This window comes from Balaenoptera borealis (genome assembly GCF_965194805.1).
Source record: "Balaenoptera borealis genome assembly, chromosome: 16".
NCBI classification, from domain to species: Eukaryota; Metazoa; Chordata; class Mammalia; order Artiodactyla; family Balaenopteridae; genus Balaenoptera; species Balaenoptera borealis.
Genome location: NC_138872.1, coordinates 34,834,931 through 34,979,109, shown reverse-complemented (window position 1 = coordinate 34,979,109; position 144,179 = coordinate 34,834,931). Strand labels below are relative to the sequence as shown.

Genomic DNA, 144,179 nt, shown 5'->3' with positions numbered 1-144,179 from the left:
CATTACTGATGGGAATGTCACATGGTGTGGCTGTGGAAAATAACTTGGCAGTTCCTCAACAAGTTAAACCATGTAGCCAGGCAATTTTACTCCTAGGTGTATACTAAGGGAACTGAAAATATATGTTAACATAAAAACCTATACACCAATCTTTACAACAGCATCATTCACAATAGCAAAAGATGGAAACAGCCCAAAAGCCCATCAGCTGATGAATGGGTAATATAATATACTCATACAATGGAATATCTTTCAGACAAAAAGAGGAATAGAGCACTGTTGCAAGCTACATCATGGATGAAGCTTGAAAACATTAGAGTAAGCTAGATCCAGAAAAACTATCAATTGTATAATTCCACTTATATATAGTGTTCAGAACTGGCAAATCCATAGAGACAGATAGTAGATTAGTGGCTGTCAGGAGCTCCAGGGAGAGGAATGGAGAGCTGGGGAACAAATGTGACAGAAGGCAAGGCTTCTTTAAAGATGATGAAAATGTTTTGGATTAGGTAGTTACAATGATTTTACAGCCTTGCTGTTATACTAAAAACCACTGGACCCCGGCAAGATGGCGGAAGAGTAAGATGCGGAGATCACCTTCCTTCCCACAGATACAGTAGAAATACATCTACACGTGGAACTGCTCCTACAGAACACCCACTGAACGCTGGCAGAAGACGTCAGACCTCCCAAAAGGCAAGAAAATCCCCACGTACTTGGGTAGGGCAAAAGAAAAAATAAATAATAGAGACAAAAGAATAGGGACAGGACCTGCACCAGTGGGAGGGAGCCGTGAAGGAGGAAAGGTTTCCAGACACTAGGAAGTCCCTTCACGGGCGGAGACTGCAGGTGGCAGAGGGGGGAAGCTTCGGAGCCACGGAGGAGAGCACAGCCACAGGGGTGCAGAGGGCAAAGCGGAGAGATTCCCGCACGGAGGATCGGTGTCACGTAGCACTCACCAGCCCGAGAGGCTTGTCTACTCAGCCGCTGGGGCAGACGGGGGCTGGGAGCTGAGGCTCGGGCTTCAGTGCTAGCCAAGAGGGAGTCCGGGAAAAAGTCTGCAGCTGCCGAAGAGGCAAGAGACTTTTTCTTGCCTTTGTTTCGCGGCGCGCAAGGAGAGAGGATTCAGAGCACCACCTAAACGAACTCCAGAGACGGGCGCGAGCAGCGGCTATCAGCGCGGACCCCAGAGGCGGGTGCGAGCCGCGGATATCAGTGCGGACCCCAGAGATGGGCACGAGCCGCGGTTATCAGCGCGGACCCCAGAGATGGGCAAGAGACGCTAAGGCTGCTGCTGCCGCCACCAAGAAGCCTGTGTGCTAGCACAGGTCACTCTCCACACCACCCCTCCCGGGAGCCGATGCATCCCGCCACTGCCAGGCTCCTGTGATCCAGGGACAACTCCCCTGGGAGAACGCACGGCACGCCTCAGGCTGCTGCAACGTCACGCCGGCCTCTGCCGCCAAAACCTCGCCTGGCACTCCGTACCCCTCTCTCCCACCGGCCTGAGTGAGCCAGAGCCCCCGAAGCAGCTGCTCCTTTAACCCCGTTCTGTCTGGGTGTGGAACAGAAGCCCTCAGGTGACCAACATGCAGAGGCGGGTCCAAATCCAAAGCTGAACCCTGAGAGCTGTATGAACAAAGAAGAGAAAGGGAAATCTCTCCCAGCAGCCTCAGAAGCAGCGGATTAAAGCTCCACGAACAACTTGATGTGCCTGCATCTGTTGAATATCTGAATAGACAACGAATCATCCCAAATTCAGGAGGTGGACTTTGGGAGCAGGATATATTATTTTTTCCCCTTTTCCTTTTTTTGTGAGTGTATATGTGTATGCTTCTGGGTGACCTTTTGTCTGCATAGCTTTGCTTTCACCATTAGTCTTAGGGTTAGGTCCGTCCGTTTTTCTGGGTTTTTTTTTTCTTCTTTTTTTACGTAAAAAAATTTTTTTTCCTAATAAATGTTTTCTTAACAATTTTTTCCTTATTTTCTAGTTTTAGAAATTAAAAAAAAATTTAATAAGTTTTTTCATATTTTTTATTTTAAAAAATTAAAATTTTTTTTCTTAATAAATTTTTTCTCATTTTTTATTATAAAAAATTAATAAATCTATTTGTAAAAATTAAAAAAAATTTTTCTTAATAAATTTATTCTTAATAATTTTTTTCTTATTTTTTATTATAATAGCTTTATTTTATTTTATTTTATCTTCTTTCTTTCTTTCTTTCTATTTTTTTCTCCCTTTTATTCTGAGCCGTGTGGATGAAAGGCTCTTGGTGCTCCAGCCAGGCTTCAGGGCTGTGCCTCTGAACTGGGAGAGCCAACTTCAGGACACTGGTCCACAAGAGACCTCTGAAGTGGGAGAGCCAACTTCAGGACACTGGTCCACAAGAGACCTCCCAGCTCCACATAATACCAAACGGCGAAAATCTCTCAGAGATCTCCATCTCAACATCAAGACCCAGCTTCATTCAACGACAAGCAAGCTACAGTGCTGGACACCCTAGGCCAAACAACTAGCAAGAAAGGAACACAGCCCCATCCATTAGCAGAGAGGCTGCCTAAAATCATAATAAGGCCACAGACACACCAAAACACACCACCAGACGTGGACGTGCCCACCAGAAAGACAAGATCCAACCTCATCCACCAGAACACAGGCACTAGTCCCCTCCACCAGGAAGCCTACACAACCCACTGAACCAACCTTAGCCACTGGGGACAGATACCAAAAACAACGGAAACTACGAACCTGCAGCCTGTGAAAAGGAGACCCCAAACACAGTAAGATAAGCAAAATGAGAAGACAAAAAAGCACACAGCAGGTGAAGGAGCAGGGTCAAAACACACCAGACCTAACAAATGAAGAGGAAATAGGCAGTCTACCTGAAAAAGAATTCAGAATAATGATAGTAAAGATGATCCAAAATCTTGGAAATAGAATAGACAAAATGCAAGAAACATTTAACAACGACCTAGAAGAAATGAAGAGGAACCAAGCAGCGAGGAAAAACACAATAAATGAAATTAAAAATACTCTAGATGGGATCAATAGCAGAATAACTGAGGCAGAAGAACAGATAAGTGACCGGGAAGATAAAATAGTGGAAATAACTACTGCAGAGCAAGATAAAGAAAAAAGAATGAAAAGCACAGAGGACAGTCTCAGAGACCTCTGCGACAACATTAAACGCACCAACATTCGAATTATAGGGGTCCCAGAAGAAGAAGAGAAAAAGAAAGGGACTGAGAAAATATTTGAAGAGATTATAGTTGAAAACTTCCTTAATATGGGAAAGGAAATAGTTAATCAAGTCCTGGAAGCACAGAGAGTCCCATACAGGATAAATCCAAGGAGAAACACGCCAAGACACATATTAATCAAACTATCAAAAATTAAATATAAAGAAAACATATTAAAAGCAGCAAGGGAAAAACAGCAAATATCACATAAGGTAATCCCCATAATGTTAACATCTGATCTTTCAGCAGAAACTCTGTAAGCCAGAAGGGAGTGGCAGGATATACTTAAAGTGATGAAGGAGAGAAACCTACAACCAAGATTAATCCACCCAGCAAGGATCTCATTCAGATTTGATGGAGAAATTAAAACCTTTACAGACAAGCAAAAGCTGAGAGAGTTCAGCACCACCAAACCAGCTTTACAACAAATGCGAAAGGAACTTCTATAGGCTAGAAAAACAAGAGAAGGAACACACCTACAATAACAAACCCAAAATATTTAAGAAAATGGGAATAGGAACATACATATCAATATTACCTTGAATGTAAATGGATTAAATGCTCCCACCAAAAGACACAGACTGGCTGAATGGATACAAAAATAAGACCCATATATATGCTGTCTACAAGAGACCCACTTCAGACCTAGAGACACATACAGACTGAAAGTGAGGGGATGGAAAAAGATATTCCATGCAAATGGAAATCAAAAGAAAGCTGGAGTAGCAATTCTCATATCAGACAAAATAGACTTTAAAATAAAGACTATTACAAGAGACAAAGAAGGACACTATATAATGATCAAGGGATCGATCCAAGAGGAAGGTATAACAATTGTAAATATTTATGCACCCAACATAGGAGCACCTCAATACATAAGGCAAATACTAACAGCCATAAAAGGGGAAATCGACAGCAACACAATCATAGTAGGGGACTTTAACATCCCACTTTCACCAATGGACAGATCATCCAAAATGAAAATAAATAAGGAAACACAAGCTTTAAATGATACATTAAACAAGATGGACTTAATTGATATTTATAGGGCATTCCACCCAAAAACAACAGAATACACATTTTTCTCAAGTGCTCATGGAACATTCTCCAGGATAGATCTTATCTTGGGTCACAAATCAAGACTTGGTAAATTTAAGAAAATTGAAATCGTATCAAGTATCTTTTCTGACCACAAAGCTATGAGACTAGATATCAATTACAGGAAAAGATCTGTAAAAAATACAAACACATGGAGGCTACATAATACACTACTTAATAACGAAGTGATCACTGAAGACATCAAAGGGGAAATCAAAATATACCTAAAAACAAATGACAATGGAAATACGACGACCCAAAACCTATGGGATGCAGCAAAAGCAGTTCTAAGAGGGAAGTTTATAGCAATACAAGCCTACTTCAAGAAACAGGAAACATGTCGAATAAACAACCTAACCTTGCACCTAAAGAAATTAGAGAAAGAAGAGCAAAAAAACCCCAAAGCTAGCAGAAGGAAAGAAATCATAAAGATCAGATCAGAAATAAATGAAAAAGAAATGAAGGAAACAATAGCAAAAATCAATGAAACTAAAAGCTGGTTCTTCGAGAAGATAAACAAAATTGATAAACCATTAGCCAGACTCATCAAGAGAAAAAGGGAGAAGACTCAAATCAATAGAATTAGAAATGAAAAAGGAGAAGTAACCACTGACACTGCAGAAATACAAACGATCATGAGAGATTACTACAAGCAACTCTATGCCAATAAAATGGACAACCTGGAAGAAATAGACAGATTCTTAGAAATGCACAAACTGCCGAGACTGAACCAGGAAGAAATAGAAAATATGAACAGACCAATCACAAGTAATGAAATTGAAACTGTGATTAAAAATCTTCCAACAAACAAAAGCCCAGGACTAGATGGCTTCACAAGCGAATTCTATCAAACATTTAGAGAAGAGCTAACACCTATCCTTCTCCAACTGTTCCAAAATATTGCAGAGGGAGGAACACTCCCCAACTCATTCTACGAGGCCACCACCACCCTGATACCAAAACCAGAAAAAGATGTCACAAAGAAAGAAAACTACAGGCCAATATCACTGATGAACATAGATGCAAAAATCCTCAACATAATACTAGCAAACAGAATCCAACAGCACATTAAAAGGATTATACAACATGATCAAGTGGGGTTTATTCCAGGAACGCAAGCATTCTTCAATATACGCAAATCAATCAACGTGATACATCATAATAACAAATTGAAGGAGAAAAACCATATGATCATCTCAATAGATGCAGAGAAAGCTTTCGACAAAATTCAACACCCATTTATGATAAAAGCCCTGCAGAAAGTAGGCATAGAGGAAACTTTCCTCAACATAATAAAGACCATATATGACAAACCCACAGCCAACATTGTCCTCAATGGTGAAAAACTGAAACCATTTCCACTAAGATCAGGAACAAGACAAGGTTGCCCACTCTCACCACTATTATTCAACATAGTTTTGGAAGTGTTAGCCACAGCAATCAGAGAAGAAAAAGAAATAAAAGGAATCCAAATCGGAAAAGAAGAAGTAAAGCTGTCACTGTTTGCAGATGACATGATACTATACATAGAGAATCCTAAAGATGCTACCAGAAAACTCCTAGAGCTAATCAATAAATTTGGTAAAGTAGCAGGATACAAAATTAATGCACAGAAATCTCTTGCATTCCTATATACTAATAATGAAAAATCTGAAAGTGAAATTAAGAAAACACTCCCATTTACCATTGCAACAAAAAGAATAAAATATCTAGGAATAAACCTACCTAAGGAGACAAAAGACCTGTATGCAGAAAATTATAAGACACTGATGAAAGAAATTAAAGATGATACAAATAGATGGAGAGATATACCATGTTCTTGGATTGGAAGAATCAACCTTGTGAAAATGACTCTACTACCCAAAGCAATCTACAGATTCAATGCAATCCCTATCAAACTACCACTGGCATTTTTCACAGAACTAGAACAAAAAATTTCACAATTTGTATGGAAACACAAAAGACCCTGAATAGCCAAAGCAATCTTGAGAACAAAAAATGGAGCTGGAGGAATCAGGCTCCCTGACTTCAGACTATATTACAAAGCTTCAGTAATCAAGACAGTTTGGTACTGGCACAAAAACAGAAACATAGATCAATGGAACAGGATAGAAAGCCCAGAGATAAAGCCACGCACATATGGTCACCTTATCTTCAGTAAAGGAGGCAAGCATATACAGTGGAGAAAAGACAGCCTCTTCAATTAGTGGTGTTGGGAAAATTGGACAGGTACATGTAAAAGTATGAAATTAGAACACTCCCTGACACCATACACAAAAATAAACTCAAAATGGATTAAAGACCTAAGTGTTAGGCCAGAGACTATCAAACTCTTAGAGGAAAACATAGGCAGAACACTCTATGACATAAATCACAGCAAGATCCTTTTTGACCCAGCCCCTAGAGAAATGGAAATAAAAACACAAATAAACAAATGGGACCTAATGAAACTTAAAAGCTTTTGCACAGCAAAGGAAACCATAAACAAGACCAAAAGACAACCCTCAGAATGGGAGAAAATATTTGCAAATGAAGCAACTGACAAAGGATTAATCTCCAAGATTTACAAGCAGCTCATGCAGCTCAATAACAAAAAAACAAACAACCCAATCCAATAATGGGCAGAAGACCTAAATAGACATTTCTCCAAAGAATATATATAGATTGCCAACAGACACATGAAAGAATGCTCAACATCATTAATCATTAGAGAAATGCAAATCAAAACTACAATGAGGTATCATCTCACACCGGTCAGAATGGCCATCATCAAAAAATCTAGAAACAATAAATGCTGGAGAGGGTGTGGAGGAAAAGGAACACTCTTGCACTGTTGGTGGGAATGTAAATTGATACAATCACTATGGAGAACAGTATGGAGGTTCCTTAAAAACTAAAAATAGAACTACCATATGACCCAGCAATCCCACTACTGGGCATATACCCTGAGAAAACCATAATTCAAAAAGAGTCATGTACCAAAATATTCATTGCAGCTCTATTTACAATAGCCAGGACATGGAAGCAACCTAAGTGTCCATCATCGGATGAATGGATAAAGAAGATGTGGCACATATATACAATGGAAGATTACTCATCCATAAAAAGAAATGAAATGAAGGTATTTGTAATGAGGTGGATGGAGTTAGTCTGTCATACAGAGTGAAGTAAGTCAGAAAGAGAAAAACAAATACAGTATGCTAACACATATATATGGAATCTAAGGAAAAAAAAAAAAAAAAGGTCATGAAGAACCTAGTGGCAAGACGGGAATAAAGACACAGACCTACTAGAGAATGGACTTGAGGATATGGGGAGGGGGAGGTGTGAGATGTGACAGGGTGAGAGAGTGTCATGGACATATATACACTACCAAATGTAAAATAGATAGCTAGTGGGAAGCAGCCGCATAGCACAGGGAGATCAGCTCGGTGCTTTGTGACCCCCTAGAGGGGTGGGATAGGGAGGGTGCGAGGGAGGGAGATGCAAGAGGGAAGAGATATGGGAACATATGTATGTGTATAACTGATTCACTTTGTTATAAAGCAGAAACTAACACACCATTGTAAAGCAATTATACTCCAGTAAAGATGTTTTTTTAAAAAAAAAAAGACAACTGAAATAAATAAATAAATAAATAAATAAATAAATACCACTGAATTTAACATTTTAAAATAGTGAATTTTATATGTGAATTATATCTCAATTAAAAAAATTAAGGCCATAACTAAAATAATAGAAATAGAATGTATAACTTTCAAACCAATCGAAGGTAGAATATAATATGATCCACTTGAAATCAGTAAAGATGAAAAAGAAAGAAAAAAGAAAATTTCTAAGAAGAAAGAACAACAACAACAAAAACCACGCAGAACTGATCTAAATGTATCAGCAATGCCATCAGCTATAGTTATTGGAAAATTATGTCCTGGGCCAAAACCTTGTAGCCTGATTTTGTACAAACTAAGAAAGAAGAATGGACTTTGCATTTTTAGAGTTACCAAAAAGAATGATGAAAGAGTTGAGGGAGCAGCAGCTGCTGAAACCATGACCCTCACAGCCTAAAATATTCACTGAGAGGCCCACTACAGAAAAAGTTTAGTTGATAACCTAAACTTTCAAAGATGACATTTTAAAGATAAACACAAAATCTAATAAAAGTATAAAACCAAAATTGCCCTTGTCAAATATCACCTGCCAATTTCAGAAGAGCTGCTGGGAACTACCTATCTCAATGTGTTATTCCCTGTCTGTTTCTGGATTAAAGGTTGCCACAAGTGGCACTGGCTTGACGTTTGGAAGGCAGAAGGAAGGTCAATATCTTCTTCAGCTTCAGCCTTCTCATGAACAGCCTTAGAGAGTAGGTAGTGGCTCTGCCAGAGACTCTCAACAGTCATAGTCTTTCCCGGCAAACTTTTGGGGACTGCCTACCTTGGTGCTTTAGCTAAGGTCCTCAGGGATTTTTTTCTCCAAAATTCCTGCTGCTTCTCAAATTTCATTTCTCTATACCATCCTATGTATATGTAAATTTCTTGATATTTGGGCTTAGAACTTGCACACCATCATTTTTTGCCACATTCTATTTGTCAAGTGAGTGAAAAAGGTGGGGTGTTAGTTAATGAAGAGTGTCTGACAGGAGAAATGGCTCATCATTAAAGAGATGCAGCCCAATGATGACAACTTCACAGAAGAAACCAAAATAGATAACCCTGCTTCCCTCTCTCTTTATCTCTTGATACTGCTCCCATTGGCTAAACTAAACAGGAAAATATGTCCATCAAATCAGCCTCAATAAAGAGGGCAGAAAAAGATGGAGAATAGACTCAGAAGGGAAATAGAAGCCATCCTGCACAGTTACCAACCTAAATCGTTAATTCATGTATGAAAAGAAACACAGTCTTACTGGTAATTGGAGAAATACAGATTAAAGCAATAATCCACCAACTCATAGTCTTAAAAAATAGTAGTAATAAATTTGAGAATCTCAAGCATCAGCAAAGATACTGTAAAACAGTAATGCATGTTAATAGCTGGCTGGAGTGCTATTTGCTATCCCCACTTTATAAGGTAAATCAGCAACATCTAAGTTGATGGTCCACCCACCCTATGGTCCAGCAATTCTATTCTTGGGCATCAGCCATGGAGAGATGTTAAAACACATGTGCAGAGGAACATATATAGTATTGTTCAACGTTTGCAATACCAAAACAAACAAAAACAAAAAACACTCACATTTAACAGTCCCTTAGAAGGAGATTAGAGGAATAAACTCATTTAAAATAAAATAATCAATAACATTTAAAAGATATAGACTAAAGTCTCAAATATCAATAATGATAAATCTTTCAAAAACATCATGTTATGTAAAGAAAGCAAGGTGCCAAATAACAAGTAATTAGCAATAAGTAAGATAAAATGTATACAATATATATAAATTTAGATAGCACATCCGCTTGGGAAAGACTCTCTAAAAGCAGAGCCTGAGACAAGGATTGTGGTATATGTGACCTACTGCAGGATGGCTCACAGAAGGGCGGGGAGGAAAACAAGGTAGAACAGAGGAAAGAGTAAAGCAAGGTTGCAGGCTTGGCTGGAATCTCATCTCAGCCTGATCCCAACAGGAGTTCTGGAAAATAAATTGAACCACAGCACTGGTCTCATCTTGAAGCAACAGGGTGATTGCTTCTCTTCCTCAACTCCCTACCCTGGACACACACACTTACCAGTCAATCACTGGCCATGGGCTGACCTGTGGGAGGCATTCTCCCAATGGAACATCTTCCATGTAGCCCAGGACAATCCTTCAGAGAACAAGACAGCTGAGAGCCATTAGTAGCCCACCCTCACTGCAGCTGGAGTATGAGGGCACCAGCAGTGAAAGGGGTGTGGCAGGGGTATGACAGTGTCCACTGCACACATGAAACAATGGTGTATGGTTTATGGCCTTACTGGGTAGTATAATTACAAAAATTTGCATAGAAATAAAAAACAACACTCATTTCAAAATAGCAATTTCCTCTAATAAGGGAGGGAAGAAGGAAAGGAAAATGACTCAAATGCTGGCCTTATGCTATGTTTGCATTATTTTACTTCTTTATAAGAAATAGCCTGAAGTAATAAAATAGTTAACATTTAAATCTCGGTGTAAGTACATGGCTATTTGCAAACTTTAAAACTTAAAATAATATATACAGCCAAAAATGAGTAGTAAAATATGTAGATTTAAAAATAATAATAGTGGTTCTTGTAATAGTTTGATTTAACTTACACCAACGGTAAAAAATATATCTTTTCTAAATTATAGGTAAAACTAGAAATTAGTTTGTTTAATTTTTATCCTGTCAATTTCATTCATCAAAAAATCATACTTTTAATTGTAAAAGGTATTTATAAGATTATTTAGTTCATATAGTATCTCTCTTTATGTTTTAATCTGATATTTTATGTGAAGATATGAGAGAGAAAACATTATAATTTCTGGGATAATACTTACCAAAATTTGAAATGTAATATATCTGGGTTGTGGGATTTGGAATAGTTTATTAACTTCTTCTTTATAAGTTTATTTATTGCTTTCATTTTTATAATGGCCATTGCCTCATTTTTACAGAAACAACGAAGTCACTCTTAAAAATAAAGAAAAATATGTATCTTCCTTAGTAATAAGACCATTACAAAGTCAACAACTCGTTGATGTTATTTTACACCTGATATATTTGCCAAAATTAAAATAAAAGAAATATGCAAAATTGGCAACATGTTTTTAAACTTGGTACAATGATGTATTGCTAATGGCAATATAAACCATTATAATTCTATTTAGAAAAAATAGAATCTGGCAAAATTTCTTGAGTAGCAAACAGATGTTTATATCCTTGTATCCATAAACTCATTTCTTAGAATTTATTCCATGGGAACATTACAATAAGGAAATATATTCTTCATGAATGATGGCTATTTCAACAAAGAATTTGAAACAATCTACCTTAGCTAAGAAAATCATGGCATGCTAACTTAATGGGGTTTTATGTTGTGATTATGTAACAGGGAAGAGCCAAATCTGACTGCATGTTGGATCTGTCTCTTTTACTTTAACCTTTGCTTCCCATTGCTTTTGTTCACTAAAAGGATACTGTCTATACATAATGGCCTGCCTTGGGGAACACTGTCCCTCTGCCTGAATGTTAAATCAAAGTGCCTTTGTTCAGGGAAACATCCTGACGCTGTCCACCTGTGGATGGCTACAAGAAAGAAGAAATTAACACATCCCCTCCCTGAGGCTGGCCATTCCAGGGGATATTTGCAAATCTTATGGCCTTTTTACTCTACTTCCTCATCTCCTCCCCCTCTCTGTGCTATAAAAGAAACTGGCATTCAAACCCCGATAAGATGGTTTTTTGGAGACAGTAGTCTGCCATCTTCTCCGTCAGCCAGCTTTCCGAATAAAGTATTCCTTGCCTCAGCACCTCATCTCCCGATTCATTGGCCTGTCGTGCAGTGAGCAGAGCGAGCTTGGACTTGGTAACAATTACAGCATGAAAATGTGAATAAGGAAATAAGTTGATAGTTCCTGGGCACCTAATTAGGGAGCTCAGGTGATTTTGTGAACTATCTTCTCTCTCAAAATTCATGGGTTCACTGTCATTAAAATACCCTTACAAGGGGAAGGAAGTTTTTGTTCATAGTCACATGGCATGCTAATAATTGGCAGGAGTATTAAGATTCCCTCCAAGTTCTAACTCCAAATCCTAAGCTCTTTCCACTGAAAAATTTTTCTTAACTGTAAAATTCATTTTACAAGTTAATGTGTAAGCAGAACTCTTTTAGCTCTGAATCAAAGAGATAACAAAGGCTGAGCTTATTTAGATGGATGTGCTGGAGTGTGGGCTCCAGTCAGCCCCATCCCACCCATTTGGCTTTAACCAAATCCTAGAGAGCCACAAATACTCTTTTAAAAATCACTCCACTACACCATATTTCTTCTGGAAAGTGTAAAAATGGTTTGATTTAATGTTATGTTTTAAAAGATAGTAATATAAAATATTGCCATTCGCAACTCTCAGTTGAGTAGAAGGATACATAGAAACATGGATGAAAACACTCCTGTGCAAAGACCAGACCTGCTGCTATTTCTTTCAGGTGGCAGCACATACAGCTCGGCAATGGGCCCTGGGAGGACATCTTTGGTTGTTTTTTCCACTGCTTTGGAGGTGGTCCTCAGAGCTTTATTAAACCTGGATAGATATTTGTGCCCCTTCAGACATAGTCATTCATAAAATATTATAAAGAGTATGCATTGTTTGTGAATGTAGATGTAATTGGGGATGGGAGAGGAATGAGAAAACTCATATGTACATGTTTAAGATCAAAATATATTTCCCACCAAACTGTTTGGGACAGACAGTGTGAGTTATCTCCTTCCTTCTTGCCACTTAGGAAATTCGAGACCCTGTCATCTATCTCCCCCAATTCTGTACCAGTAAAAGCTGAAGATAGCTGAAATTTACTTTACCAGCCTACTATAAAGCTACAGCATGAACATGTGGACCACTCTTTGTCCACAAGATATCAGAGGGAAATCTAGTGACTCAGGGAAAGATTGCTTTTTCTGAGATGTGTGAAGAGCAGTTCTATTTCCCTTCCTGCCTGTGACATTATCCTGTAAGGATGTGAGGCTTAACATTACTACAGCCATCTTGCAAATCAAGAAAAGAGCCAAAAGTTCCCGGAAAGCTGACAAATACCTTCCCACATAGATTTTGATCTGTGATAAAAAGGACCTTCTACTGTTTAAGCTCCTTTGTGTTTGGGCGTTCTGTTATGTGTAGCAGAAAATATCCTAATATAAACTGCAGAAATCTATCAGACACCTGAAGTTCCCAACTAGAATGTACAATTCTACATTATTAAGCGTGTCGTCTTTTTTTGCCAATATAGATCAAATGGAGTTACTCCCAATGTGGGCTTTCTTGATTATGAAGAATTTCTGGTAATTTCCTTCTTTTTACAGTGGTTATATCATAATCCATGAAGTTTATCTGAAGTGATTGTTTCCGATTATTGTGGCTTCCTCCTGATTTTCATAAGTGAAGTTGCTGACTTCAAATTGCTAGAAAAAATGCTGGCAGTTTTTCAAGGAGCATGGCTATTAGGTCCCCAGAAGATGAAGAATGAATTCTTTCCTTTCCTTTCCCTTGGCTTTCCCTTCTGTCCTTTCTACTCTAGGGCCAATATTTTGAAATAGCCCTCAAATACCACTGATGTAAATCTCTGCATACTCTACTGCAAGGATAAAATAAAATATGTGGAAAGTGCTTTAGAGGCAGAAGGACATTCTGCAAGGTTATGGGGCTGACATTATTTGTTACATCTTAACAATATTGCCCCATATTAACAACAGCAAAGTAAGAATAGGCAAGTGATAGTAGGGTCTGCCTAAATTATTTTCAAAACTAGATTTGCTCTAAAATTGGGATAATGTCTCTGATACGTCATCAGCTTTGGCTGACATGGCCATGATAAACAGAAACTTTTTGTTGTTTTTATTTAATAAACATTCTTGTAACAGTGGTTTAATCTTAGTTGTATTCCAACCACTGATCAACATAAGCTGACCCTTGAATAGCATGGGTTTGAACTGCATAGGACCACTTATACTCAGATTGTTTTTCAATAAGTATAGTACATGTCTTTTTCACTTTAAAGATCTTTAAATTAACTAAGTATGGGGAAGAGTTTGTGTTCTATTAGAGATCACAATATGTGGCATTAAAAGAAGTGGGGTTTGAGTCCTGATTCTATCCAGACTGTCACAGCTTCCTGCTCTTTGGAGATTCATTGATCAATTCCTTTGTTTTCGAGGCAAAGATAGCAGTATTCGTATTTTCAACTATGTGGGTGGGTTGGTGCCCCTAACTCCTGTATTGTTTAAGGGTCAACTGTATAACAACTCTTTTAGTTCCTTTTACAGCTTCTGAGGGAGATACTTTCATTATTCTCATTTTGCTCATGAGGAAACTGAGATAGGAGATGTTGATTGTTTAAGTAACTTGCCAAAGCCACACAGCTGGTAAGTGGCAGAATTGGAATAAGAATCATTTTACTTGACATTGTAGGGAAGGAAAAAGTTTCTTCAAGCCTCTTAGGGTTCCTGGCTGGGTTTGAAATGTAAACTGACAAAGACAGATTAATAGGAAAAAAGCGTACAAACATATTTAGTACAAGTTTTAAATGGCATGGGACCTTCTGTGAGGAAATGAAGACCTGAAGAAACAGGCTGGTGTATTTTAATGCTAGATTTGATGGACGGGGGAAGTTGTGTAGAAATAGGATAGTCAAGGAATATGAGGTAAGTGTAATAACCTGGGGGAGACTTAGCAAGTCCTGTTTGTTAGGATTCTTCTTGGTGTCCCTTTGTCTTTGGAGATAAGGATGCTCTTTGCCTCCAGGTATGGGGAGGGAACCTCTTACATGAGGGTTTTATGACCTGTCTCAGGGAAGAAAGGCAGAGAGGAGGTCAGAGGGACCTACCTTCCTGTGTCTTCTGTTTTCTCAAACTCTTTCAGCTTAAAATATTCAATGTGCCAAGGTGTAATATTTTGTGGGTAGTGTGTCCTAACTCCGTCAACATATAGAAATAAATGTATGAAGTCATTCACTAATCATGAGAAAGTGTGAACAGGTTCACCACATACTTCATTTTGCTTTATGGGCAAGTTTAAAAAATAAGGAAAGGAAGAAAATAGAAGGAGAAAAATAACCTAGTTAGGACTTTCTTTTTCTTTTCCATTCTTTTATCTTTTCTTTTCTTTATTTTTCTTCATGTGTGTGGTAGTGGTGGGAAATGGGGGAGGAAAGTGAGCCTCTCTGTCTGAAAATAACTATGCTTCATCAACCTGTATGTACTGTGAGAGGGATATTTTACAGAGAAAAATCATACGGTGAAAAGCTCAAAAATCTCTCCAAGTATTAACTGAATGATTCCAGTGATGACAATTATATACCAAAAATAGACATGGAAGCCATGTCTCCAACTGGTGTTATCTTCCAGAACTTCCTTCGGATCTGAACACATTTATGGTGGGACATATTCAGCTTTCTTTACGTTTTTTGCCTTATATGGTCAATTGCAAAACTGACCACAAATTCCTTCTCTTCCTATTTCCAGGACTTTTGCAGTGAGACTTTGCAGCCTCTCCCATCAAAAAGTGGAGAGTTTATTTCTCTATTTTTTGAATCTGGATTTAGGCATGTGACAGACTTTGGCCAGTGGGACATCAGGAAACCTAAGGCAAGCAGAGCCTTGACAAGTGCTTGAGCACTGGGGCTTTTCCTCTCTTGCTATTCTTAGGAATTATGACAGCCACCCTGTAATGAACCTCAGCTAACCTGCTGGAGGATGAATGGCACATGGTCCAGTTACTTCCATTGACCCTGAAGCCAGGAATCACCATCAGACATGTGAATGAGGCCATCAACCATCCACTGATGAGAGCAGAGATAAGCAGTCCTGGTTAAGCCCAGCCCAAAATGCCAACTTACATTATCATGATAAAAGAAGAGCTTGTTGGTATGAGCCACTACTTTTGGGATCATTTATTACACAGCAAAACTACTCTTTCTTTAAAGGGAATCATATTTGATTCACCTTTACAGAGAACAGAAGATTTATGTACTATATATGACTAAGGAAGAGAAGTCTCATCTACTTCTGGAGAAGATGTATTATTAGTGGCCCTGGGAGAAAGTCAAGGTTCTGAAAAAAATGCTGAAAATTGAGGAAATTTGATTCAAATCCTTCTCCAAGTCTCCATAATATGCTCACGAAACTCAGGGGAAGAACAATCCAGTGAACGGTTGCTTGAAGTTTACAGCAGGGACAAGACCCATTGTAGCCAAATGTGTTTTATTTTTTCTCCATCCAGCCTTTCTTTAGGCTTTCCCATGCTTAACGGCCCTTGAAGGCAGAGCATATAATGACTCTATGCTTTACCAGCTCAAGGGCATTTCAGTGCTATGGATTAGTCTTAATTCTCTTAGAATATGTCTAACTTCATTGCAAAAGCAACATATTGGGCTAATGAGACTTAGGCCCTTTGACTGTGTTTCCTATCCTTCCCACCCTAGAGCTCTTGCCACTACACAGCACCTTTCATTTCCAAAGGATGCCTGAGCACTTCATAAACTTAGCCAGTGGACTTATAAACTTTATGGCCAAGGAATCAGTCCACCTCTGAAAAGTAACCTGCTTCTGGTGTGAAAAGTAGCAACTGTTTACATATGGTTAACCCGAAGGCATAAAGAGGCCAAGCATTAGGTTTAAAACCCTAAGATGCCTTGGAGCAGGTCCTGGTAGGATTTCCTTTCCTTTATTAAGTTCTCTTCTGCAGTGGATTTAGTTGACTGAGCCTAAAGGAAGTATATCCAATGAGTGAACTGAACCTATGACCCTAAGCACCTGGTTAGAATTGGCCCTTGTGTAATGACCTGGGACAGCACCACCTCCTCCACTTGTAGGGCAGGTCAACAAGAAGAAAATCACATTTTAAAGCTGTTAAATTCAAATAATTTTTCAAGGAAACCTATTTAAACATTATCACTTGCCCATTTTTCTGTACCTTTTACATTGAATTTCATACTTTTTATCTTGTGTCTTAATTGTTGAACTCATTGTTTGCCCCATTTAAGGCAGGATCTTTGAATGAGCCATGCTGACAACCTCCTTAAACCACATCACAATGAATATGTAGAAAAGGAAACACTTCTGTCCACCTCTCAGTTCAGCACTACCAGCCACCTCCTCCTAATGGAAAATTTGTTAATCATGAAGCTAAGTTCAGGACGTTTACTGGACCACAGTTATGAGTGGCAGTGTGACTGTGGGTTAAATCGGGCCTCTGTTTCTCCCTTCATTTACTCCATGCAGAGAACCAATAGCTCTTGAAGCTCAGGAATCTTGCTTTCTTCACTTGTACTCTTCACAATATGCTGGCCATTGCTTCATATAGCTTAACACCATTGTGAATAGCTAGTACTTCTTATGAATTGGGATGAGAGGTGGGAGGCAGTAGACTCAGTTTCCTCAGACCTCTTTGCTGATTAAATGTATTCTTATTTTCCATTGGCTATTGACCAATGTGTATACTTATCTTGGTGACCTCCAGATCAAAAGGAAAAGAGATGATTGGCAGAGATGGGACATCTCTGGTACTGCTAGTGCAAATACAATCAGATACCTTTTCTTAGCAGAATGTTTTGAAAAAAAATTAGCTGTTGATGTAATTAACTTACTGATGAAATATTTATTCTTCCAAAATTATTTGTTTGTATTAAACACTATTCTCTTGCAACCCAAAGCATAATTTACTAGCTATAACTATAATCTTTTGTGATTCTTGATTCAAAATAGTCAAAGCAAATTCTACATCATTTGTAATTCCAGCAAGGTTAGAATCAATTCAGTCAAGACATTTCATGTGGGAGATTTCCATGCCGATATACTTATTACTTCTCACAGAAGCTACCTCATGTGTCAGTTAAAACTCTCATGCCATGGATCTGGGTTTTCTTCTCTTCATTGGTCTCTTCTTTGTGGTAATGAAGTTAGTCTGAGTTATTCTTCTGCTTTTCCTTAGTGGAATATGATTTGTTGGGTCTCATCAATAACTTCACAATTAATTGGGCTGCTCAACTTTAAAAGTCTTCCTAGGAAGTGCTCAAAGACTGATGGGATCATGCTGAAAAGACAGACAAGCCAGCTGGAAGGAGCTCCTACTGGCCAAATCTGGGACAATTTTAACATTGGAACATGTAGGATAGTAAAGATTATGAGCCAATATATAAAATAAGAATCCAGGAGAATATCAGGATATTTATAAATAAATAAATCAATAAATAATTGAAAGTTTGATAGCTAGTGGTATATTTACGAGTTCAAAATACCTCTTCTCAAAATATTTCTTAGTTTAAAAATGTGAAATTTACAGTGGAGGATGCTGGAGACACCACTTTAACCAAGTGATCACCAGTAAGGGGACACATCAAACGCATGAGTCATATGTGTGAAACAATGAGATGAACACAGCATTTGTTTTGTGATTTTTTTTTCTGCCAGTGAAGTATAACTTAAATTTAATAATAGAAGAAAAATAATGAGCCCAAACTCAAATTGAGGAGCATTCTACAAAATAAATGACCTGTAATCTTCAGAATTTCCAAGGGTAAAAAGTCAAGAAATGACCAAGGAATGTGCACAGATTGAAAAAGACTGAAGAGACATGACAACTGCAGTGCAACATGGTTCTTATTTTTCTTTAATTCATCTGCTAAAGTGTCCTATTTTTTCCAGCTTATTGAGGAATAAGTGACAAATAAAATTGTTTATAAACTGTATAATATAATGATTTGATATACATATACATTGTGAAATCATATAGTTCTGAAATAAGTCCTTTTACTATAAAGGTCATTACTGACGCAGTTGGTGAAACTTGGATGGGATTTTGTTAGGCATATTGTTATTATGTAAGAGAATGCCCTTGTTCATATAAATACTCTAAAACATTCAGGGGTATTGAGGCATCGGGTTAGTACCTTATTCTCAAATGGCTCGGGGGAAAATTTTTTGTACTGTACATGGAAAAATAAACAAATAAATAGGTTTTTCTAGAGTTGTGGTCTCAGACCATGTGGTTTGTCTAGTTAAGTAGAGGGCAGAGAAAGTCAGTCAGAAATGTTGATGAAACGAAATGAAGAGTCAAGGGACACCTTACATTTCAAAGTCAGGAGTTTCCATAGATGCTAAAGCAAAGCAAGCTTTCAATTATTAGCTTAAAGTAAGTGATCATTCCTGCCAAAGTTTCCGAAAGTGTGATGATGAAGCAGACACTCTGGGCCCTACCATCCTCATGGTCTCCAGCAGCCCTTCAATGAACACATTTCCGTCTATTTCCTGAATATTATTTGGTGATCAAACCTACTCTGTCTGGCTACACAGGTTTAATTAAGTCTCTCAGGAGCAGCCTACAGCCACTGACTAATGGAATTTAGTCTATTAATACTCCAGCTCCATTGCTCCATAGGTGGGAGGACTCTTGATTTGCATGTTCCATAGCGGCTCCCACAGTTCCCCATTGGGACTGAGCTCAAGCTGCCCACAGTGGTAACTTTGCTTGATAATACACCCTTTATAGGTGGCTTTCTCTTCCATAAATCATTCCAAATTCACTTCCTGCAATCACCTCCCAAATAAACTACATGCCTCACATCCTAGTCTCAATGTCTTTTTTCAGAGAACTCAAACTAAAGCCTATGTTTAGCTTAATTATTTTTAGTAGGGCCCAGCCTAACTCTAGGATATGGATCCGTATAAAGTTAATATATTGTTTTACCAATTTCTCATCTCACTTTAAATCAGAAGGTTTTGCCAATCTGTGTTGAATCTAAAAAATAAGTTTGATGATGATACATTATTAGCTGTTTTAAATATGGTTGAAACCACACAGATAACAGGATTGGACCTTCTTTCTATTCCAGAACATGCATTATTATATATCCAACTATTACAATGGATGAATAACACCATTTGCTATGAGTAAAGGAAAGAGGTGAAGAAAACAGTGCACAAAGCAAAAATTCAAAGTAAAAAAAAAAATCAAGCTAATGCAATAGCTTAAATGTGTAAAAACCTTTCTCCATAGATTTACTCTGAAGTTACGTTTTCTGTAAGAAAATACATACACACACACACACACACACACACACACACACACACACACATACTTTTACTCCAGTGCTTCAAGGAAATAAGTGACTGTCTTCGGGTCTTCATGCATTTTCAATTTGTCTGGCTCTGTCACTGGGATATGAACAACTGAGAAACAGTGGGGACAAAATACAGAGCTGAGGCAATGGGTAAGTAGAAACTGTTCTATTATGTGCAGTCAGGCTTGAGTGTGAATAGGGCTGCACCTGGAGGAAGAGAAAAAAGGAAGCATTCATCCATCTCTCCTCACGTGGGAAGCCAGATAGGGCAAGGGGGCTATCCTGTCAAGAGAATGATTCAGGAGTCTTTTCTCACTGAAGATTAATCATACCAAAGGGCAGGGGTAAAGAATACCTTGCTCTATTTGCTTCCAATGTCTCCCCTCTGCCTTGGTCCCAAATGATTCTATTTTCCTATGTTGAGATATTAGTGGAGCAGAGCTGCTGAAAGGTCTGGGACATCTGGGAGATGAATCACTCCATGCAGAAATGGAACAATTAGCTACGTTTAGTCCAACATAAAGGCCTTGAGAGGTGTCTAATTGAGTGGCCCACAACAGAGCCAGGAAACAATGTGGATTTGAAAAGAATCCCACAATTAATTTCTGCATTGACCTAATGGGATGTAATTTGTTAATGTGTCCAGAGCCCAGAGTGGGTCTTTTCCATGATGCTTGTGGATTTAAAGGGCATGGCATTCCCTTGTGTTTGTGTGTGCTTGGATGAGTGCATGAACAGTAAAGGATGTAGTTAAATGCAAGCCTTTTTTGCAGCCCATTATTAAATCTATGACCATTTAAACATAAAATGAGACATTCTGGCATGGTTTAGGCCACACATTTCTCCATAACATCAGGTTTAGAATTAGAGACATTGGCAGTCAAATGATTTTGAAACTTTCAGATATTTTACAAAAATCACATTGCCTTTAGACAATTTTAGAAATAGAGAGAAGGTAAAAGTGTTTAAAAACAACATATTTTTATTCAAAAAGTGGAAACAGATTATGTCATACAAACTCCTTTGCCCAAGAAATAAAGCTCACTTTTTTATAGATGCTAAAAATATATTAACTATACAAGCTTATGTGTGATCGTGCTTTAAACTCCTTTCCCCCTGGTTCCCAGAGAATTAGTAGCATGTTTGTTAATTTTGGTATTTTAAAGAAGAAATTATAGTTATTAACCTAAGTGAAGTAATTGGAGGAATCTAATGCGTCTTGACCCTTTAGAATAATAATAATTTATCACTATAATTAAACTTGCATTTCCATAATAATGAATTAAACGATATGAGTTAAGTTTAGATTTTATCTCTAGTTTTTTCACTGATTTTTTGGATTCCCAAGCAAGCAGACTGTGTGAAGACAAACACTTAACCACTTTTATCAGATTTCTTTGTGTGAAAAAGTAAGGGAGTAGAAGGAGTTGATTCACAGGAGCCCTTCCTGCCCTGACTTCAAAGATGCCATAACTTCTGTAATAGTCACAAAGATAACAATTAAATTATCAATGTGAAAAGATCGAATTCACTAAACTAATCAAAATCTCCCCTTCTTTCTAATGCCTGCCAGTGAAGCAGCTCTTCTTTAGAATTGTATTCTTGTGGCTCCCCATCTCCAGGCTCCAGGGCATGACATGCAGCAAAGGGGAGAGTGACACAGGACTTTATCGTGTTGGAGATCATATCACTTCAGTGGGGGCTGATTCTGTAGTGGAACAGCCTGACTGAAGAAGTTGTAGGCTTCAATGAGAAGGTTGGTTCCTCTGTCAGGAAACAAAGAATTACAAAAAGATGGGAATAAGCAAGAGAGAAAATGATGTAGGAATGGGTGTGTGGCCCATGTGTCTCTTTTGGCTCACCACTGTACCTTAATGGATGCAGCAAAATGTATGGGACATGATAGGCACTCAGGAAATGTAAGATATATGAATGTGGGCTTATGTGTCAACACAGCCCCTTGACCTAAAGCAGACCTGAGGTTGAAATGGTACAGAGAGAGGTAATAAAGATGCCACATGGCAGGGGAGAGTTGTGTATGAGTTGCCACTGCAAACTCAGAATTTGCATTTATATGCACAGTCTTTCAACTTCTACCTCAGTTTCCAACAATCTCAGACAAATAACTGGTCGATTCAGGCAACAACACAAGTCAAATTGACTGGTTTATTGCATTAGCTGGTCAGCTCAGACTTGGTCACTGGTCACTAAGCTGGTTTTGTGTGTCCACAGACTGGAAATCTCAAAAGATTTACTGGACTAGGTACCCAAAAGTGATGAAAGTAGAGTATTAGGCAACTAGTTTTGCACTATATTTTTGATCAACTATATACCTTGTGGTGCTGATGGGTGGAAAACTTCAAATTACTAGCAAATAAAATAACTGCTTCTATAGATAGAATAGCTAACAGTCCTATGAATGTTCATTAACGTTTTTTAGTGAGAGAAGGTATGAAAACTCTATTCTTTGAACATCTTAGTTGCTCAGTTATCAATATCACAGTCCTAAACAAAAATCTCTAAAAGAGCTCTCTAGAGCCAAAACTTGTGCAAAGAAATGCGTATGAAAAAAAATTATTTCACTTATAATAAAATGGAGGGCAATGTTGTCCTTGATGGAAAACTGTTGGGATTCATAGACCAACTGTTGTCATGTGGAAATGCTTTTGTTAAGAGATAGAAATGCATTCAAACAGGCATATCCTTAATACTTTCATGATCTTTATGTGATAGCATAAAGCAGCCTCCAGCATTTACTTCTGAAACTATGAATGCATCCTTAGTCCCTTGACCCTAGTTAGCAGATTTCCTCCCTGTCTCTTCTCTGAACTTTGAAACCTAATGGTCATATGTGAAGGGTAAGAGAAAGAGGGTATCAAGTTGACTCTGAGTTACTAGTGCCAATCTTTTCTTCAACACCCATGAGATTCAAGGTCATCTTTTACTTCCTCTCTATTCTACATTACACATTCCATTGGTGACACCCCAATGTCTTCTGAATAAAGTTCAGATTTCCTGATTTGTTGTAGGAAATGCCCTTCCTACAGTGCTCTTGCCAGGCCCCTAGACTCTTCTCCTTCAGAGCATGCAAACCTGAGTAACAAGTACTAGTCCCTGCATCTCTTTTGCTGAAAGTTTTTTTCTGGACACCAGAGCCATATTTGCTGGTGCACATGGGAAGGCAGAAATGCTGAGGAATTACTTCTTATGGAAGCAACACTCAAGGAATTACTGAAGGATGATATTTTATAATACACTCCAGTCCCTTCACCCTTCAGGAGCAAAAAGTACCTGAGGAACATGTTCAGTGCTGTTTCTGAGTTCCCCAGTGAGACTGAGCTCTAGCTGCCCAGAGTAATTTGGAAATTCACCCTAGAGTGACTTCCTCTTCTTCCCAGTCTAACTTCCCCACTCCATCATTACCGTTTCTAGATCACTTTTTTTTTTTTTTAGATCACTTTTAAAATAAACCACTTGCACTTGAATTCTTAACTGTGAGTCTACTTCTAAGAGAAGCCACGACATATGGCATTAACATCATTTGTAATCAGGTCCTACCTAGTCTTCTCTTCTTAGTCATTTTCAAGTGCCACAAAAGTCCCACTAACTCTCTTACCAAGAATGTATTCTCAAAGAGAATTTTGTGATTTTCAGAATATTTAATTACACATATGTCTGTTTCCCCCAAAAGTCTGTGATATCATGGAGCCCAGGAACTGTATTCTATTCATATCACGGTCCTTAAAATTCGGTACAATGCTTGGTACATATCAGATGTTGTGATGGTTAATTTTACGTGTCAATGTGACAGAGCCATGGGGTGCCCAGACATTTGGCCAAACATTACTCTGGGTGTCTCTGTGAAGAAGTTTCTGGATGAATCATTTGAACATACTGATGAACATTTGAATCAGTAGATTAATGAAGTAGATTGCCCTCCTTAATGTGGGTGGACCTCTTCCAATTAGTTAAAGGTTTGAAAAGAAAAAAAAGGCTGACTTTCCTACAAGTAAGAAGGAGCTCTTAGTATCTGACTACCTTCAAGCTGAGATATTGTGTTGTTGTTGTTGTTGTTTTCCTGCCTTTGGGCTTGAACTGGGTCTTTTGACTGCTGATTTTGGGACTTATCAGCCTACATAATTACATGAGCCAATTCCTTATAATAACCTCTATTGGTTCTATTTCTCTGTAGATCCCTAAGAACCCTAATACAGATTCTGGTACCAAGGATGGTTCTAGAAGAACTGAATTTTAAGGATAAGTTTAATGAATTGGTTTTGAGGTCTCTGGAATTGCTCTCTAGTCTTATTAAATTTAAAAATGCTGATTACTCTCTTCCCAGTAGTAAAGAGAACACTGATATCCATGGCATGATCTGGTAATAGAGATATGTGAAATACCACCATTGGATACTCCTAATCAACCACTCACAAGAAGTGAGGTTGTGGGTGATAATGTGGGTGACACTTCTGAAGATTTTTGGCAAACTAACAAGTATGTTAAAATTGGATGGTTGCTCCTAAAGTCTCTGGACAAGACTGGGAAAGAAAATGATGAGCTCAGAGATTTGAATTCCCAGCTCAAGCACCACATAAATGACTTAATGGCTACTATGTCTGCCCTGAAAGAGACCCTTATCTCCCATAACCTCAGGGATGAAATTTCTGATTTCAGCCTGTGACTGACTGAATTACAATGTGAGCTAAACAATGTGGATTCTCCTCAGTAGCCAACTCCAGCACCCCTCTTTGCTTCCAGACATAACTAGACTCAAGTGACATCAAACCCCTAAAGGTGAGGTACAAAGTGTGACTCATGAGGAGGTGAGCTATAATTCAAAAGAACTACTTGAGTTTTTCAAATTATACAGACAGAAATCCAGGGAACATATGTGGGAATGGATATTAAGGGAGTGGGATAATGGTGGAAGGAACAGAATGTTGGATCAGGCCAAATTTATTGATTTAGACTCACTATGCAGAGAGTCTGCATTTAATGTTGCAGTTTGGTGAGTTACTAAGGGCTCCAACAGTTTACTTGTTTGGTTGGTTGAAACATGAACCAAAAGGTGGCCCATAGTGAGTGAGTTAGAAATGCCAGACTAAACTTGGTTTAATATAGAAGAAAGGATTCAAAGACTACGGAGGTTGGAATATTAAAGTGGATTTGTCATTTAAAACATACTCATACCCCCTGAGAGTGTCCAGAGACACACCTTTTGAGACTGTGAGAAATAAATTTGTGAAGGGAGCCCTGATATTCTTGAAGAGCTCTGTCATCACTCTCTGTAGCCAAGAACTTACAGTGGGAACTGTGGTGACTCATTGGGGAAATGTAAATACAACAAGAGTAATTGGATCTAAGAGTAGTAAGGGCCATGTGACAGCACTGGATCACCAATGGAAAGGTGGGCATGGTTACTGTAATGGAGATGGGAGTCAAAGTACCAATCAAAATAGTCTGATTCATGAAGACGTGTGGCACTCTCGAGTTGATCATGGTGTTCCTTGAAAGTGAAAGAGATAAGAAACCTAATAAATTCTTACTTGTCTACCTAAGCAGAAAATTTCTAGGTCAAGTGAACAGAAATCTACTTCAATGATATTAACACAGACCCTCAATCAATTCCCAGACTTGAGCCAATTTAGAGACCCAGAATCCCTTGAATAAAAGGAATTGAGGAAAAAGAAATAATCAGACATATCAAGGACTATTGGACACTGGCTCTGAACTGACACTAGTTCCAGTAGTCCCAAGACATCCCTCTGGTCAGAGTAGGTGCTTATTGAGGTCAGGTAATCAATGGAATTTTAGGTCAGGTTTATATCACGGTAGACCCAGTGGGTTCCTGAATGTATCCTGAAGTTATTTTACTAGTTCCGGAATGCATAATTGGGAAAGACATGTACAGCTGTTAGCAGAATCCTGATATTGGTTCCCTGACATGTAGAGTGAGGGCTATTGTGAGAAGAAAGGCCAAGTGGAAGCCACTAGAACTGTCTCTACCTAGGAAAATAGTATATCAAATGTAATACTGCATTCTTGGAGGGATCACAGAGATCAGTGCCACCATGAAGGACATGAAAGATGAAGGTGTGGTGATTCCCATCAGATCCTCATTCAACCTATTTGGTTTGTGAAGACAGATGGATCATTGATAATGACAGTGGATTATTTTAAGATTAACAGTTTAGTGACTCCAATTGTACTAGGTGTGATTTCATTGTTTGAGCAAATTAACACATCCACTGACATCTGGTATGCACTTATTGATCTGGTAAATGATTTCTTCTCCATCCTTGTCAATAAGGGTAATTAGAAGCAGTTTTCTGACAAGGCCAGAATACACCTTCACTGTCTTACCTCAGCAGTGTGTCAACGCTCCAGGCCTATTTAGTTCATAGGGATCTTGATTGCCTTTTTCTTGCACAAGATATCACATCGGTCCATTACATTATTGACACTATGAGGATTGGACCTAGTGATCAAGAAGTAGCAACTACTCTAAACTTATTGGTAAGATATTTGTGTCAGATGATACAAAATAAATCTGACTAAAACTCAAGGTTCTTCTACCTCAGCCTTATTTTCTAGGGGTCCAGAAGTATGGGGCATGTCAAGACTTTCCTCCTAAGATGAAGCACATGTTGTTGCATCCGGCCTCTCCTCCAACCAAGAAAGAGACACAATGCCTAGTGGCAGAAATTTGAGCAGTGCACCTGGTTGTTCACTTTGCTTGGAAGGATAAATGGTCAGATTGAGACTGTATATTGATTCATGGTCTATGGCCAGTGGTTTGGCTGTATGGTCAGGGACTGGGAAAGAACATAATTGGAAAATAGGTGACAACGTAATTTGGGGAAGAGGTATGTGGATAGACCTTTCTGAATGGTAAAAAGCATGAGGATGTTTGTGTCGCATATGAATGTTCACCAAGTGGTGACCTCAACAGAGGAGGATTTTAATAATCAAGTAGATAAGATGACCCATTTTGTGGATACCAGTCAGCCTCTTTCCTCAGCCACACTTTTCATCACCCAATGGATTCATGAAAAAAGTGGTCATGGTGACAGGAAGGAGATCATGTATGAGCTCAGTAATGAGGACTTCCACTCACCAAAGTTGACCTGATTATGGCCACTGCTGAGGGCCCAATCTGTCAGTAGCAGAGACCAACACTAATTCCCTCACATGGCACCATTCCCTGGGTTGATTAACAAGTTAGCTAGTGGCAGGTTGATTACATTGGACTACTTCCATTATGGACGGGCCAGCATTTTGTCCTTACTGCACTAGACACACTGGATACATGGGTATCCATGCTTTTGCTGCATGCAATGGTTTTGCCTAAACTACAATTCATGGACTTACAGACTGCCTTATCCATAGTTCTGGTATGCCACACAACATGGCTTCTGATCAAGAAACTCATTGCACAGCAAATGAAGTACAGCCATGGGCCCATGTTCATGGAATTTACTGATCTTACCTCATTCCCCACCATCCTGAAGCAACTAGCTGGATAGATCAGTGTAATCGCCTCTTGAAGACTCAGTTACAGTGCAGCTTGGTGGCAGTACCTTGCAGGTCTGAGGCAAGCTTCTCTAGAAGGCTACATATGCTCTGAATCAAATCATTGTTCAGTATATGAATATATGGTAATATTTCTCCAATAGCCAGGATTCATGTGTCCATGAATTAATGGATGGAAATGGGAGTGGCACCACTCACTGTTACTCCTAGTGGCCCACTAGCAAAAATTTTTGCTGCCTGTTCCCATTACTTTATGCTCTCCTGGTCTAGAGGTCTTAATTTCAAAGGGAGAAATTCTTCGACTAGGAGACACAACAATTATTCCCCTGAATCATTGCCATCATCCACATTGGGCTTCTCATGCCTCTGAATCAACAGGCAAAAAAGGGAGTTCCTGTGTTGTGGTGATTGATCCAGATTACAATGGGATATTAGACTACCACTCTACAATGGAGGTAAGGAACAGTATGTACAAGAGATCCTTAAGTGTGACTATTAGTACTACCATGGAGAAGTACAAAATCCCAATCCAGGTAGGAGTACTATTGACCCAGACCCTTCAGGAATGGGACAAATAGACTCTTTTTGTCATCCCACCAGGTAAAGTATCACGACCTGCTGAGGTGCTTGCTGAAGGCAAAGGAAATAGAGAACTGGCAGTAGAAGAAGTTAGTTATAAATAATAGCTACAATCTCATGATCAATTATAGAAATGAGAACTATAATTATCATATTTTTTTGTTTGTTTTAAATATGTTTGTGTGTATGAATATAAGAAAACAACATCTTTGTTTTCTGCACTCTATTATTCCTTTATCAGTATCATAAGATGTATTGACTTAATATCATAGTATTTAAGTATTGTCAATTTTACATCATAATATTTAAGTTAACAGGATATCAAGGAGAAGAGTAAGCATCACTCAAAGACTTTATCTCTTCTACTGGGGAAGGGGTTAGCACTTTTTTGGTTGTATGTAGAATAGTTGAAATTAGCTGAAATTAGGACCATTTTGTTATCTTTATTTGGAGGTTACAGATGGTTTAAAGAGATGTGTAGGGGTGTCAAATTGACAAGGGGTAGAATTGTAATGATTAATTTTATGTGTCAACTTGACTGAGCCATGGGATGCCGAGACATTTGGTCAAACACCATTCTGGTGTATCTGTGAGGGTGTTTCTGGATGAGATAACATTTGAATCTGTCAACTTAGTAAATCAGATTACCCTCCCTAATGTGGATGGGCCTCTTCTAATCAGTTGAAGATCTGAAAAGAATAAAAATGCTCACCTTCCCTTGAGTAAGAGGGAACTCCTCCTGCCTGACTGCCTTCAAGCTGAGTCATTATTTTTTTTGTTGTTGTTTTTTTCTCTGCCATCAGACTTGAACTGAAACCTTGGCTCTTTCTGGGCCTCAAGCTACCTGGAATTTGGACTGGAACTATACTGTCAGCTCCCCTGGTTTTCAGCCTTTCAGACTTCGTCTAGAACTATACCATCAGCTCCCTTAGGTCTCCAGTTTGCTGCCTGCAGACCTTGGGACTTATCAGATTCCATAATTATGTGCACTAGTGCATTTTAATAAATCCTTCTTATTTAATACATATAAATTATACATATATGAAATCCTATTGGTTCTGTCTCTCTGGAGAACACTGACTAAAACAGACTAATTAGCTCTAAAATTGAATTAGATGGAGTTAAGTATTTTAGTAGCAGCTTTTGTAGAAGAGACTACAGTTTTAAAGAGTATTTGAGACTTTTTCTTCTGGAATTTTAAATAAGCTGATTTGAGTGGTAATTTGGTACCCCCACATATATAGGAGTTTGATAAGATTTCAAGGCTGCACTTGGTTTGTCTGGGAAGCCTGGGTACTAATCATGTTTCAAGAACAGAGATGAGGATATGGGTTGAGAAACATCATCCAACAAATAGATGAGTGCCAAATATGCATTAGTTTCTGAAGAGTCTACACTGAGGAAAACTCACTTCATGGGGCATACCACCTAGTAAGAAAGAAAGACATTCTAGACATAAGTGAACAAGTAAATTCCTAATCACAAATTCTGATACTATTTTAAGGGATGTAGTAAATTCTCCAAGAGTATGTATAATAGAAAAGCTTAACCTCTTCTAAAGGCTCAGAGGGAATTTCTTGAGGAATTGACACGTATAGTAAAATCTGAATGATGAGGAAGAGATATCCAAATGAAGAGGTGAAAAAAGATTATTCCAGAGCAAGAGGAAGTTTGTGGAAAAACCCTGAGGCAAAGCTAGAGGACAAAATGGTCATTTAGCCAACTTAAGGATGGATAACTGGAGCCTACAGAATGACTCCTGCAAAATAAATTTTTCAGATTTCCTTGCCAAATGGCTTTTGGCTATTATATCCTATTTGATACAAGAGCAGGTGATCAGAGGGCAGGAGAAAAGAGGAAACAAGTGTATTTCTACCATTTCCTCTATCTACTTGATTGCATCTCTCTCAGTAGCTGTGTACCCTGTATGGCTCCAGCTCTCACCTGACAGCCCCTCAGCCCATGGTCCCAAAAGGTAGGATGGTCTTGTCTTCCACCAGGTGGCCCTGACTCCCGGGTTCCTGCAACATAGTCTCTATGTGGAATGCTAGCCTTAAGTGTGGCCACTTCTTCTTGCTTTTGCTAATCTTCTGGAGAACTCAGTTCCCCTTTTGGCTTCTTAAACCTTCTACCCCCAGGGTAATCAAATGCCTGTATTAAAATATCTCTGTTAAAAATACCTAGAGTATTTTCTGTTGCCTGATAGACACAGCAAGTAAAGGGTAGAGTCAGGGTTTTATACCACACTGGTTCCACACATTGTGCTTTTAGTTATTATTTTATACCATCAAATGTCTAGTTGCCAAATATATAATTGCCTGGATAGAAACTAAAGTTGGCCAACAAAGTCAATATCTAATCATATAAAACTTCTATAAATGGGTTTGGGATTATAATGTATACACATAGCTGTACAACAAATACTTGAATTTGTTTTACATATACCTCAGTTTTATCTGATTGTTGAAACTTCAGGACTTGGTAAACTCATCACATTCTTTCAATGTGATAATATTTTTTAACAATGTTTATTAACATGCCAGAGATTATTCTAGGTATTTAGAATGCAGTGGAGAAAGAAAACTTCAAAGAACATACTTTTTAATAGCAAAAGACATACAATAGTCACAAAGAACATACTTTTTAATAGCAAAAGACACACAATAGTCACACAAATGCATATATGAGAAAACTAGATGTAAATCATTTATATGAAGAAGACAGGTTAGATTATAGGACAGAGAGTGGCTATAATACATTTAAATAACGTTTAAGAATACTATCATTATTATAAGAAAGACAGTGCCTTTCTCACTAGACAATGAATGACATTTAATTTTCAGGACAACAGCTGTTTCAGGAAGCCTATTTATTAGTTGCATCTTCAATTTACATATTTATCTCATGTATAAACATATATATGTATCTATATATACATATAATAATACATGTACACACATACATACATAGACACATATAAAATTTGCACAAGTTGTTGAATATTACTTATATAGTCTATACAATTGTTCAACTGTTTATTTACATATGTAGTTGTAATTATTTCTGCAAGTATTATAAATTCCAAGAGAAAACATACTTTTAAATATCTTTACTGGCAATACCTGGAAATACTACCAGAGGGTGATGTTTCTCCTAAAAGTAAGACCTTTTCCATTTTTTAAAAAAGGTATTAATTAATTGATTCTTTCAAAATTTAATGGTGCCCTTGTCTGCTAATTCTAACATCTGAATCAGTTCAGGGTTGGTTGGTTGATTTCCTCATAATATGTTGTATCTTCCTTGTTCTTTGCATGCCTGGTAGTAGTTGATAGGATATCAGACACTGTGAATTTTACCTTCTTGAGTGCTAAATAATTTTATATTTCTCTAAATACTCTTGAGTTTTGTTTAAGGATACAGTTAAATTACTTGAAAGCAGTTTAATTCTTCTGTGTCTTGTTTTTAAGATTTGTTAGGGGGTACTGAAACAGTGCTCAGTCTAGAGCTAATTATTCCCCATGACTGAGGTGAGTTCCTTCTCTGTACTCTACATGATGCCCATGAATCTTGAGGTTTTCTAGTCTGGCTGACGGGAGCAGGCATTTTTTATAATCCATTGAGAGTCCAGTTATACAGACCAGTGTCTAATCCTTTCAGGTGATTCTGTCCTCAGCCTCAAGTAGTTTCCTCACACACATGGAATGATCCAGGGGACTTCCAGGGGACCTTCTGCAGATCTCCACGTTCTCCCTCTGTGCAGCTCTCTTGTCTCTGATACTCTGTTCTGTCAATCTTAGATGTATTGTTCTCTGTAGACTCTCAGCGCTGTCTTCTCACAGTAAAGAGTCTGCTGGGATCTTCCTGAGCACCCCTCCTGCGCTGTGGTCTGGAAACCATCCCAAGGCAGTCATCTGGGGTCATGGAAAGGCTCATCTCTCAGGCATCATTGTCCTTCGTTGCCTCATGTCCAGGGTCTTGCACACTGTTTTTTCCTATATTTTTTCTGTTTTTCTCATGTTCCAGATGGGAGGGTAAACATCATATTTACCCTGTTATTTCATCTTGGCCAGAAGTGGAAGTCACTTCCTTTCTTTTAAACCAAAGATTCCTGATAACTTCTTTTGTTGTATCGTTCTTGATGTTCATTCATTCAAAATGTATGGAACAATTGCAATGAACCACAATAATGCTAAGAATATCAATTTGATTCTCTAACTCAACAAATTAAGCCCAGAAATGTTTAGACACAGAGGTAAGGAGGTAGATTTTTTTCCTATAGTTCAGTTCTCTTTTTTTTTGAGTATTCTAAATGATTATAAGAAATCTGAATATTTTATGTTAGACAAAAGTAATGATGACATTAAAGTTAAGGCTGCTCTAGAACAAAGACCATGTCATTTATTTCTTTAGTTTAGAATGGTGAAGTGGAACTATTGAACGTCATAGAGCAAAGCTTCTCAAAGTGTAACATACATGAATCATTTTCTTTTTTTTTTTTTTTTTTGTAAAATGCAAATTCTGGTTTAAGAGGTCTAGGGTGAGGTCAGACATGCTGCATTTGTAATAAACTCACAGAGCGTGCAAATACTTCTAGGAACTATATTTGATTTTGTGAATAAGAGTCACCTGTGGACTCTGTATAAAATTTTAGTAAAAAATAAGGATGGGATCCAGATTATAAAGACATTAAATCTAATGCTATTGATCTCTTTATAGCTGGGGGTTGTAAAGCCATGGAGCAGTGAGCTGTAAACAAGTGAGGCCTATATACTCTCTATCCATATATTTCAAGAGCCTGACACAGTGTGTTGGCTTATAGAAAGTTTTCAATAAATTTTTGTTGAAATGAACTAAATAGAACATTAAGGTAGTAAAGTTTCCTTGGAGAAATTTAATCCCATGATTCTTAATTTTGGGGGTCATATCTACCCTTGTAAAAATCTGCATAAAGCATGTGCTGTTAAGCACCAAATTTTTATCCATATGAATGCCTATGTGCACCTCTTAAAGTCCTTTCACAAGCCATCTAGGATTTTTAAACCTCTTAATTTTTATACACACTGACACTGTTAATGAACAGAACTCTTAAATTTTTGACCAAAATCCCAGGGCTGATCATTGGCAGAACTTTTATTATCTCCTGAGTCTGTTAACTTTCAATAACTTTTTTCCCCCTCCTCTATTACACTATACTTTTTTTCTAAAAGGAATACATTTTCCATTACCAACAAAGAAGATGGACTTCACTGTGTAAAACTAAATGAGTTGACCACTGGGAGTTGTAATTTTGTGTTGGGTTTACTGGCCTGGGAAACATCTACAGTGTAAGCATGTGCTTTTCCCTAGGGGAATTGCTTCAGCACAACCAGGACCACCTGCTCTAAATGCTTCCTTGACCAGCTCTCAATACCAAAGGGGATGGAAATGTTAATGTGAAGTTGTCTTCAAGCAAAAGAAGGTGGGGAGTTTATACTTTTATCCAGATGACTTTAGCACATAGATTTTTTGCCGTCATCAAAAGAACTGAAGCCATTCTCTCTCTCTCCTTCCCAGTGGGAGCTACGCAGTTATAGCAACAGCCTGTGTGCCAAAAATGGACACTAGACATTGTGTCCCATCAGCTTATGGATGATTGGTATGTGACAATATTTTGAAAACACCTTTAGGTGTAGAATCTGACATAAATGGACTTGCCGAGATTCAGTAGTGTTTGGGGAGCAACGCTGAAAATAAGACAAATTTAGAAACAAACAACCTTGGAAGTGCCAACAAGAGGCAACCCCAGGAGGAATCTTAGAGAGGCTGCTTTCTTGTGTGTGGCAGGAGGAGGTAATGTTTCAGGATTTTTCCTAACAACAAAATACAGGAAGAATATCCCTGGGAGTTTTTTGTGAACTTGTAAAAGCTAGACCACTGTGCTGACAATTTGGAACAAAAACCCCACAATGCCCTGGAGTAAAAGTGCATGTGAGAATATCTAGAAACAGAAAGCTTCCATGTTTCATGTTCCAACATTGCTTCCATGTTGATCTCCTTAATGACTTTTAAAAGGTGAGGTCTGTTTCAGTACCACCAAGGCATGCAGGCCACTCAACAATTTGTCACTCATTTATTAAGATGTCGATTTGATTCTTACTCATTTATTTAAGAGCTTCCCAGTTTAATCTATTGATTTGTTTAAGCTTTTCTTGCTAGTCTTGAACTGGGTAGTCGGAATAACTCTTAACATTTAACTAGAGTCATTAAAAGTAAATAGACATTTGAGGATAGTGTAATTGGTTGTGAAGGCATTTCCAAGGTGAAAAGGCCAAAGGTGGCAAAGCAAGTCCGTGTGGGCATGTTGTCTTTGAGACCTGACTTACTCAGCAGTTCTCCAAAACGACTAAAGACTTCCTATGGCTTCAGGCACTAATTTGTCCAAAGACTGTTGTAAGACTTTGGCTAAAGAAAACCAGAAAGCCTATGAAAACATGGCTTACTAATAACACATAGCAGCTGTTCACTCCCTGTTAAAAAGTAGAGAATGACGTGTTTTGGAACAGATTAAGTACTCTGATGAGTATGTTTTTAGGACTGTATCGAGTCTTAACAACATAAGTCCTGTTCATTTTAATTGGGGTTGCGTAGTTTAAACTTGTCTCAGAACCCAGCTTTTTGCTGTTGATACATCATGTTTGGTATATCACTCTCTGGAATTAGGTTATTGCCAGACTTGTATTATGTTTTTGGTCATTGTGATCCTTATGATTTTCTAACTCATGTAACTCAAGTAGGAAGATATCTTTATTTCTCCTGTTAAACTATATTTTCTTTGAAGACAATTTATTACTCATCTTTGCCTTACCTGGAGCGATACTCCTCAAATAGTTGCATGCATTAAAGCATGTACAAGAATCACCTAAAATGTTTGTTAAATCACAGATCAGTTGAATGCCACTCCTAAGAGATTGTAATTCTGTTGATCTGGAGTGAAGCCCAAGAATCTGCATCTCTAATGACCACCTTGCTGCCAATTCTGGGACTACACTATGGATAACACTGCCCTGGAGTCTTGGTCACAGCCCTATCCAACTCAAAGACCCCTATTTAAATCAGAGATGTTATAACTATAGTGTATTTACTATACTGAAATGAAATTCATAGCTAATATAAACCTCTCACACACTTATTTTTAACTCAATATAATGTTCTAATTATAATGTAAAGATAAATTGTAAAAGAAATTAAGAAGAAAATCCTTTATGATATAATAAGCATGTTGACATATAAATGCTTGGGTCACGTTGAATGTCAGTCACAGATTCGAAGGTGTTGTGTTACCACCCAGCTATGATGCCTTCTGTGATGTGATTTTCCTGAAATTATGATTCTTGGTAGAGTACCAAATAAAACAAAGGGTATATTCCCTCAGTGTGTATGGTAGTTGCTATTAAAACAGTGTAAAAAAGATACTTTGCATTTATATATAAAATGGAGTTAAGTTTTAGGCTTCGGTTTTTCTAAGCACATTTTTCTCTGCACAACCATCAGGAGAGACCCAAGATATCACTTCATTGTGTGAGACTATACAGCACATTGCAGGACTTCTGCAATTCCAGGTCCCCACCCACTAAACACCAGTGGTGCAACCCAAGCATTGTGACAACTCAAATGCCCTCCAAATTTCCCTAATGGCTAAACCGGACACATTTGAAATAGAATATCATACAAAATGCCTTGACGATAGTAGGTAATTGATTATTTATTTAGATTGAAGAGAAATACTCTCCCACGCCGAGTGGAGATTGGTAATTGAACCCTTTTTTCTTGAATGTACTGTGTCAAGTGACTGTTTTCTGTTTTGTTTTGTTTTTTAAGATAAAAACCCAACAATAATGATCAATCACATTTTTCTTTACCCTAGCTATTTTTTAAAAACAGGTTATTGGATATCTTCATCCTTGTACATTTACATCATCAGCTGACACAAACGAGCAGACTTTTGGTCATATTCAGCAACTGAGATGGGAAAATGTCATGACTCCAGTTGCATGCAGCTGTGGTCCATAACTAGGGTGACAGTGTGCCCTGTTCTGCCTCTGACAGCTCCGGCTCACACCTGTGGTTCTGGTGTAATTACAAATAATTACATTCATTCTCAAAAGGGTCTCTATTTAGATGATAAACTATATTGTCACCATAGTTATACCTCTCTAACAATTCCAGATGCTGAAAAGCTTGTCTTTTTTTCCTGTGTAATGTAAGAAAAAGTTTCCAAATGCAAACAACATAGCAAATTTGTCTGCAATAAAACAAGGTTGGACAATCATTGGTGTTCTGAGATTTTGGTCCTATGTTGTATGTAATAGTCATTTACTATTAACTGAGTAGCTTAGGGTATTTTGTTATATTTGAAACACAACACTCAACAATTTCTTATGTTGTTTCTGTATTTTCATGACTTTCTGTTATTATGACTGTATATAGTAGTATCTCTCTCAGAACATTGAATGCATGCCATTTTCTTCCTCTGAAATTTCATGGCTAAGCTGAGATTCACTAAGAGAAGAAAACATGTTATGGATTTTCTTTATTCCAAAGCTTTGAGAATAGCAGTTCATATCCAACTAAAGGATTCAACCTGATCTCGGAAGGAAACCAGGATCCTAATCTAGTGGTTTCAACATCAGTCTTGTGGCCCTAAGACTTGTTTCTGGGGTAAGCCTGGGAACCCACAAATCTCCTAAGTGCAACCTTTCTCTGATTGCCTTGATCCATAATTGAATTTCTACCTTGGTTTCCTGAGTCTGCTCCAACTATTCCTACTGAATCTCAGCATTTTGGTGAGAGCTCAAATATACTGCACTATCTCTTCTCCTTTCCTCTTGAACATGGTCCTTATTCTTGTCCCCATACACCACCTCCAGACTTTCCATGGCTTAATTCTATGTAGCTATCCCAATAACAGTAGCTGTCAGAAAAAAAAAAAAAAAAAAAAAAAAGACAAAGAGAAGCAATTGCCTTAGGTTCAAATAGTTTACTTAATTGTGATCTTGGGTCAGCTCTTATTTTTTTCATTTTTCTCAAAGTAACCTATAGATAGTTATTACTCTCTGAGATAAGAATCAAATGACACAAATTTGTAAAATGCCTAGAACTCAGTGGTGTTCAAAGGGGCAGATCCTGGAACACAAGCTGTGTATAAGAGTAGCGGGAACCATATCCCCTCTGACAGAGGTAAAGACTGAATTTACATGCTGTTCTATAGACTTCAAAGGTTATAGTCAGAATTTGAATCCTTTGGAACCTGGAGTTAATGTGGCATTTAAGAATTTGTTTTGCTTCCAATTTTCATATATCATCAAGATGGAGGAGTCCAATAAACATTTACAATTCTTGGAGATAAACTGGAAGAGTATAAGAACACTCTAACCTTGTATATCCAAGAAGGACCATAAGGGTAGATACAGAAAAAAAAGAACAAAAACTAGTTGGTGATCTCAGATCACCACATCCTACATTCCATTAAAGCTCATATCTCCCAAAGAGGAGGGAAAGAAACCCTGGGTGACCAAGCAAGCATGGCAAGCATAGCACAAAGTCATTTTTTTCCAGATAGTAGCCTGTTCCCACTGCCTCCTTGGGACATAGTTAATGCTCCATATGCAGGGCACATAGCAAACATTCATTAGGAGCAGAAATATTAATATCAGTACTAACAGTTTATTCATTAAAGATAAGTGAATCCTCTAGGTTCAAATTTTAGGGCAATCCTTACTACAGAGCTGGAGCTGAGAAAAGAGTTTCACAGCATTACTAAAAAGAAAAATCAGGTTTTCATTATACAAGCACTAAGTCCAACACCTTTCCAGTAAAAAGACACTTCAGGTGATTGCTATCCAATAGAAATTTCTACTATGATGAAAATGTTCCATATCTGTGCTCTCCTATATGGTAGCCACTAGCCACACGTGGCTATTGACCACTTGAAATGTGGCTAATGTAGATGAGGACTTGAATTTTTAATTTTAATGAACTCAAATTTAAATTTAAATAGTCACAGATAGCTAACGAATAGGATATTGACTAGCCCAACTTTAGAGCGATCATATCGAGCAGCAGATACTTGCTAACAACATCCATCCCCTCCTTCCTGCATAATCATTAGGTTGTATATTGCACTTTTATTGTAACCCTCTCTTTGTTTTCTGCATGCAAAGCTGCTACAGTCATTCATTTTAATCAGGTTTCTCCTGCAGAAATTCATTGGAGTGATTAGCAGCACAAAATGGAACTTACCTTGATTCTCATAGCCATTGCAAGATTAGTCCCCTTTGGACAACAAACTCAACTGAAGACCTATTTGTGCTAGTCTTCTGTTAGTGATTTAAATGAGAACTGTGGATGCTTGATATATTGGCACTCTAAAGGGATGGAAACACTGTGTCCAGGGGCTTCCTGCCAGGGTTACGTGCAGGTCACTGTAACCCAGCCAGAAAGCACTAGATACCATGGTACATAGCCTGAATCCTGAATGAAGATACAGTTTAAAAAATTGCCAGTCTTCTGATGATAGAGAATTCTTCTAGGGCTCAGTGACAAAGTTTATGTTTCTTGGACCACATAAACAGCAAATGAGTTCCTTAACTTTGATAAAGAACTTCCTTTGCTAAACCAACGAAACTCTCATGTTCTGTTCGAAGAGGTCTAGTTAATAAGCAGTGGATGGTAATACAAACGTTCTGGAAATATTGATCCTCTAGCAGGCCCTGTCAATGATAACAATACCTCTTATTCTCAGCATACTGGTAAAACCCATTTTAAAGCCCTTTGCCAAAAATCAAGCACAGCTTACCTGTTTGAAAAACAAGATGATTCTATTGTCGTCAAAATGGTTTCTTAATTAATTTATATACTTATTTTGATAGTTATTTATGCCTTCTCTCTACATCCCTACATGATATTTTATTGTAACTTGAAATATTTGTAGTGTTTAGGTAGGAAAATCCACTGAATCTATAGGTTTACTTAATTGAATGGAAAATGGTTGAGAACTTCAGAGGAAAGAATAATGAAGATGAGAAATAGAGTATTTCAGATAAAATAAAATAAAATAAATTATAGCACCCTTATTTCTAAACACACACTTGTAACATGGGTTAACATTGCATATTCTATATTCTTTTTAGTTTCCTACAAAGAAATCAAATAAATTGAAATATCAAGTAGATTTTTTTTTTTAAATGAGTAACTGGAATCTGTATTACAGCATTTAGTAAATATTTCAGCTATGTGGTAACTATCCCTAATTGCTAAGAGAAACTGAAAATTTGTTGTAGGTTATGAGACATGTAACAATTATATTTCAGTCACCACACTGGATATTCTCAAACTCTGAGATCCCTGTAGTAGATTAGATTATTATTCAACAAGTATTCACTCCCACCTCACCCACGTTCAGGGGAAGAATGTACTGGCCCACTCCACTGATTTTGGGCTTGACTGGCTCTAACCAATGGAATGTGAGTGAAAGTAACATTGTGCCACGTCTGAACCTATGTGTTCAGAAACATCACGTTTCCACTTCTGATTCCCCCAGAGAAAAGTATGTGTCAACTTGCCAGAATGAGGTATGTGGAAGAGACCTGTTGACTGAAACCCACCTTCCCAGCTGAGCCCAGATCTGCTGAACCACACTGGACCTGCCATTCTGTGAGTGGGAAAATATGTTTATTGCTGTATAACATCGGGATTTTTTGGTTGTTTTTCTTATGGCAATAATTGCCTGATACATTCAGGATGAGTCACATTTTAAAAAATAATACCTTTTTCTAGTACAGTTGACCCTTGAACTACACAGGGGTTAGGGGCACCAACACTCTGTGCAGTGGAAAATCCACTTATAACTTATAGTTACCCCTCCTTATTAGTGGTTCTGCATAAGGGATTCACCAATCAGAGATTATGTAATACTGTGGCATTTGTTGAAAAAAATCCACAAACAAATGGACCAGCACAGTTCAAATCCATGTTGTTCAAGGTTCAACTGTCTAGGCACTGCCCCAGCATCTGTACTCTTTCTTCACTTTTATCTTCTCACACTTTTCATCTCTTCTTCTGAAGCCGCTAGAGACTAGCAAAGGATGCTCTAGCTGCTTGTAACTCAAAGTACAGCCTGGCTGTTTTACCATCTCTTTGGAGCTTCTCAGAAATGCAAATCCTTGGGTCCCACCCCAGACCAACTGAATCATCTCGGGGGATAAGAAACCAGAAATCCCTGTTTTAATGGTTCTTTGGGTTATTCTCTACACACATTAAGGTGGCCACTGTTTGCCCAGGACTGCTTCAGTTTCAGCACTGAAAATCACTCTTCCTGGGAAACCCCCCAGAAGGTTGGTCACATTGAAATCTACATCCTCAATGTAGATTTCTACAGTACTGGGAAGGCATAGTTCTCCTAAAATCCTTTTTCTGAAAATAATTCATGTCTTTGGTGATGGCCAAACAGAGATTTCCCTTGCTAAGTCACAAATTTCCACAGGAAGTTAATTTGTTGAGCCTTTCCAAGTGGAGTGTATTTTCTCATGATGAAGGACAGCCTTCTCAGATGGAAGAGAGCAAGGATTCCCAAGTTCCTCATCTATTCTCTGTGTCTAAAGTATAAATAAATATTTTTCAGGTCCTTACCTGTGAGCCAGTCTTTGCAGTGTGCATTAGAATAGAGGCTTGGAGACACTGTGGGGTTAGACAAGGGGGCAAGGAAACAGATAATGCTAAATGTGTATTTCTAAGACTTAATAGTTTCCTGTAACAGGTCTTCCTTCTCCAACATGACTTTCCTCTTCTTCAGAGAGAGAACGGGACCCCTTTATCCCAATTTCCTTAGGCAGCTATAGCATTAGCTTATGTGTGCTCTATGGTACATTGGGAATGTGATTCCCTGTGTAGATTAATGTAGGTTAAGACTTGTGATTTCAGGGATCTCTATTCTCGTTAGCTTGAGTTATATCCCATCAGACTGTGGGGCCCAAAGCAACCTAACCATCTTTGGATAGAATCCAGCCAAGAGTTCACCCAGTGCCCTGAAGTTCTGCACATGTGCAGGAGCCACAGGAAGCCCCTGGATCAAAGAGAGTGGAGAGAGCCTCGACGGGGCTGCAGGAACATCGTGTAATTTACCCAAACCATCTGCAAGTGACATAAATACCAGCCGCTTAGAACACCTGCACCATATGACTCAGCACCAAGTTGGGAAGCCAGCAGGGGGTTGAAATAAAAGAAAACAAAAACTTCAGTGACTGGAGCAAAACAAATCATCGCATTTTGGCACCAGCTGCACTGGAAAGGAAAAAAAAAGAAAGAAAGAAAATGAGTTGGCAATTTTTAGTCAACTTCCAGTCAAAGGGATCTGCCAGCTGGACATGTCAAAGTTTATGATGGGGGTGGGGGCAAAGGAGGAGGGTTTAAAAAAAAACCTCTAAGAAATATCAAGTTCCAGAAACCTCCAACAATAGTTTCAGGGTCCTAGGTTTCTAGGTAAAGAGCAGCTTCTTTTGAACTTAAGGGGAAGTATGATGATTATGACCTAGAAGGGATGGAGAAAGAGGGGCCTTTTTGATAGAGTGAACAGAGTGTGAGCAGGTGTGGACCTTGGGTGCACCATGCCAGAGTGAGCTCTCCCACGAAGTCCTGTTGGGCCACTGCCTGTCAACTCGTTTGTTTAGACATAATGCCTCACAAACTCTCAGAAGAATCCCCCTGCCCCCCCCAGACATCATGAAGAAGGCCAGTCACACAATTTCAAGACTTGAATGTACCTTCACTAGGAAAAGAAAAACCTGATTGCCTGTGAGCTGTTCTAGTGAGACAGCTTCTGGAATTTCAATTACTCTGGGGTGCCTACTGTTTATAGCATTGACCTTCTATTTTCTCCGGTAGGGAGGAGGATATGATGAATGGTAGGCCCACCACTTTCTGCCTCATCCACCAGATGAATGGTCACAGATATTCTTAGCATCTCAAGTGGCCCAGGTAGTCCCTACGGCCTGATTTCCTTGGCCGATTTCCCTTCCTTATCTGGGAATTTTGACCCTCCTGCTTTCCAACTAATTTTATCACATTATCTCTTTTTTGTTCAACACTGTACTCTCAGAAAAAGGTTGCAAAATCTCAGGCTGTTGGGATAGAAAGTCTCAATTAACCTCTAACCTTGTTTCAGTACCCATGGCTTGGGTTATTCCTTACACCTAATCGTGGGCCCATTAACAGGTTGTCCAAAAACAAAACAAAACAAAAAAACCCTGTTTTGACCATGCTGTAATTGCTGCTAAGTGACACTTAACAATGGTTCCCTTATACCACTGCTAAATGGGCAGGGTGGGCCACTCAGGCGCATGGCTAAATCCTGGGTGGTGAGATTTATTTGTGCTAAGGGCTTCACTGTATCTCTTTAAGCGCTTCATCCAGCAACTCCTTTGATTGAAGGGTAGTCATTTTTTGGGTTGCCATAACTGACAACATGGCACAAAGCACGAAGGACAACTCCCACAGAGGACTACGAAAGCCTTCCTCCCCTCCTGCTGCAAATATAATTAGTTTATGTTAGTGGATAAGGTCAGAGGTTGTGAAAGGGTAGCCCAGTCTTTGTTTTTAGGCAAGATAGTGGAATAATTGCTTGATGCTCAGATCTGCAGGTGCTGTAAGGAGCTCATTTGGGCTTGGCAGCCTGCAGGGAAAGCTCATTTCCTCTGGAAAACCACAGAATTCCTTGTGACAGAGTCTATTTGCTGTGACAAGGGTGATTATCCATTTATGCCCCGAGGACAATACCTGCCACACTCTGCCCTTACCTTACTCTCATTTTCACACACTGCAGGCATTGAGCTTCCATCCCCTCTTTTCTTATGAGAACCGTCAGGGCATGAGCACACAGACCAACCTGGCTGATCCTATGTTAGGAAATGCCCTGGGTGTCTTAAGACATAGAGGGATAGGGGGAAAAAAAGCCCGTGGGGTAGTTTATTCAATATAAAGAAGACAAGAAAGAAAGGAAGAATGAAAGAAAGAATGAAAGAAAGAAAGAAAGAAAGGAAGGAAGGAAGGAAGGAAGGAAGGAAGGAAGGAAGGAAGAAAGAAAGAAAGAAAGAAAGAAAGAAAGAAAGAAAGAAAGAAAGAAAGAAAGGAAGGAAGGAAGGAAGAAAGGAAGAAAGAAAGAAAGGAAAGAGGGAGCGAGGGAGAAAAGAAAAAAGATACTGTCATGAGTCACTGAGTTAACTGTCACATTAGGTCTAAGTGGAAAAATTAGGGGTGAAGAATGAGAAGATTCTCAAAAACACTTTTGCTTAAAATAAACTGCATTTCCCCCCATGTTCATCATTCTCTTTTTGTTTTCCTTACCTGTCTCAAGAAATAGTAACAGATCATAGTGAGATACCTAATTAATCTGGATCACAAAATCTTTAGAAACCAAGGAAAGTGCTCTGTACTTACTCTCCAGTGGACTCACTTTGGTTGTAAGAAAGTCCTTTTTCAGTTAATCTGTGAAAATTCTGCATATTTGATGAGGTTATGCTTTTAGCCATCTGTCCAAGAAGCAAAGGAAAGTGATTCTACAGCCAGTGTAGGTTCTCTTGTACCTGCTAGTTGTATGAATTTGGACAAGACATTCAACTTTTTTGTTTATTATACAGTTGAGTTTCTTCAACAGTATAATGAGGCTAATAATGTTGTATTGTATTTCTTACAAAACTGATTTAAGATTCAAATAGTGTGTTTTGGGGTTACCCTTCTCATTCAACACACAGCTTAATTGTATAAATCTAATGTGGATTTTGCTTTTAGTCTTCTTCAAATCTCTGTTGCTGGTGGCTTAGGCTAAGGGCATCTCTATGGTGGAAAATCTAGACCCTGGAGGTTTCTATGAAGGTCCTGAAACTATTTGCTAGCCTGACATGTCTTTAGCTTCTGTAAAAATTATTTAGATGGTGGGATTTGGATTAAAGCAGAATTTTACACATATGTATAAATGAGATGAAATCGACACTGAGTGCAACACCTGAATTAACCATATCTTGACAGCAATACAGGTCACACGACTAATCTAGACAGGTTTGTAGCCTTGTGGAGGCACTCAAAAAATAAAGAACACAGTCTTTGATATTTTAAGAAGTTGTGCCTTTAATGTGTTTTGACGCCTGTTTTTGGGAGGGGTTATATGCCTGAAGAAATACTGGTTATGCAGAGTGAGTCAGAAATCTAACTAAATGTGATGAAAAAGATTTTGAGCCTCTTTATCCCCAGTAAGTCAAAATCTTTGTACCTAGAGAAAAGTTTTTTTAAAAGTTAAGGAAAGAAAGGAAAGGAAAAGAAAAACTAAATACAGAAGGAAAGAAGAAAACAAGGGAGGGAAGGAGGGAGGAAGGAAAAAAGGGGGGAAAAGGAAGGGAATTTGTGGGTTATACCCAATTATCAACAAGAATAAATGTTAATACACTTGAACTCCAGAAAGAGACCATAAAGACTTATGAATGATTAGATTAACAAAAATAAATCAATGAACAAAGAATCAAAACTATTGATGAGGGTCTCATTTTTGACCAGCTTCTATCAGACTCTGTAAGATAATACAACAAATACCCTTCCTTAATACCTCATTGTCTGATTGAACAGTCAGTTTTGAAATCATATTCAAGAATGCAGATACAAAAGGAGAAATGATAGAAGCTAATAATGAGTGCCTTAGGGTCTTGGATGGGAAAGTAGGCTGGAATGATCACCTGCAGAATCAAGGACATGGGACCTGAACCTCAGAGGAAGGTTAAGATGTAGGATCTGGATCACAGGACATCATAGGGAGAAGATGGGGAAGGGCATGGAGAAGGAGCAAGACCATGTGGTGGTAGATGAATTGCACCAATAGTCCACTCTTCATGCTATCTTGTAACCATGACTTTTGTCCTGCAATGTGCAGTGTCTCCTACTCTGGGTACAATGTTCTTTCTGCTCTATACCCTGATTCTTGCTTTGGCCAGTTGTTAGCAAACATGCCATCAACAGAGGCTGTAAAAATATACTAGAACTACAGAAAAGTCCTTGAATGTGTCTTTTTTAAAATCTTGCTCTTCTACCTTTTTCATGAGAAAATGCTCAGATTAGGTTTTGAGAACATGAGAAACAAAGGCAGAGAAGAATTGTCCCTGTTTTCCCACTGGAGTTCCTCCTTGATAAGTTGACAATCAATGTATCCCAAACATAGGAGAGAGCCTAGATAAGATCAGAAGAGCCCCCTAATTCAACCACAGCAGACAGCAGGCACAGGAATGGACCAATTCAAGAAAATAGGAACCTCCCAGCCAACTTATAAACTCATGATATAAATATGCTTATATTTTGAGCCAATGCATTTTGAGGTGATTTATTACACAACATTATTATGTCAATAAGTAACTGATACACATTCCATGCTTTAAATTGTGCATTTAATAATATAGGCTCCAATTTGGAGACCGATTCTTCCATTCTTTATGCTATAGGTGTTCGGAAATCATCTTTTGTAGAGGAGTAGGTATTAGTGTGGAGAGGAAGGAAGCTCAAAGAGTCATGTTTGTTTACACAAGAGTCATAGAATTGAGAAAAGTAATCATCGTCATTTTATTCACAACTACAATAGTGTTTCTGAAATAGCTAGAAACTAAGGAAAAATGTTGCACTCAATTGAATTCTCTCAATTAGGTGCCTCAAGTAACCACATTTCATGAAATTAAAAAAGACATTTGAAATATTAACAATTCACTTTTTGGTACTGTATATTTTTGTTTTGAAAGGCAATCGATATTTATTCTTTTTAAAAACTTTTTAATTATGAAATATATATCATTCATATACAACATAATATGATTTTTGAAAATAATAAAAAATACTTACCACCCAGATTATGGAAGAAAAGATTACCAGTAACTTTTAAGATCACCACTCAAAGATCCTCTCCACACATAACCCCATCTGCCTTTGCCTCTCCCCAGAAATAACCACCAATCTGTATTTTGTGTTCATCCATACTTTTTCTTTAAGACTTTTAGCCTTATGACTCTCAAATATTTAGGACCAACTATGAACTCTCCTGTCTGCAAGGTCATATTTCCAAATACATATTACTCCATATATGTACACTTCATGCTCAGTAGCCTGCTGTCACCTCAGAAATAATATGTCTAAAAACAGACTTACCACTGACCCCCAAACCAGCTTCCTTTCCAAAATGTTCGAGGTCTGCCAATGCCCACACCCTGTCCCACAAGCCCAAGCCAAGTGGTCATGAGGTTCAACAAGGGATAAAGCATAAATAGGTTGGCACAAGTCCTTTCCCACTGCAGAAAAACACTTTGAACCACATATGATCAATGGGTCACTAGCAGCATCTTGGAATCATAAAGGTTACATGTAATTACAGAATTACAGGCAGTCCCCATATTTTTCCACTCACTCAACTGAATAAAAACTTGGAAGCAATCAAGATGTCCTGCAGTAGGTGCATGGATAAGTAAATTGTGGTACATCCAGACAATGGAATATTATTAAGCACTAAAAAGAAATGAGCTATCAAACTGTGAAAAGACATGAAGGAAACTTAAATGCATATTACTAAGTGAAAGAAGCCAATGTGAAAAGGCCAGATACTGTATGCTTCCAACTATATGACACTCTGGAAAAGGCAAAACTATGGAAACAGTAACAAGATCAGTGATTACCAGGGGTGGGTGGGGGGAAGGTGAATAGGAGAAGCACAGATGATTTTTAGGTCAGTGAAAATATTCTGTATGATACTATAATACATTTGTCCAAACGTATAGAATTTATAGCACTATGAGTGAACCTTAATGTCAACTTTGGACTTTGGGTGGTAATAATGCATCAATGTAGGTTTCTCAGTTGCAACAAATGTACCGCTCTGGGCAGGATGTTGATAATGGGGTTATGCATGTGTGGGAGCAGGGAATATATGGGAAATCTCTGCATTTTCCTCTCAATTTTGTTGCGAACCTAAAACTTCTCTTAAAAAATAAAGTCTTTAAAAAAAAGCCTATATAAGGAAAGGCAAAAATATGCAACTAATTCATTCATTTTTCCATTCTAGAAAAAATCAATTGTGTGACAGAGACTTACTGTTAAATAAGACTGGAGACACCACTGCTTTCATGTAGTTTATATTCCACTATAAGTGATAGCTAATGAGCAGATAAACAAGATAGCCTGAGAAAATTTTACATTCTGAGAAAGTAATAAAATAGAATGATTTGATAGAGTTGGATTTGAATAGGGAGATGATACTTGAAATAGAACAGTCAAGGAAGGCTATTTGAAGAGATCACATCTAGACCAAAACTAAATGATGAGAAGTTGCTATGTATAACTGTAAAGAAAAATATGCACTAACTTGTGAAGAATATGAAGTTTCCATACAGAAGAGAAGGGAATCCAGGTATAAATTTTATTTAGGGTCATATTATGGATAATATGGGGGTGACAGTGCTCCTGGCAGGAGTGTGGTGCACCAAGTCCTGTTTAGCACACTTTTCTATTCCTTTTGTTCATTTTACTAACTACTTTGTCCTCCTATTTGCTTGGGATTTTCTATTTTAAAATATCTCAAATTTGGCATATAAGAAGTTATTATTTCATAAATGTGCAGGGTAGTAATTGAACCATCTAAACTCTCTTATTTGGTTCTCTGAGATGAACCAAGGTACATCTAAATTTTAAAAGGGGTGTATCTACAATAACTTTTTATTTATATCTAACTTTTGGTTTGTAAGTTTCAGAAACCAAAGAGAAATTTCCAGAAGCACAAAATGGAAAATGAGTCAAGTAGTTGAAAAACTTGGGAGGAGAGGTGGTTTAGGTACACCTGGATCCAGGGGCTCAACAAAGGGCTTCAGCTCTCTGTGTCTTGTCATCTTTTAGCTCAGTGTTCTTCTGCATTGACTTAACTCTTGGGGAGATTTTCCCTACCTATTGTCTCCCAGCTTCTCATCCAGTTGTTTGAGAACTTTCACTTCCCAATAGTTTCAAGCATGTGTCTCTGGATTGGGTTTCAATTGACTAGAGTCATATGTCCAGCTTTGAATGGCTCTATCAACAAGGTACTGGAATACATTGGTTTCACTAAGAGTACAGAAGGGACTTTTCCCAAAAGAAAATCAAATACTGGACAGCTACAGGTAAAACAATGAGATTAGAACATTTCCTCACACCATATACAAAAATGAACTCAAAATATATTAAAGACCTAAATGTAGGACTTAAAACCACAAAACTCCTAGAATAGTACAAAGGAAAAGCACTCTTTGACATAAATCATAGCGATTTTTTTGGATCTGTCTCCTAAGGACAAAAGAAATAAAAGCAACAAATGGGACCTAATTAATCTTAAAAGCTTTTGCACAGCAAAGGAAACCATCAACAAAAAGAAAAGACAACCTACAGAATGGGGGAAAATATTTGCCAATGATATGACCGACAAGGGGTTAATATTGAAAACATACAAACAGCTCATACAATGCAATATCAAAAAAAACAACCCAATCAAAAAAACAGGCAGAAGACATGAATTGACATCTCTCCAAAGAAGACATATGGATGGCTAAAAGGCACATGAAAAGGCGCTCAGTGTCGCTAATTATTAGAGAAATACAAATCAAAACGAGATATCACCTCACACCTGTCAGAATGGCTATCATCAAAATGTCTACAAAAAAAAAAGTGTTGGAGAGGAAGTGGAGAAAAGGGAAACCTAGTACTGGTACACTTTTGGTGGGAATATAAATTGGTGCAGCCACAGTGGAAAACACTTGAAAAATTAAAATAGAACTACCATATGATCCAGCAATTCCACTCCTGGGTATATATCTGGAAAAAGCAGAAGCATTAATTAATTTGAAAAGATACATGCACCCCAATGTTCATAGCAGCACTATTTACAATAGTCAATGTATGGAAGCAACTCAAGTATCCATGAACAGATGAATGGATAAAGAAGATGTGGTGTGTGTGTGTGCATGTATATATATATATATATATATATATATATATATATATATATATATATATATATATATATAATGAAGTACTACTCAGCCATAAAAAAGAATGAAATTCTGGCAGCAATGTGGATGGACCTAGAGAATATTATGCTTGGTGAAATAAGTCAGACAAGAAAGATAAATCCTATATGATATCACTTACATGTAGAATCTAAAAAAGTAATACAAACTAATGTATATAGCAAAACAGAAACAGACTCACAGATATGGAACACAAGCTAGTGGTTTCCAGAGGGGAGAGAGAAGGGAGGAGGGGCAAATTAGTGGTATGGGATTAAGAGATATATACTACTATGTATAAAATAGATAAGCAGCTAGGATATATTGTATAGCACAGGGAATTTTAGCCATTGTCTTGTAATAGTTTCTAATGGAGTATAATCTGTAAAAATTACTGAATCACAATGTTGCATACCTGAAACTAATATAATATTATAAATCAACTATACTTCAATAAAAAATCAAATACAGTTACAAACTTATGGTGAAATCTTTTCTGGGCAGGCACAAATAATAGATATCGATGAGAACAATGGTTCTCAGTGCTGTCCCCACAACAGCAGTGTCAGCACCACCTGTTGGAAATGCAAATTCCTAGGCTCTACCCTAGAGGTACTGAATCAGAAACTCTGGGGGTGGATCCAGTAATATATGCTTTAGGAAGTCATCTAGGTGATTCTGATGCACACATAAGGTAGAGAATCACTGCCTTACACAATGGTGCTTAGAACAAAATCCACTCCCCCCTTCCCAAAATCTACGAAGACATATATAACACCTTCTATCTCTTAGACCTCATCTGTGCCAGCTACATCTTCTTACTTCATCTTCTTTCTGTTTATTAACATTCCAAGTAATTGTCATCTCATGGCATTTGTCTGTGATGTTCCCTCTGCCTAGAAAGGTCCTCACATGGCCAGTTGTTCTCATGATTCCAGTAGCCCTTCAAAAGCCATCTCTCAGAATCCTGACCAGAGTAAGGTATTTCACTCTCAACCCAAACTCTTTGGTCACATTTTATTTCCTCTATTTTTATATCATAATTTAAAATTAACCTATGTATTCATTGATTTACATATTCACTTAGACAAATATTAAGATAGATGGTTTGTTTTCTGTTTCTCTGCTCAGTAGCCCTAGAATGTAAGTGCTGTGTGGGTAGGAGTAATATGTGGCTTTTGACTGCAATATCCCTAGTAAATAAGACAGTTCCTGGCATAAAGAAGGTACTCACCAACTATTTATAGAAAAATTTAATAAACAAATCTTTGAATACACTATGATGGTTTCTGCTGCTCCATCATCTCCATTAAGCATCAAAATAGGGGACATTACAGGGAAATTATTAAGTATGGGAAGGAGGCAGGATGTCCCGGGGGAAGGAACTACAAAGACCACAAGCGTACTGTCTAGTGGCACAAACTGATGCGGCACCAATTTCTCAAATAAAACCATCCTGGTTTTCCAACCATGAAGCCCACATCCTTTCCAATGCTTGTGCTAAAGGAAAAAAGGGAGGAATTATCACTTTCAGATAATAGGGTAAGCTATTTAAGTTGGGATTTTCCTTCTTTTACAGTGCATTTTCACCTTTTATGGGAAAACATTAGCCTAGGAAGAGAAATATGGGAAAAGAACTTATTTCAAACAATGTAAAAATTGAGGAATTTGATTCCAAGTTTGAGGTGGGAAGAAAGCTATACAAGGAAATAACTAAAATGAGAATTTAGGAATATAGATAAATATTCCCATGTGGGTGAGAAGAAATAGATTTCCAAATAACAGCTTGGGAATAAAAATAATAAATTTCCTTCAAATAGTCTGCAAAATTAATTTATGCCAAGGGTTCACAAATATTGTGATGACTCTTGCAAATGTGGCATTAGCCTGGGTGTGGTTCCCTAAAATAGATTCAGAGATCTCTAAAGAGTGGCATGAAGAATTGGTTGGCAGTCAAAATTAATTTCACCACTGGAACATCAGTGTGGATGTTTGCACATTTCTGATATTACAGAAACCTAGATGGCCAGTTATCATTTTTAATTGTTCCAAATACATGTCACAACTTATTCTTGACAGTAATTCTCTTTTTTAAATTTATTATTTATTTATTATTTATTTTTGGCTGTGTTGGGTCTTTGTTTCTGTGTGAGGGCTTTCTCTAGTTGCGGCAAGCGGGGGCCACTGTTCATCGAGGTGCGCAGGCCTCTCACTATCGCGGCCTCTCTTGTTGCAGAGCACAGGATCCAGACGCGCAGGCTCAGTAGTTGTGGCTCACGGGCCTAGTTGCTCCGCGGCATGTGGGATCTTCCCAGACCAGGGCTCGAACCCGTGTCCCCTGCATTGGCAGGTAGATTCTCAACCACTGCGCCACCAGGGAAGCCCTTGACAGTAATTCTTGATATGGAGCAAAAAGTTTGATGGATTCATCAATAAGTTTAAACTTCCCTTTCTCCAGTGGGTTCAACATCCTCTATGGGAAAAAAAAAAAAATTGGAAGTTTATTTTCAATTGTTAAAATCGAGTGATATGAACTTTAGCTCGGTGCATTTTCCTTGCTTAGGGAAAGAAGCATCAGTAATAGCATTTAAATCAATTTCCACAATGGATTTGGAGGACAAAACTCTGAGTCAAATAGGGATGCTATATAGCATTGTGTCTGCCTTCCAGGAGGGAAACTGAATTCATACAATATCCAAAGTCATTTAGCTAAGCTGTGACTAGAATCCAGGTACCTTGACCTGTGTTTTATTATCATTAAAACAATAAGATGTATAATCCACAAATTAGACCAAAACAAACAAACAAACAAGAAAAAAAAAACCAACCTTGAATGAGAGTGGATTAAGAGCAAGCCAGGAAAAGCTATTTTAGTCAATTTTAAACTAAATTTAACTTACAGCAAGTTAGGGAGATAAAAATATAGACTCCAGACTAGGACAGCTGACATTGAATCCTGGTTCAATCACCTGACATTTTTTAATCTCTGTGTGCCTCAGTTTCCTCATCTGGAAAATGGGTGAATACTAATACCAATCTCATAGGGTTGTTATAAGGGATTGATGAGATAATGTAAGGTGTTGAGAAAAAGTGCTTGAAAAAAAGAAAATGCTCTAAAAGCCTTTTGTTATTCATTAAGTTCTGTCAAAAATTCCAATTTTACTGATTGAGAATGAGAATTCTTGAAGAGCACGTTTTGATAAGTTAATTTTGATCTTCACCAAGGACAGACATGAACGCTAAGGAAACTATCCAGCAGGTAGCAGAATGTTTGTCCATTGTCTTTACCCAGAATTACAGCTCCAAAATGCCCAAATCTTCCATTGACCATGAGTGATGGGGCACCTTCAGTGATTTCATGGGCGGAAAATTTGCAGTGAAGAATTAGTTAAATTTGGATTTTCCAAATGAGTGAAATTAAAATGTAAATAGTCAAAATGATGGGGACATGAAAACTGCCCATAACTAAAGGGGTTACAAACATAACTAAAGGGGCTACAAACATACACCAAGAAGTGCCCTCCTTTCTTTATCATAAGTTTTACCCTTTCATTCTGTCACATTTAAAAATTCACCCATTTCCAAAGGTTTTGCATATTACCGATTATTTTGAAAGGAATGCCAGGTACACATGTGGGAGACCTTTCTTATAATAAAATTGGATTGGAAAAAGCAAAACTATGAATGTTTAGCAAAAACAAACTTTGAAAGGAAACTCAACTTTTTTTTAATGTTTCCTTGGGCATTTTTCTAAAATCAGCCTTGTTTCTGCATAATATTTTTCTTGGTTGGGCAAAGCCTGGTTAAAATATTCATTATTTTTTTAATGTACTATGCTGCTATTTGCAGCTTCAGGTAGTTAATATTTGTGTTTAAGCTTTGCAGTTCAAATGGGAAAATCCACCCTGAACAGCATTGCTGAACAGCATGAAGGAATCCTTCGAAACAGGAGGTCCCTTTCCTGAATACCAATCAGTGTGGCTTTCCTCTGTGGCTGGGAGAGGAAGCACTGACCAATGTTTGCACTCCACCATGTCCTGCTTGTCACAAGCTTAATTCCTAACACTGGCCGCCTTGTCGACAGAGTTTCCGGATGGCAGAATGAATTGAACCTCTGAAGACTGGTGGCGCTACTGTGTCTCCAGATGACGTCAACGTCTTCTGGGACAACAGCATGAAAAGATGAAATGGAATCAGCCAGAGCCTAGCTCAAGATTACCTCAAAGAGTACATGTGTGTATAAATATGATAGGCCAGCCCTATAAGAAAAATCATTGGTATAAGTATGCAAAGCTTGGGTTAGAATGCAGGTGTGGCTGAAAGATAGCAAGAGACCTTTGAATAATGAGTAAACAGGCTAAGGAAAGGATTCTCTTCACATGCACAAATTTAGATTCCAAAGTGCATTTGCTAATATCTACTGTATACCAAGTCCGTATCTACTATCTCATTTAATACTGATAACAGCTCAGATAGAAACTGTTAATTAGGAAAACAGAAATGGGAAAATTGAAGTTCACAAAAGCTTAAGCATACCTTCCCAAGAGACCAACTATTTATTCACTTTTTAAAATATATTAATTGAACACATAATGTGTATGAGAATCTATGCCCATATTAGAATGGAGATACAATTATGAGCAAGACAGAGTGGGGACCTGAACTCAGGTAATGTGCAAGATTATATATTATTTAGTCCTTATAACTGTCAGTTCACTTAATGATCTTCTTAGACACACTAATATATCAGGTTATAATCCCTGATCTTTATATATAATCCTTACTGTATCTCTAACAGGACATATATGTATGTACATATATATATATATATATATATATATATATATATATATATACACACATAATAAGCATAATATATATCATAATAAACACATACGTAAGTAAATGTACTTACTTACGTATGTGTTTATTATGAATTTCTTCTTTTCTTTGTCATATGGAGAAGAAACAAAATAACAATGCTATAACCGCTGTGTGTTACCTCCCATCCACTCCACAATGTTTAATTATTTTCCCTCAAGGGCTTTGAGATCATCAATCATCAGAATGGTTCCTGTACTTCTCAGGGCAGAAAAGGGGTTACTTTGAGGTGGTGTTGGCTTCTTGCCAATGAACCACTGAGATACCAGGGAGGGAGAATGAATGTTGCTCTGTTACCTTCTCATACGACTTTTCCTTAACTCAGTCCCTTTCTCAACCTTATTGTTCTCTGTCCTAGCCTGGAACACCCATGCCCCATATGATTAGAATTAATCCTAGGCTACACCTGCCAGGCAACTTTAACTGATATGGCACCACTACCGGTTCCAAAAGTGAGAGTTCCTTACTAAGAAAGTTCACAGACTCCTTCATCTAGACTTACCTGCCGTCTAGGTTGCTGCTTTCCCAGGTGTTTGTTGGTTATGTGTTTTTATCACAGTTCATCTATTTCAAGGTTGAGAGAAAAAGTTGCTTCCAATTGCTGCTTCTACTCCAATAACCATCCTTCCCAATAACAATAACAATTATATAAATCCAAAATCCAAGTTTTGCATCTCATGCTATTTGGCTACACTGTGTTTTCCCTCTCTCCACACTCTCATCTACTAACCTCCTTGTCACTCTCTCTCATTCATCCAACATTATGATGCTGGGCTTATATTTTCATCATTTCTCCAAGTACAAGAATTACCCAACACCCACATCTCACTTTTACTTAATTTGCTCCGCCTTTGCTTTTCCCTACTCTTCAGCTCAGCTCCCCACTCATCCTGCCACTCCTTGGACCTTGTTATCTCACATACTGCACTACTTCAAAGATTTAAGCATCCTCTTTCTGATTTCAACCTCCCCTTGTTGGTATCATGTTTTAACTATTTCTTTATGGTTCTATTTTGGTTTCATGATACCCTCACTTTCTATCCTCTCACACCTTCACATACCTCATTAGCCAGCTTATATTTAAAGATGCTTTACATCACATTTATATCATAAATGACCTTGTTTCTGTCTTTCTGTATTTTCTTTGCATTTTCTGGCAGTTCCCACACATAGTTTAACATATTTTTTTGGTGCTCCACTCAAGCATTCAAACGTTGCTGGAGAAATTCACACAGTAGGGATATTGGATTGTACTATTGAATGATGATAATCATTATGAACGTGCTCTCAACACTTTGGGGAGTTGTAGACTGAATGCATTAAGGGTTCTGATTCTTTGCCCTTCACTGTGTCCACACCCCCTTGCCATGGACTTTAGAGTGTCTCCCACTAAAGAGGAAGATTCTATTTCCCCACTGTTTATCCTAAATTTGGGCATATGGCTGGGTTTTGCCAATGGGATATTAGCAGATATGATGCATGCAGAGGCTTGAAAACATTATTGCACATTTCAAGTCTTGCCTTGGCCTTGAGGACATGCCTTGGCTGGCTTGCTGGAGATGAGAGATACAGAGAGAAGTCATTCATTCCAGTGACCCAGCTGAAGCCAGCCTAGATCAGTGACAGTCAGCCAGTCTCAAAATATGTGAGGAAGCTCAAACAATTCCAGAAGAACTACCAGGCTAATCCAAAGACTTACAAACTAAATAGGAGACTATTGTTTTAAGTCACTCACATTTGGGTTGGTTTGTCACATAGCACTGCTGCAGCAGCAGTAGATACTAACACTATTAACTATAATTCTCTGATCTACTTGTGCTCTAATTCCCAAAGCAATTCGTTACTTCTCCTCATTCTCAAAAAATACTTCACAGATATAATGGAGGCTATCTAACGTTAACTCCCTCAACCTCCTTCCATGAAATTTACAAACTCTCAGTATCCACATCATCCTATCCTGTGTTTCTCCAACCTCTCTAGAGAGCTGACTATTTTGCTGTCCATAGAACTGATACTTTAGATCCAATCCCTTCATTTATTATCTCTTCTATCTCATGTGTGTTCAGCCTTTCCTTTTCAAAATTATATATTCAACTCATTTCTTTCTGGCCTTTACCCCTTCTCTCCATGTAAAAATTTTACAATTGGTCATCAGTGACCCCCTAAATCAATTTTTTTTTTCAATTTTCAGCTTAATTTCCCTCTCAGAAGTACCCATTACTATAGACCACTCTTTGATTCTTAAAATATTGTCTTCTCTTTATTTCTATGACACAGGATGTTTTGGTTTCCCCCTTACATATTTGTTTACGTCTCTTCTATCTTCACTTCAGATTTAATCTCATTTATACTGCCAAGAGACATTATTTTTCAAGGTTTGTTCCTAGGCCCTCATATTCTACAGTAAAACAAAGAGAACCCATCTGGGCCAATGGATTCAATCATCACATCACTACAGAGGACTCACAAATTAAGTGTCTCTATAAAAGACCTCACCTCTGAGCTCCAAACACATTTATCCAGCTGTGTCCTTTATATCTCCATTTGGATATCACTAACCCACCTCAAGTTTGGCAGTTTCAAAATAAAGTTCATTTTGTCCCTTCTCCCCAAATTGACTCTACCTTCCATGTTAACTATCTCAGAGAATGACAACTATCATCCAAATGACTATCAGAGTCATCCTTTACAACCTATCAAATACAGCCAACTACAAGTCCTGAGGATTTTACTTTTTAACATCATTCAAAGATGGTCATTCTCTGCCTCTCTAGGGCCATCAGCTTATTCCAAGCCACTATCTTCTCTTGCCTAGATTACTGCATCATAGTAGCCTCACTGCCACCAAAGTCGAGTTGGAATGTATAAAAATTGTCCTCTCTCTCTTTCACACATACAATCATGTTTAAAACACATCTAATTTTTTATTTCACTTGGAATAAAAATTAAAGTTCTTAAGATGACCTGAAAGGTATGATCTGGTCGCCACTTATTTTTACAGCATTTTTTCACACATGTACCCCTACTTTCTGCCTTCTACCCCTCTGATGTTTTCTCTTCAGTTTCTTGAACCTTCCATGCACCCTCCTACCACAAGCCACACCTCCGGATAAGTTGCAGCCATCAGTTCCCCGGACACTTGCTACTTCTTTGGTCAGGAGCGTCACCTCTCATGCACTATAGGAGCTTTCAGAAGATGAAGATCCATCTATCTGGACTTTTCTATGCCACCGGTTGCTAAAACTTCTTCCAATCATATGCTATACAGTGTCTTGTCTTCTTAGTTTCTACAAATTAGCCATTTTCAATTTGCCACCAAAAGTTCCCTAATTCTTAATTGTGAAATATCTTAACTTCACTGTATTATTGTCTATAAACCCCTGGATGAGTCCTACACAAATAAGCATATAGGAGTTTCAAAGAATCCTTCACACAATCCTTCCCCTCATTCTAGTTAAGTTCTACAATATCAGGGACTGTATTTGTTTTGTTCACAAATGCATTCCTAGCTCCTAGGGCAGTGCCTGGCAGAATAAACATCAATCAACATTTTTTGAATGATGGAGGGAAGAAAGGGAAAAAAGGAGGGAGGGAAGGGGGAGGGAGGAAAAAAAAGAAAGGAAGCAAAAAGGGAGGAAGCCACATGGAATAAATATGATATTGTTGTTTTCAGGCTCCTGAATTCGGTTGTCAATAAACAGGAATTAATCCTGCCCCTTGTGTTATAATTACCAAAGCAGTCTTTCCATAAAGAGTGAAATATGCCAAATGTGGACACAGCTGTTAATATTGTGGTGTCTATTCTTTCTTTTAAGAAAAATATAGATGTATGTTTTTCATGTAGCACTGTAAAGACAGAGTCTGAAATGGCCTCATAAATCTCCAGGAAATGAGTGTGAGTACAACCTTCAAAGACTCTCTCCTGGGCTGTACAACGTGCCTCTACAAGCTCCCCATCCAGCCCTGCAAACACTTTGGAATGTAGTTGCTCTCATGGAGATATTTTAGTGCCTACAAGCTGAGAATTTCTCTTTTGGCCTCTCACTTTCCCTCTCTTTAGATCGCTTATGTCACCTTTATATTCTGACATGTATTATACATACATGTTTGTCTCTTGGCCTGATTCAACAAGTGTCTAGTGTGTTGCCATGGTTGTGTTTTTGGTTTTAGTTCACTGTTAACATTCTGAGAGGTGGGGTCTGAAAATGCAGACAAGTTTCTTTTGCTTTTCTTTTATTGTGAGTTTTATTTATTTATTTTTTGGTTCCCTACAGAGTGGTGATTTCCAATTAATGCTTCCTGCATATTCAATTCAACAATTTAACACATATATACTGTGGTGGGAAGGAGGCAGAAGGAATCTTGTTTACTACATCAGAAGCTAAGGCAGAACCCTTATAGGAAAGGTCTAGAAAGGAGGGGGTTAATAAGAATGGTTAATGGTCAGGGGATTGCTTGTATCATTACCCCAGATCAGACGCAGTCTGTCCCAGGGTTGGTCTACCAGATTCACGAACCAAAAAGAAAGCATGCCCATTTTTACACATTCCCCAATTTTATCCCCTAGTTTACAATATGAATAAATATTTGGGGGATATATATATATATATATATATATATATATATATATATATATACGCACACATATGTATACTGAAAATATAATTATATATATATATATATATATATATATATATATATATATATATATATATATATGCATTTTTAATGGATGTGATTCTTTCTCCATCTGGTGAAATCTCTCTTATACCACTTTTTCTCTAGAGGATCTATGTGATCCTGACCCAAAAGGGGTTACAGTAAGTCCCCTACATACAAACCTTAAAGTTGCAGACTTTCAAAGATGCGAACGTGCGTTGAAGACCTGATGGAATTGGAGGCCCAGAGAAAGGACGAAGTGAGACAAGAGGAAGAAGAAGTAACTGAAGAACCAAAGAGATTCACGACACAGGAAATGGCAAGGGGATTTTCTTTTTTTTTTTCATAAATTTATTTATTTTATTTATTTATCTTTGTCTGTGTTGGGTCTTTGTTGCTGCGCGCAGGCTTTCTCTAGTTGCGGTGAGCAGGGGCTACTCTTTGTTGCGGTGTGCAGGCTTCTCATTGTGGTGGCTTCCCTTGTTGTGGGGCATGGGCTCTAGGCACGTGGGCTTCAGTAGTTGTGGCTCGTGGGCTCTAGAGGGCAGACTCAGTAGTTGTGGTGCACGGGCTTAGTTGTTCCGTGGCATGTGGGATCTTCCTGGACCAGGGCTCCAACCCATGTGCCCTGCATTGGCAGGTGGATTCTTAACCACTGCGCCACCAGGGAAGCCCAACACACAATTCTTACCTTTAAAAATCTTTATTCATTCATTAATACTTACATGCTTGAAGCATTGAATTAGGATTCTGTAATGCACTGATGACCAAAGCACAATAAAATCCTTGCTTTCATGAACTTATGATCTAAAAAAGCAGATAGATATTAATCAGGAAATTACACTAATAAATATATAATTATGAAGCCATGCCACTGCTATATGCTCCATGGTTGGAAGCATTGGAAGCGTGCATAGTGCAAGAATTCAATAAATTTTTGCTGAATGAATGAATGTTGGTTGACTGCAGTTGAAATAAGTATTTAAAGAGACAGGAACCTTGATCTAGAAAATGGAACAAAGGAACTCATCTTACACTGAGATCTGAAAGATGATTAGAAAATAACCAAGAGAATGCTTCTGGAAATAGATGTTCTAAAAAGGGAGTATATTAGTCAGCGTTCTCCAGAGAAACAAGATACACACACACACACACACACACACACACACACACTCTCTCTCACACACACACACACACACACACACACACACACACTCTCTCTCACACACACATACACACACGGGGAGAAGGAGAAGGAGATATTTTAAGAAATTTGTTCATGTGATTGTGGACACTGGTAAGACTGAAATATGTAGGGCATGCAGGCAAGCTGGCAATTCAGGTGAGAGATTTTGTTACAGGCTGAAATTGATAGACTGGAAACTGACGCAGGTATTCTATGTTAAAGACTTGAGGCAGAATTGCTTCTTTGAGAAATCTCAGTCTTTGCCTTTAAGGTCTTTGACTGATTAAATGAGGTCCACCCATGTTATGGAAGATGATCTTCTTTCCTTAAAGTCTACTAATTTAATGTTAATTACATCTGAATATATCTTCACAACAACATCTGGACTAGGTTTGGCCAGATAACTGGATACCATAGCCTAGCCATAGGATAGGTAACATACAATTACCTAAAACATAGGAAACATAAAATTAACCACCACATGATGCGATATAGACAAAGTCAATAGGAAGCTGGGGGCTTCCCTGGTGGCGCAGTGGTTGAGAATCTGCCTGCTAATGCAGGGAACACGGGTCCAAGCCCTGGTCTGGGAAGATCCCACATGCCGCGGAGCAACTGGGCCCGTGAGCCACAACTGCTGAGCCTGCGCGTCTGGAGCCTGTGCCCCACAACGGGAGGGGCCGCGATAGTGAGAGGCCCGCACACCGCGATAAAGAGTGGCCCCCGCTTGCCGCAACTAGAGAAAGCCCTCGCACGAAACAAAGACCCGACACAGCAATAAATAAATAAATAAATAAATAAATAAAGTAGCTATTACTTAAAAAAAAAAAAAAATAGGAAGCTGGGACATTGGAGGAACAGAATATGTCTGGACGTCAGGAAGTGAAGAGGAGCATGAAGCTGGAAAGGTAGTGAGACAGAGGCAGGAGCTGCACTGTCCAATAAGATAGCCACTAGCCACATGAGGCTATTTAGGTTTAAATTTGTATTCATTAAAATTAAATGAAATGAAATTAAGCCTTCCATTCTTCAGTGACACTACCATATTTTAACTGCTCAACAGCTGCACAACTATTGCCCACATTATAGGACACCACTCATATAGAACATTTTCATCTTTACAGAAAATTTTATTAGACAGTGGTGTGCTAGACTATATGGGATTTTGGATCCTGGGAGTCCATCCTAAATGTATTGCAAAACCACTGAAACATCCTCACAAGGAAGTGATATGAATGGTTCTGCATTTAAGACATCACTCTGCCTTTTGTGGAAAATAGATTGAAGGAGGTCCAGAGTGACCACAAGGATGCCAGTGAGAAGGTGATTGTGATGGGTGAGAGATGATTTTAACTTGGACTCAGGAGTTAGTCAGACTGAGAAAGAAAAGTCAAAACGGTGATGGTTTAGGAATACAAGGAAGAGACAATGAACAGCAGCAGCTGACATTTACTATCTGCCAGGCAAATTTTAAAACTATATAGATAGATGAGAGAAGATGGCAGAAGAGTAAGACGCGGAGATCACCTTCCTTCCCACAGATACAGTAGAAATACATCTACACGTGGAACTGCTCCTACAGAACACCCACTGAACGCTGGCAGAAAACGTCCGACCTCCAAAAAGGCAAGAAACTCCCCCCGTACTTGGGTAGGGCAAAAGAAAAAAGAAATAACAGAGACAAAAGAATAGGGACGGCACCTGCACCAGTGGGAGGGAGCTGTGAAGGAGGAAAGATTTCCACGCACTAGGAAGCCCCTTCACGGGCAGAGACTGCGGGTGGCAGAGGGGGGAAGCTTCGGAGCCATGGAGGAGAGCGCAGCCACAGGGGTGCTGAGGGCAAAGCGGAGAGGTTCCCGCACGGAGGAGCGGTGCCGACCAGCACTCACCAGCCCGAGAGGCTTGTCTGCTCCCCCGCCGGGGTGGGCAGGGCTGGGATCTGAGGCTCGGGCTTCGGTCGGATAGCAGGGAGAGGACTGGGGTTGGCGGCGTGAACACAGCCTGAAGGAGTTAGTGCACCACAGCTAGCCGGGAGGGAGTCTGGGGAAAAAGTCTGCAGCTGCCGAAGAGGCAAGAGACTTTTTCTTCCCTCTTTGTTTCCTGGTGCGCGAGGAGAGGGGAGTCAGAGAGCCGCCTAAACGAACTTCAGAGACGGGCGCGAGCCGCAGCTATCAGCGTGGACCCCACAGCAACAGGGGCGCAGAGAGAAAAACGGAGAGACTCCCGCACAGAGGCTCGGGGCCGAGCAGTGCTCACCAGCCTGAGAGGCTTGTCTGCTCACCCGCCGGGGCAGGCGGGGCTGGGAGCTGAGGCTCGGCTTCGGTCGGATCGCAGGGAGAGGGCTGGGGCTGGCGGCGTGAACACAGCCTGAAGGGGTTGGCGCACCACAGCTGGCTGGGAGGGAGACCGGGAAAAGGTCTGCAGCTGCCGAAGAGGCCAGAGACTTTTTCTTGCTTCTTTGTTTCACGGCGCGCAAGGAGAGGGGATTCAGAACGCCGCCTAAACGAGCTCCAGAGAAGGGCGCAAGCCGCGGCGATCAGCGCGGACCCCAGAGACGGGCGTGAGACGCTGGGGCTGCTGCTGCCGCCTCCAAAAAGCCTGTGTGTGAGCACAGGTCACTCTCCACACCGCCCCTCTCGGGAGCCTGTGCAGCCCGCCACTGCCAGGGTCCCGTGATCTGGGGACAACTTCCCCGGGAGAACGTACTGCACGCCTCAGGCTGGTGCAACGTCACGCCAACCTCGGCCGCCGCAGGCTCGCCCCGCCTCCTCTGTACCCCTCCCTCCCCACGGCCTGGGTGAGCCAGAGCCCCCAAAGCAGCTGCTCCTTTAACCCCGTCCTGTCTGGGCGGGGAATAGACGCCCTCAGGCGACCTACACGCAGAGGCGGGTCCAAATGCAAAGTTGAACCCCAGGAGCTGTGCGAACAGGGAAGAGAAGGGGAAATCTCTCCCAGCAGCCTCAGAAGCAGCGGATTAGAACTCCACAAACAACTTGATGTGCCTGCATCTGTTGAATACCTGAATAGACAACGAATCATCCCAAATTCAGGAGGTGGACTTTCGGAGCAGGATATATTAAGTTTTCCCCTTTTCCTTTTTTGTGTGAGTGTATATGTATATGCTTCTGGGTGAGATTTTGTCTGTATAGCTTTGCTTTACAATAGATTTATTTTACTTCACTATATTATAGCCTCTTTCTTTCTTTCTTTCTATTTTTTCTCCCTTTTACTCTGAGCCGTGTGGACGAAAGGCTCTTGGTGCTCCAGCCAGGCATCAGGGCCGTGCCTCTGAGGTGGGAGAGCCAACTTCAGGACACTGGTCCACAAGAGAACTCCCAGCTCCACGTAATACCAAACGGCAAAAATCTCTCAGAGATCTCCATCTCAACATCAAGACCCAGCTTCACTCAACGACCAGCAAGCTACAGTGCTGGACACCCTATGCCAAACAACTAGCAAGACAGGAACACAGCCCCATCCATTAGCAGAGAGGCTGCTAAAAATCATAATAAGGCCACAGACACCCCAAAACACACCACCAGACGTGGACCTGCCCACCAGAAAGACAAGATCCAGCCTCATCCACCAGAACACAAGCACTAGTTCCCTCCACCAGGAAGCCTACACAAGCCACTGAACCAACCTTAGCCACTGGGGACAGATACCAAAAACAACGGGAACTACAAACCTGCAGCCTGTGAAAAGGAGACCCCAAACACAGTAAGATAAGCAAAATGAGATGACAGAAAAGCACACAGCAGATGAAGGAGCAGGGTCAAAACACACCAGACTTAACAAATGAAGAGGAAATAGGTAGTCTACCTGAAAAAGAATTCAGAATAATGATAGCAAGGATGATCCAAAATCTTGGAAATAGAATAGACAAAATGCAAGAAACATTTAGCAAGGACGTAGAAGAACTAAAGAGGAACCAAGCAATGATGAAAGACACAATAAATGAAATTAAAAATACTCTAGATGGGATCAATAGCAGAATAACTGAGGCAGAAGAAAGGATAAGTGACCTGGAAGATAAAATAGTGGAAATAACTACTACAGAGCAGGATAAAGAAAAAAGAATGAAAAGAACTGAGGACAGTCTCAGAGACATCTGGGACAACATTAAACGCACCAACATTCGAATTATAGGGGTCCCAGAAGAAGAAGAGAAAAAGAAAGGGACTGAGAAAATATTTGAAGAGATTATAGTTGAAAACTTGCCTAATATGGGAAAGGAAATAGTTAATCAAGTCCTGGAAGCACAGAGAGTCCCATACAGGGTAAACCCAAGGAGAAACACGCCAAGACACATATTAATCAAACTGTCAAAAATTAAATATAAGGAAAACATATTAAAGGCAGCAAGGGAAAAACAACAAATAACACACAAGGGAATCCCCATAAGGTTAACATCTGATCTTTCAGCAGAAACTCTGCAAGCCAGAAGGGAGTGGCAGGATATACTAAAAGTGATGAAGGAGAAAAACCTACAACCAAGATTACTCTACCCAGCAAGGATCTCATTCAGGTTCGATGGAGAAATTAAAACCTTTACAGACAAGCAAAAGCTGAGAGAGTTCAGCACCACCAAACCAGCTTTACAACAAATGCTATAGGAACTTCTCTAGGCAAGAAACACAAGAGAAGGAAAACACCTACAATAACAAACCCAAAACATTTAAGAAAATGGGAATAGGAACATACATATCGATAATTACCTTGAATGTAGATGGATTAAATGCTCCCACCAAAAGACACAGGCTGGCTGAATGGATACAAAAACAAGACCCATATATATGCTGTCTACAAGAGACCCACTTCAGACCTAGAGACACATACAGACTGAAAGTGAGGGGATGGAAAAAGATATTCCATGCAAATGGAAATCAAAAGAAACCTGGAGTAGCAATTCTCATATCAGACAAAATAGACTTTAAAATAAAGATTATTACAAGAGACAAAGAAGGACACTATATAATGATCAAGGGATCGATCCAAGAGGAAGGTATAACAATTGTAAATATTTATGCACCCAACATAGGAGCACCTAAATACATAAGGCAAATACTAACAGCCATAAAAGGGGAAATCGACAGCAACACAATCATAGTAGGGGACTTTAACATCCCACTTTCACCAATGGACAGATCATCCAAAATGAAAATAAATAAGGAAACACAAGCTTTAAATGATACATTAAACAAGATGGACTTAATTGATATTTGTAGGACATTCCACCCAAAGACAACAGAATACACATTTTTCTCAAGTGCTCATGGAACATTCTCCAGGATAGATCATATCTTGGGTCACAAATCAAGCCTTGGTAAATTTAAGAAAATTGAAATCGTATCAAGTATCTTTTCCGACCACAACGCTATGAGACTAGATATCAAATAGAGGAAAAGATCTGTAAAAAATACAAACACATGGAGGCTACACAGTACATTACTTAATAACGAAGCGATTACTGAAGAAATCAAAGGGGAAATCAAAAAATACCTAGAAACAAATGACAATGGAGATAAGACGACCCAAAACCTATGGGATGCAGCAAAAGCAGTGCTAAGAGGGAAGTTTATAGCAATACAATCCTACCTCAAGAAACAGGAAACATCTCGAATAAACAACCTAACCTTGCACCTAAAGCAAGTAGAGAAAGAAGAACAAAAAAACCCCAAAGCCAGCAGAAGGAAAGAAATTATAAAGATCAGGTCAGAAATAAATGAAAAAGAAATGAAGGAAACAATAGCAAAAATCAATGAAACTAAAAGCTTGTTCTTTGAGAAGATAAACAAAATTGATAAACCGTTAGCCAGACTCATCAAGAGAAAAAGGGAGAAGACTCAGATCAATAGAATTAGAAATGAAAAAGGAGAAGTAACCACTGACACTGCAGAAATACAAACGATCATGAGAGATTACTACAAGCAACTCTATGCCAATAAAATGGACAACCTGGAAGAAATGGACAGATTCTTAGAAATGCACAAACTGCCGAGACTGAACCAGGAAGAAATAGAAAATATGAACAGACCAATCACAAACACTGAAATTGAAACTGTGATTAAAAACCTTCCAACAAACAAAAGCCCAGGACCAGATGGCTTCACAGGCGAATTCTATCAAACATTTAGAGAAGAGCTAACACCTATCCTTCTCAAACTGTTCCAAAATATTGCAGAGGGAGGAACACTCCCAAACTCATTCTACGAGGCCACCATCACCCTGATACCAAAACCAGACAAAGATGCCACAAAGAAAGAATACTACAGGCCAATATCACTGATGAACATAGATGCAAAAATCCTCAACAAAATACTAGCAAACAGAATCCAACAGCACATTAAAAGGATCATACACCATGATCAAGTGGGGTTTATCCCAGGAATGCAAGGATTCTTCAATATACGCAAATCAATCAATGTGATACACCATATTAACAAATTGAAGGAGAAAAACCATATGATCATCTCAATAGATGCAGAGAAAGCTTTCAACAAAATTCAACACCCATTTATGATAAAAGCCCTGCAAAAAGTAGGCATAGAGGGAACTTTCCTCAACATAATAAAGGCCATATATGACAAACCCACAGCCAACATTGTCCTCAATGGTGAAAAACTGAAACCATTTCCACTAAGATCAGGAACAAGACAAGGTTGCCCACTCTCACCACTATTATTCAACATAGTTTTGGAAGTGTTAGCCACAGCAATCAGAGAAGACAAAGAAATAAAAGGAATCCAAATCAGAAAAGAAGAAGTAAAGCTGTCACTATTTGCAGATGACATGATAGTATACATAGAGAATCCTAAAGATGCTACCAGAAAACTCCTAGAGCTAATCAATGAATTTGGTAAAGTAGCAGGATACAAAATTAATGCACAGAAATCTCTTGCATTTCTATACAGTAATGACGAAAAATCTGAAAGTGAAATTAAGAAAACACTCCCATTTACCATTGCAACAAAAAGAATAAAATATCTAGGAATAAACCTACCTAAGGAGACAAAAGACCTGTATGCAGAAAATTATAAGACACTGATGAAAGAAATTAAAGATGATACAAATAGATGGAGAGATATACCATGTTCCTGGATTGGAAGAATCAACATTGTGAAAATGACTCTACTACCCAAAGCAATCTACAGATTCAATGCAATCCCTATCAAACTACTACTGGCATTTTTCACAGAACTAGAACAAAAAATTTCACAATTTGTATGGAAACACAAAAGACCCCGAATAGCCAAAGCAATCTTGAGAACGAAAAATGGAGCTGGGGGAATCAGGCTCCCTGACTTCAGACTATATTACAAAGCTTCAGTAATCAAGACAGTTTGGTACTGGCACAAAAACAGAAATATAGATCAATGGAACAGGATAGAAAGCCCAGAGATAAACCCACACACATATGGTCACCTTATCTTTGATAAAGGAGGCAAGCATATACAGTGGAGAAAAGACAGCCTCTTCAATAAGTGGTGCTGGGAAAACTGGACATGTACATGTAAAAGTATGAAATTAGAACACTCCCTGACACCATGCACAAAAATAAACTCAAAATGGATTAAAGACCTAAGTGTAAGACCAGACACTATCAAACTCTTAGAGGAAAACATAGGCAGAACACTCTATGACATACATCACAGCAAGATTCTTTTTGACCCAGCTCCCAGAGAAATGGAAATAAGAACACAAATAAACAAATGGGACCTAATGAAACTTAAAAGCTTTTGCACAGCAAAGGAAACCATAAACAAGACCAAAAGACAACCATCAGAATGGGAGAAAATATTTGCAAATGAAGCAACTGACACAGGATTAATCTCCAATATTTACAAGCAGCTCATGCAGCTCAATAACAAAAAAACGAACAACCCAATCCAAAAATGGGCAGAAGACCTAAATAGATATTTCTCCAAAGAAGATATACAGATGGCCAAGAGACACATGAAAGAATGGTCAACATCATTAATCATTAGAGAAATGCAAATCAAAACTACAATGAAATATCATCTCACACCGGTCAGAATGGCCATCATCAAAAAATCTAGAAACAATAAATGCTGGAGAGGGTGTGGAGGAAAGGGAACACTCTTGCACTGTTGGTGGGAATGTAAATTGATACAGCCACTATGGAGAACAGTATGGAGGTTCCTTAAAAAACTACAAATAGAACTACCATACGACCCAGCAATCCCAATACTGGGCATATACCCTGAGAAAACCATAGGTCAAAAAGAGTCATGTACCAAAATGTTCATTGCAGCTCTATTTACAATAGCCAGGACATGGAAGCAACCTAAGTGTCCATCATCAGATGAATGGATAAAGAAGATGTGGCACATATATACAATGGAATATTACTCAGCCATAAAAAGAAATGAAATGGAGGTATTTGTAATGAGGTGGATGGAGTTAGAGTCTGTCATACAGAGTGAAGTAAGTCAGAAAGAGAAAAACAAATACAGTATGCTAACACATATATACGGAATCTAAGGGAAAAAAAAAAGTCATGAAGAACCTAGTGGCAAGACGGGAATAAAGACAGAGACCTACTAGAGAATGGACTTGAGGATATGGGGAGGGGGTGGGGTGAGATGTGACAGGGTAAGAGAGTGTCATGGACATATATACACTACCAAATGTAAAATAGATAGCTAGTGGGAAGCAGCCACATAGCACAGGGAGATCAGCTCGGTGCTTTGTGACCACCTAGAGGGGTGGGATAGGGAGGGTGGGAGGGAGGGAGATGCAAGAGGGAAGAGAAATGGGAACATATTGTATATGTATAACTGATTCACTTTGTTATAAAGCAGACGCTAACACACCATTGTAAGGCAATTATACTTCAATAAAGATGTTAAAAAAAAAAAAGAATTGCCAAATATAATAATTACTATTTAAAAAAAACTATATAGATATTATCTCAATTAACCCTTGCTGCAACTTTATGAAGATAGTTTTTTATTATCCCTATTTTACAAATAAGAAAACTAAAGTAGAGGGAGGTTAAGTAACTTGCCCAGTCATGGATGAAATACCTGGGCCAGATTCCCATCCCAGACAGTGACTCTAGGCCATAAGCTCAGTCACTACATGATTCTGACTTTTGAGAACACAGGTAACGGTCTCTCAAAGGAAAATGACACTCCCATTAAGCAAGTGTAAGGCACGAGGTGCCCTCTCATTAGGTTCAGGGATCATTATATAGGGTCAGAAAAGACTTCAAGAAGGAGTCAGCCTTTAAGACCAGCTTTGAACATGATGGAGAAAAGTCTTCTAGGTGGAAAGAATGGGAGAAACAGAGACATGGGGATAGTCACGCATGGGGAGTATTAAAGAACTAGAAATGTGCCCATTTGGCCAGACTGTGGGTAAAAGGGAAGAAGGTAGGGCCCTGGCAGGGCCCTACCTTTTCAAAGGTAGGCTGGAATCAGACAAGTGAAAGTCTGGCACTTCTTTTTCAATTGACTGATAATGAGTTAATTAATTGATAGAAAATTGGGAGTGACTTTTTCTGAGAGGTACATCTATATCTGGGTATATTCCCAGAGTAGAACATAAAATTATTAGGAACAAGAATAAACTGATGACAAGGTAGGAATATCTTTCATTAGTCTTCAGGACAATAGTTCTTGAATGGTGTGGCCAGTAGTGAGAAGGGAAGAGGTCACTAAATTTAGAGACATGGAAACAATGGAACTTACAACTTACATCTACAAAGTTTTCTGGGAAGCAAAAGAGGATAGTGAAAGCTGATATAGGTTCTGTGATTATTAAAACACTAGCAATAAAAGGGAAGAAAAATTAGGACAGTAGTTTTAGGTGCATAGCTTCTTTAAGAGAAGATTTTTGCATAGGGAAAAGTTTAATATTCATCATTTAACATCTAATTCTAAATTATTTTCACTCAGGAATTTACAGTTATCTATTTAAAAAATTCTTAGAACCATGTTTGTCTAGATTTTCAAAATACTTTGACAATAGATTTATGGATATGTTTATTTAGGTTTATGGATATTTCTAGGAAAATAGGTATTATTACTTCGTTTTTACAGATGGGCTAAATGAAGCATCCAGTTAAGGGCTAGCCTACAAACCATATATAGAAGCATATAGTGTTAAATAATCAACTGTTCTTACATTAATTTAGGATTTCTCTGTCTTCTGCTACCCAACATTAGTGTCAATGCGAGTGATAAATGGCTATGTTGCATTCATAGTGGACCATGCTGTATTTTCTGAGGACTAAAATTTAATGTCATCTTCTTCCATTCTTCTTTGGGCTTCTTTTCCTCCACTTCCTCTTTTACCAGTCTAAATAAAACATCAGCTATAATTCCCATGTCAATATCTAGGATTGAGGACAAATACAAATTTGGTATAATTCTTGTACTCTATTCTCTTATAAATGGGAAATACCTTTGTAACTTTCTATTTTTGATTATTTTTCTTTATCTTTAGGGTACTGAAGAATATTTAAGAAATAATTCTTTCCCAATGATGTTGCAGTCTTCATGGACTATAATAGTCTTTTAGAATATATGTTTCCCTAAGTAAACCCTAAATTATTCTAACTTATTTCTCTAGCTTGTCCTGGGACCACCATGGTTTATAAAATAATTATTTATTGTATATATATCTATATATCTTGATCTAGTTCTAAGTATTCAGTGGTGAATGGACCAGCATAAAACTTATACTCTTCTAAGGAATTGTTTGATTTCCCAAACAACCACCAATTTTCCAATTCTCCAATACCAGCTAGATGTCCAACAATTCTGTTCAGTTCCTACACTACCCACAGTTAATGCAGACCCCACAAGTTAAGGACTTAGGCTCACAAAACTGTCCTCACTTTAGATGCCATTCATAAGTGGGGTCCCCAGTCTACCTAAGTTTGTTTTCTATGTCTGTGAGTCTCTTTCTGTTTTGTAAATAAGTTCTTATGTATCATTTTTTTTAGATTCCACGTATAAGCAATATCATATGATATTTGTCTTTCTCTGTGTGACTTACTTCACTTAGTATGATAATTTCTAGGTCCATCCATGTTGCTGCAAATGGCATTATTTCATTCTTTTTTATAGCTAACTAATGTTCCATTGTATATACATACCACATCTTCTTTATCCATTCATGATGGATGGACATTTAAGTTGCTTCCATGTCTTGGCTATTGTAAATAGTGCTGCAATGAACATTGGGATGCATGTATCTTTTTTTTTTTTTTTCTTTTGGCTGCATGATGTGATGTGGGATCTTAGTTCCCCGACCAGGGATGGAACCCTGAATTGGAAGAGCAGAGTCTTAACCACTGGAATGCCAGGGAAATCCCAGGGTGCATGTATCTTTTTGAATTATGGTTTTCTCCAGATGGGATTCTAAAAATTTAACTATGGGCTTATGTACAGAGAGATGGCAGGATTTAGAGATCCAGCAAAAGATGTGAGACACTCAGTGACTAACAACAGCAGAAATCCATCATTACCTCAAGATCTGGAGCACCAAAATGGGAAATCCCAGCACTAAGAATTGGTGAGAACTGGAGTGGTAGAAGAGGGGCTGCCAGATTGGAGTTGCAATCCTAATGTGACACCACCCTGGCAGGGCCCTAGGTGCCAGAAAAGGGAGGGAATGGAAAATAATATGGTCCAACCTCTTCTCTAGCCATCCAGTCTCATACCTGTTCTTCACATGCTTAGGCGAGCCTGGGAGGTGTAGTCATTGACCCAATAACATTATGACACAGAACAGGGAAAAGAAACACAAAAATATCATCTATGGGAGAAATTAGAGAAAATATCATATTTTCTGCTCAAGTTTATACCTTTTCAATAACTGGCCCAATTAACATTAATAGATAATTGCTAGCTAGAATCCTGAGATGCTCCCAAATTTTATTTTAATAGATGGTGTATTCTACAGGTTATAACTCTTTGGTTTGATGTAATCATCTGCAGGGTGTGTGTGTGTGTGTGTGTGTGTGTGTGTGTGTGTGTGTGTGTGTGTGATTGTAAATTGCTTTGCATGTTTATCATCCTTTGAATAGAATTAGCTGAAATATCTATTTAGTAACCAAGATACATACTGTTTATATTTTCTTTAACTTAGGTCTTCTCAACATCAGCATTATTAATATTTCATGCTGGATAATTATTTATTGTGAGGGAGTATCCTGTATATTTAGCAACATATGTGGCATCGACCCACTAGATGCCAATAGTGCCCTTCCCCTACAGTTGTGCCAATCAAAAGTGTCTCCAGATATTGCCAAATGTCCCCCGAGGACCAAAATCACTGCTGGTTGAGAACCACTACTCCAACTGATTCTGTGTTCATTAAAAAAAAAAGAGAACTATTAAATCACTGAGTCCTTCTGACACTAATCAGTTATCATCTGTGGTAGACAGCCTACACAATGGCCCCCAATGATCCTTGCCCCCTTGTATTCACATCCTTGTGTAGTTAGTTCCATGCCATATTCTATGAGGGCTGGCTTGTGTGACAAAAAGAATATAGCCGAAGTGATGTTATGCCACTTCTAAAATTAGATTATAAAACATTTCAGCTCAATATTAGGCTCAGTCTGTCTGGATCTCTTGATTTGGGAGAAGCCAACTGATGTGTCATGAGGACTTTCAGGCAACAAATGAAGAGAGTGGTATGGCAAGGAGCTGAGATATCCAACCAAAGCCAGAAAGGAACTAAGACTTTCTAGTAGCCATGTGCGTGAGTGCAGAAGCCTCAGTTAAACTCAGATGACTGAAGTTCTGGTCAGCAGTTTGACTGTGACACCATGATAGCCCCTAAGCCCGAACAACACAGACAAGCTGCCTCAAGATTCCTAGCCCTCAGAAACTTTGAGAAAATAGCCTTAAAAATTTATACAATGGAAGACATTATGAATACATGTAAAAGATAAGTGATGTACTGGGAAAAGATCTGAGTGTGTTAATAATTTTAATTAATAATTAAAATACAAAACAGTACTTAAAACCAGTAAGAAAAAAAAATGGGTACAGGTTTTGAACAGGCAATTAGTGGTTGAGTAAACCATGCTGACCAATATGAATAGATGCTACACCTCCCTAGTAATCAGAGAAAAGACAAAGCAACAGTGAGATACTATTTCCACTGGTAAAACTGGTCAAGCTTAAAAAAGTCTGACAAAGATATGCTGTTTGAAGTTTAAATTGATGCTATTTTAGAGACAAGTTTAGAATTAAATCATACAATGTAAAAAAAAAAAAATCTCAATTTTAGGTATATATCATGGCTATAAAACTTAACTCTTGAACATGTGCATAAGGAAACACCCACAAGAATATTGATCCATTAGTTAGTTTAACAGGTACTGATTGATCACCTATTATAAGCTAGACTGTTCTAGGTCCTGGGGATTTATCAATATCAGACAAAATATCTCCTCTTCAGGAACTTACTTAATTTTATCTGGGGGAAGACATAGCAAGAAAATATAAATTGAGCAGGTGCTATTACAGAACACATGGCAAGAAAAGGCCTACCTGATGTGGGGACATTTGAGCACAGACCTCCAAAAAGTGAGAGCAATTTAGGGCAGATATTTTGTAGGAAACAAAGGCTCTGAGTCAGATGCCATTCTAGAGCAGAATGGTTACCAGATGTGATAAAAGATTAAAATCGTTGAAGAAAAGGTTTGTAAATCATGATAATGACTTTGGGTTTTAGTCTCAGTGACATGGGAAAGTAGAGAAAAGTACTAAGTAGGAAAGTGAAATGTCTTATGATGTATGTCACTGACTGCTGTGTGTAGTTATTTTGAAAGGTGGAGAAGCAGAGAGGTGAGTTAACCAGAGGCTCTTTTCATTAATACAGGTGAGAGAGATGATGATGGCACTGGTTAGCATGGATACATTCTGAAGACAGAGCCCAAAGAATTTGCTGATGGGTTGATAGTGGATGGGAAGGAAGGAGAAGAGTTGAGGTAGAGAGGAGTCAAGGGGGACTGCTACATTTTTGTCCTATTTTTATTATTCACAGTAACACTGAAAATTGCAAATAATCAAAATAACTATTAATAAGGGAATGGATAACCAACCAAATAGTAAGCAGTTTTAAATGATGGAATTTGATCCATATGTATCAATATGAATAAATCTTGGAATCATAATTTAGAATAAAAAATGCAAACTGGAAAACGATACACATAGTATAGTATTATTAATGGAAAATTTAAAAGGTATAAAACAAAAATGTATTTATTATGCATACATAAATAGTGAAAATAAGGAAATATGAATAAATGATTGTAGTTTTCTTGGGGCAATCACTAGAGGAGAAAAAGGAGTGGCAGGGCTTTTGTTAGCCTTTGAGATCTATTTGTACAAATTTTTAAAATGTGAACCAACACCTTGAAACAGATGCAGCCCCACAGCAAGGTATATGACTGGATTCAACTCACCCACTTCCTCCTCAGTTGGACATTTTTGGGCAGCACCTCTGGGAAATGGGCAGTGGAGCTGGGGAGGGCTGAGAAGAAGACTTCATCTTATCTAATTGCTTTATTTTTCTTAAAATCAAAAAGAACATGATCTGGAGAAACTATGTCAAATGTATGGCTGTTCTTGGTGTTGAGTAGATGAGCAATCGCTACATTGCTCACTGTACAGTTTCATTAGAAATACTTTTGTTTTGAAAACTTTAAATTTTTTAAGAGCTACCCTGTTTTGAGGACCAACGATGTGGATCACAGTACCAGCTTTTTCACTCTGGCTATCAGTTCAACAGACGTGCTTGGAATCAAGCTTAGCAATTTAGTTACTAAAGCTCCTTTCCTCATCTGCAAAACAGGATAATAAACCTATCTGCCCCATAGAGCTGATAAAGACTTGTTATCTACCATTATTATTGCCACCAATACTAGTAATGATACACTCACAAAACTGTGGCAGAGATGTGATCAATTCTACTTCCAATTTCAGAGAAGTTAAGTAAATTAAGTAATTTTCACAGTTGGTAAGCAAGAAGGTTAGAATTCCAATTCAGAACTTCCTGGTGCAAAAATGTTTGATTTTTTGCTAATACATACACCAAAACTGCATTCATTTAATGTTTTGTGTATGAGGTTTAGGGACTTAAATATCACAAGAAAGAGAAGAGTCACACTAATGGGTGTTGTAACGCATGAGGAGAGTGGAGAGTGGCTAAATACATAAAGCCAGTTAGCAAACTCTTGCGTTCAAAGAAGAAAGGAAGTACACAGTTACACATGTGTAAGTATCAAAGTCAGAAGCAAAAAATCACCTCCTCTGAGGGCAAATGCCTGTTTTCTACGAGGGTGTCAAGCCTGCGTTTTATGGGTTCCTTATCTCTGGGTGGGGGAAAATGTGATGGACAGAAATATTGTCGCCGTGTTTAGAGAAAGCATTCCAACAGGAAAAAACAACATATCGTTTAGTTTAAATCTGTGGTTTTCAACATCAGGACCTATGATAATCAATTTTTTTGTCGTCCTTACAGGCTGCTCTTAGGATCTTTAGTTTGAATAAGAAAGTAATCTCTTAGACTCTTACTCTTCTGTGCCTTGCATTATTACAGGGTAAAAGTTTATTGAGATTATGCATGTACTTCCATGAAGGGTTGCATGCTCAGCCCAGGTGAATTAAATCTATGATTTGTATTATAATGATTTATAGACTGAGAGCGTGTACTTTGAACATTAGCACCTATAGATTTCTTGTTGACCAAGTTCTTTTTTTATTTCCTTTTATAACATGAATACAGATTCAGATTTTATTGCATTTTGTAAAATGAATTGACATTTGAAAGCTAACTAAAGAGTTTTTTTAAAAAACAAATACTCACTGACATCAGTTATGTGGCTAATGAATTGCTACAAGCCTTAAAAGTTCAAAAAGAGCTTTCTCTTCTAGAATGATTGTCAGCCTTTATTTCTCCTCCAATTACATTTTAAAACTCTAAGCTGCAATGTCCAATACAATAGCTATTAGCCACATGTAGTTATTTAAATTTAAATTAACTAAAGTGAAATAAAATTTTAAAATTAATTTGTCACTTACAGTAGTCACATTTCAAGGGGTCAGCAGCCACATTGGTGCTATTGGCTGCCATATTGGGCAGCACATATTATAGGATGTTTTATAGTATTTCTATGATTATAGAAAGTTTTCTTGGATAGCATTTCTGTAAGACATAGAGCAAAGTACCAGTACTCATTATCTTCTCTTTCTAAGATATAAAGTACAGAATGATCTTCCAAAGATCAGGTTCAGTTTGCACCCCTTACTGATTGTTACAAAGTTTCGGCTTATATTAACTAAAAAAAAAAAAATTATCAATTTTATAATCCCATCACCACTCTCCTTACAAATAAGAAAATATTTTATTTTATTTTATTTCAAAAAAAAAGGAAAAAACAGCATCAAACAGGTTTAAAATATTTTAAAAATATATCTGTTTGGAAAATGTATTCATGTATAAAGAAACCTCAGGTTTCCTTCTTTGATTAAATACTTCAAGGTTTGTTATGCTAAAAAAAAAAACAGAAAGAAAAACAATGCTATTATTGATTTTTATTAAAGATGTATATTTCTTCTAGTATTTCGTTTGAACAAGCCAGATGTCCAGGAATGCTGAGCACCAGTGAATGTAAATGATCACGCGAAACAGCTATAATATATAGTAATAGGCCCCAGATGAGACTGTCAAGGTCACTAACACCCAAGTGGTGGCAGTCTTATCTCTGTTCACTATTCAGCCTCCTCCATTCAGACACAAATATTTTTATACCGAGAAAAAGGACCCAACCCTAAGAAATTTCATAGTAGACATTTTTCTCCTTGAAAGATTACTTGAGCTAGAAGAATTTCCATCTGGGAAAGGAAATCCGTCAGTTGGAAATTCTAACAAGGTTCAAGTGAACCCTTGCTTTGACATTCAGAAGGAAAAATTTTCATGGCTCTAAATTGGATTAGGAAGCACTTGACTGAGAATGAAGTGAAACTGGTCACACACAAAGCAGTGATTTTGCTGACACCAAGTTACAGTCCAGCACTATCTCAAAACCCACATTTATGGCTATTTTGAACTTCTGAATTTGATCACCCATTTAAGTTCTTACATTTACATACCATAAATGACATACTGCTACCTTTTTTTTTTATTATGGTAAAATATACAGAACATAAAATCGACCATTTTAACCCTTATTATGTGGATATAGAATGATCATCCACTATCACTACGGCCTCCCTTTAGTTCAAAGTGTCATTATTTCCCATTGCTGTTAGGATAGAGTTAAAGGTCCCTAACATCACCTCTGAGGCCCCACAGGCTCTAGCTGCCTCCCTTTCCCAGACTCGATCCATGCCAAGCTCCACCCCTGCTTTTGCACTCCATCAACACTGTCCTTCAGATTCTGTCTGTTTTATTCCTGCCACAGGGTAGTCCCACCCAATCTTCCTTTCCTGTGGAACGTTATTCCTTCCTTCTTGCATATAGGTGGTTTCTACTCACCTTTCAGGTTTCATTTCAAGCAAGACTTCCTCAGACACGTCTTCCTAGATGATCCTCTGACTCAGGTCACTTCTCTCTATTAGAAACTCATCATCTCAATTTAACACTGATTTCTGACTTTTACAGATGTGCAAATTTACATATGCTGAGGCATTTGAAGAGCATCTGTCATGCTTACAAGTTGATGACATCACTGTTGGATCACCATTTTGTCTCCAGTGCGGGGTTTCATAACCTCAGTGCTATTGACCTTTTAGGTTGGATAATTATTTGTTGTAGGAGGCTGTCTGAACTTTGTGGATATTTAGCAAACATCCTTGACCTCTAGCCACTGGATGTGAATAGTACCCACCTCCTTCACCCTTTGTGATGACCAAAAATTCTTCAAGCCCTTGTCAAAATGTCCCTGGTGGCAAAATCACTCCCATTTCAAAACCACTGCTTGAGTTCACAGTATAAAGCTTAACACTTAAAATATTCTAAATATACATATTTATGGAAGGTGAATAGAAATTTACTTGGCTTCTGCCCATCACTGGTACTCCTGAACGTTTAGCTGGGTTTCTTATGCTTTGCAATAAATAGGAGGAACCATAACTGCAATAGTATTTGAAGCACGGAGGAAACTACATAAGTTAATTTGAGATATGTGACCCTGACTGAGGGGTGATTAGGGACAAAAACCACCAGTGTCACACACTAGAGGCACCTATAGAAATCTACTGGGGAAAGTGTGTAGGCAAAGAGTCAGTAGGACATCACCAAACTCATTGTCGAACACCTTCATAGAAGGCACACTTGGACAGGCAAGACTGAATATACTGTGGATTATGATGCAGGACAGAGGTTCCATGCCTCTGCTGCCAGATTTTACTTTTCCAGGGAAGTTAGTTATTCTTTGGTCAGATGAAATGACCTTTGAATTTGAACTTCTGCACCTAGAGGAGTTTGTATACAAGTAGCAAGTTTGAGTAGAAATCTTAAATCCATTGCTGGTGACCCAAGATACCAAATGGAGAAAGGACTGGGGAAGGGAGGTCATCTGGGTTGACAACGGAAAAAAAGACTTACTCTCCCCTCTTGACAATGGCTGCCTGCCTCTCTTTTTCAATTCAGCAGCCAACTGCTTGATCCACTAAAGTGAGCCTGGGAAGCATTCATTTTCATCCTCAAGGGCCTTGGTAGACTAGCCTTCCTGAAGACTGGCAAAACATTTGCTGGGTTTGGAAGGCGTTTCTTTCTTTTGTTGTGCATATGGGTTTAGTATGAGCTTGTCTCTGTTTTCCTCACTCGGGAGAGTATGTGAGTATGTTTGTGTGTAAAATGTGTGTTTATCCATCTCCTGGTCTCCTTCTTGTTTCTTATATCTAAACAAGGATTAGTGAGTCATCTAATCCCTAAATATTCTCTTCAAATACAGTTTTAGTGGCTTGGAGTAAATATATTCTTTAAATGTGTGTACTTCAGAAATGCCAGCTCCTATCCAAGCTGTGGGATATATAGCAGTGCTCTATTTGTAAAACCGAGGATTTAAATTGTAAACTGAGAAAGAAAAGGGAGTCATTACAAGAAACACCAAATCACATAGTGGGAAGTGCCAAATTAAATTAGAATCCAGGTGATCTGACTGAAGTGCCTGGTCTTCATTTTGAATTAATACCTTTTAATACCTGGACAGAGGACATTTGAATGTGTGTGTGTGTGTGTGTGTGTGTGTGTGTGTGTGTGTGTGTGTGTGTATGTGTGTGTTTGCAGTTGTTAACTATATGTATAACATATGCTTTGTTATGACTTATGAAGTCCCAATCCCATAGTCATATTGTGGGACTCTAATATATTACAGACTCTTAAATAAGGCTGATGGCAGAACTGTGCCCAGACCAGCTCTGTGGATAGATATTCAGTATATTCAGATTTCAAGGTATTCTTTAGTAGAAAGATCATAATTTTCTTGTTATCAGACATTTCCAGTTGGATGTGTTATAAGTTCCTTTGTTTCACATCTAAACTGCTCGGATGCCCCTTCTTGGTAAATGCATCACCTCCTTGTCAGTTGCCCAAGCCAGAAACCTAAAAGTCTTGAACACTATTTTCCTCAAACCCTCCATGTCAACACTAAATCTTGGCACTCGTGCACTCTGCAGTCCTGGTGTGGTGCCACTGCCATTGCCCTCATTGAGGCTACCCTATACCTTCATGCCTGAGTGGCTGGCATAGACTCCTGACTGGGCTCTCCTCCTTTAGTGTTTCACTCTCCACACTGATGCCTCAGTGAACTTTCTAATTATGAGTCTGATTATGTCTTTCCCCTGTTAAAACCTTTCCATCCCTTCGGCCTTCAGGATGTAGTACAAATTCTAACATGGTGGAGTCCCAACTAGACTGTATCTTTAAGCAATCCATACTGAAATTATTTTGAACTACATGAAGATATTAACATGTGTTCCTTGTGCTCAACTTGACCACCTTCTACTCCTCCTTTAAGAGCCAGTGTAGATGTCTCTTTTGCCCTGACCAGCTACCATAATGGCCAATTTTGCTACCTATCCCCTTATTCCTATCTGGTCCTTATTGCACTGTACTAATGAATTTGTGGATATGGCTAAGAAACACGTCTTTTAAAATTACATTTAATGATGTATGAGAAGACAGAAATGAACTAAAGAAGGAGATATTCAATTTGCCAGCAAAATTTAGAGAAAATACAGGACTTGATAGGTTGGAAAATAAAACTATCTCATCTCTAGTCTCTCCAGCAGAAAAAAAAAAATCTCAAATTAAGAAACACCTTAGAGTAAATATCAAACCAATAGTGTAGCTGTAATACACTTTGTTAAGATCTCTGAAAAATTTAAGTTGATTTCTAGTAAACCCTCTCATTTAGACAAAAAGACTTTTAAGGAATTTAAGAGTAAGATCACAAAGAAGCCTAAATCTAAAATGGCTCTGAAAAAGTCTAAGAAAGAGGTCACAAAGAATTGTGGGTATGTTTTTTGTTGAATGAAGTAGACTGTAATCTGATACATAGGAAAACCAAAATAATTTTTAGGAATTTACAGCACCATGATCTATAAGTGGCATAGACAGTGCAAAATGAAAACGTACTTCTGGACCCTCAATTTCCCCTAAGTAAGAAATAGGATGAGAAAGCTCCTCAGCTGGAAATATGCAGTATTTGTTATGGAAAAGAGACATCTCAGAGGCAAAGCAAAAGTCCTAAAGGGCAGGGCCAAATACCCAAATACCCAAAGAGTACTGTCAAGACCTAAGGACAGCAATAGACTAGAGAGTTAATCTCATAGAGCAGATCAGGATCCTAATCAAGAATTATTGCCACCTCCTGGGGTAGGGAAACCTGATACTATTTGCTATAGTATATAAATTGCTGTGCACCAGTACCTGCTATGTGATGTTTTTTCCTCTCCTTTTTGAATGACACTGACTACTCTAGTTATCATGTCACCATTTCAAAATTGTGCATTGGGAGTATGGAAAGCAGATAATGCATCATTTTATAGACCTATATATCAAGAAAAGTCACACTAAAGAAGCCCCATCTACATCTGGATTAGATGCATATTTTGATATAATGAACATAGATCTGATGCCGTAATTGGATGAGAATTTCAGGCAGCGGTGTGCTGGGGCCAGCTCATCTGAGCTTTTGAAAGCCGATTGTGTGCATATTTTCCCAACTTACAATCAGTGATGTCATATCAGTAGCTTGAAATTATGCATCCTGGTAGTATTCATACCATAGAAATGGGCAAATGCTACAAATCAAGGCTCTTTTCCCCCTAGAGAGTTGGTTGTCATACATCACAACATTTGGTGGTCTTAGATGGTGGTAAGTGTATTTTTCATAAAAAGCAATCTAAATAATTGTGCCAAGGAGAGGACTGTGCTACATTTTAAATGGCCACACATTATTTGTAGTTCCTGTCTTTGACAGGTAGAATCTATTTCCTTACCCTTTGAATCTGGGCTGGCCTATTGACTTTTTTGAGCAACAAAATAAGGTGGAAGACCTTTATTTTGTGTGACTTCTGAATATGGGCCTCAAGAGGCCTTGCCACATCCCTCTGTCCTCTTTGGTCATGCTGTTGCCATGTGAGCAAGCCTAGGCTAACCAACTGGAGGGTAAGGCCATACAGATCAAGGATATGCTGAGGCCCCTATCCCAGCTAGCCTCCAGCCAACCATCAAGCTGACCAGAGCTGTACGAGTGACTTTAGGAGAGGGTAGAAGGAAAATCACCCAGCTGAGCCCAGCTCAAATTGCTGACCAAGAGTATCATAAGTGAATAAAAGTATTGTAGTTTTCAGCTACCAACATTTTAAATAATTTCTTATGCATCAATAGATATCTAATAAAGGGATGGTTTGTTGTGTAGCCCTGTTGTGACAGAAAGTGATTTAAATCCCAGCCTTGAGTCACACAGTTGAAGATATTGATATCTAGAACATCTGCCCAAATTGTATTAATAGTTCAGTAGAAGAGGATCAAGGTCTAATCCTTGTAGATCATCTTGAGAAATTCCTTCCAGATTGACATCTGTTCATTAATAGGCAAATTTTAAATATGATCATTCATCTCTTTCTAACCCATCAAGTAGTCTACACCTTGGTACATATTTTCCTGTAACTGTTAATTTAGAGTATTTATATTGGTTTATTTTATTTCTTTTTTTAAAAAATTTAGTCAGTACTATTCAATAGGACTATGTAACAGGATTTTACTAAGATTTTACAAATTGTTTTGCCATAATTATTGCTTCTGAAAACTTTAAATGAATAACTTTGGAACTATGCAACTGGAGAGCTATTAGAACTCTGTGCTATAACATTGTCATGATTAATTCATTAATTTATATGTACAACCCCTACAAATATCTCAGGGAAAACTACATCAGTCCCAGATGTACCTCAGAGCTTAACTTGGCCAGCTTTCCTGAACTTGACAAAGTAATGTTAAGAGACTTAAGTCTATTACATCTAAGACTTTTAAAGTTCTGTGAAAGCTAAGTCAAACCTTCCTCTTTAGTTCATCTGAAGAGAGAACCAAAGGTCCAATGTGAACTCTGAGTTTTTACTATTAATTGTTTGTCTTTAAGTACATTGATTTATATATCTGGGCCAAAATTTTTTAAGCTCATGCCCAATAGCATGAAGCCAGGTGTGTACATGTTTTCCAGAATCACATACAGGGTGTTAAATTTACATTTACCATGGCTGTTTATTTATGGACTCACCTGTTTTCAATTCATCAGTGTCTCTGAATTCCTTACTGTTATTAATTTTATTTTCATATCTTTGGTGTTTCAATTTAGATTTTGATTGTACTCATAGACTTAAGAGGAAATGGGAGGAGCTTCAAGATGGCAGAAGAGTAAGATGTGGAGATCACCTTCCTCCCCACAAGTACATCAGAAATACATCTACATGTGGAACAACTCCTACAGAACACCTACTGAATGCTGGCAGAAGACCTCAGACCTCCCAAAAGGCAAGAAACTCCCCATGGGGCTTCCCTGGTGGCGCAGTGGTTAAGAATCTGCCTGCCAATGCAGGGGACATGGGTTCCAGCCCGGGTCTGGGAAGATCCCACATGCCGCGGTGCAACTAGGCCCGTGAGCCACAGTTACTGAGCCTGCGCGTCTGGAGCCTGTGCTCCGCAGCAAGAGAGGCCGTGATAGTGAGAGGCCTGCACACCGCGATGAAGAGTGGCCTCCGCTCTCCGCAACTGGAGAAAGCCCTCGCACAGAAATGAAGACCCAACACAGCCATAAATAAATAAATAAATAAATAAATAAATAAATAAATAAATAAATTTATTAAAAAAAAAAAAAAAAAAAAAGAAACTCCCCATGTACCTGGGTAGGGCAAAAGAAAAAAGAAACAACAGACACAAAAGAATAGGGACGGGACCTGCACCAGTGGGAGGGAGCTGTGAAGGAGTAAAGGTTTCCACACACTAGGAAGCCCCTTCGCGGGCTGAGACTGTGGGTGGTGGAGGGGGGAAGCTTCGGAGCCACGGGGGAGAGCGCAGCAACAGGGGTGCAGAGGGCAAAGTGGAGAGATTCCTGCACAGAGGATCACTGCCAACCAGCACTCACCAGCCCGAGAGGCTTGTCTGCTCACCTGCCAGGGCGGGTGGCGGCTGGGAGCTGAGGCTCAGGCTTCGGAGGTCAGATCCCCGGGAGAGGACTGAGGTTGGCTGCATGAACACAGCCTGAAGGGGGCTAGTGTGCCACAGCTAGCCGGGAGGGAATCTGGGAAAAAATCTGGAGCTGCCGAAGAGGCAAAAGACTTTTTCTTGCCTCTTTGTTTCCTGATGTGCGAGGAGAGGGGATTAAGAACGCTGCTTAAAGAAGCTCCAGAGACGGGCATGAGTGCAGCTTCAGTGCAGATCCCAGAGATGGGCATGAGACGCTAAGGCTGCTGCTGCAGCCATCAAGAAGCCTGTGTGCAAGCACAGGTCACTATCCACACCTCCCATCCAGGGAGCCTGTGCAGCCCACCACTACCAGGGTCCCGTGATCCAGGGACAACTTCCCTGGGAGAACACACGGCGGGCCTCAGGCTGGTGCAACATAATGCCAGGCTCTTCCGCTGCCGGCTCGCCCGACATCCTGTAACCCTCCCTCCCCATGACCTGAGTGAGCCAGAGCCCCCGAAGCAGCTGCTCATTTAACCCCGTCCTGTCTGAGCGAAGAACAGACGCCCTCAGGTGACCTACATGCAGAGGCAGGTCCAAATCCAAAGCTGAACCCCAGGAGCAGTGCGAAAAAAAGAAGAGAAAGGGAAATCTCTCCCAGCGACCTCAGGACCAGCAGATTAAATCTCCAAAATCAACTTGATGTACCCTGCATCTGACAATGAACAGACAACGAATCATCCCAAATTGAGACCTCCCAGCTCCACGTAATATCAAATGGCAAAAATTTCCCAGAGATCTCCATCTCAACGCCAAGACCCACCTCCACTCAATGAACAGCAAGCTACAGTGCTGGACACCCTATGCCAAACAACTAGCAGGACAGGAACACAACCCCACCCATTAGCAGAGAGGCTGCTGAAAATCATAATAAGGCCACAGACACCCCAAAAACACCACCAGACGTGGACCTGTCCACCAGAAAGACAAGATCCAGCCACATCCACCAGAACACAGGCACTAGTCCCCTCCACCAGGAAGCCTACACAACCCACTGAACCAACCTTAGCCACTGAGGACAAACACCAAAAACAATGGGAACTACGAACCTGAAGCCTGCGAAAAGGAGACCCCAAACACAGTAAGTTAAGCAAAATGAGAAGACAGGAAAACACACAGCAGATGAAGGAGCAAGGCAAAAACCCACCAGACCTAACAGATGAAGAGGAAATAGGCAGTATACCTGAAAAAGAATTCAGAATAATGATAGTAAAGATGATCCAAAATCTTGGAAATAGAATGGAGAAAATAAAACAAACATTTAACAAGGACCTAGACGAACTAAAGACCAAACAAACAGTGATGAACAACAGAATAAATGAAATTAAAAATTCTCTAGAAGGGATCAATAGCAGAATAACAGAGGCAGAAGAATGGATAAGTGACCTGGAAGATAAAATAGTGGAAATAACTACTGTAGAGCAGAATAAAGAAAAAAGAATGAAAAGAATTGAGGACAGTCTCAGAGACCTCTGGGAAAACATAAAACACACCAACATTCGAATTATAGGGGTCCCAGAAGAAGAAGAGAAAAAGAAAGGGACTGAGAAAATATTTGAAGAGATTATAGTTGAAAACTTGCCTAATATGGGAAAGGAAATAGTTAATGAATTTCAGGAAGCACAGAGAGTCCCATACAAGATAAATCCAAGGAGAAACACGCCAAGACACGTATTAATCAAACTATCAAAAATTAAATACAAAGAAAAAATATGAAAAGCAGAAAGGGAAAAATAACAAATAACATACAAGAGAATCCCCATAATGTTAACAGCTGATCTTTCAGCAGAAACTCTGCAAGCAAGAAGGGAGTGGCAGGATATACTTAAAGTGATGAAGGGGAAAAACCTACAACCAAGATTACTCTACCCAGCAGGGATGGCATTCAGATTTGACGGAAAAATTAAAACATTTACAGACAAGCAAAAGCTAACAGAATTCAGCAGCACCAAACCAGCTTTACAACAAATGGTAACGGAACTTCTCTAGGCAAGAAACACAAGAGAAGGAAAACACCTACAATAACAAACCCAAAACATTTAAGAACATGGGAATAGGAACATACATATCAATAATTACCTTAAATGTAAATGGATTAAATGCTCTCACCAAAAGACACAGACTGGCTGAATGGATATAAAAACAAAACCCATATATATGCTGTCTCCAAGAGGTCCCCTTCGGACCTAGGGAAACATACAGACTGAAAGTGAAGGGATGGAAAAAGATATTCCATGCAAATGGAAATCAAAAGAAAGCTGGAGTAGCAATTCTCATATCAGGCAAAACAGACTTTAAAACAAGAACTATTACAAGAGACAAAGAAGGACACTATATAATGATCAAGGGATCAAACCAAGAAGAAGATACAACAATTGTAAATATTTATGCACCCAACATAGGAGCACTTCAATACATAAGGCAAATACCAAAAGCCATAAAACGGGAAAACGACAGTAACACCATCATAGTATGGGACTTTAACATCCCACTTTCACCAATGGACAGATCATTCAAAATGAAAATAAAAAGGAAACACAAGCTTTAAATGACACATTAAAGAAGGTGGACTTAATCGATATTGATAGGACATTCCATCCAAAAACAACAGAATACACTTTCTTTTCAAGTGCTCACAGAACTTTCTCCAGGATAGATCATATCTTGGGTCACAAATTAAGCCTTGCTAATTTTAAGAAAATTGAAATCATGTCAACTATCTTCTCCGACCACAACGCTATGAGACTAGATATCAATTACAGAAAAAAATCTGTAAAAAATACAAACACATGGAGGCTAAACAATACACTACTTAATAACCAAGAGATCATTGAAGAAATTAAAGAGGAAATCAAAAAATACCTAGAAACAAATGACAATGAAAACACAATGACCCAAAACCTATGGGATGCAGCAAAAGCAGTTCTAAGAGAGAAGTTTATAGCAATACAATCCTACCTTAAGAAACAAGAAACACCTTAAATAAACAAACTAACCTTACACCTAAAGCAATTAGAGAAAGAAGAACAAAAAAACCCCCAAAGCTAGCAGAAGGAAAGAAATCATAAAGACCAGATCAGAAATAAATGAAAAAGAAATGAAGGAAACGATAGCAAAGATCAATAAAACTAAAAGCTGGTTCTTTGAGACGATAAACAAAATTGATAAACCATTAGCCAGACTCATCAAGAAAAAAGGGAGAGGACTCAAATCAATAGAATTAGAAATGAAAAAGGAGTAGTAACAAATGACACTGCAGAAATACAAAGAATCATGAGAGATTACTACAAGCAACTCTATGCCAATAAAATGGACAAACTGGAAGAAATGGACAAATTCTTAGAAATGCACAACCTTCCAAGACTGAACCAGGAAGAAATAGAAAACATGAACAGACCAGTCACAAGCACTGAAATCGAAACTGTGATTTAAAATCTTCCAACAAACAAAAGCCCAGGACCAGATGGCTTCACAGGTGAATTCTATCAAACATTTAGAGAAGAGCTAACACCCATCCTTCTCAAACTCTTCCAAAAAATCACAGAGGAAAGAACACTCCCAAACTCATTCTGCGAGGCCACCATCACCCTGATACCAAAACCAGACCAAGATCTCACAAAGAAAGAAAACCACAGGCCAATACCACTGATGAACATAGATGCAAAAATCCTCAATAAAATACTAGCAAACAGAATCCAACAGCACATTAAAAGGATCATAAACCATGATCAAGTGGGGTTTATCCCAGGAATCCAAGAATTCTTCAGTATACGAAAATCAATCAATGTGATACACCATATTAACAAATTGAAGGAGAAAAACCATATGATCATCTCAACAGATGCAGAGAAAGCATTTGACAAAATTCAACACCCATTTATGATAAAAACCCTCCAGAAAGTTGGCATGGAGGGTACTTACCTCAACATAATAAAGGCCATATATGACAAACCCACAGCCAACATCGTTCTCAATGGTGAAAAACTGAAAGCATTTCCACTAAGACCAGGAACAAGACAAGGTTGCCCACTCTCACCACTATTATTCAACATAGTTTTGGAAGTTTTAGCCACAGCAATCAGAGAAGAAAAATAAATAAAAGAATCCAAATGGGAAAAGAAGAAGTAAAGCTGTCACTCTTTGCAGATGACATGATACTATAAACAGAGAACCCTAAAGATGCTACCAGAAAACTACTAGAGCTAATCAATGAATTTGGCAAAGTAGCAGGATACAAAATTAATGCACAGAAATCTCTAGCATTGCTAGAGATTGCTATACACTAATGATGAAAAATCTTAAAGTGAAATTAAGAAAACACTCCCATTTACCATTGCAACAAAAAAAAAATAAAATATCTAGGAATAAACCTACCTAAGGAAACAAAAGACCTGTATGCAGAAAATTATAAGACACTGATGAAAGAAATTAAAGATGATAGAAACAGATGGAGAGATATACCATGTTCTTGGATTGGAAGAATCAACATTGTGAAAATGACTATAGTACCCAAAGCAATCTACAGATCCAATGCAATCCCTATCAAACTTCCCTTGGCATTTTTCACAGAACTAGAACAAAAAATTTCACAATTTGTATGGAAACACAAAAGACCCCGAATAGCCAAAGCAGTCTTGAGAAAGAAAAACAGAGCTGGAGGAATCAGGTTCCCTGACTTCAGACTATACTACAAAGCGACAGTAATCAAGAGAGTATGGTACTGGCACAAAAACAGAAATATAGATCAATGGAAGAAGAGAGAAAGCCCAGAGATAAACCCACAAACGTACAGTCACTTTATCTTTGATAAAGGAGGCAAGAATATACAATGGAGAAAAGACAGCCTCTTCAATAAGTGGTGCTAGGAAAACTGGACAGCTACATGTAAAAGAATGAAATTAGAACACTCCCTAACACCATAAACAAAAATAAACTCAAAATGGCTTAAAGACCTAAATTTAAGGCCAGACACTATCAACTCTTAGAGGAAAACATAGGCAGAACACTCTATGACATAAATCACAGCAAGATCCTTTTTGGCCCACCTCCTAGAGAAATGGAAATAAAAGCAGAAATAAACAAATGAGACCTAATGAAACTTAAAAGCTTTTGCACAGCAAAGGAAACCATAAACAAAAAGAAAAGACAACCCTCAGAATGGGAGAAAACATTTGCAAATGAAGCAACTGACAAAGGATTAATCTCCAAAATTTACATGCAGCTTATGCAGCTCAATATCAAAAATACAAAAAACCCAATCCAAAAATGGGCAGAAGACCTAAATAGACATTTCTCCAAAGAAGATATACAGGTTGCCAACAAACACATGAAAGAATGCTCAGCATCATTAATCATTAGAGAAATGCAAATCAAAACTACAATGAGCTATCATCTCACACCGGTCAGAATGGCCTCATCAAAAAATCTACAAACAATAAATGGTGGAGAGGGTGTGGAGAAAAGGAAACCCTCTTGCACTGTTGGTGGGAATGTAAATTGATACAGCCACTATGGAGAACAGTATGGAAGTTCCTTATAAAACTAAAAATACAACTATCATACAACCCAGCAATCCCACTACTGGGCACATACCCTGAGAAAACCATAATTCAAAAAGAGTCATGTACTACAATGTTAATTGCAGGTCTATTTACAATAGCCAGGACATGGTAGCCACTTAAGTGTCCATCAACAGATGAATGTATAAAGAAGATGTGGCTCATATATACAATGGAATATTACTCAGCCATAAAAAGAAAAGTAATTGAGTTATTTGTAGTGAGGTGGATGGACCTAGAGTCTGTCATACAGAGTAAAGTATGTCCGAAAGAGAAAAACAAATATCGTATGCTAACACATATATATGGAATCTAAACAAAGAAAAAAAAAAGGTCATGAAGAACCTAGGGCAAGACGGGAATAAAGACGCAGATGTACTAGAGAATGGATTTGAGTATATGGGGAGGGGGAAGGGTAAGTTGGGACAAAGTGAGAGAGTGGCATGGACATATATACACTACCAAACGTAGAACAGATAGCTAGTGGGAAGCAACCCCATAGCACAGGGAGATCAGCTCCAGGCTCTTTGACCACCTAGAGGGGTGGGAAAATGAGGGTGGGAGAGAGGGAGACACACGAAGGAAGAGATATGGGGATATATGTATATATATAACTGATTCACTTTGTTATAAAGCAGAAACTAACACACCATTGTAAAGCAATTTTACTCCAATAAAGATGTTTTAAAAAATGGAAATGAAAATATTCTCTCTCTCTGTTTTCTTCTTTCTCTCTGCTGCAGGGATCTATTAGAAACAGGTGCCACATAGAGAGTGACTCAGATAAAATTTGAGATTCAATATTTCTCATTGAATGATCATTTTTTTTGCATCTTCACTCTTTGTGCAAAGTTAATACAGTTTTTTAGCCTACCAGTATTCAGTACAATTTAAGTACATGAAAATGCTCAAATCTTAAGTGTACTGTTCTATGATCTTTGACAAATGCACACAAGCATGTAATCATCTTCCAGATAAAGATATAGAATATTACTACTGCTCCAGAACATTCTCTTGTTCACTTTTCTAGTAATTAATATTCATCTAAACCCAAGATAACCATTATGCTGATTTCTATTACCATAGGGTAATTTTTTCTTGGATTTTGTATAAATGGATCATACAGTATGTACTCCTTTGTGTATGGCTTATTTTCCTCAACAAAATTTTTTGAGGTTTAGCCATGTTTGTGTATACATAGAGTTAATTGCTTTTATTGTTGTACAGCAATTATGTTATATGAAATAAGCCAATCACAGAAGGGCAAATACTGCATGATTCCACTTACATGAGGTATTTATAGAAGTAGAGAATAGAATGGTGATTCAGGGACCAAGGGGAGAGGGAAACAAGGAGTTGTTTAATTGGTATATAGCTTCAGTTATGCAAGATTAATGAGTTCTATAGATCTGCTGTATAGCATAGCACCCATACTGTACTGTGTACTTAAACTTTTGTTAAGAAAGTAGATCTCATATTAATGGTTCTTATGAAATCCAGAAACAAAAAAAACAAAACAATAACAACAGCAACAACAAAGAGACACAAGGAAACTTTTCAACGTGATGTATGTGTCTACTACCTTGATTATGGTGATGGTTTCACAAGCATAAGCATATGTCCAAACTCATCAAATTGTATATGCTAAATATGTGCAGTTTAATATTAGTCATATCTCAATAAAGCTGCTAAAAAAATCTATCTTGAGTTCCCACTGACATATGATTGGTCTGATGTTTGATGTTGCTTTCCAACCAGGAGATGATGTCATTTTATATTGTATGGAAGTGGCTATTGCATAATATAAGGGCTTTTATAACTGCTCTTTAGAGCAGAAATAGTAAACACTTGCAACAAGCAGGCCCTGAGCAAGAAGTACATGCCCATGTCCAGAACAAACAAATTTTTATAAGTTAGTGCTACTTTTCTACTCCCCTAATGCCCCCTACCTGCCAGAAGTGTTTAATTCAGTATCTATATCCAGTTTTCTATTCTCCCCAAACTTTGCCATTACAATTTCACCTGTCCTCCCCTGCATACCTTCAGCCATTTGCATAGAGTTAGGTAATTTAATACATTCATTCATGATGAGATAATAATGCAGTATGAGGTTAATTTATTACTATCTCCAGTTAAGATATTAATATTTTGTTGGGATTTCTGTGAAAATTAACCCAGCCAAGTCTCTTTAAAAGTGGGTTTTATAAATCACAGTTTATTCCTGAGTAATGTGATATATTTGGTGAGGTGGTATTTTCAGTACTTCTAAGGAATTCTACCGAGGATTAATCCACCTGTATGGCAGCTATTCCTGGCCAACAAAACAATCTTGATGCAGCCACCAATGTCAATTTTTTATTAAATCTCAAGAATGTTTAACTGACACCTAGTAGGTAAGTGAGAGCCAACAGAACTGACTGGTAGGCCAGGAAATAGTAGAGACTATTTTAATAGTTAGATGTCTATAACATTATCCTATGTATAATGCCAACTTATATTATGATCCTCATGATATATATATATATATTTTTTTTTCAAGAGGTCTCTTTCTGATCCTGTCTCTATATATGCTGAGTAATTTCTAAAGGAGGATACCATTAATAGGATAAAATACCTCCTACTAACTTGTCTTTTCAGGCAATGCCTGCCCGGAGATTTGAATAAGAAGGATAAACAGACTGTTACATGGAATATTCCAGAACAAATAACACTTACAAAACTTAGTTCATCTTCTTTTTTGAACTTACCATATTAAATAGGGCCCAATTTGTATCACAATATTAAAGTGGACTTAAAAAAGAGTTTTACCAACACTGGCTATGTGCTAACCAAGCCCATTTCCTCTTCTTCCTGAGCACTCATTTACATTATACTCCCTGCCTCTTTAGCAGTTAACTGTGATCATGTGACTGAGGACTAGCCAATAGAATGTGAGTAAATGTAATATGTGCCATTTCCAGGTCTGGGCAATACAGATATGTCATTTGAGGAGCACAAGGACAGGATGTAAACAGTTTTAGTCTCTGTGTGATTACTATGAGAAAAAAATATAAGCACAATTTTTGGAGAAATGCAATAAGAACAAAACAAAACAATCGAGAAAGACAAATAAACAACAGGAAACCCTGCCAAATTAAGAGCAAGAGATACATCTACAAACAATTTTTAAAATGTATCAAAATCTAGAAGGATTGACATTCTGATTGTTTCACAGGTGTCTTTAGTTTCTCATTTGATTTAAATTAAGCAATTGAAACTAGAAATAATAATCAAAGTAGTGTGGGTTATGCTATTAAAAGAAAGATCTAGAAAAATCTCCAATCATTCAACAACATACTTAAAGATCAGTAAAGGAAAGCACATATCTTTGTTAACACACAGTTAAAATAAATAATTTTAGTCTTTGTCATTTTGTTGTGATTGCAGTTATCCAACCAACTACTGGTTCCAATCATACGAAATGATAAAGCTTCTACGGAAGTTACAATATGTGGAAAGTAGTCTGTAGTATTAAAATAAAACACAGAATGGTGGGGAAAAGACTGGTGGGTTATGAACGTTAATACTGTTGGGTTAATCACAAATGGTCTTTCTAAAGATATAGCATTAAACCAGAGAACTGGAATTTGGGAAGGTAGAGCATTGACAAAAGTCAGCAGAAGGGTGACCCAGATACACAGAACAGCCTCAACTAAGTGGAATGAACTCACCTTTTGAGGACAGGAAAGTAGATCAAGTTAACTTTAGAGAGAAGTAAGCAAAGGCCAGAGCAGGGAGGGATTTGCCGTGGTGGGGAGTTTGGCTTTTACTCTAAGCGCAATTAGAGGCCATTGCAGACTTTCAAGCAATGGGACAGTGCATGCTATTTTCAAGTTTTAAAAAAATCACTTTGGACATTCTCTAAAGAATATATAGGAGAAGACAACAGTGAAGTGAAAATTTTGTTAGAGGATTCCACAGCATCTACAAAATTGAAAATGGTGGCTTGGTCCCGGATCATAAAGGTGGTGATGTAAAACAGTGGACACATCCAAGATAAATCTAGAAGTGAAATGAATAGAACATGGATTGAATGTGAGAGTGAGAGAGGGTGATCAAAGAAACTGAAAATCGGTGTTGGTTTTTTCCTTCTTTTTGTTTTGTTTTGTTTTAGCAGCTCTTTAATTGATAAAGCCATTTCTTCAGGGGTGAATGACTAGAGAAAGAACTAAGACATTTAGTGGCTTTTTTACTGTGTTAGGAACACTCAGCAGTGATCTACCCACTTGCCAAATTTGTAAGTGTACAATAGAGTATTATTAACTATGGGCACGATGTTGTACAACAGATGTCTAGAATTTATTCATCTTGCGTAACTTAAACTTTATACCTGTTGAACAACTCCCCATCCCACCCTCCCCTTTGCCCTGACAATCATGATTTTACTCTCTGCTTCTATGAGTTTGACTCTTTTAGAGATCTGACATAAGTGGAATCATGCAGTAATTATCCTTTTATGACTGGTTTATTTCATTTAGCATAATGTCCTCAAGGTTCATATATGTTGTTGCATGTGGCAGGATTTCCTTCTTTTTTAAGGCTGAATAATAATTCATTGTATGTATATACCACATTTTGAATAGACATTTCTCCAAAGAGGACAAACAAATGACCAACAGGTACATGAAAAATGCTCAACATCACTATTCATCAGGGAGATACAAATCAAAGCCAGAAGGAGATATCACCTCACATCCATTAGGGTGGTAATTATCAGGGTAAAAAGAAGAAGTGTGGGTGAGAATGTGAAGAAAATGGAACCGTTGTACACTGTTGATGGGAATGTAAAATCATCATGCAGCCACTATGGAAAACAGAATTAAGATTCCTCAAAAAAATTAAAAATAGAGTCATCATATCCAGCTATCCCACTTCAGGGTATTTAACAAAAAAACTTTAAATCAAGATCTCAAAGATATATTTGTACACCCATGTTTATCTCTGCATTATTCACACAAGCCAAGATATGCAAACAACCTAAGGAATGAAATTCTAACTTTATCTTTAATATACCTGCAAAGCATTCAAGCAGAGATGATAAATACACAGTTTGATACATGAGTATGGATCCATGAATATATTTATGATACATACCACTTCAAAAGAACTTTATGAAGAAGAAAAACAATTTTTTTTCCAGAAGTAAATTTGAAGAAATTAATGTAGAAAGAGTATAATAATGTGTCTTATAAATGCATGTTTGTATGGCATCAACATAATGAAACTAAACCGTGAATTTGTGGCAGTTTATCCCGGGCTTGTGAAGTCAATAGATTCGCTGTATGTCAGGTGTCATTTTATAATGAAGTTAATTTTTTTTTTTCTTGAGACTCCCTTTGGTGGAGGAGAAAATATGAATTTAAATTCCAAAAATTCTCATTACAACTAATATGAAAAAAAAAATTGTTCAAAATTTTTTCTGGAGAGTTTTTAGTAAACACTTATTTTATTGTTTTTGTTAGTTTTTGTTCTAGTTTTAGTGGGTTTTATCTTATCTTATCCAACATAGAAAAATAAAAGGGAAGAACATAGTTAACAAATAGTTATTGGGTGGCTAATATGTGCTAGTCATCATAATTTTTATATAGTTAAAATTCTCTACTCTCAAACACACACACAAATCTTTCTAAAATGAGTTTTTTTTTTCTTTGACAAATAATTGATTTTTTAAGGATAATTTAATAACTGTAACTTCAATAAAGAATAAATAAATTCAAGACACTGATAAATACACTTTGAACCACTTGTGGAGAAGCATTAATATTAGATAACAAAGGTGCAGGTGCACACAGTTCTGCCCTTCCTTCAGTATAAGAAAAATATTGATGCAAGACATGAAAAATAATACCAATTTGAAATAAAAGAGTAATCTGTCCCCAATTACTTTGTACGGTCTCCTGCAGAGATGAGAAACATGTTTCTTCATGTCTATCTAATGTTAAATTAATTGTAAAAATACCGTTGGCAGTCAGAACCAAAAGGAGTAGGCAATTCCATCTTAAAGAAAACTCACATGTTACACACCTGCTTAATTTCCAAATATTTTTCAGATGGATTGGAGAAGGAGATAGGAATGGACATATTTTTTGACCTTGAAAGGTCTTACTGTTAAATAGCATCTGAATTCTTTACCCCCCAGAAATCTAATATTGATCAGATGGTCTGTGTCCAACAAATGTGATGTATGTAGATAGTGGTTTCTGGAGAGTATTCTGGGGTCTGTAGGAAACACTGGCCTCACAAACTCAATCCAGGCATCACAATGCAGGTGCTATAAAAGATGAGGTCTCACGTTCATGACCTTTAGAATACATCATTTCTGGTGCTAGATGAAATCTTCAACATTATTTTATTCAACCCATGCTTTGAAAATATGAGGTACTCCAGCTCAAACACTCTAAACCCTGCCTAGGTGAAAAATGAGAAGAAGAAAGAAAGAAAGAGAGGGAGAGAGAGAGAGAGAGAGAAGAAGGAAGGAAGAGAAAAGAAACAAAGAAAAGAGAAAGAAAGAAAGAAAAAGAAAGAAAGAAAGAAAGAAAGAAAGGAAGGAAGGAAGGAAGGAAGGAAGGAAGGAAGGAAGGAAGGAAGAAAAGAGGAAAGAAAAAAGAGTAAATGTGAAAAGTGAGGGGGGAAGGAGAGATAGAGAGAGAGAGAGAGAATGAGACATTGCTGTGTTGAATCAATTTTGTAGTAAACAAAATGCATCTGTTTCCTATCATGTCCAGAGCCACTGTGTCCCGGGTCACAACTAAGTAGGTGTGGGACGTCAAGCCCACCAAGCATTCATTTCTTGGAATTTTCTGGCGAGGTTTGAGGTGGTCTTACAGGAGACAAATTCACTGCTTGAAGAGTTGGCATTTACCATGTGTATATGGCACCTGGAGCCTGTGACAGGGCACAGATGATTTGGGGACAGCAGATAACATGGCATCGTGAAAACAGTCTCAACAGGGTGAGTGGAATGTGAGGTCAGACAAGTCTTTATATCTGATCAGGCAAGGGCTCGAGTATCAGTGTAAGGAGTTGTGGGGAGCTCCTGGAAATGTGTGAAAATGACCACATTTGCATGTCAGAAACAGGACATTTATAGAAAAGACTGAAATCTTAGAGAAGAGTTAGACTTTTCCATAAATTCAGGTAGCAAGGATACGAACTGAATAAAGCAGAAAAGTTTTGACAAAAGTTTTTAGTTTGTCAAATCAATTAATTTAACTATTATTTGATGAGTAAAAGAATGTTTAACTGTTTATCCAAGTCTTTTCTCTCTGGGTACCCAGCTAGACTATGTTTCCCAGCCTCTGTCTCACTGAAGCGAGCTATATATTTGAGTTCTCATTAATAGAACAGGGAGGAAGGGGTGTGAGCTACCTCTGGAGGAGAGGCCCCTCCTCCAGGTCTTCTTTCTCCTTTTGCTGGCTGTCTGCTAATGAGGTCGTAAGGGACAGAAGAACCATAAGATGCAAAAACCTTGGTCTTTGAATTGTTGAGTGGGAGAGAGTCACCTGCTGATGAGAAACACCTGCATTGGACTATTATATGAGCAAGAAATAAGTTTCTATTTCATTTCTGGCTTGGGAGACAGGGTGAATTTCATAAGAAATTAAGGGAGGGCAGGAGGGCTGGGTTGGAGGATTAAGTAAGTGGAATGACTCGTTTGAGTTTTGAACAGTTGGATGGTAAAGTGATCCAGCAGGCAGAGTAGTCATTCCTTTGCTCAGGACCTTGCAGTGATTTCCCCTCTGATTCTGAGTAAAAATCAGAGTCTACAGCAGCTCATGTGGACTTGCAGGCTTGGTCTGCATTGCCTCCCTGATGTCTTCTCCTGCTCGTCTCCTAGTTTGCACTCTCTGGTAAGCACCAGTCTCCTGACCACCCCAGAAGACCCAGGCTTATCCCTGAAGTACAAGCTTTGCATTGCATTCCCTCTGCCTTGATTGCTCCGCCTTAGAGATGCAAGGCCTTATTCCTACATCTCCTTCAACTCTTTGCTTAAATAAACCTACAAAACAAAATCTACACTAAAAATTCTATTTAAAGTTATAAGGACCACAATTCCCAGGCACTCCTGGTTACCTTACCCTAAGGTGAACATTTTTTTCATAACATTTACCACCTTGCTCATATATAAAATAGCACAAATTATATACATTTTGTTTATTTATTTATAAATATAAATTTATTTACAAATATAAATAAATAAAATAGCACAATGTTTGTGAATTACTTATTATCTACCTCTGTCTCTCTCTGACTCTCTCTCTCTCTCTCTCACACACACACACACACACAAACTCATGATGATGTAACCTTCACAAAGGTAAAGATCATTGTCTGTTTGTTAACTAAAGGATCTCAAGCACTTAATTCCAGCCCAGAGTACAACTCAGTAACTCTTTTTTAAATTAATGAATAAGGGGATGTATGAGTTGGAGGCACATAGCTGGGGCTTTCAGAAAGCATTTGAAAATATGAGTCTGGAACCAGAATACTGATCTAAGCTAGTGAGTTAGGAATCCATCTGTACTTAGGAATCCATCTATCATCCCGGGACAAGGATAATGGATGGTCACCAGTGGGAAAATGGAGATTGAAACTAAGATGTAGGCCAAGAAGAGAATTTTGAAATTCACAACATTTGAGACTGTACAAAGGAAAAGGAATCAGGCATGGAAATAAAAATGAGACAGAGGGGCCTAAGGAATAGTGGGAGATACATGGTATGGTAGATATGAAACTAAGAATTTCACCTGTCTCACATGTATCAAAGTGAACACTTCTGATGCCTTGGAGATGTGGGTCTCAGAGCAAACCTTCCACTTAATACAGGCATAGACATTCAGGCTGCTAGAGCTTAATGTCAGAATTTTTTACACATGATCACTTGGAAACAAAGGAAAGAAGGAAAGAAGGAAGAAAAAGAAAGAACGTAAAGAAAGAAAACATAGCCAAAGTCTAAATTTGGCATCTTAAGTGAGTTTGGATTAAACTCTTTTTTAAAAAAGAGTCTTTGCTTTGTTCCCTTTCTTCAAATAATACATTCATAAGAATATATATGCGTATAGATATGCATATATATATACATAATGTTAAACATATGTTAATAATTTCAGTGAACAAATCTATACTAATGAAATGATGTTTCAAGTTCAAAATTTAAATGGATATAATCAAAATATAAAACTAAAATCTCTAAACAGTCATAAATGTCTATTGAACTTGTTACACTGCATCATACATTTATATATATATATATATATATATATATATATATATATATATATATATAGGCTTAAGTTCATTTGTAAATGAAAGAGTATACTTACCACATAGTCCTGTCTCCTATATGCTGTATATTCATGGACTTATTATTACATTACTTCTACTTCCATTGGCAAACTGGAGATATGAGCCATAATCACATTTTGTTGGTTTATGGTTAGATATCTTCTACTAAGGATGATATTTTAAACATGATAATTTTATTTTTTAATTATGTTTTGGTCAGAAGATATGGGTGAATCTGTCATTGGACTATACCAACTAAGTTTAGTATCAGAGCTGTGAGAATATATGAAATGACTATTAATTTTGGTTATTACTCATTTTGTACAACCAGTGATAAATCCTCTATAATATTTCATTTATATGCTTAAACATTGTAACCCTTTAACACAAAGAAAAATCCCAAGCTAGAGGAATGGGAAACTTTCAATTATTGCATTTGCAAATATAAAGAATACTTAGAAATTCAAATAAATCCTCTCAAAATAATTATTGTTTTTAACAGAAGTTAAAACATCCTGAGTACATTATTTAAAACATAAAATATCCTAAGGAAATAAGAGAATCTTACTTTAATATTTAAAATATAACTTCAATAAATAAATTTATTTTCAAGTTAAAATGATATAATAAATAATGTGAAGAGAAAACTATAACTCAAGGTAGGTTAAAAATACTAATAAATTTCTAATTACCAAGAATTCATCTAGGTGCTGTAAAAGCAGAGGTAAATTTTACTTGGAATCCTAGCAGGTTTTGAACATGTTATCTCACAATTTCTTGCTAATTTCTCAGAAATAGTGGATAATGGCAAAGTTGTAAATAGATCTGAGTGTGATAAATATTTAATTAAAAGAAAGAGGAAGGAAAGAAGAAAGAAAGGGAATGAACGGTGAATTCTAGAGACCAGTAAATTCTATTTGGCTCAATTCCCATATTTATTGAAAATATAATATAAGAAATTTCAAAGGAGTACTATAATCTGTTGAAAATAACATAAATTCGTTAAGAACAAATTGTAGGGTTAAGAAAGCATAGAGATAATTTTTTTTTCATTATATCAAATAAGCATCCAGCAGCCTTCTTGAGACATTGTAGATATAAGGCTGAAATTCAGCTCATTAATAAATAAATTATATAGCTCCATCGACAGATTAATAACTAATGCATAGAGCCTTGATTAATGGCTCTGTACCAACCTAGATGGAAATTTCTATGGTTCTGTCTTGATCCCATTCTACACAATTTTCTCAACATTGTGATAAACAGACAGATAGAATGTTTAGCAAATTTGTAAAAGATAATACCTTGTAAAATTAAAATTATATATTTAAAGTAATCTTGATAATCAGGAATGCAATACCCAAAACAATAAGACGTTTAAGAACATTAAGTACAAAATAGCAAATTTAGTTGGAAAAGTCATTTGTAAAAATGAAAAATAATGGAATTTTTACTATGTCATTAGTTTATGAGCCAATCACCTAGAAATTTTAGTAATCTCTAAGCCTTATAAAAGGCAGAAGTAATACAATTATTAATGCCAATTCAAATTAAATTTTAACCACAGAAATTTGGCGCTGTGCCCCAAGATGGGTCAGTCTTACAGAGTTCTGCTTTAGTTAGATCTTATTCAGAATATTCCATGAAATTAAAGTTAGCTCTCTTTAAGTCAAACTAGAATGAGTCTAGATGAGACAGAAAAACTGTATCATCAAAGTTACTATTCCAGAGAGAATCATTTTAATTCTGGTAAATCAAAGCCTACAGAGAAGCATGCTATCAACGAGAAATGATTTTTCAGGATTGGACAAAGGCAACTGGTCCATGAGTTGATGATCACATCTTAATTTGAATATCTCCACATATCTTGCCCTGAAAAACTATACAGAACAACAAAGAGAACAAAGAAAACCAATGGACAGTTTTATAACTAGGAGATGGAGAACATTTTAAAACCTCAGTTATTATGTAAGTGGGTAGACATCTGGTTTTAGCCCAGATAAGTAAAGAGTGAAGAAAAAAGGCTCCCACCCTTAAGAAAGAAAAGCTGAACAGATATCTGATCAATAACTTTTCATGAATCCATCAGAAATCAAGGTCATAGATGGCAATCCTGAGACCGAGAGAAACAAACACCTGCATGAGACACAGTATCCAAACATTTGCTTGCCTGGAGTAGAAGCCATTGGTAAGCTGTTAAAAACATTATACTAGAGGTGTTGATGAATACATTTTTGGAGGCTGAGAGTGTTCTAGTGGGAAAATGTGGACCCCCTAGTCAATCAAATTCATAGGAGGGTTTCATAATATTGCAAGCTTTTCCTCAATGAACCCCACCAGGAAATCACAGGAAAGAAAGGGAAAATATTGAGAAAGTTCTCCTCATCGCGCTTTCTGGAGGAGGGGACAGCAGCCACTGCTGAAGACCCACAACCCTTGTGGAACAAAAGATTTAATATTGGGGTTCCCTGGTGGCGCAGTGGTTGAGAGTCTGCCTGCCAATGCAGAGAACACGGGTTCGAGCCCCGGTCTGGGAAGATCCCACATGCCGCAGAGCGACTGGGCCCGTGAGCCACAACGACTGAGTCTGCGCGTCTGGAGCCCGTGCTCCGCAACAAGAGAGGCCGCGATAGTGAGAGGCCCGCACACCGCGATGAAGAGTGGCCCCCGCTCGCCGCAACTAGAGAAGGCCCTCGCACAGAAACGAAGACCCAACACAGCCAAAAATACATAAATAAATAAATAAATAAAAAGATTTAATGTTCGGAGGTACATATTTCCAGATTGTACCATTGCAACTGAGAGAAGGAAACTCTTTCTTGACAAACTGTCCTCTCTCAGCTAAAAAACAAAAGAGAAAAAAAAAAAAAACAAACACAACACTTTACCTAAAGGGGTGCATCTGGTGCGTAGACTGAGAACATTGGAGGATGATATCCATTTCAGCCAGAGAAGGAAATAGAGGAGGGGGAAAAACTCCACCCCTGGATAAGGGTCAGAATCAATTATAAGGGTCACACTCCTTAGAAATGGGCCCCACTCCTTAGAAATGGGCCCACTGTGGACACTAAACATTGATATTTAAATCAGACGTTAAGACTGGTCTCCGGGCTTCCCTGGTGGCGCAGTGGTTGAGAATCTGCCTGCCAATGCAGGGGACGCGGGTTCGAGCCCTGGTCTGGGAAGATCCCACATGCCGCGGAGTGACTAGGCCCGTGAGCCACAACTACTGAGCCTGCGCATCTGGAGCCTGTGCTCCGCACCAAGAGAGGCTGCGATGGTGAGAGGCCTGCCCACCGTGATGGAGGGTGGCCCCCGCTTGCCGCAGCTAGAGAAAGCCCTCGCACAGAGGAGAAGACCCAACACAGCCATTAATTAATTAATTAATTAATTAATTTAAAAAATGCAACTGCGGGGGGAAAAAAGTTTAAAAAAAAAAAAAAAAAAGACTGGTCTCCTTCACTGCATCCCACACTAACAAACCTGCAATAATAGTAACAATGTATTTCAGCTCAGAGAGATGCACACAAGTCAGACCCTCTCAGAGTAAAAACCCAAAGTAAAGTTCCAAGATGGAAAACAAAAAAGTTAACTAGAGGAATTTGAAGTCTCAGGTATACATAGAAACAACAACACTGGTAACCACAGGAATAGCAAACCTCAAATACTGCCCAGCACTGGATAGGTTACCATAAATAGATTTATCTCAGTATCTTGGTAAATATGGTTCTATACAATATGGTTCTAGGTACTTTTGCTGTAAGTATCTTTACCATAGACATCTTTGCTGCAAACATTTTCTCTGTATAACTAATTGGCCATAAGGCAATTTTGCCTGCCACAAAAGATAAAATAACTAGTTTTATCAAACCAACTTTTGGTTTGATAATTTGGCTTCATCTGGTTGAAATGCATTAGCATTTCTTCCAGTTAGCAACATTATTGATGGCTTTATTGAGCTGACAGATGACAATGATTTGCCTCAAGACTTGATTTCTTATTTTGAAACACACTACCTTGGAGGAGAAAGAGGCCGAGGACTTTGAAGATGCAGCATTAAACTCACATTTCACAACACAGAGGCTTTCACAACACAATGCAAAGCTCAGTTACAAATATGCATCCTAGTGTTTGGAAATTGATGCCTCTCTTAATGAAGGAAGAAATATTAGCAAAACAGAAAATGTGCAAAGCCAAATGAGGAGATAAACCATCAGCAACAACAACCACAAAGTATAATATACTATAAAGAAAAAAACTTGGAAGACAAATACTTATGTACAACCCATAATATAAAATCAAATATTTGCAAAGTATTGCCATGAATCTACACACATTTTAAATGTATTCAAATATTTTGTATTTCAAAATAAAGTCCTCTTAATTTTGTTATTCATTTCTCATGTTTCTCACGTCCTTTTAATGTCCCTCTTCTATTTTTTGTTATTTTATCTTTTACAGCAAAATCACCTTACAGACAACTAGTTATATGATGAAGATGTTTGTGGCAAAAGTAATTGTGGAAAAGATGTCTATGGCAAAGATGCTTGTGTCAGGAATATCAAACATGATACAATATACCCAGCTTCCAATAAAAAAATATATAAAATATGCCAAAAGGCAATAAATGTACTCTGAAGAAACAAAGCCATCATCAGAACGAGATTCAGAATTATTAAAAGCTAAATAAAAAGATAGTAAACATACAAAATTAGATAGGTAATTTCTGCAGAGAGGTGGGATCTATAAAAAACAATCAAATGAAAATATTAGAAATACAAGATGTTGTAACAGAAAAGAAGATTTTCAATGGATCCATTACTAGATTTTACAGAGCTGAGGAAAGAATCAGTTAATTTGAAGGAAAGGCAACAAAAATTACACAAGCTGAAGCACAAAAAGGTAAAATGTGTAGGGAAAAAAAGACAGAGCATCCAAGACCTGTGGAATAATAACAAATGGTGTAACATAAGGATAATTGGAATGCTAGAAGGACAGATAAAATTCTTGAAGAAATAATGTTCAAAATTTCTGAAACACCAAACCAGAAATCCAAATAAAATAAATACCCCAAACACCAAATCTGGAGATATCATATTCAAACTGCAGAAAACCAAATAAAAAGAGAAATTCTTGAGGGAAGTTAGAAGAAAAAAAAAACAAAGAAAACTTTACCTACAGAGGCACAAGGATAAGAATTAAAGCAGATTTCTCATTAGGAACTATGCAAAAAGAAAATAATAGAGGGCTTTAAAGTATTGAAAGAGAAAAAAGGAGACCTCTCAACCCAGAATTCTCTATTTTGCAAAAGTGACCCATGAAGAGTTTCTCAGAAGCAAACAAAAAGTGAGAGGATTAATTGTTAGTAGATGTTCCCTATGACAAAAGAACTTAAAGGAAGTTCTTTAGGCAGAAGGAATGCAATTAAGGTCAGAAACTTAGATCTACATAAATAAATGTGTTGGAAATAGAATAAATAAGGGTAAAATCTAACTTTGTTTCTATTATTTTCAATATCACCTTAAAAGATAGTTATTTATTTAAGCAGTAACTGTAAAAATGGATTGGGTGTTTATATATATAGTGTATCTGAAAGTGAAATATATGACAACACTGACATAGAGGTGGGAGGAAGATGAGGATATACTGTAATAAGGTACTTTTACTACACATAAAGTTGTATAATACTATTTGCAAATAGACAAATAATTTCTAAAAAGCATATTTCAAACTCTAGCACCACCACTAAAATTTTTTTTTTTTAATGTGAATAAGTGAATAAAAAAAGATACAGTTGAAGGAAAAACTTTAAAACCAGAAAGGATAAGATAAGGGAAAACAAAAAACAAATAATAAATACAATAAATAGATAACAGGTAGCAACATGATATATTTTAAATGCAAATATATTAATAATTATTTTAAAGGCATGTGGTTTAAATATCCCTGCTAAATGACAGGGACTGTCATATTGGTTAAAAGGAAAACAAAATAAACAACAACAGCAGAAAACAAGACTCAACTATATGCTATCTACCAAAAACACACATTTTTTTTTTTTAATCTATATGTAGCTGTGTTAAAAATTAAGGGGTGGAGAAAATATACCATGCAAACACTAACCAGAAGGTTGGAGTAGCTATATTAATTCCAGACAAGGCAGACTTCAAAACAAGGAAGATTATGAAGGATAAGGAGAGATATTACATAATAATAGAGGAGTCAATTCTCCAAGAATATGTAAAAAATATTATACATGCATACACTTAACAACAGAGCTTGAGGCAAAAATTAAGGGATCTGAAAGAATAAACAGACAAATCTACCATGATAGTTGAAGACTTCAACACCTTTTCACAACAGTAGATTAAACAAGTAGGCAAAAAATCAGCAAGCATATAAACAATCTGAACATTATCTCATAGCTTAACCTAATTGATATTCATGAAATATTTAATCCAACACAGCAGAATACACATATTTTAAGTATACATGGAATATTCACCAAGATAACCGTATTCTGGGCCATAAAACAAATCTAACAAATTTAAAAGAATATAAAGCACACAATGTGCATTCTTGGACCATAAATGAATTAAAGTAGAATTCAATAACAGAAAGATATCTGATAAAATTCCAAATATTTGAAAGTTTAAAAGTACACTTCTAAACAATTCATGGATCAAAGAGAACATTTTAAGGAAAATAAACAATATTTTGAACTAAATAAAATTGAAGATAAAACATATCAAAATTTTTGGGATGCAGCTAAAGTAGTGCAGAAAATGAAGTTTGAATCACTGAATGCACATATTAGAAATGAAGGAATCTCTAAAATTAATAATCTACATTTCTACCCAAGAAACTAAAGAAAGAACAAATTAAACCTGAAGAAACATTTACAACATAAATAATAAAAATTACAGCATGATTAAATTGAAAAACAGAAAAACACTAGAGAAAACCAATGAAACCAAAAGCTGATTTTTTGAAGAGATCAATAAAATTGATAAATCTCTAGTCAGGCTAACCAAGAAAAAAAAGGAAATGTCACAAATTACCCACATCATTCAAGAAAAATAAGAGACATAACTACTGATCCCACAGACATTAAAAGATAATAAAAGATTATTTTGACCAACACTATGCCCATAAATTTAAAATCTTAGATGGAATGGGCCAATTCCTTGAAAGACACATACCACCAAAATCCACTGAAGAAGAAGTAGATAACTGAATAACCCTATATATGTATTAAATGGATTAAATTTATAGTTTTAAATCTGCCAAGACAAAACTAAACAAAACCCTCTAGACCCAGATAGTTTCACCACTGAATTCTACCAAGCATTTTAGAAAGAAATAATACCAACCTACATATTCCTTTCCAGAAGATGGAAGAGGGACTACTTTGAAATCATCCTATGAGGTCAGCATTAGGCTAATAGCAAAAGCAGACAGAACATTACAAGGAAAGAACACTACAGACCATCATCTCCTATGAACACAAACACAAAAAGTTATAACAAATATTAACGAATCAAATCCAGCAATATATAGAAAACACAATATGTCACAATCAAGTGGAGTTTATCCCAGGAATATAAGACTGCTTCAACATTCAAAATTCAATCATTGCAATTCACCATACTAACAGACTAAACAACAACAAAAAAAACATGATCATATTAATACTTGCAGAAAAAGCTTTCAACAAAAAGCAGTATATATCCATTCATGATACATTCTCATATATTAACAATAACAACTCTTTGCAAGCAAACTCCTTTAACCTAATAAAGCCTTTACCGAAGACCAACAACTACCTTGATACTTACTAGTGAAAATGAAATGCTTTTCTCCTAAGCTCTACAACAAGGCAAGAATGTTCTCTTGCTATTCCTATTCAACATCGTACTGGAAGTTCTAGCTAGTGAAGTTCTAGTTGGTGCAGTAAGGCAAGAAAAGAAATAAAAAGCATACATTGGAAAAGGAGAAATAAGTCTATTTTTACTTAGTGGTAATATTATTTTCTATGTAGAAAATTCCAAAGAATCCACAAAATATTCCCTGAACTAATAAATGAGTTTTGCATAGTCTCAGAATACAAATTCGACTTGCAAAAGTCAATTGCATTACCATATATCACATGAGAAATTGAATACTGAAATGTAATAATAGTAATAACAATAACAACAATACCATTTGCAATAGCACCCAAAACTGAAATACTTAGGTATAAATCTAAATAGGTAAAGATCTAAATACAAAAAACTACTGATGAAAGAAATCAAAGAAAATCTAAATAAATGAAGAGTTTTACAAGCAGTCATGGATTGAAAGATTCAATATTATCAAGTTGTTTCACCCCTGTTTAATCTGTAGATTCAGTACAATCCCAATCAAAATTCCAGTAAATATATTTGTAAATATCAATAAGCTGACTTTAAAATTCATAGGAAAATTCAAAGGAAATTTTGAGAATCAATTCTCTAAAAGATGATGAAATAGAGAGGCTAACATATAAGTAGAAAACTAAATACCTAAGACCAGCTCAATTGATCTGGAATGTACACCAGAGGAGGGTTCAAATGTGGATTGCAACAAAAAAAAAAAAGAAAGAAAGAAAGAAAGAAAGATAAAAGGTGAGGGGGGGGGGGATAGTAATACCAATTAATCAAGAGCAGATCTGCACTATAATAAATGTTAAAGGAAGTCCTTCAGGCAGAAAGAAAAGACGACCAGATGGAAAGATGGATCTACCCAAGGGAATGAAGAGCACTACAAATAGTAACTACATAGGAGAACATGTATTTTCTTATTATTGAAATCTGTTTTAAAAATTGACTGTTTAAACAAAAATAATATGCATTGTGAGGTTTATAACATATGTATAGGTAAAATGTGTGATAATAGCATAAAGCATGGGAGGTGAGAAATAGAAATAAACTATTATAAGATTCATATACTATATCTAAAGTAGTATAAAATTATTTAAAGGTAAAGATGTATTTCTATAAACTCTAAAGCAACCACTAAAATAGAGTAAAAACAAAGAGTTAAAGTAGTCACTAAAATAAAATAAAAACAAAGAGTTAAAGGCAACAAAGGAGACTGAAAAAAAAGAATGCATACCATGTGATTCCATTTATATAAAACTCTAGGAAATGCCAACTAATGTACAGAGACACAAAACAGATCAGTGATTGTTTTGCAAGGGGTTTGGGAGAAGAGCTAGAAGGGAGGAATTACAAAGTGGCATGAGAAAATTTTCAGGGTTGATGGGTAAGTCCACTGTCTTGGTTGCAGGGTGTTTTCATGGGTGTATGAGAAAAAAATGGAAGCCAAACAGTGGAGGGGTTTAGAAACTCAAAGTCTGTGTTTTGAACTATAAAGTACAAGTATGTGTCATAAACCTCTTTTGTTAGTGCAAAATGGCTCCCTTTGCAACTCTTCAATGTAACACCTGCACTTCTGCTCACTGAATAACAATCCATTTTGATGGATGCGTGAGGAATAGTAAGTGAGGCCTTTTGCAGGCTCAGTAGAACCAAGGTGGATTCCCAGACAATATTCTAATATCGGTTTTAAGATTCCAAATACCTTCTGTTTAGTTTGTAACTCACTCAGATGAGAGTTGCTGTTTTGGCCACAGCCACCTAAAGTTTGCCTGAGGCCAAAGCTCCACCAGGCTGTATTTGGAGGAAGCTTTTGAGGTTTGCTAAATATAGGTAATAAGGGATTATCAACTGGATTTTTCATGAAAATGTAAAAAGACCAAAACAGAAAACATGAAAACAAATATGCATCTTTCACAGAGCTAGAGGGAAGAAAACAACCAATTCATCTCCGTAAAAAAAAACGATCAGCTTTTCCAATGGCTAAAATATGCTATTGGAAAGAACTGTGTTTCACTAAGTAGAAGCAGAATTCAAAACCTTTAGCTTTTGAGTGATGTGGAGCTGCAAATGTGGGTGGGACGTGGGTACCTTTTGAAAGAGAAGAAGGTGGTAGTGCTGAACTCCTGAGATTTAAGAATAATACAAGAAGAATCAAATGGCTCCCCAATTCTATGACTGTAAAAGTAAAACAACACCTCCTTCCTCACAAAGAAAGGCATCCTGATGTGCCCGAGGATTTATGCTGCTCCCAACATGTTCATAAACAATAACTTTGATTTTCACAAAGTCACTTAACCTTTCTGAGTCACTGTCTCTTTATCTATAAAATGAACGATTGACCTAGATCAAGAATTTTCAGTGAAAGGCACAGATGTGCATCATATGAATAAAGCTGTCCAGATGATTGTGGAAACCACTGGGCCAGCTGATTTCTGATGTACATTTCATCAATAATCTACTACAGATCTATTTTTCTTCAACATTGTGAATAATCACAAATAATTATTTGTACTACCATGCTAGCTTTCTGGATATTGTAATACCAGGTGTTAGTATCTCCTTACTCCAGGGAACATGGGTTCCCTGATCATGATTTACTTTATTACACTTTTTAAAACCTTATTTAACTCCTAGTTTAATTTCTACTGTATCAAGACTAAACCTGTCTCCTGGCTTACCCTATTCTGGTTGACAAATCCACAACCTGAATCTGGACTTTCTAGCATTCTTTGTTTTAGAAGATCACCTATTTATTGACCATCCAGGAGGAATCTTCTGTCTTCATAATGACAAAAATTCTCCAGGAGGAGGCAAGTAGTTTCAGAAAATCCATATAAAATCCTAATGAAACAAATTTCCTATGAAGTGGAAAAAGTCGCCTATAATTTTAAAACCAGCCTAAGCTATTCTGAAGAAAACAATCTCTTTACCTTACACACAGACAAAAGCAGACATTCCACAGACTCCACAACTGCCCAAAGACAATGAGTGAGAAGAAAGTTGGGAAATGAAGACATAGAGGCAGAAGATCATCAGATAAGACTCAAACCTCCATCTGTGTGAAAACGTACTTCAACATTTTCTTTTGATAGTTTTAGGGGCTGCTATCCATGAGTTACAGTTGCCAACATGTGTATACAGTCTATATTTATCTATCTAACATATTTATACAGAGAGAGAATAGATAAGGATATAGATATAATGTATATAGTGTACTTATCACATCTCTTTTATGTCTCTGGGGATTAGAAATCATGTTATTTCAAGTGAATAAATAACCATAAATTGGTGGAGAAGGTTGATAAACAAAGGCCTAGCCAGGGTTTACCTGGAAGACACAAAATCTGAAAATGGATTCCTGTGCAACTGTCATCAAAAGCTTCTACTTATATTAGCCTTGTGAACACTTGGAAAAAGTTAAAAGTATCTTGCTGGTTTGTAAACTCCATATGGCCTCATACTTATTTCTGCCTGTTCTCTTGTGTCACTTGTCCTGAAGAGGCAAACTCAGATACTTATGACAGAGCAACAAGGAAAGGAAATACAGTAAACTTTCTGTTCTCTTTGCTATATTGTGTGGATTTTTATCCCAGTGCTAGGACTAGTGTAGAGTAAGTTTGATTCATATCACTTCCACAAAATGATTATCAGGAAACTTAAATATCACATACCCTAATACGACCACTGGACAGAAAAGTAAACTGAGACACAGAAGGTTTAGATCATTTTAAAGGAGTCAGGATTTAAAGCAAATCTTTGAAATAGAGGCATTTTCCATTCAATCTTCCCCAAGTGATTTGGTGCTATAGATACTATAGAATGAAAGTCCAATGACAATGTGAGTAAAGAAACATGTGTGTGTGGCTAATATAGTTGTGAGAGTTGCATCTCTCCAGATTAGTCAATGATCCTTTTCCATCACAACCTTTAGAATTGAAGCAAGATAAATAGCAAGTGTCCTTACAGCAATAATGGACAGATGTGTGAATCAGGCAGTCTCAAGGAAATCCAGTGCAGGGCTTTCCTCGTGGCGCAGTGGTTAAGAATCTGCCTGCCAATGCAAGGGACATGGGTTATGCCCTGGCCCAGGAAGATCCCACATGCTGCAGAGCAACTAAGCCCATGCGCCACAACTACTGAGCCTGAGCTCTAGAGCCCACAGGCCACAGCTACTGAGCCCATGTGTCACAACTACTGAAGCCTGCACACCTAGAGCACATGCTCCGGAACAAGAGAAGCCATGACAATGAGAAGCATGCACATCACGACAAAGAGTAGCCCCTGCTCACCGCAACTAGAGAAAGCCTGTGCACAGCAACAAAGACACAATACAGCCAAAAATTAAATAAATAAATAAATAAATAAAAACAATACTGCAATGACTATCCTTTAAATAAAAAAGAAAGAAAATCCAGTGCATATTTTTGCTGTATTTACAGCTCTCACGAAACCTCCTTTATTTATATTTCCAAATTATCCATTTCTGAAATTTCTATTTTATATAGTTCAACACAGATATATAGATAAAGAGGTAGATATAAATTTGAACTTTTTTATAGCATCTTTATTGGAGTATAATTGCTTTACAATGGTGTGTTAGTTTCTGCTGTATAACAAAGTGAATCAGCTATACATATACATACATCCCCATATCTCCACTCTCTTGCATCTCCCTCCCACCCTCCCTATCTGACCCCTCTAAGTGGACACAAAGCACAGAGTTGATCTCCCTGTGCTCTGTGTCTGCATTCCACTAGCTATCTATCTTACACTTGGTAGTGTATATATGTACATGCCACTCTCTCACTTCATCACAGCTTACCCTTCCCTCTCCCCATGTCCTCAAGTCCATTCTCTATGTCTCCGTCTTTATTCCTGTCCTGCCCCTAGGTTCTTCAGAACCTTTTTTTTTTTTTAGAGTCCATATATATGTGTTAACATATGGTATTTGTTTTTCTCTTTCTGAGTCACTTCACTCTGTATGACAGTCTCTACATCCATCTACCTCACTACATATAACTAAGTTTTGTTTCTTTTTATGGCTGAGCAATATTCCACTGTATATATGTGCCACATCTTTATCCATTCATCTGCTGATGGAACTTAGGTTGCTTCCATGTCCTGGCTATTGTAAATAGAGCTGCAATGAACACTGTGGTACAAGACTCTTTTTGAATTATGCTTTTCTTAGGGTATATGCCCAGTAGTGGGATTGCTGGGTCATATGGTAGTTCTATTTTTAGTTTTTTAAGGAACCTCCATACTGTTCTCCATAGTGGCTGTACCAATTTACATTCCCACCAACAGTGCAAAAGGGTTCCCTTTTCTCTACACCCTCTCCAGCAATTATTGTTTGTAGATATTTTGATGATGGCCATTCTGATCAGTGTGAGGTGAAACCTCATTGTAATTTTGATTTGCATTTCTCTAATGATTAGTGATGCTGAGCATCCTTTCATGTGTTTGTTGGCAATCTGTATATCTTCTTTGAAGAAATGTCTATTTAGGTCTTCTGCCCATTTTTTGGATTGGGTTGTTTGTTTTTTTGATATTGAGCTGCATGAGCTGCTTGTAAATTTTGGAGATTAATCCTTTGTCAGTTGCTTCACTTGCAAATAGTTTCTCCCATTCTGAGGGTTGTCTTTTGGTCTTGTTTATGGTTTCCTTTGCTGTGCAAAAGCTTTTTAAGTTTCATTATGTCCCATTTGTTTATTTTTGTTTTATTTCTTCTAGGAGGTGAGTCAAAAAAGATCTTGCTGTGATGTATGTCATAGAGTGTTCTGCCTATAATTTCCTCTAAGAGTTTGATAGTGTCTGGCCTTACATTTAGGTCTTTAATACATTTGGAGTTTATTTTTGTATATGGTGTTAGGGAGTGTTCTAATTTCATTCTTTTATATGTAGCTGTCCAGTTTTCCCGGCACCACTTATTGAAGAGCCTGTCTTTTCTCCATTATATATTCTTGACTCCTTTATCAAACATAATTGACCATATTTGCATGGGTTTATCTCTGGGCTTTCTATCCTGTTCCATTGATCCATATTTCTGTTTTTGTGCCAGTACCATACTGTCTTGATTACTGTAACTTTGTAGTATAGTCTGAAGTCAGGGAGTCTGCTTCCTCCAGCTCTGTTTTTCTTCTCAAGATTGCTTTGGCTATTCGGGGTCTTTTGTGTTTCCATACAGATTGTGAAAATTTTTTGTTGTAGTTCTGTGAAAAATGCCATTGGTAGTTTGATAGGGATTGCATTGAATCTGTAGATTGCTTTGGGTAGTATAGTCATTTTCACAATATTGATTTTTCCCATCCAAGAACATGGTACATCTCTCCATCTGATGGTATCATTTTTAATTCCTTTCATCAGTGTCTTATAGTTTTCTGCATACAGGTCCTTTGTCTCCTTAGGTAGGTTTATTCCTAGGTATTTTATTCTTTTTGTTGCAATAGTAAATGGGAGTGTTTCCTTAATTTCTCTTTCAGAGTTTTCATCATTAGTGTATAGGAATGCAAGAGCTTTCTGTGCATTAATTTTGTATCCTGCTACTTTACCAAATTCATTGATTAGCTTTAGTAGTTTTCTGGGGTGGACAGAACACAGGGACTGGTGCCTGTGTTCTGGTGGATGAGGCTGGATCTTGTCTTTCTGGTGGGCAGGACCATGTCTGGTGGTGTGTTTTGGGGTGTCTGTGAACTTATTATGATTTTAGGCAGCCTCGCTGCTAATGGGTGGGTTTGTGTTCTTGTCTTGCTAGTTGTTTGGCATAGGGTGTCCAGCACTCTAGCTTGCTGGTCATTGAGTGGAGCTGGGTCTTAACATTGAGATGGAGATCTCTGGGAGAGCTTTTGCCGTTTGATATTACATGGGGCTGGGAGGTCTCTGGTGGACCAATGTCCTGAATTCAGCTGTCCCACCTTAGAGACTCAGGCCTAACACTCGGCCAGAGCACCAAGATCCTGTCAGCCACACAGCTCAGAAGAAAAGAGAGAGAGAAAGGAAGAAAGAAAGAAAGAAAGAAAGAAAGAGAGAGAGAGAGAGAGAGAAAGAAAGGAAGGAAGGAAGGAGGAAAGAAAAGAAATGAAAGCAAGAAAGAAAAAATTAAAATAATTAAATAGAAAAAAATTATTAAAAATAAAAAAGTAATAAAAAAATAGAGAAAGAAAGAAGAGAGCAACCAAAGCAAAAAACAAATCGAACAATGATAGCAAGCACTAGAAACTATATTTTTTTAAAAAGGCCGTCTTGTGCAGGAGCATTAGGAGGACGGGGGCGATGCCGATAGTTATAAGGGAGCCAGTATCCACGGCGAGCAGGTGGCTGGTTTGGACCATTGGCCACTTGTTGATTTTCTTTACCTTCAGCCTCTCCAACTGCTGAGGCAGGTTGTGGGCGAGGAGGGCCCCTACAGTACCTTGCGTGATACATTAGAAATACATCTACATGTGGAACTGCTCCTACACAACACCCACTGAACGCTGGCAGAAGACGTCAGACCTCCTAAAACGCAAGAAACTCCCCACGTACTTGGGTAGGGCAAAAGAAAAAAGAAATAACAGAGACAAAAGAATAGGGATGGGACCTGCACCAGTGGGAGGGAGCTGTGAAGGAGGAAAGGTTTCCACACACTAGGAAGCCCCTTTGCGGGCGGAGACTGCGGGTGACAGAGGGGGGAAGCTTCGGAGCCACGGAGGAGAGCGCAGTCACAGGGGTGTGGAAGGCAAAGCGGAGAGATTCCCGCACAGAGGATTGGTGCCGACCAGCACTCACCAGCCCGAGAGGCTTGTCTGCTCACCCACCAGGGCAGGAGGGGGCTGGGAGCTGAGGCTCGGGCTTCAGTCGGATAGCGGGGAGAGGACTGGGGTGGCGGCATGAACACAGCCTGAAGGGGTTAGCACACAACAACTAGCCGGGAGGGAGTCTGGGAAAAAATCTGCAGCTGCTGAAGAGGCAAGAGACTTTTTCTTACCTCTTTGTTTCGCCATGCACAAGGAGAGGGGATTCAGAGTGCCGCCTAAACGAGCTCCAGAGACGGGCGTGAGCCGCGGCTATCAACGTGGACCCCAGAGACGGGCATGAGATGCTAAGGCTGCTGCTGCTGCCACCAAAAAGCCTGTGTGCGAGCACAGGTCACTCTCCACACTGCTCCTCCCAGGAGCCAGTGCAGCCGCCAGGGCCAGGCTCCCGTGATCCGGGGACAACTTCCCCGGGAGAATGGACGGTGCGCCTCGGGCTGGTGCAACGTCACGCTGACCTCTGCCGCCGCAGGCTCGCCCCACATCAGTATCCCTCCCTCCCCCACACCTCAGTGAGCCAGAGCCCCCAAGCAGCTGCTCCTTTAATCCCGTTCTGTCTGGGTGGGCAACAGACGCCCTCAGGCGACCTACACACAGAGGCAGGTCCAAATCCAAAGCTGAAACCTGGGAGCTGTGCGAACAAAGAAGAGAAAGGGAAATTTCTCCCAGCAGCCTCAGAAGCAGTGGATTAAAACTCCACAAACAACTTGATGTGCTTGCATCTGTTGAATACCTGAATAGACAACGAATCATCCCAAATTCAGGAAGTGGACTTTGGGAGTAGGATATATTAATTTTTCCCTTTTCCTTTTTTTGTGAGTGTATATGTGTATGCTTCTGGGTGAGATTTTGTCTGTATAGCTTTGCTTTATAATAGCTTTATTTTATTTTATCCTCTTTCTTTCTATTTTTTCTCCCTTTTACTCTGAGCCGTGTGGATGAAAGGCTCTTGGTGCTCCAGCCAGGCATCAGGGCCGTGCCTCTGAGGTGGGAGAGCCAACTTCAGGACACTGGTCCACAAGAGTCCTCCCAGCTCCACGTAATACCAAACGGCGGAAATCTCTCAGAGATCTCCATCTCAACATCAAGACCCAGCTTCACTCAACGACCAGCAAGCTACAGTGCTGGACACCCTATGCCAAACAACTAGCAAGACAGGAACACAGCCCCATCCATTAGCAGAGAGGCTGCCAAAAATCATAATAAGGCCACAGACACCCCAAAACACACCACCAGACGTGGACCTGCCCACCAGAAAGACAAGATCCAGCCTCATCCACCAGAACACAAGCACTAGTTCCCTCCACCAGGAAGCCTACACAAGCCACTGAACCAACCTTAGCCACTGGGGACAGATACCAAAAACAACGGGAACTACAAACCTGCAGCCTGTGAAAAGGAGACCCCAAACACAGTAAGATAAGCAAAATGAGACGACAGAAAAACACACAGCAGATGAAGGAGCAGGGTCAAAACACACCAGACTTAACAAATGAAGAGGAAATAGGTAGTCTACCTGAAAAAGAATTCAGAATAATGATAGCAAGGATGATCCAAAATCTTGGAAATAGAATAGACAAAATGCAAGAAACATTTAGCAAGGACGTAGAAGAACTAAAGAGGAACCAAGCAATGATGAAAAACACAATAAATGAAATTAAAAATACTCTAGATGGGATCAATAGCAGAATAACTGAGGCAGAAGAAAGGATAAGTGACCTGGAAGATAAAATAGTGGAAATAACTACTATAGAGCAGGATAAAGAAAAAAGAATGAAAAGAACTGAGGACAGTCTCAGAGACCTCTGGGACAACATTAAACGCACCAACATTCGAATTATAGGGGTCCCAGAAGAAGAAGAGAAAAAGAAAGGGACTGTGAAAATATTTGAAGAGATTATAGTTGAAAACTTCCTTAATATGGGAAAGGAAATAGTTAATCAAGTCCTGGAAGCACAGAGAGTCCCATACAGGATAAATCCAAGGAGAAACTCGCCAAGACACATATTAATCAAACTGTCAAAAATTAAATATAAAGAAAACATATTAAAAGCAGCAAGGGAAAAACAACAAATAACACACAAGGGAATCCCCATAAGGTTAACAGCTGATCTTTCAGCAGAAACTCTCCAAGCCAGAAGAGAGTGGCAGGATATACTTAATGTGATGAAGGAGAAAAACCTACAACCAAGATTACTCTACCCAGCAAGGATCTCATTCAGATTTGATGGAGAAATTAAAACCTTTACAGACAAGCAAAAGATGAGAGAGTTCAGCACCACTAAACCAGCTTTACAACAAATGCTAAAGGAACTTCTCTAGGCAAGAAACACAAGAGAAGGAAAACACCTACAATAACAAACCCAAAACAGTTAAGAAAATGGGAATAGGAACATACATATCGATAATTACCTTAAACGTAAATGGATTAAATGCTCCCACCAAAAGACACAGACTGGCTGAATGGATACAAAAACAAGACCCATATATATGCTGTCTACAAGAGACCCACTTCAGACCTAGAGACACATACAGACTGAAAGTGAGGGGATGGAAAAAGATATTCCATGCAAATGGAAATCAAAAGAAAGCTGGAGTAGCAATTCTCATATCAGACAAAATAGACTTTAAAATAAAGACTATTACAAGAGACAAAGAAGGACACTATATAATGATCAAGGGATCTATCCAAGAGGAAGGTATAACAATTGTAAATATTTATGCACCCAACATAGGAGCACCTCAATACATAAGGCAAATACTAACAGCCATAAAAGGGGAAATTGACAGCAACACAATCATAGTAGGGGACTTTAACACCCCACTTTCACCAATGGACAGATCATCCAAAATGAAAATAAATAAGAAAACACAAGCTTTAAATGATACATTAAACAAGATGGACTTAATTGATATTTATAGGACATTCCACCCAAAAACAACAGAATACACTTTTTTCTCAAGTGCTCATGGAACATTCTCCAGGATAGATCATGTCTTGGGTCACAAATCAAGCCTTGGTAAATTTAAGAAAATTGAAATCATATCAAGTATCTTTTCCGACCACAACGCTATGAGACTAGTTATCAATTACAGGAAAAGATCTGTAAAAAATACAAACACATGGAGGCTACACAACACACCACTTAATAACGAAGTGATCACTGAAAAAATCAAAGGGGAAATCAAAATATACATAGAAACAAATGGCAATGGAGACACAACAACACAAAACCTATGGGATGCAGCAAAAGCAGTGCTAAGAGGGAAGTTTATAGCAATACAAGCCTACCTCAAGAAACAGGAAACATCCCGAATAAACAACCTAGCCTTGCAGGTAAAGCAATTAGAGAAAGAAGAACAAAATACCCCCAAAGCTAGCAGAAGGAAAGAAATCATAAAAATCAGATCAGAAATAAATGAAAAAGAAATGAAGGAGACAATAGCAAAGATCAATAAAAATAAAAGCTGGTTCCTTGAGACGATAAACGAAATTGATAAACCATTAGCCAGACTCAGCAAGAGAAAAAGGGAGAAGACTCAAATCAATAGAATTGGAAATGAAAAAGGAGAAGTAACCACTGACACTGCAGAAATACAAACGATCATGAGAGATTACTACAAGCAACTCTATGCCAATAAAATGGACAACCTGGAAGAAATGGACAGATTCTTAGAAATGCACAAACTGCCGAGACTGAACCAGGAAGAAATAGAAAATATGAACAGACCAATCACAAACACTGAAATTGAAACTGTGATTAAAAACCTTCCAACAAACAAAAGCCCAGGACCAGAGGCCTTCACAGGTGAATTCTATCAAACATTTAGAGAAGAGCTAACACCTATCCTTCTCAAACTCTTCCAAAATATTGCAGAGGGAGGAACACTCCCAAACTCATTCTACGAGGCCACCATCAACCTGATACCAAAACCAGAAAATGATGTCACAAAGAAAGAAAACTACAGACCAATATCACTGATGAACATAGATGCAAAAATCCTCAACAAAATACTAGCAAACAGAATCCAACAGCACATTAAAAGGATCATACACCATGATCAAGTGGGGTTTATTCCAGGAATGCAAGGATTCTTCAATATACACAAATCAATCAACGTGATACATCATATTAACAAACTGAAGGAGAAAAACCATATGGTCATCTCAATAGATGCAGAGAAAGCTTTCAACAAAATTCAACACCCATTTATGATAAAAGCCCTGCAGAAGGTAGGCATAGAGGGAACTTTCCTCCACATAATAAAGGCCATATATGACAAACCCACAGCCAACATTGTCCTCAAAGGTGAAAAACTGAAACCATTTCCACTAAGATCAGGAACAAGACAAGGTTGCCCACTCTCACCACTATTATTCAACATAGTTTTGGAAGTGTTAGCCACAGCAATCAGAGAAGAAAAAGAAATAAAAGGAGTCCAAATTGGTAAAGAAGTAAAGCTGTCACTGTTTGCAGATGACATACTATACATAGAGAATCCTAAAGATGCTACCAGAAAACTCCTAGAGCTAATCAATGAATTTGGTAAAGTAGCAGGATACAAAATTAATGCACAGAAATCTCTTGCATTCCTATACATTAAAGATGAAAAATCTGAAAGTGAAATTAAGAAAACACTCCAGTTTACCATTGCAACAAAAAGAATAAAATATCTAGGAATAAACCTACCTAAGGAGACAAAAGACCAGTATGCAGAAAATTATAAGACACTGATGAAAAAAATTCAAGATGATACAAATAGATGGAGAGATGTACCATGTTCTTGGATTGGAAGAATCAACATTGTGAAAATGACTCTACTACCCAAAGCAATCTACAGATTCAGTGCAATCCCTATCAAACTACCACTGGCATTTTTCACAGAACTAGAACAAAAAATTTCACAATTTGTATGGAAACACAAAAGACCCCGAATAGCCAAAGCAATCTTGAGAACGAAAAATAGAGCTGGAGGAATCAGGCTCCCTGACTTCAGACTATATTACAAAGCTACAGTAATCAAGACAGTTTGGTACTGGCACAAAAACAGAAATATAGATCAATGGAACAGGATAGAAAGCCCAGAGATAAACCCACACACATATGGTCACCTTATCTTTGATAAAGGAGGCAAGCATATACAGTGGAGAAAAGACAGCCTCTTAGATAAGTGGTGCTGGGAAAATTGAACAACTACATGTAAAAGAATGAAATGAGAACACTCCCTGACACCATGCACAAAAATAAACTCAAAATGCATTAAAGACCTAAGTGTAAAGCCAGACACTATCAAACTCTTAGAGGAAAACATAGGCAGAACACTGTATGACATAAATCGCAGCAAGATCCTTTTTGACCCAGCTTCTAGAGAAATGGAAATAAAAACACAAATAAACAAATGGGACCTAATGAAACTTAAAAGCTTTTGCACAGCAAAGGAAACAATAAACAAGACCAAAAGACAACCCTCAGAATGGGAGAAAATATTTGCAAATGAAGCAACTGACAAAGGATTAATCTCCAAGATTTACAAGCAGCTCATGCAGCTCAATAACAAAAAAATCCAACAACCCAATCCAAAAATGGGCAGAAGACCTAAATAGACATTTCTCCAAAGAAGATATACAGATGGCCAAGAGACACATGAAAGAATGGTCAACATCATTAATCATTAGAGAAATGCAAATCAAAACTACAATGAGATATCATCTCACACTGGTCAGAATGGCCATCATCAAAAAATCTAGAAACAATAAATGCTGGAGAGGGTGTGGAGGAAAGGGAACCCTCTTGCACTGTTGGTGGGAATGTAAATTGATACAGCCACTATGGAGAACAGTATGGAGGTTCCTTAATAGAACTACCATACGACCCAGCAATCCCACTACTGGGCCTATACCCTGAGAAAACCATAATTCAAAAAGAGTCATGTACCAAAATGTTCACTGCAGCTCTATTTACAATAGCCAGGACATGGAAGCAACCTAAGTGTCCATTATCAGATGAATGGATAAAGAAGATGTGGCACATATATACAATGGAATATTACTCAGCCATAAAAAGAAATGAAATGGAGGTAGTTTTAGTGAGGTGGATGGAGTTAGATTCTGTCATACAGAGTGAAGTAAGTCAGAAAGAGAAAAACAAATACAGTATGCTAACACATATATATGGAATCTAAGGGGAAAAAAATGTCATGAAGAACCTAGTGGCAAGACGGGAATAAAGACACAGACCTACTAGAGAATGGACTTGAGGATATGGGGAGGAGGAGGGGTAAGATGTGACAGAGTGAGAGAGTGGCATAGACATATATACACTACCAAATGTAAAATAGATAGCTAGTGGGAAGAATCTGCATAGCATAGGGAGACCAGCTCGGTGCTTTGTGACCACCTAGAGGGGTGGGATAGGGAGGGTGGGAGGGAGGGAGATGCAAGAGGGAAGAGACATGGGTACATATGTATATGTATAACTGATTCACTTTGTTATAAAGCAGAAACTAACACACCATTGTAAAGCAATTATACTCCAATAAAGATGTTTAAAAAAAAAAAAAAAAGGACAGTCGGAACTATACAACAAATGGCAAAAGCAAAGCTATACAGATAAAAATCACACAAAGAAGCATACGCATACAGAGTCAGAAAAAGAGAAAAAGGAAAATATATATATAAAAAAAAATAAAAAAAAAGAAGAGAGCAACCAAATCAATAAACAAATCTACCAATGATAATAAGCTCTAAATACTAAACTAAGATAAACATAAAACCAGAAGCAAATTAGATGCAGAAAGCAAACCCCAGGTCTACAGTTGCTCTGAAAGTCTTCCACCTCAATTTTGGGATGATTCGTTGTCTATTCAGGTATTCCACAGATGCAGGGTATATCAAGTTGACTGCGGAGATTTAATCCGCTGCTCCTGAGGCTGCATGGAGAGATTTCCCTTTCTCTTCTGTGTTCGCACAGCTTCTGGGGTTCAGCTTTGGATTTGGCCCCACCTCCGTGTGTAGGTCGCCTGAGGGCGTCTGTTCCCCACCCAGACAGGACGGGGTTAAAGGAGAGGCTGATTAGGGGGCTCTGGCTCACTCAGGCCAGGGGGAGGGAGGGGTAAGGAATGTGGGTCCAGCCTGAGGCAGCAGAGGCGAGCGTTACATTACAACAGCCTGAGGCATGCCATGTGTTCTCCTGGGGAAGTTGTCCCTGGATCACAGGACCCTGGCAGTGGCAGCTGCACAGGCTCCCAGGAGGGGAGGTGTGGATAGTGACCTGTGCTTACACACATGTTTCTTGATGGCTGCAGCAGCAGCCTTAGCATGTCATGCCTCTCTCTGGTGTCTGCGCTGATAGCCGTGGCTCGCGCCCACGGTGCTCTGGATCCCCTCTCCTCACACACCCCAAAACAATGTTCTCTTGTCTCTTAGGAAGTTCCAGACTTTTCCCCAGGCTCTCTCCCAGCTAGCTGTGGTGCACTAGCTCCCTTCAGGCTGTGTTCACGCAGCCAACCCCAGTCCTTTCCCTGGGATCTGAACTCTGAAGCCTGAGCCTCAGCTCCCAGCCCCCTCCCACCCTTGTGGGTGAGCAGACAAGCCTCTCAGGCTGGTGAGTGCTGGTCGGCACTGATCCTCTGTGCGGGAATCTCTCTGCTTTGCCCTCTCCATCCCTGTTGCTGCACTCTCCTCTGTGGCTCTAAAAGCTCCCCCCCCACCCACTCCCCATCCCCACGAGTGAAGGGGCTTCCTAGTGTGTGGAAACTTTTCCTCCTTCACAGCTCCCTCCCAGAGGCGCAGGTCCCATCCCTATTCTTTTGTCTCTGTTTTTCCTTTTTTCTTTTACCTACCCAGGTATGTGGGGACTTTTGGGAAGTCTGAGGTCTTCTGCCAGCGTTCAGTAGGTGTTCTGTAGGAGTTGTTCCACATGTAGATATAGTTTTGATGTATTTGTGGGGAGAAAGGTGATCTCCATGTCTTACTCCTACACCACCTTGAAGGTGCCCCCTGAACTTTTTAATTACTGTGTAAGAGATTGTTCATTCACTCTGGAAAGACAGTTATGTTTTGTTCATTCCCTCTTTTCTTTCTTTTTTTAATCAACAAGCAGTTGGACTTTGGCTGTAGCTAAAAATAATGAAACTTCTGCCAGGTCCTTTACAGAAAGAAGTCACTTCTCTAGACCTATGGCAATAGCTGTGAACATAAACACCCTAGTGGAGGTATAGGCACTGCAGTGATATAGATAGTTATACAGAATCTCTTTTCAGGGATGGTTGACAAACAGAAGCTCCATACTTGCTAGACAGCGAAGATATCAAATGTATCCTGCCTGGGACTGATACCTGAAATTCCTTCTTTAGATGGGAGATGATAATACTCATGAGAACAAATTTACATAAGAAGAATAGGGTAAGAAAGAAGAAAAAAGGATTAAGAAATTCTAAAGGGGAAACATATGCAGAAACTATATAGAAAGAACCAGCTAGAGAATAAATGGTGGTCCATTTCCAAGACTAAAATTTACCCTAGGTCTACCGTGATGCTTTATACAGTTTATATGAAAAAGAGTGCCCACATCCATCAAAAGAGCAGGATTCTGATTGTTTGCCTTCAGCAATGGTGCCTTCTAATGATTTGAAAATCTCATTTAGTCTTGTCTTATTCATTTGTCACTCAAGATAAACCTTGGTAATTAATACTTCTAGCATCTAAAATTAGAAACTTTCACTGGTTTTCTTTTTTTATTTCTGTCCTGAAACCACACCTGGAAATCATGGATTTTGCCATCATTACAAGAAGGGGCACCACAAGACGATGTTTAATTCATGACTGAGGAGATGCAGGTCCCCGAGCAGACAGTGTGTGTTTGTTAAATAACACTCTGAAACCCAGACATTTTCCTGTTTCGTCCTGCTTGGAAATTTTCAAAAATGATTTTTCCAGGCTTTGCCCATCCATTACTTTTAATAATGACTTTATTGGGATACCATTATTTTCTTTGGGCCAGAGGAGAAGTGTTAAGCCATATTTCTCCTGTAATTTAAGAATTCTTTTTATGGGTTATAAGTATGTTATACTATATATAAGATGAAATCCAAAAAGCTGCAGTGGAGAGTTGAGAATGCTGTTTTGTGACAAGCTGAGAAGTTCTTCACCATTTGTTTCCTACAAAGGAGTCAAACAGAATGGGGGAATCTCCAATGTTGATTTCAATGTTGAGAGATTTCTATTTTGTAATGCTTACGTGAATATGGCAAGAAATGCCTTGGAGAAGACAAACATATACCTAACACATGATGGATGCTGAAAATCTGTCCTCTAACCTTCAAATCCCAACTTGATCTTATACCAATAGGTTCAAGAATCGCTATTCATTTCAGTCATTCCTGCCAGCCAGCGCTTGCAGCCTCCTCCTTCCCACACCCACTGACTCAGACTACTTTAAATATATCTGAAAGAGTTCAGGAATCTCAAGGAGATTTTAGCTCAAAAGTGGCTGCAGGAGAACTTTTGAAGAGTTAGCATTGATGTCTGCCTGGTAGTATAACTTTGGGTACCACGGAAAGCTGTGTACCCACCCAGAATTGCCTCTGCATCTCTTCTCTGATGCCTGCCATTCCAGGAGGGGTTGTATAAGCCATTTATGTCACTAAAGCGCCTGTTGAATTCAGAGAAAACACCCTATAGCATATTTCATATTGAAGAATGCTTGCACTATGGTAAAGACGATTGAAAATCTGTCTTTTTTAAAGAAACTGTTTTGAGAGGAAAGATGATAAGGAGGGGAGACAGAAGAGGGGAAAATATGAGTGAGGGGAGGGAGAGAGGAGAAAACACAGGAAAAGGGAGAGAAAATGGGAAAGATCAGAGAGAAGGGAGACAAGAGAAAGAGGAGAGAGGGGACGGGATAGAAGGGAGAGAAGGGAGACGAGAGAAGCCAGAGAAGAAGAGAGAAAAGAGTGAGGAGAAAGGAAAGACTGATGGAGGGGAAGAGGAAGATGGCTGAGACATAATAAAGAATAAAAATGCTCAGTACAAGCCACTCACAGATGGTTAAATAAAAGGTTTAGCTTGGGCATAACAGGCTGCCATAACCATTCCTGTTGTAAATAACCAGTAAGTTATGTTCATGGGGACTGGAAGGTCTGCTCTCTAGGAGTTAAAATGTTAATGTATAGCTTCGCTGCATTGATGTTTCCCAAAGCTGCCTCTTCATTACTTTTTCCACTTGGGGGCTTCAAACAGATTGTGATGGTGTTAGTATTAGCTTGGTAGGGCTGCTATAAACAAGTACCACAGAATGGGTAGCTGAAACAACAGAAATGTATTTTCTCACAGTTCTGGAGGCTAGAATTCCAAGATCAAGGTGCCAGCAGAGTTGGGTGCCTCTGAGGGCCATAAGGGAAGGGTCTGTTCCAGGCTTCTCTCCTGGCTTGCAGATGGCCACCCCCTTGCTGCCTCTTCACCATGGTTGTCCCTCTGTGCATGCCCACCCCTGGTGGTGCTTCTATTTCTTCTTATAAAGACACCAGTCATATTGGATTAGGGCCCACCCTAAAGGCCTCATTTTAAATTAATCACCTCTTTAAAGAGCTTATCTCCAAATACTGTTACATTCTGAGGTGGTGAGGATTGGGATTGTAACATATGAGTACAGGGAGCACACAATTCAGCCCATTAACAGAGGCAGAGTGGGGATCAAAATTATCTAGCAAGAACATCTGGCTACACTTGCTCAGTTCCTAGTTTTCTCCCAATTAGAACTCAGAGGGTGACCCTGCAGTTCTGGGGAAACACATATTATTTATCTCACACCCCTAAATATCTTCAAAGAGAGCACAATGGGGTGGAAAGTGCACTGGCTGCAAAGGGGTAGATTTTAGTCTTCGATCCACTATTACCTGTGTGACCTTATATTAACTTCTCAGGCTGAGCCTTGGCTTCTCCCTGGGTAAAATAAGGCTATTCATTACCTGCTGCAAAACAGGGTTGGTCTAGGCTAAGTCTTAAATGAGAGACCATCCTTGATAAGATCTGAAAATGCCCTGGAAAGCCTTTGTATACTGCCATCCTTTGAACAAATGGAAGGGATTATTATAATCATTGGTATATTTGATTTTAAGTGATTGCCCACTTAAAATACTTAGAGATTTAAGTAGAGTCAACTTTAAACCAGTCACCATTCATAAGGGACTGAATTCTCTGTGCGTACTGCTTTTTCCATGGGGCTTGTTCATTAACCTTTGGCTCAATATTCATTAGCACATACCTCTAGATTAACTTCTGTCAGTCACATGTCTTACTAGGGCTATATAGCTGATGATAATATCAGCCTTTAGTTTGGCAAAATATTGAAGAATAAGACAGACAATAAAGATCTCAATGTTGATTTTTTCTTTTTGTGGGAGCCATATAGAAGCCTGAAGCAGGAAGAATTTTTCGCTATCTTATATATCTTATATATATATATTCTTATATATTTGGTGCCTTTAAACTCAAAATAACCCAAAGTCATCACATGCCATCAGAAAATAACTCTTCTTAAGAGGAGAATAATCACAATTTATTAAATTAGTAATGCTGGAATAGTGGAATTCCAGGCACCATGGTGGGAAGATAAGGGAGATAGAACAACCAGACATTCTAGAAGCCTGTGAATGACACCTATGAGGTTGACACTGTTTTCTTTAACAAGAACCTTGAAAATATTATCAAATTTTTAAGGCCTTTGTAGTTAATATACTGCCTTAGAAGTGAAAGGCATTGTTAATTATTGTTCCTTGTTTAAAACGTGCATTAAGGAAAAGCACTGAATATGTACTCAAGACCTCCAAGACTAGACTATACTTTTCATTTTTAGCGTACTGAGGAAATGAAGGAAACTTTCCATTATCCAATGACATTTGTTTATTTGGGCTGTCTTTCCAATAAGATTGGTGATGACAACTTTATTAATACTGACGTGGCAGAAGAGATTGAGATGTGAATAACGAACCAAGTGACTGTTTAAAATAGTAAATAACATAATATTACATATAATAAACGATATTAATGATATGTATTACATATTATATACTCCATATATTTTACCTTTCCAACAATTTTTCTATATTAATAATAATTGTATATGTAATATTTTAATATATTTTATGTATATCTTGCACATAGATATGTATTTTTAAAATGACTTTGCATAAATCAACATGAATACAATTAACATATTATTCTATATGTTTATTTATGTATTATATAATATACATAATACTATAATAAATATGATTAACTGAGATTTGATATAATATTATATGTAAACGTGTGTAATATATGTACTATATTAGTACAATATCTATTTTATTAATTTTAGAATACATATAACATATTCCTTTTTAAATATTTGAATAATTAAAATATTGTATCTGCCTTTTTACTTTTTACTTTTAAAAATGATGTAGATATCAATATAAAAGCAATTAATGTAGCAAACTGTAATCATAATATAGTAATAAAATACTTTATATAGACAGACTATACTCTTTCCTAATTCTTTTAATGATGCTACATATATTATCTCCCAGAAACTTTCTGAAGGCAGTAACTGCTTTTATTAAGTGTCTTTCTATGTGCCAGCACTGTTCTATTACTCCTCACAGGAAACACAGAAAGGTTAAGTACTTGCCCAAAGTCTCATAAATAATAACTGACAAAGCTATTTGCATTTCATCTGCAGCACTCTAGCTCCAGAAAAAGAGATCTAAAGTACCATCTCCAGTGCAGTGAGACATTTAAGGAATTGCCCGCTCCCTTCTACTAGCTTGAGAAGGCTCCAGCCTCTCAACTTCCTGCTGGGACCCCTTGATTGTAACAATCGATTTTCTTCAAAGTTGGAGAAGAATGCTAGGGCCGAGCTGGGGCTAGGGCCGGGTCTGGGGTGGGTCTAGGATGGAGAAGAAAGTGAGAGGCAGGTTCTGATCACTGGTACTGATAGGAAGAAAAGATGAAAATCTATGGGTATTGGATGATCCTGAGGGGGGAGAGGCCCTAGAATAGAATCATAAGCCTGGAGAATGTCAGTTTAAATCAATTAGAGCAGTTGTTCTCAAATGTAGTCCCAGACCAGCAGCACCACCATCACCTGGTAACTTGCAGGAATGCAAATTCCCAAGCACCATGCCAGACACACTGAGTCAGAAACTCTGGGCATGAGGTCCAGAAATCTGTTTTAACAAGCCTTCCAGGTGATTCTGATTCACTCTTAAGTTTGAGAACCACTGAATTAGGGAAAGAAAGGAGACACAAGGTGGTGAGTCTTTGTATTGTTCTGGCAGGTAGGAATAAGCTTTGTGTCCACATGTGGCCCACTGAGTCAGAGCGAGGACTAACTGGCCAGATGCACTGGTGTCACCCAATTGACCAGTGGCCCTAAGGCATTCCCGTGTCCCCTAGAAACACTTTGTAAGCACTGGACTCTTTCTTCTCTCCCGTCTTCCACTTCACAAATTGCCACCTTGTAATGTATGATGAACAACAGGGGAATATGTAATATTGTCAGTCATTAAGACCAAGGAGAAGTTAAAAACCATCTTTTTCCATAAAGTCATTACACACTTGCCTCATTTCCTGCTGACTGACTTTCTCTGGGGAATAGGAACCAGGAGATCGTTGAGGCAGGTGCAGTTATAACAGACATTACCAAGCCTAAGACAGCTCACTGCTTCCCCTGTTTGTTGTTAATTGAGTAATTCTCCCACAGAAATCACCTCAATTCCTCACAAAGAAACAGCTCTTTCCTACCTAGTAAGACAGAGTATTTCTCCACGGAACTATACTTTGTTCTGGTGTCCAGACCACTTCTTCTGTTGATCACGGACTATCAGGGGAACTTAATGTATGTTTTGTTTTCACTTCCACCTCTTACAAACTGACCTTGACGAGGTACTCTCTCGCCTCACCCATGTAAAATTCAGTTATCTGGAAACACAGGGTCTCTTGTAAAAACCATCCACTAACCAGATGTTTTTCCTTTCAGTTCTGTAACATAAAGAAGAGGAAACATTTTCTGGAATGTAAGTTTTTAGAAGGCACGATAAGAGCAAAGAAGGCAGAATAGAATCATTGTTCACATGGGCTTTGGAGCCAGCCTGACTCAGTTACCTAATGGCTGTGTAGCTTGGGCAAGTTACTTAACCTCTCTTTTTGTGTAAGATGGAAGCCATAGCTCTTAGCTCATAGGGTTGTTGGAAGGATTAAGTTGTTAAATTACAAAAAACCCTTATAAGAGTGATCTGGAAAGTATTAAGCACTTCATAAGTGGCTGCTATCATACTCTTATTATTACTATTATTTACCTAATACACCACCAAAAAATACTATATCAAAAGAATGACCCAATTCCAAGTACCATCTTGTATTCTAGGGCAGGAAAATAAGCTGGTCTAGAAAATGAGGAGCTAACCTTTAAAAGATCTCCTTTGGGGACAAGAAATAACCTTCCCCTGCTGCTTAACTATCTCTCCTGTTAATTAAATTCTTAAATACATTTGCCTTAACTCCCCACCTGGATTTGCTGATCCTTGAGAGCAGGTGCTCTGCATTAGTCCTCTTCATACAAACCAGAATACTAAGTACAACAACTTTCATATTGTAATAGATTTAATTTTCAGAAAGACATTTTCCAGTCAACCAGAAAGGATAATTACCGCTAAATCCTCATTCATCTTGGCATACTGAGGTTTTACTTTTGATTTGCCTGTTTCTCAGGACACACCCATGGTGATGTGAATGGCACTTGCTGTCTACATGTTTACTTTGGTGTTGAGATCTTCAAAGTGACTGCCAGGTCAAACAACCAGGTGATAGAATACTTAGGAGTACTTCTGGAGGCACTGCAGGAAATTCTAAATGAGTCCATGACATAGTGCTTGGACTATGCCCTTCCCCCAAATATTACTGGACTACCAGACTTACACATAATGAAGAGATTTTTGGAATAATAAAGTAGATAGTCCAGTGGGGAGGTCTATGGTCATTCAGAAATGGAGAGCTCAAAGTGGGTTACTGTTGTCAGAATAGACTTCATGAAATAGTTGGGAACTGAGTTGGATTTTCTATACCAAGGAGCCTGAGGTTCCCCTAGATGATAGGCATAATTTCACATCATATAACACAGTCCTCTAATGTCCAGGCTGTTTACAATGGACGCTCTAACAGAAAAAAGAAAAAGAATCCAGAAAAGATTTTGTGTGACAATGACCAATAGAAATGTATCATGTAGTGCTAAATGCCATAACCAGTTCTTAATTAAATAAACCCAGTGAGTACAAAAAGCTCTAATGGCATCTTCTCAACAAACCATGAAGCCTCAACAGTGCATAAAAGGGAATTCTCCTCTATGAAGCTTTATATTGAGGATGCTACATTTTAAAATGCAGGTTTTTTTTTTTTAATATCATAAACTCTGAAACCAGTTATTCCATTACTCTGGCATTTTGTATATAAAGCTCTATATTAATCAGCTTATCATAAACTGAAGGGCCTGCTGGAAACTGTTGGAATTCTCCACCATTAATTTAAGGACCTGGAGAGCTGGAGCTCTATCTTCTTTATCATTTTTCCATCAGCAAGGCCACATACCAGGCACTTAATATATGTATAGTGAATGAATTAATTTATACTCAGTTCAGACTTATTCTTGTGTATTTTATTGAATTATCTTCTTAAAAGCTAGTAGATCACATATAATATTTTGGGTTTTACATATAACTTGGACTTCACCATCAACTGTAAAAGGTAACATCCAGTAACAACCAACTATATTTGATAACAGAAATTCAAGCTATCCAGCCAGTCAAAACAATAATAATTATCATGATGATTATTATAATTCTGTCAGATTATCACTCAGACTGTAACTTGAAAAATGCTGGAGTGTTTTCTCACCTGTGCCAGGATCCCCAATGGCAAGGTTAGGTGTCCTTTGGCTTCTTTGTTTACTTCAGATAGTATTTTTTTCTCCGTTTGTTATATAAATCTATTAGAAACACAGAATTAGGAACCACCAATATGTCTCTGTTACAGTTGTATATGTGTATGTATGTGTGTTTGTGTGGGTTCTGTCTTGAAATGATAATCCAATGGTTTCTAAACCTGACTTATCAGAATTCCATGCAGAGGTTAGAATATGAAAATTACAGTCATTTGGGTCTCCATCCACCCATGACTGATTTGGAAGCTCTAATGGTTTAGACTGACAGATAATATACAAGACATCCAGTTAAATTTGAATTTCAGGTAAACAGTGAGTAACTTTGTAGTCCAAGTATGCCCCATGTCATATTTGGGACATACTTACCCTAAAAAATTAATATTTGTTTATCTGAAATTCAAATTTAACTGGCATCTCAGCTCTGATTTTTTGTTTGTTTTTGTTTTTCTCTATTTTCCTTTTAAGTAAATCTGGGGATCCTACCAAGAGTAGCAACAAGGAATCTATTATACATTATTAGTAGTTTCCAAGCTAATTCTGTTAAAACTGGGCTTTACATTTTCCCCAAGTTTTCTCCTTTGTTTATTCTTCTTTTTCAACCCCCCATTTCAGATTTAAACCAGAGAGCTATCACATAAGGTACATATGTTTCAAAGTTGAGGAGTTGACTATTTCTTATTTGAGTAACACTATCTTATTTATTCATGATTCAAGAAAGGCATTTTACATTTTTTAATAAAATATCTGTTTCAAATATCTTATTATTTAGGTGTCAATTAACTTACATAGTTTGTATCCATCATTTTATTTTTTTTTTTAATTTCCACACTATGTTTATTGTTAAATGAGAGCTGTGACCATCCAGTTTGGGTTTTTTACCTAATATTAAACACATAGCTAAGAAATAGAATGAAAAACATGCAAGGGTGTCTTTTCCACCAAGATAAAGTTCTGCCTTTTCTCCAATGGCAGTACCCCAATTCTGAGAGTTTTATCACAAGGATTTAGAATGAGGAAAATTGATAACTAGTGCTTCTTTGAAAATTGCCCTAAAGAGGGGAAAGAGTAGAGAACAAATGGCCTATTAAGGAGAGTGCAGTCAGGTCTCAGGGGAGGAATTCCTTAATCCCTGCAGCTTGTAATAGGGAGTTAGGACCCAGAGTGTGAAAATGTCAGAGCAGCACCATGAAATCCTAGAAAGACTCAGTAGGTGCAGAGAATCAAGATTGTATACGAGCAGTTGCTGGGAACCCAGGGTCTGGGAAACACCATGCATTCCAACACAAATCCCCAAGCCCAGGTACCATGGGAACAGCTGATCCTCCATAAACATTTATTGATACGTGGAGATGAGATGGGTCCTGACATGCTGTCTGGATATTATGAGCAAGGTGAAGGGTAACTAAGGGGACCAGACTGACAGCATGTAGTTGCATAAATCCCAGCTGTGAATTCAAAAGGATGCCTGGGCTGGAATATTCTTTTTGCCCCCAGCTAATGTGTGTACTGACCTCTGCTAAGGAGCTTGGAAATATTTCCAAGTAATTTGGTTCCCATAAACAGAATGTCCTCTACAGGTGTTATGTGAGGAGGAACTAAAAATAATTAGTGCAAATGATTCCTCAGACAGTGTACCACTTGAAAGAGCTAGAGAGAGAGGGACAGGGAGAGAGAGGGAGAGAGATGGAAAGGAGTATCTTAGATGCTTTTTTTAGAAAAAGTGTTCTCGGTTGGGAGAAGCTGGTAGGAAATTTTCTTGGAAAACTTTCCAATAAATTTGACTATTCAGGCACATTCTTCACTGCTCATTAAAAAAAAATGTAAAACATAATTATTAAGTTCATTTAGTATGATTTCTAAGTGGTCGCTTGAGGAAAGGTGCTGTAATTTGTTTTATATACCTGGCTTTGAATACTATGAAACATCCATTTAAAAAAATAGATACATTCTGTAGCACTTAAAATGCATGTTTCCAATCCTTTCTGGCTTCTGAATTCAGTATCAAACTGAAATTCTATGCGGGGCAAATTTCATTTAAATTTGGCAAAAGACAGCCTTGTTTCAGGCAAAGGGAAAAAGTATAAACAAGCAATAAAATCAGACTTCCTGGAGTGTTGAGTTGTGAAAACTTTTGATTTAGAAAAATACTGGGTATTTATTGGGAGTTTCACCAGTCCTTTCTAAGTACTCTGTGAAGTACAAACAGGAGACAGAAATGGGAATCTTATGGAGAAAGGAAAATTTTAAAAAAAGAAAAAAAACCTCAAGCCCCCTTCATTTTTCCCTCTTTTGGGAATAATTAGTAAGCTAGCCAGGGCTCCACATGGATTGTCTCAGTCATTTGCTTTGGCTCCAAAATACTTAAAGAAAATAGTACTAGATGGAAAAAGTCATCGGTTGGGAGGTAGAGAAGATGGCGGAAGAGTAAGACGCGGAGATCACCTTCCTTCCCACAGATACATTAGAAATACATCTACATGTGGAACTGCTCCTGCAGAACACCCACTGAACTCTGGCAGAAAACGTCAGACCTCCCAAAAGGCAAGAAACTCCCCACGTACTTGGGTAGGGCAAAAGAAAAAAGAAATAACAGAGACAAAAGAATAGGGATGGGACCTGCACCAGTGGGAGGGAGCCCTGAAGGAGGAAAGGTTTCCATGCACTAGGAAGCCCCTTCACGGGCGGAGACTGCGGGTGGCAGAGGGGGGAAGCTTCGGAGCCACGGAGGAGAGTGCAGCCACAGGGGCGCGGAGGGCAAAGCGGAGAGACTCCCGCACAGAGGATCGGTGCCGACCAGCACTCACCAGCCTGAGAGGCTTGTCTGCTCCCCCGCCGGGGTAGGCAGGGGCTGAGAGCTGAGGCTCGGGCTTCGGTCAGATCGCAGGGAGAGGACTGGGGTTGGCGGCGTGAACACAGACTGAAGGAGTTAGCGCACCACAGCTAGCCGGGAGGGAGTCCGGGAAAAAGTCTGCAGATACCGAAGAGGCAAGAGACTTTTTCTTCCCTCTTTGTTTCCTGGTGCGCGAGGAGAGGGGATTCAGAGCGCCACCTAAATGGGCTCCAGAGACGGGCGCGAGCCGCAGCTATCAGCGCGGACCCCACAGCAACAGGGGCGCAGAGGAAAAAACGGAGAGATTCCCACACAGAGGCTCGGCGCCGAGCAGCACTCAGCAGGCTGAGAGGCTTGTCTGCTCATCCGCCTGGGCAGGTGGGGGCTGGGAGCTGAGGCTCGGGCTTCGGTCGGATTGAAGGGAGAGGACTGGGGTTGGCGGAGTGAACACAGCCTGAAGGGGTTAGCGCACCACAGCTAGCCGGCAGGGAGTCTGGGAAAAAGTCTGCAGCTGCCGAAGAGGCAAGAGACTTTTTCTTGCCTCTTTGTTTCGCGGTGTGCAAGGAGAGGGGATTCAGAGCGCCGCCTAAATGAACTCCAGAGACTGGGGCGACACGCGGCTATCAGCGCGGACCCCAGAGATTGGCATGAGACGCTAAGGCTGCTGCTGCCACCACCAAAAACCCTGTGTGCGAGCACAGGTCACTCTCCACACCGCCCCTCCCCGGAGCCTGTGCAGCCCGCCACTGCCAGGCTCCCGTGATCCGGGGACAACCTCCCTGGGAGAACGAACGGCGCGCCTCAGGCTGCTGCAACGTCACACTGGCCTCTGCCGCCGCAGGCTCGCCCCGCCTCCTCCACACCGCTCCCTCCCCCCAGCCTGAGTGAGCCAGAGCCCCCGAAGCAGCTGCTCCTTTAACTCCGTTAGGTCTGGGCGGGGAACAGACGCCCTCAGGCGACCTACACGCAGAGGCGGGTCCAAATCCAAAGCTGAACCCCGGGAGCTGTGCAAACAAAGAAGAGAAAGGGAAATCTCTCCCAGCAGCCTCAGAAGCAGCGGATTAAAACTCCACAAACAACTTGATGTGCCTGCATCTGTTGAATACCTGAATAGACAACGAATCATCCCAAATTCAGGAGGTGGTCTTTGGGAGCAGGATATACTAATATTTCCCCTTTTCCTTTTTTTGTGAGTGTATATGTATATGCTTCTGGGTGATATTTTGTCTGTATAGCTTTGCTTTATAATAGCTTTATTTTACTTCACTATATTTTATCCTCTTTCTTTCTTTCTTTCTATTTTTTCTCCCTTTTACTCTGAGCCATGTGGACGAAAGGCTCTTGGTGCTCCAGCCAGGCATCAGGGCTGTGCCTCTGAGGTGGGAGAGCCAACTTCAGGACACTGGTCCACAAGAGTCCTCCCAGCTCCACGTAATACCAAACGGCGGAAATCTCTCAGAGATCTCCATCTCAACATCAAGACCCAGATTCACTCAACGACCAGCAAGCTACAGTGCTGGACACCCTATGCCAAACAACTAGCAAGACAGGAACACAGCCCCATCCATTAGCAGAGAGGCTGCCGAAAATCATAGTAAGGCCACAGACACCCTAAAATACACCACCAGACGTGGACGTGCCCACCAGAAAGACAAGATCCAGCCTCATCCACCAGAACACAAGCACTAGTTCCCTCCACCAGGAAGCCTACACAAGCCACTGAACCAACCTTAGCCACTGGGGACAGATACCAAAAACAACGGGAACTACGAACATGCAGCCTGTGAAAAGGAGACCCCAAACACAGTAAGATAAGCAAAATGAGGCGACAGAAAAACACACAGCAGATGAAGGAGCAGGGTCAAAACACACCAGACCTAACAAATGAAGAGGAAATAGGTAGTCTACCTGAAAAAGAATTCAGAATAATGATAGTAAGGATGATCCAAAATCTTGGAAATAGAATAGACAAAATGCAAGAAACATTTAACAAGGATTTAGAAGAACTAAAGAGGAACCAAGCAATGATGAAAAACACAATAAATGAAATTAAAAATACTCTAGATGGGATCAATAGCAGAATAACTGAGGTAGAAGAAAGGATAAGTGACCTGGAAGATAAAATGGTGGAAATAACTACTGCAGAGCAGGATAAAGAAAAAAGAATGAAAAGAACTGAGGACAGTCTCAGAGACATCTGGGACAACATTAAACGCACCAACATTCGAATTATAGGGGTCCCAGAAGAAGAAGAGAAAAAGAAAGGGACTGAGAAAATATTTGAAGAGATTATAGTTGAAAACTTCCCTAATATGGGAAAGGAAATAGTTAAGTCCTGGAAGAACAGAGTCCCATACAAGATAAATCCAAGGAGAAACATGCCAAGACACATATTAATCAAACTGTCAATAATTAAATATAAAGAAAACATATTAAAAGCAGCAAGGGAAAAACAACAAATAACACACAAGGGAATCCCCATAAGGTTAACAGCTGATCTTTCAGCAGAAACTCTGCAAGCCAGAAGGGAGTGGCAGAATATACTTAAAGTGATGAAGGAGAAAAACCTACAACCAAGATTACTCTACCCAGCAAGGATCTCATTCAGATTTGATGGGGAAATTAAAACCTTTACAGACAAGCAAAAGCTGAGAGAGTTCAGCACCACCAAACCAGCTTTACAAGAAATGCTAAAGGAACTTCTCTAGGCAAGAAACACAAGAGAAGGAAAACACTTACAATAACAAACCAAAACATTTAAGAAAATGGGAATAGGAACATACATATCGATAATTACCTTAAATGTAAATGGATTAAATGCTCCCACCAAAAGACACAGACTGGCTGAATGGATACAAAAACAAGACCCATATATATGCTGTCTACAAGAGACGCACTTCAGACCTAGGGACACATACAGACTGAAGGTGAGGGGATGGAAAAAGATATGCAATGCAAATGGAAATCAAAAGAAAGCTGGAGTAGTAATTCTCCTATCAGACAAAATAGACTTTAAAATAAAGACTACTACAAGAGACTAAGAAGGATACTATATAATGATCAAGGGATCGATTCAAGAAGAAGATATAATTGTAAATATTTATGCACCCAAAATATGAGCACAACAATACATAAGGCAAATACTAACAGCCATAAAAGGGGAAATCGACAGTAACACAATCATAGTAGGGGACTTTAACACCCCACTTTCACCAATGGACAGATCATCCAAAATGAAAATAAATAAGGAAACACAAGCTTTAAATGATACATTAAACAAGATGGACTTAATTGATATTTATAGGGAATTCCACCCAAAAACAAAGAATACACATTTTTCTCAAGTGCTCATGGAACATTCTCCAGGATAGATCATATCTTGGGTCACAAATCAAGCCTTGGTAAATTTAAGAAAATTGAAATCGTTTCAAGTATCTTTTCCGACCACAACACTATGAGACTAGATATCAATTACAGGAAAAGATCTGTAAAAAATACAAACACATGGAAGCTACACAACACACTACTTAATAACGAAGTGATCACTGAAGAAATCAAAGGGGAAATCAAAAAATACCTAGAAACAAATGACAATGGAGACACGACGACCCAAAACCTATGGGACGCAGCAAAAGCAGTGCTAAGAGGGAAGTTTATAGCAATACAAGCCTACCTCAAGAAACAGGAAACATCTCGAATAAATAACTTAACCTTGCACCAAAAGCAATTAGAGAAAGAAGAACAAAAAAATCCCAAAGCTAGCAGAAGGAAAGAAATCATAAATATTATATCAGAAATAACTGAAAAAGAAATGAAGGAAACAATAGCAAAAATCAATGAAACTAAAAGCTGGTTCTTTGAGAAGATAAACAAAATTGATAAACCATTAGCCAGACTCAGCAAGAGAAAAAGGGAGAAGACTCAAATCAATAGAATTGGAAATGAAAAAGGAGAAGTAACCACTGACACTGCAGAAATACAAACGATCATGAGAGATTACTACAAGCAACTCTATGCCAATAAAATGGACAACCTGGAAGAAATGGACAGATTCTTAGAAATGCACAATCTGCTGAGACTGAACCAGGAAGAAATAGAAAATATGAACAGACCAAACACAAGGACTGTAATTGAAACTGTGATTTAAAATCTTCCAACAAACAAAAGCCCAGGACCAGATGGCTTCACAGGTGAATTCTATCAAACATTTAGAGAAGTGCTAACACCTATCCTTCTCAAACTCTTCCAAAATATTGCAGAGGAAGGAACACTCCCAAACTCATTCTATGAGGCAACCATCACCCTGATACCAAAACCAGACAAAGATGTCACAAAGAAAGAAAACTACAGGCCAATATCACTGATGAACATAGATGCAAAAATCCTCAACAAAATACTAGCAAACAGAATCCAACAGCACATTAAAAGGATCATACACCATGATCAAGTGGGGTTTATTCCAGGAATGCAAGGATTCTTCAATATATGCAAATCAATCAACGTGATACATCATATTAAGAAATTGAAGGAGAAAAGCCATATGATCATCTCAATAGATGCAGAGAAATCTTCCAACAAAATTCAACACCCATTTATGCTAAAAGCCCTGCAGAAAGTAGGCATAGAGGGAACTTTCCTCCACATAATAAAGGCCATATATGACAAACCCACAGCCAACACTGTCCTCAATGGTGAAAAACTGAAACCATTTCCACTAAGATCAGGAACAAGACAAGGTTGCCCACTCTCACCACTATTATTCAACATAGTTTTGGAAGTGTTAGCCACAGCAATCAGAGAAGAAAAAGAAATAAAAGGAGTCCAAATTGTAAAAGAAGAAGTAAAGCTGTCACTGTTTGCAGATGACATGATACTATACATAGAGAATCCTAAAGATGCTACCAGAAAACTCCTAGAGCTAATCAATGAATTTGGCAAAGTAGCAGGATACAAAATTAATGCACAGAAATCTCTTGCATTTCTATACACTAATGATGAAAAATCTGAAAGTGAAATTAAGAAAACACTCCCATTTACCATTGCAACAAAATGAATAAAATATATAGGAATAAACCTACCTAAGGAGACAAAAGACTTGTATGCAGAAAATTATAAGACACTGATGAAAGAAATTCAAGATGATACAAATAGATGGAGAGATATACCATGTTCTTGGATTGGAAGAATCAACATTGTGAAAATGAGTATACTACCCAAAGCAATCTACAGATTCAATGCAATCCCTATCAAACTACCACTGGCATTTTTCACAGAACTAGAACAAAAAATTTGACAATTTGTATGGAGACACAGAAGACCCCGAATGGCCAAAGCAATCTTGAGAACGAAAAATGGAGCTGGAGGAATCAGGCTCCCTGACTTCAGACTATATTACAAAGCTACAGTAATCAAGACAGTTTGGTACTGGCACAAAAACAGAAATATAGATCAATGGAACAGGATAGAAAGCCCAGAGATAAAGCCACGCACATATGGTCACCTTATCTTTGATAAAGGAGGCAAGCATATACAGTGGAGAAAAGACAGCCTCTTCAATAAGTGATGCTGGGAAAACTGGACATGTACATGTAAAAGTATGAAATTAGAACACTCCCTGACACCATGCACAAAAATAAACTCAAAATGGATTAAAGACCTAAGTGTAAAGTCAGACACTATCAAACTCTTAGAGGAAAACATAGGCAGAACACTCTATGACATACATCACAGCAAGATCCTTTTTGACCCACCTCCTAGAGAAATGGAAATAAAAACACAAATAAACAAATGGGACCTAATGAAACCTAAAAGCTTTTGCACAGCAAAGGAAACCAGAAACAAGACAAAAAGACAACCCTCAGAATGGGAGAAAATATTTGCTAATGAAGCAACTGACAAAGGATTAATCTCCAAGATTTACAAGCAGCTCATGCAGCTCAATAACAAAAAAACAAACAATCCAATCCAAAAATGGGCAGAAGACCTAAATAGACATTTCTCCAAAGAAGATATACAGATGGCCTACAGACACATGAAAGAATGCTCAACATCATTAATCATTAGAGAAATGCAAATCAAAACTACAATGAGATATCATCTCACACCGGTCAGAATGGCCATCATCAAAAAATCTAGAAACAATAAATGCTGGAGAGGGTGTGGAGGAAAGGGAACCCTTTTGCACTGTTGGTGGGATTGTAAATTGATACAGCCACTATGGAGAACAGTATGGAGGTTCCTTAAAAAACTACAAACAGAACTACCATACGACCCAGCAATCCCACTACTGGGCATATACCCTGAGAAAACCATAATTTAAAAAGAGTCATATACCAAAATGTTCATTGCAGCTCTATTTACAATAGCCAGGACATGGAAGCAACCTAAGTGTCCATCATCGGATGAATGGATAAAGAAGATGTGGCACATATATACAATGGAATATTACTCAGCCATAAAAAGAAATGAAATGGAGGTATTTGTAATGAGGTGGATGGAGTTAGAGTCTGTCATACAGAGTGAAGTAAGTCAGAAAGAGAAAAACAAATACAGTATGCTAACACATATATATGGAATCTAAGGGAAAAAAAAAAAGAAGGCCATGAAGAACATAGCGGCAAGACGGGAATAAAGACACAGACCTACTAGAGAATGGACTTGAGGATATGGGGAGGGGGTGGGGTGAGATGTGACAGGATGAGAGTGTGTCATGGACATATATACACTACCAAACGTAAAATAGATAGCTAGTGGGAAGCAGTCGCATAGCACAGGGAGATCAGCTCGGTGCTTTGTGACCACCTAGAGGGGTGGGATGGGGAGGGTGGGAGGGAGGGATATGCAAGAGGGAAGAGATATGGTAACATATGTACATGCATAACTGATTCACTTTGTTATAAAGCAGAAACTATCACACCATTGTAAAGCAATTATACTTCAATAAAGATGTTTAAAAAAAAAAAAGTCATCAATTCAGGTCACAGTATTTCAGTGACAAAAGCTGACCACAGTGACACACTGATCATGAACAACACTGACCTTTGATCCATCTAATTTTGGGGTTCAAAGGTACCTGTTTGGTTACATGTACCTGTATATAGACTTTGGGATGCCCATGATAGTTTTTGTCTGAGCTCAGACAAACCTTCCGGGCCAAATGTTTTTTATTCTCCCTTTTTTTTTTTTATCCTTTTCAATATCCTATGTTGCCAAATATTTTTAGAAAGTGTAATGTTCTCTCTCAAACTACTAAAATCAGAAATGAAACTGGTACAATACTACCAAATCTACAGAAATGAAAAGGAGTATAAAAGAGTACTATGAAAAATTGTATGCCAATGACGTGGGTAACCTAGATGAAATGCGCAAAGTCCTAGAAACATACCAAGACTGAATCAGAAAGAAATAGAAAATCTGAATAGAGTCATAATTAGTAAGGAAATTGAATCAGTAATCAATAACCTCTCAACAAAGAAAAGCCCTGGAACTGATGGCTTCACTGGTGAATGCTACCAAACATTTATGTAAAGACAGACACTAATCCTCCTTAAACTCTTCTAAAAAGTCTAACAGGAGGGAACAATTCCTAACTCATTCTATGAGGCCAGCATTACTCTGATACCAAAGCCACACAAAGACATTACAAGAGAAACACAATATGTTATAAACAATGATGCAAAAACCCTCAACAAAATACTAGAACACTGAATTCATCAGCATATAGAAGTGATTATACACCATGACTATGTGGAATTTATTCCTAGAATGTAAGGTAATTCAAAATACAAATAAATCAGTGGAATGCATCACACTAACAGAATGAAGGAGAAAGATATAAGATAATCTCAATATATACAGAAAAAGCAATTGACAAAATTCAATACCTTTTCATGTTAAAAAAAAAATTTAACAAACCAGAAATAGAAATGAACTCAACATAATAAAGGTCATATATGAAAACTCACAGCTAAATCACACTCAATGTTGAAGGACTGAAAGATTTTCCTCTAACATAAAGAAAAAAACCCACTTTTACCACTTCTAGTTAAAATACTGTACTAGAAGTACCAGCCAGAAAATTTAGACAAGAAAAAGAAATAAAAGACATCCAAATTGGAAAAGAAGAAGGAAAATGATTTCTGTTCCCAGATGACATGATCTTATATGTGGAAAACCTTAAAGATTCCACCAAAAAAATTAGAATTAATATGCAAATTAAACAGGGTAGCAGGATACAAAACCAGCAAACAAATCAATTGCATTTTTATACACTAATAATGAACTATCTGAAAAGGAAATTAATAAAACAATTAATTTACAGTAGTATCAAAAAGAATAAAATACTTGGGAATTTACTTACCAAGGAAGTGAAAGACAAAACTACAAAACATTGCTGAAAAGTTAAAGAAGACATAAATAAATGGAAAGACATGCTGTTCATTGATTTTGAAATATGCTATAAAGTTACAGTAATCAAAACAATGATGCTTGTGTAAAGGTAAACATGTAGACCAATGGAATAGAACTGAGAGTGCAGAAATAAACCCTTGTATATATGATCAAATAATTTTCAACAAGGGTGCCCAGACCATTTGATTGGGAAAGGACCATCTTTTCAACAAATGGTGCTGGGAAAACTGGATGTCCACATGCAAAAGAATGAAGTGGGACCCTTACCTTATACCATATACAAAAATTAACTCGAAATGGATCAAAGACCTAAAAGTAAGTGACCTGTAAAACTTTTAGAAGAAAACATAGAGGAAAATCTTCATGACAAAGGATGTGGCAATGATTTCTTGAATATGACACCAAAACACAGGCAAAAACAACAGAAAAATAGATAGGACTTTGTCAAAATTAACAACTTTTTTTTTAATTGAAGGACACTATCAACAGATTAAAAAAGCAACTCATAGAATGGGAGAAAATATTTGCAAATCACATATCTCATGAGGGATTAATATCCAGAAGATATAGAAAACTCTTAAAATTCAACAACAAAAAAGCAAACAATCCAACTGAAAAAATGGTCAGAGGACTTGAATAGACATTTCTCCAAAGGAGACCAATAAGCACATGAAAAGATGCTCAAAATCACTAATTATTAGGGAAATGCACGTCAAAACTATAATGAGATACTATTTCATACCCATTAGGATGGCTGTTGTAAAAAACAAAAGACAAAACCAGAAAACAAGGGTTGCCATGGATTTGGAAATATTGGAACCTTTGTACATTGTTGATGAGAATGTAAAATTGTAGAGACACTGTAGAAACAGTATGGCAGTTCTTCAACAAATTAAACATAAAACTACCATTTGATCCAACAATTCCACTTCTGGATATATACACAAAAGAATTGATAGGGACTCAAACAGTACACCAATATTCACTGCATTATTCATTATAGTCCTGAAGTGGAAACTACCCTAATGTCCATCAGCAAATGAATGGATAGACAAAATGTACTATAATGTACATACAATGGAATATTACTGAACCTTAAAAAGGAAGGAAATTCTGATACAGTATGGATGAAACTTGAAGGCATTATACTAAGTGAAATAAGCCAGACACAAATGGCAAAAATATTGTATGATTGCCTTTATATGAGGTATCTATAGTATTCAAATTCATAGACACAGAAGGTGCAATAGAGGCTACCAGGGGCTGGAGGGAGGGGGGAATGGAGAGTTATTGTTTAATGGGTACAGAGTTCCAGTTTAGGATTATGCAAAATTCTTGAGATGCATGATGACGACGATTGTACAACAATGTGGATGTATTTAATGCAATGTGGATGCATTTAATGCACTGAACTGTACACTTAAAAATGGTTAAGATGGTAAATTTTATGTTACGTTTATTTTACTACAATTTTTAAAAATCCTATAAAACAGTGAGTAGACTGTAGATTATCTTCTGACATAGGAGGTGCCAGTAACATAAGTGGACAGACACATACTCATCTAACTGTGGTGGTAGAAAATTATACAAAAAAAAATTATTTGCACATAGGGAAGCAACAAAAGAATGCAAGAATTATAGGAACTGGGAAGGAAATGGGAGGAAACTGGGCAAGAATGTCCATGGGTTAGTAAAGTTAGAAAAATAGTTTGGGGCCAGTTTCTGAAAAGCCTTGAATGCCACACTAAGAATTTTGGACTTTATCCTTCAGGCAGTGAAGAGCTGCCAGGTCTTTTAGCAGAAGAATGGCTTGACCAGAAAAGTACCAGGAATAAAAGTTTTATGAAACCATGGAGCAGGGAGCTAAGCTGAACCCTGGAAACAAATTATGCAGTGAGGGGAAGGGAAGTATAAATTTATGAGTGAGCAATTAAATGTTTTTATGGAAATTGATTTTCTTAAAATAACTCCAGTGAGTTAAATCTTTCCTTTCTGATATATTTTTAAAAAAAAAACATGGAGAAGAAAATACCCACAAGTCTGAGATTTATGCTTTAAGCCTAATCTCCATTCATTGTAGTCACTCACAAGGGCATGGTCATTCCTAGCATTAGGATATGACTAATAAAGCTATGATTTCACTCCAATAAAACCCACTCTGATCTGATGAGATCAAGAAAGAAAACAAAGATAACTGCTCTCACCCTAAATGAAAGACATTCTTATAATAATCTTTGACTTCATGCCAACAAATTACGAGAAGAAAAAAATGAAAATATACAGACATATATACACATATGACATTTAAAATATGTCCCTAAATCCTTTTGCAAAACATAATCTTGGAGCTATGATAATTAAATTAAATGGGAAGCAAGATGCTCAAGAAAAGATCATGTTTAAGGCTCCTGAAATATTCTTGCTGATCCTTTTTATTTTCACTTCTTGAGATCAAAGTTTAAGTTTCTCAGTAGGTGCTTATCCCAAATTTCCCCTGTTCAATCTGGAGAGACTTGCTTTTCTTGCCTGACGCAATGTAACAGGAGGCATTGGGGGTTAGAGCATCGCGAAGACATTGGTTGGTCTATGATGTCAGAAGTAATCACTTGCTGTTGAGGGCAGACCTT

General features: G+C 38.2%; 1 long non-coding RNA gene across 1 annotated transcript; it reads left to right on the top strand.

Moving 5' to 3' along the window:
• Positions 1-31,266: 31,266 nt before the first annotated feature.
• Positions 31,267-83,405, top strand: LOC309612919. The gene is made up of 2 exons (XR_014235410.1): positions 31,267-39,903; positions 82,874-83,405. It is a non-coding gene; the product is annotated as an uncharacterized lncRNA (long non-coding RNA).
• Positions 83,406-144,179: the final 60,774 nt, after the last annotated feature.